At 28.9% G+C, this 144179-nt stretch overlaps 3 protein-coding genes and 1 non-coding gene across 6 annotated transcripts; 2 read left to right on the forward strand and 2 right to left on the reverse strand.

Moving 5' to 3' along the window:
- Window positions 1-1201: 1201 nt before the first annotated feature.
- On the reverse strand, window positions 1202-27253 carry LOC129968724 (eukaryotic elongation factor 2 kinase-like). Its single transcript, XM_056082905.1, has 14 exons — window positions 26679-27253; window positions 25684-25764; window positions 23378-23539; window positions 20285-20460; window positions 18805-18842; window positions 17594-17765; window positions 15745-15894; window positions 14344-14604; window positions 11757-12113; window positions 11200-11331; window positions 9037-9225; window positions 8809-8924; window positions 7375-7553; window positions 1202-2877 (listed from the first exon to the last, which is right to left on the reverse strand). Exons 3-14 carry the CDS (start codon window positions 23496-23498, stop codon window positions 2768-2770), a joined length of 2001 nt encoding a protein of 666 aa, XP_055938880.1. The 5' UTR covers window positions 23499-23539; window positions 25684-25764; window positions 26679-27253; the 3' UTR covers window positions 1202-2767.
- Window positions 27254-28120: 867 nt separating this feature from the next.
- LOC129969699 (cytochrome c oxidase subunit 6B1-like) lies at window positions 28121-35597 on the forward strand. Of its 3 annotated transcripts, none has more exons than XM_056084386.1 (4): window positions 28121-28271; window positions 30558-30643; window positions 33140-33254; window positions 35426-35597. In XM_056084386.1, exons 2-4 carry the CDS (start codon window positions 30561-30563, stop codon window positions 35477-35479), a joined length of 252 nt encoding a protein of 83 aa, XP_055940361.1. In that variant the 5' UTR covers window positions 28121-28271; window positions 30558-30560; the 3' UTR covers window positions 35480-35597. The 3 variants fall into 3 exon arrangements, with proteins under 3 accessions (XP_055940361.1, XP_055940362.1, XP_055940360.1); XM_056084387.1 differs by having other exon boundaries at window positions 28224-28360; XM_056084385.1 differs by lacking the exon at window positions 28121-28271 and having other exon boundaries at window positions 30523-30643.
- Window positions 35598-44222: 8625 nt separating this feature from the next.
- On the forward strand, window positions 44223-73500 carry LOC129968635 (uncharacterized). Its single transcript, XM_056082731.1, has 9 exons — window positions 44223-44442; window positions 50090-50254; window positions 55034-55097; window positions 55245-55328; window positions 55429-55577; window positions 57063-59293; window positions 65657-65726; window positions 67656-67766; window positions 71724-73500. The coding sequence occupies exons 1-9, from the start codon at window positions 44384-44386 to the stop codon at window positions 71881-71883; spliced, it is 3093 nt and encodes a 1030-aa protein (XP_055938706.1). The 5' UTR covers window positions 44223-44383; the 3' UTR covers window positions 71884-73500.
- Window positions 73501-120023: 46523 nt separating this feature from the next.
- Trnar-ucg (transfer RNA arginine (anticodon UCG)) lies at window positions 120024-120096 on the reverse strand. The gene has a single exon. It is a non-coding gene; the product is annotated as a tRNA-Arg (tRNA).
- Between the last annotated feature and the right edge of the window lie 24083 nt (window positions 120097-144179).

The following is a 144179-nucleotide window of genomic DNA, read 5'->3' on the forward strand; positions in this document are numbered from 1 at the left end:
AACTCAAGGCACACTTTATCAATGAAGATTTTATAATGATATAGGAAACATCTTTTTTAAAACTAAGAAGTATTTTTTTTTCTTCTATGCACAGATAGTTGTATAAATGGTGATAATAAAAAATATTGCTTTTAGAAGGAGAAAATTTGTTTACTATTTGCTATGAGTAATGAAGTACACAGTAATATCAAAACATGAATGATTAACTAAACTACAATAACTAGCTAAATGTTAACATAAACTAATGAGTATTGCGAATATGTTAAATTCCCTTTTAAAAGCTGACTAAATATTTACTGAGAAAGACTTTTAACATATGTACTGAACTACTACAACAGACTACCTATACAGAAGTTAGAAATGAGAGATATATATTGATATTTAGCCAAAAATATCCCCTTTTTTGTGGCGGTTTTTCTAGAATACTGAAAAAATACACAGGACACATACTAAGCACATCACAGAATATTAAATGTCCTTATTAAAGTACATTTTAAAACTACGATCTGAGACTGAATAAAAAAATTAATTCCAATAAGTTGTGTCAGAATATTTTTGGCATCGAGATCATGATAAATGTTTAAGAAGAACGACATATAGCACCTTATCAAATCTAAGCCACAAGTCAGTACCTTACAAGGACTAACTTTGTGAAAAATCCAAACACATGTTACATTGAAGAAAAATTACATCAAAATATGTGCAGTACCATTTAAATGCTTAATTTTAACAGAAAAGTTTGACGAATAAAAAAAAATTTCACATCAAATATGTAAAAAAGAGCATAAACTACACATTGTAGTTATTTGTAAATTAAGAGTTTATAGAACTATCTAGATGGACATACACACACACATAAAAAAATCAGTTTATCTTTACACATAAATTCTTGATTAGAGAAGAAACTATACAAAAGAAGAAGGGGGAAAAAATAGAGAAAGGAAACAAGAGCAAAAAAAGAGGGAGAGAGCTTTAAAAAAATGTATTTTAAAAAGTAGGTTTGAAAAAAATTAATGCTTAATTATAATTCAAATCATTCAATTCTAAATCAAGTTAAATAATGCTAAATAAAAGTTGATTTAGACACAGCTCTTAAAAAAAAAAAAAAAAAAAAAAAAAAACTCATTTTTAATTAAACCCAAGAATTAACAAGTTTTAAAAAAATATCAGAAAACTTTTTAAAAGATCAAAGAACTGAATATGAAAGAAAAAAACAGACAATAATTCCCAAATAAAAAGCTCAAAACATTTAGAAAACAGTGCGAAGATTAGCACATAAAAATGTCGAGTGCAAACATTTAAGATCATGACACTTACAATGTACAAATAAGAAGAGAATTGTTACAATAATAAAACACATGTAAAATATAATGGCAGATTTATAAAAGTAAAAAGAAACTTAACAAAAAAGCAAATCATATAACAGAATAGAAAAGAACCTAAGCAAACAGACCTATTTTTCTAGTTACAATAATTAAGTCTAGAAAAATTTCCTCACATCCTTGGAAGAATTTACATGATCCAAACTATTCTTAATGAAGTGACTAAAAAAATTCAAGAAAAAAAATTGCCAATTAATATAAAATCAATATAAGTCTTAGAACACAGAAATTAATGTAAAATGGAAACAAAAATTAATCCTTTTATTTGAACTTTCAAAGAATAATAAGACAATTTGTTATTTCTGAAATCATCAAAATGATAAGAATTTGGATTAACACCTTGACTGCCATGAGAGTCATCAGTGACCAGCAGGTCCATTAAAAAAAATCAGCTTGGCAGTCAATGTGTTAATAATAATAATAAAAAAAACTAAAACCTTCAAGGCATTTTTATCTGATAAAAGACTTAATTTTCACACCTCCTGTTTTATATATTATCACAGAATGAGTGTTATTGTGTTGAATTTGGAACAAAAATTCCGAATCTTGTAAAATAATATTAAATATTTGAAATATTATTTTTAATTATAAAATCCTTATATAATTAAAAATGCCTTAAATCCTTAAGGTATTTTTAAAGCTATATTCCAAATACTTGATAAACTATTACAAAAACTATTCTTCCCAAAAGTGCATAAATCACTAATGATAATAGAAAAACTATCAGAAAATTAATCAAAAACAGAGAAAAAAAATCAAATTTCAAATATGACATAGATAAAACACAATTCAGAAACTATTCAATAAGTAATACAAGCAAAATAATAATAAGATTTCACTAAAATCCTTTTGATAATCAACTACCATAATTTTTCAACTCTTATAAGATAGTTTTCAACAGACAACATAAGTAGAATTTTCACTAAAAATATGCCTAAGAATTATCAGGCTCAATTTCACAGGGTTTCGAAAGAAGACTTGTTACTGCAGGTAATAATTTTGAATACCTGTTTATAAACTACAAAAATTTCAAATACTTTCCTATAAAAAGCAGCCGAGACAAAACTACTATTAAATTACATATTGGAATGAACTATTAATAAAACAAAGATAATTTTCTTTAAGAATCTATTCAATTTTTACTACTTTACCAATATCTCATAATAATAGATTAACATAAAATTCTTATTTGAAAAATTAAAAATACATTTTAAAATCATTCTAAAAGTTTTAGGCAAAAAAATATATAAAAAAAATCCCCAGCTGCTTGTTTAATGACAGAACTAATACAACAAAAACTTAAAAAGAAAATACACATACATCCAAACCAGAAAAACAAAACATGAAAAAAATGACTTTTTTTAAAGACAGGTAAAAATCAAATTTTAATCATCACATTCAGCATATGCTTCTTCAGCATACATATAATACTTGTTGGCAAGTTTCCCCTTCATGCAAGACATAGCAGATTCAGCTGCTAAATTGTAGAGGTCACCTGAAATTAAGACAGCAATTAAAAATCTCTAAATTTCTAAAAACTTACGGTTAATTTCTTTAAAAAATAAATTCAATGTACTTTAACCAAGTTTTGAAAAATCTTATTTATCAAAATATTTTGGGTTATAAAATTAACTTAACCCTTTTCATATTGGTTGGTGTATAAAGTGTATCAATGAGTAGTCAAACACATAAACACAACAAAATTAAAAAGGCCACAAATTCTCCAATTTGCATTTTTCCTAATAGTCTTCAATTGATCTTGAGACAAGTGTAAGCATTTAATCGATGTAAAGGCATGAAATACACAATGGCACATTCTCTAAGTTAACCAGACTATTACGAGACATTGAGAAATTATCCCTTCAGAACAATATCCCGCTATTTTAGAAGAAAGAATCTTTTTAAATGCCATTTTTTAGTAAATATTAAAATATTTTTGGTTTAAGATTTTAGTCAAAAGCTTATTAAGTTATTAATTTCATACAATGACTCACTAAAAGAATGTCACACTATTGAAACTAGGTCAAGATGACAGCAAAATCAATACACAGACACTAAACATTTATATTAATATGGAATAAAACAGAAATAAAGTAGAAAATTATGTACAAGATTTACTATAATGTTCAATATACAGATGATTAATGAAGATTTTGATGCTTATTTGAATATTGTAATCGTAACTGAACAAGATGTGCTAGATTTGAAGGAAACTAATTTCTCTTCAAATCAAAAACGATTTAAAAAAAAAAAAAAAGATATGACCTCAGATTTAGACCCTTGGGGGGGCACCTCGGAATGAGGATGAGATGCTTCCGGCATGGTGGTTGGATCTCGCCACCCTAGAGGGTACACTAATAGGTGGGGGATCTGGCTCCTCCCATCGATGACGGGACGTACTTCCTTCGGGGAGGGTTGTACCGTGGCCGGTGACGGCCCTTAGGACTCAACCACAGTTCCCGCCAATTGCTGTTGCGGTGGTCCGGTCATTCAGTTTTTGGTTTAAATCCGTGTGCCTTAGGGCGGGTCGGAGAGTTAGAAGGTTGACTTGACCTCAGATTTAAAACTTATTTTTGATTATGAAAGATTTCAGCTTTATTTTCTGAATTTTAAATGATTTGTGTTATTTTAAGAATTTTAAAAAATCTTAATTTGCAATGTATGTTATTTATCTATTTATATTTAATCTTTAGCTTTATTTTATTATAAAAATGATGTAGTGTATAGTTAATTAAGCATAAAGATAGTAAAAATAGAATAGCACATAGAATGTGTTATCAGTCTTGAGTGCTCTGCAAAAGTAAGCTACACACAGAAGATTAAAAACTACCACAGTGGAACTTCAATTATCCAAGTTTATTCGAACAGAAATTCTGTTTTTGTACAACAAAATTTTGATACGTTACCATGGGGGGAAAAAAAAAAAAACAGTTGCAGCTTAACTTTTTTTACTGATTAAAATTCTCCAAACATAAAATCGAAATGCACATTCCCACTACATATACCAAATTTGGTAACTAACGCAAACAGTCCATCCTTTAGAACATCAACATACAAACATTTTTATTTATTATTAATAGTAGAGAGAGATTATAATTAGCACAGGTGGTCTCCACCAAATTTTATCGCATACTCTCTAATATAGATGTTATCCCTCTGACCCAGCAAAAACTTGTGAGTTTTGGATAAGATAGAAAATGTCCATAGTGGTATGCAATAGTTACAAATATTTACCTTTGGTGCAAATTTAGAATTTTTACTGAATCTATTGTGGGATATTTGGGTAAATTTACTGGCAATTAATCTTTGGCATATGATTATTAGTAATCCAGAATCAAATTTATGTTTTTAACGAGGTTTTCCCAACTGACTCAAACAAAATTTGACATAGAGCTACAACAGTAGTCACAAAATCATATAAAATTTGATATATTGAGTTTGTTACTGCATTTACATGGTTCTGAAAGAACAGACTGACAGTTAGTCAACTTTTATTGGATTTAACACGAAATTTGATGTATTTACAATACAGGTACTAAATATGTGTACTGAATTTTATCCATTTAGCTTCTTCATTTTGCAGTTACTAGGTTCATTTATTTTCGAACAGCTGTAGAGACAGACTTCCTCTAAATGGACATTGTTCAAAATTTGATAGAATTCAATAAATTTGGTTAAAGAGTATATACACATTTCATCCATCTAGCTCAAATCGTTTTAAAATTATCTTTGTCAGAGATACACAAGCATTTTCTTAAATGTATTTTTTAAAATCAGGGAGGACTGAAATATGGAGATTCGTCAAAATCTCAAGTTTGAATTTTTTGACAATTATAATACTTTCTTTATACTTTGCATGAAAGTAAAAATAAACCTGCAAGTACTATCATATATTGTTGAATGTTTCTGAATATAAGTTGACAGTGTGCTTTTTTTTCCACAATTTACTTCCCGAAATTCAAAATAATATAATATAAAAGTCGAATAAAATTTGGGAGGGAGGTGGAAGAATTCCAGCGATGTTCAAATATATCACCTTGAGAGCGAAAATTTCGCTAAACACACAAAATGGACAAAATATTTTCTTATCAGCTTGCTGTAAAGTACAATGCCAGATTCCAACGACGGCAGTTTTGAGCACTAGCAGCCCTACCTGATGTTAGCACATCTTTCCGATTCATTTCTGTCTTGCATATGATCAGTTGTATCTGTGATAATCTTATTTTCCGTACCATTTTATTTTATTTATTTATTGTTTGAAAGATGAGCAGGAAAGAAGTGTGGCAAATTTCCAACTACAGATGATCGCATTTTCAACTTTCCCATTTGCCAGGAGCAAATTCTGCCAACATAACATGTTTTGCTATTGCAACAACGTAATAAACCAGCAATAATAAACAATTTCAAACTTAAAATGGCTTATTTCCACAAAAACAACTAATTTCATTTAAAATTAATCTCCCCCCCCCCTTAAGAAATATAAGCTATAAAAATTTTAAAAAGTACTTATTTGGCGATATTTAGTCATTTATCATTCATGCATCAATGCATTAACGAAAAGGAAAAGTATCTCTGTTTTTTGAAAGATTAGTAGATGCGTATATAAAAAGCTCTCCACAATTACATTTTAGAAAAAGGTCTAAAATTTCTTTTATGTACAAAATTTAATATAATTTCCAACTTATACACAGATATATATTCTTTTATCACTTATTACATTTCATTCATGCATTCGTTTGAAACAATAATTAATTTTGAAAAGTCATGGTTGGAACAGAAAAAGCTTTTTTTTTAGAATTAAAAAACAATGCACAAAGTGATTTATTCAAAGTGTTCTAGATTGTTCATTGTCTGAGCAATTCTATCTTAAAATTATGAGATGAAAAGAAAATACGAATGCCACATTATAAAATCATTAAAAGGATTCATTCCTTAAAAAAAAAAAAAATAATAATATTAAAAAAAATTGTGTTGTTGTATTGTGACTTATGGCATTTTACAAGCCCGCTGATAATTATCTGTCAGCGATTTAAGCCAAGTGAGCATCTCTTATTTTTTCAGTAGCGCCAACCAGGATCAAGTGTATGACTAAGCTACTCTATGAATCACATTCGCTTGCACAACTCCTTTTTACATGAGGGCACATTAACACACCTGACAGATAGAACACAGAAAAACAACCATGCCCGAACCTGGGACGCCCAAATCATGGGGAAGACGCGCTACTCCTATGTCAGGACGCCAGCGATTTTTTTTTTAAAAGTTAAATAATCCATCATTGATAAAGAGGATTTGTGAATGGTGCTAATTTTTGATATTTAGATTTCAAAATAATCCATCATTGATAAAGAGGATTTGTGAATGGTGCTAATTTTTGATATTTAGATTTCATATTTCCCATTTTTTAAAGTGTTCTAAAATATATATTTTTGCCCTTTCAATAATCACCCACTTACAGTATCATTTCTTCCAGCTCATACCACTATTGAAGCCTTTTGGAATGGAACTGCATTTTTATTTTTTTTCTTTTGCTAATCAACTTATTTGATAATAAAAAGATCCCTTCATGATAAAAATCTTTTACAAGCCTTCCCATTGTAAAAATCATCACAAATGCCAAATTTGATACCTTTTTTCTTAAAAATTTATTGACTTTATTAAAAAATGGAAAAATTAATTCAATTTACTGTCTTGCTTAGCTGAGACTTCAGAAGTCTGACAGAAGTATAGATAACTAAGATCCTACTGTATTAAGTTTAATGAATCAAAATGTCTTCATATAAATTTCAAAAATTTATGTTTTTTAAAAGCATGCAAAGCATGCATGTACATAAAAAATTCTGGCTTGTCAATTCAACTGGCAAACTAAGTCAAATAAATTTTTAGCGACAGATTCTGAAGTAAATCTTTGAGGATAAAAACAAACTCCAAACTGACAAGCATATTGAGTTTGATCTAGACTTCATAAAATCAAAAAGATGAAGCAACATACCTGCTTTAGTTGGATCTTTTTGAAGCCCAAACCCTCCCTTCTGGTACAGGGCTGCTTGTCGAGATAAGAGTTCATAGGTGGGATCATGCATGCATGCATCATATTCACCTCCTTCGTCAATTTCTTCTGTTTTTATTGCTTTCTCATACCAATAGACAGCATCACGCCAGTTCTTTTGACTAAAAAATAAAATTTAAAAAAATTAACAAATCATGATGATGTACACAGGCATCGCCTATTAAAAAAAAACCGATATGAAAACAGAAATATAAAACATTCATTTTAAGCTGGACATATTTCCAAGATTAATATTTTCTGAAAATGTGCACAAACCTAATGTTTTCTCTTTTTTTAATTTTGTCGTTTATGTAACTGTAGAATATAAAAAGTTCAGTGTAAAAAAACATTATTTAAGTGGATCTGACACCATAAAGCATTTCAAATTTTTACCAAAGAACTCAAATAAACAAAAATAATGGTAAAGTTTGATCTTTCTGACTGATGCTTTCCTAAAAAAGAGCATTTTTATAGACAAAAGCAAAACAACTATCATTTATAAAACTCTATAAATGAGTAATTATGTTCTTTCTCACTCTCTCTCTCTCTCTCTTGCGATTTAATATATATTATTTATTTATCTTTTCAACCTTATTATTATTAAAGAATCTTTCTTATACAGCAATCATTATCTTCATTAAAACGTTTGTTGTTATTAGATATAAAACATAGTTGAAGCCATCACAATAAATTAAAATATCATATCTACTATTTTTTTTTTTCTTCTTTTTCTGGTTTATAGGATTTCCTTTTAGCAACTAACACAATACATACAAAAGAAAGTATGAGAAAAATACAAAATTTTATTATCTATTCAATAAGCTAAATTTTGCATCAAAAAGAAATCAGAAGAAAGTGAAGGATTCAATTACATCTCAGTTTTTTTAAATAATGGCCATAATTTTTTTAAAGCTAAAGAAATTTGAATGTTTTATATTTAAGAAGCATTTCTGTAAATATCTAATCTAGGCAAGAGCATTAGTTTATTCAATCAATTTTAAATTACTTCTTTTTTTAAAAAATAAGAGAAGTAATTTTAAATAGCAAAGTTATTGATTCATTATTATGTAGGAACATTTTTCCCATAAAAGCTTAAAAGGTATAATTTCTAGCAATTTCACAAATCGATCATTTAATTATAGAATTATTTAAAACAAAATATTTTCTTTTGTTTTTGATCTCTTCCTTGTTTCAATTAAGTAACCAGAATAGAGGATTAAGTACATCTGGTATCAATAGAAATAAAAATTAATTTATATGATTCAGAAAGCAAGGTAGTAAGATATGTTTAAACGTTAATTCTTTAATGTTCAAATAATTCATTTTGCCAAAGTTGTACTGGAATTCCACCAACAATCATATAAAATATACACTTACTTCACATTATCACCAGAATCATAGCACTTGGCCATAAAGATCATTGCTGCTCTATCCCCAGCACAGGCAGCTTGTTTCATATAATCCATACCCTGATCAATGTTATCTGTGGAATCCTATAATTAAAAATACAAATATTTTCAATGAGTTAAAACAAACTTATATGCATCAGAAAAAAACTAACAAATCAAAATATCTTATGATAAATGAATATAAAAGGAGTATTACTTTAACTGAAACTTCGGCAAGCACATCATGAGGAATCTGAAGATATATTTTAGCAAGGGTATTAATAGCTTCCAGATTACCACATCTAGCTGCTTGTTCCAAATGGTAGAAAGCAGCATCATGGTCATATTCCTCATTCTCCAGTGTGAAACGTCCTATTTCATGATACTTTGCCAAATCGAGATGTATCTGTGAAAAGAAAGATTTATGTTTATTTTCTTACATTTCACCATAAAAAAAAAAAAAACTAAGCTTCTATTTCAAGTAGTATTTAAGTAGTGCTTAAGTCATTAATGCTCAGTATCCTATTCATAGAACAATTACACATAATTACTATGGCTAAATCGGGAACATTTCATTACTCTATGCTTTGCCTTATAAAGTCAGTAAATTTTTCCAAGATCTTAAATAATTTTTAACTGGCATATACCAACGATTAATTAGATTTCAAAGTTTGTCAGTATAGAAGTATAGCATAGAATCAATCTTTGTGTTTTCAACATAATTTTTAAAAATTTTATTATATCACTTATTGGTTTGCTGGAAAACACTGTTTATGTTATTTGCAATTAAATCCTTCATGTGTAACTTAATGTTTATGACTCTACTAAGGAAAAAGTTTTAAAAACATCAAGTTGTGACAAATATCAAAACTATATTATTTTAATAGCCTTATATCTGTTCTGTTTCATAGTGTATACGAAACATCCTAACAGAATCCTATTACATTAGAGTGCTAACACCACTTTCACATTTCTCATGCAAATTACACAGATATTAAACAAAAACCTTTTTCCATATTTCACAACAATGAAATATAATTATGTGATTAATGATTTGAGGAAACAATGAAAATAGTTTTAACTTCAATTCAACAATGAACTAATTATTAAAAATTATGTAAAAATAAGTCAAAATTAAGGTAAAATTTACATGATTTAAATTAATAACATCAAAAACGTTTTTTTTTTTTTTCATTTTAAATGACGCAAAGATCAATTTTGTGCAATAATATTTCTTTTGAAGTATAGGGAAATAATATTTCGAGAATGAAAAAATATCTGCTTTATTTTTAATAAGAGGATTTTGGCACTTTTTTTCCCGAGCTTAGTTAAAAAAAAATTTAAAAATTGCTTTAAAGCACACATTACTATCTTCTAAAGAATATCTGGGGCAAATCTTTTTTAACTATTGTCCAAAAGGCATGTCTTGTAGATTGCCAACACAGACAAACACACACTTTTTCCTTCATTAGTTTTAGAAATATGTTTAAAAAAAGTTATGAGATTAAAGTTAAGTTAGTTAAGTAAAGTTGAAGTTAGAGATTAAAGACTCAATGAATAATTTTCAAATTCAATCATACCAAGCTTTAATCATCTTTTAACCTTTGTATAATAATACAGAGGAAATCTTAACACCAGAAGACATATCTGCATAGACAGCTTTATCCTGTTAAAATCTTAGATATTATTTTTACAAATTAACTAACATAAGTTGCAATAAATAATCCCATGCACGAAGGCAGATTGCTTCCAAAATAATAAAAAAACATTATATGTTGTACACATTAAAAGTAAATATATAGTTAAAACAAAACTTCTGTTTCCTTGAAATGGTGTTTACTAGCATTCAAATCAAAAATAATCACTAATATTGATTGGACATAAGTAGTGATACACTAACAGAATAAAAAATTAATGCAAATATAAAATAAAAATAATGCTGAAAAAATATACATCAGCAGACCTCAGCTCATTAATCTTTGCTACAAATAAAAAAATAACTTCTAGCTGTCCATGAAAGGAGAACATAATGAATAGACATGGAAAAGTATTCATTTACATGCATTTAAAAAAAAATGATAAATGTCAAAAGTTGGAACAAAGAAGCAAAAAAGATCCTTCCCTTTTTTCAATTAATTGAAAAATAAAAGTTGTATTATCTCTAAACTGCTCATAGTTACCAATTCTGTTTTCACTAATTAGTAATAAATCTACACATCGCATAAAAGATAATTAAGTAGGTCAATTAGGAAATTAAATTAGTTCTTTGGGGGAAATAAAATGCAAATCATTTAATAGCATGACAATAATATCACATTAAAAAAAAATGTTTTTTTTTTTAATGTTAAGAACTTAAAAGTAAAGAAAAAATTAGACTTACCATTCCTAATACAGAATTACTGTAATGCTTTTCATTTTCATTCTGCAATTCTCGCAACTGTTCTTCATTCATAACACATGATGGGCGAGATCTTCGCGAGACAAGTTGAGCAAATTCAACTATTTCATTTTCCTGAAAAAGACAAATGATCTCATTTTCTTAGTGATAAACAACATTAAATAAACAATCACAATATGATATAAAGCATAAATTTTTTTACAGACATTATATGACAGTAATTAATTCTCAATTTCAACAACAAATAAACTTTGACTTTTGCTTAATAATTTCAAATTTTATCTTAATTGTTCTAAACATTATTTCAATTTTTCTACCTCAAAAATTTTAAAAATTTTGTAATTTTTTAAAAGGTACTTCTAATTAAATTCTATAGAAAATTACAAAATAAATATAATAATGCATTCTAAATAAAATAAAAAAATTCTTTTAATGCATCAAGGCATTAAAAGAAAATCTGAAATAAGAACAGTGCAAAACATAGAAGGAATAAAATTTAAAATGTATTAATACCTCAAAAAGTATTTTTAACAACTTACTTCAGTAACACTGCATTCAGATTCACATCTCGACCGTTTCCTCTTTGCTGATCCAACACCAGAATCACTGGTAAACATGGGAAAATGATGATCTTCAGCCCCAAAACCAGCATCTTCATCATCACCATGACTGCTGCCTCCACAACTTAAACTTTCACTTCCATAGCTTTCCAAGCCATACTCTTTGCTGGACTGAACACTTTCACTCGATTCCGACATGTATGAGAATGAACCATAAGTAGGGCTGCTGCCAGAAGTCGAGCGAGCTCGGATAAACTCTTTCCAGTGAACACGTTCTTTGTCTGATGGGCTTAGACAAAGATCTTCAGTTCCTCTCACACGTGTTTTACAAGATAACTAGAGAATAAATACATTAATGAAAAATTAATTTTTCGTGAAGGAGGATTCCTATATAAAATCACTATAACTAATTCTCTATTTTCCTAAAAATATTGTGTAGATTTAAATTAAAATAAAGATTTAAAACTGATAAAACTCAAATTGCCTCCCCTTTAAATCGCAGAATCATAGAGAAATAAATTTTAATGGGGTATTTGTATGATACTGGATTAACAGATATGCCAGCTTTCAAATTGATTATATATAAGATTCTTAATATGGCTTGAATGAATTTCTCAGCAGTAAAGATTAAAAGCACCGGCTGTGGCAAGAAAAAAATTAAGATTCAATTATTGTATTTGACTTTACAAAGGTATATTTACAATAGCATAAAGTTTTACACAAAGTATGAACATTGCACACATTCAAAATTAAGACAATTATTGCATACGAAAGTCATTTTATATTTCTTTTCAAATATAATTAAGAAATATTAAAAACAGAAATAAATTCATAGTCCTAATGACAACTTTAAAATGATTAAGAACTCAACTCATAAACAACTAGTGTCTTTATCTGAGGGCAGTTACAATATCTCTTCAGAAGCTAAACTAATCATGTTCTGCTGTTCCTTTTTTACTTTGTCTAACAAGTCTATACATAATGACAAATATCTACCAAAATGAGTTTTCAACTAACATGTTGCATTCTAATCAGATTTTGAAATCAAGCATCATTATTTTGAAATTTTTATTTTTGCAGCAAGAAAATTCTTTAATGCTTGTCTAAAAAGAGTTAAAAAAAAAAAAAGATTTTGTACCAATTTTTTCTATGTTTTTTTTTTTTTTAATAAGAAATCAAATTTTATTTCACATTTATTTTATCTTGGGTGCTTTTAACAGAATTTAAAAGAATTTTAATGAAATTTATGCTTTTAATTAATCTTTAGGCTAATTTAATGATGGTGAAGCATTATACTTCTGACAAAATTGATTTTTCCTAATTATCATTATTACAAAAGTTGAAACAAAGACAAATATTTATTTCTTATAGTTATTAATAACAAATTGTGCATTAATTTTATGAATGTTCATTCAGTTCCTGAGATTTTGCCTATTTGATATAATTAATTATACTAAAAGGGCAAAATTATAATTTATTTACAATAGTGGGTAAGAATACCACAATAATTAAAACAAGTCATAATCCCGAAATCAATCAAAAGTAACAAAGACTCGATTCATTCTAAGTTACTTTTTCTGAAACTATTTTTGAACCTCACAGCTGAAAATTATATGTAATAATATTTTGTAACAGCTCATAATTTCACAAATACTGAATATACCAAAATGATACTTTATTATCATTTTTTGTCAAGTTTAATGAATATTCATCAAATCTTACAGAGTAGGTCTAATACGTTTCATAATTTGATTTTCATCCAAAATGTGTCTTTAGCATAAGAGAAAATGTGGTAGCATTTATGAAGCAGCATGAAATAGAAGTGAAACAATTTGAAAATTAATGACTTATAAATATTTCATTGGTGAACATTTACATGTGAATTCAAAAGAAAATTTAACATACAGAACATCTTCTCTAATCCTGGTTTTAAAGTTAAATTACAAAATGTAAATACAAATTATTTCCAAATATACACTTCAGTTAGTGAAAGTTTTTAATGTGTAAAGAATTATATTTTATACTTTCTGAATTAATATACTTATGAAAAAAATTACAAAAAATAAATTTTTATGCCATATTGTAAAATATTCTTAATACATTAACATTTTAAACAAAAATAAACCATTCTATTACAACCAAGACTGATCAAATTATGAAATTCAGTCTCTTTAATTTTAGATGAATCAGCAATGAAAGAATTCAAACAACTGCCATATACTGATTGGCAGTTCCTTTTCAAGATAGCCACTAAATCACTTAAAATAGTAATATTCAACCTTCACAACCTGAATAGCTTTAATCACTGGAGTTTTGTTTAAAATATCAGTTCTTCCAAGAATATATTATTTAATTAAAACAGACATTTTATAAAAATTTAGACATAATTTCAGCACAACTTTACATCTTTTAGAGAAATCTGCCAACTGTAAATGTATGCCTATCTTTGATGGTGGAGAAATTAGCTTTTGGGTCACAATTATCATGGAAACCTCATGTATCAAAGAGAATAATCCATTCTTAAATCAAAACATGTTCACAAGATCTATACTTTGAAAACATTTACCTGCAGCATTGCCACTTTCTTGTTTTTCATCCTTTCTGTGGAAGCCAGATCAAAAGGAGACAAGCCAAGACTTTTACAAATGTCATTGCAGATATGCGAGTAAAAGAACAGTGCCATTCCACGAGTACCCAAGTTCCCATCGCCATAACCCATGCCAGATGCTGTGTGTATCTGAGGATCCGTATACAAATCACCAACACCTTGGATGTCCACTACAATCAATTCATGGCCAGATCTTTCAAATGTGAAGTGACTAAATGCCTGTGAAAGATAAAAATAAATTCATTTAGATTTTGATCTTTAATCTAAAAGTCCCACTCAACTGATTTGCAGTTAAATTTTTATGAAATGTTCCTAAATATATTCAGCAATAAAAACCTTAAAAGCTTATTTTCCAACAAGTTTTAGATTAAATTTTAAAAAATTTATCCAAAATGCAACTTTATTGAAAATGCATAAAAACTTGGTCTGTTGATTAGTGCAGAATCTTTATGTATCTTTATTAAAATGCACGAAATGCTATTCCACTAATTAGTGCAGAATCCTAATAGAATTTTCAATGCTATTATGTTATATTGGCCGAGATAGAAATATAAAAAATATTATTGAAATATCAAATAAACAGTTAAAAACTTGTAATGATTTAAAGTTTGGACACATTTTCATAACATTTTGGAAAAAATTCAATTAAATAGTAATTACGGTTGCATGACTAAGAGTTGGATTAAAAGTTAACTTTAAAAAAAATGATTTTGTAGATAGTAAAGCATTTATTTGAAGTGGGAATTTGAGCAGAAAAAAAAATATTTCAGAGATGTGTTTATTATTTTTTTATGTGTTAATTATTTTAGAATTTTGAAGGGAAAAAAAAGAAAAGGTATATATAATTTTGTAGCTAAATGAACTGAAATATAGAACTTTAAGTCATACTATCATAATCAGTGTTAACAAAAATGTACTATTATAATATCATTAATATCTAATTTCTAACTAACATATTATAACAATTAATAATTTTGAAACATCTTAAAGTATTTAATGAAGCATGTTATATAAATCACTTTAATATTTTCACTCCTTTATTCTGATTGAGATTGTCCTAGTGAAAATTTTCCCACAAAGATTGTTGGCTATAATATATTCCCTAATAATTTTACCTATATGAATAAAAACATACAGAAAATAATAAAAAGAGCAAGAAACACAACATGAAGAGATCAGAAGAAGTATTGAAATGGCAGCAAGAGAATTTATAATGACACATTTTTACTATAATATAAAATAAAGATATAATAAAAAATATTAACAAATTCAAAATTTCATGAACATTTGCTTAAATTATATAAATCCAAAGTAGTAAAAAGAAGTGGGGGAAGAAAAAGAAAACTGATTGTAACTCACTTGAGGGGTCAGCCTCATTTTTTCACAACTGATGAAACCAGAATTCGAATTGTACTTGATGTAATCACCTTCAATGAAATGTTCAATATGATACAATGGCTTTCCAGGTCTATTGATGAATTCTATCACAGACATTTGGAATATGTCTACCTATGATATAGAAAAGAATAATTTCACATATAAATCCAAAAAAATAACAAATAAACATGAATACACAAATTAAAATTAGAATATTATGTGTTGTAAAAAAATCAAATAAGAAGTAATAAAATATGTCAAATCAAATCAAAGTAATAATATTTTATACTTTGTATCAGATTTTTTTATGCCAAATTTAAATCTAGCTTTAAATTTTAAATGATAAAAAAATGAAATATATCAAAATTACATTAAAATAATGAAACATTAAACAGGTGAACTAAAATATAGATTAGGAAAATAAAAGATTAAACTGAATCTTCAATTTTTTTTCTGTTGCTTATTTTCAACAGGGTATTTTTTTTTTGGGGGGGGGGGGGTCCCCTAAAACAAAAAAAAAAATCTCTACTACTACAATAGGTATATAATATGACATACTTTTATTTTACGCCTTCAAACTATTTTTGAAAGATAATGTTCCCATCATTATTTTCCGAAATATTTCATATTCTTCTTTTTAACCAATGGCTGCTGTTTATAATTTACATGCTTCTGAAATATGTTTTACATCAAACTAGTAATTAAAAATTAAGGTTATATGGTCATTAAGAAGATTATCTATTTTACGAATAAATGTAATTATTTCACTTCATGTTATTCTGCATATATTATCATAATTTTAATTCTTTTAAATGAGATGGGATTTCAAACAAATTCTAAGAGTAAAAAATTAGCTAAAAATAAAAATTCAAATATCAAAGGATTGAATTTTGAACAATTGAGTATTCGTAAATTTAATTCATAAATATAATAAGTTTCATAAATAAATTACATACATCAGGAAGCAAAACTGAAAAGTAAAAGACAACAAAATTTGCCCCTTATCAATAATGCAAAATTGTAAAAAAAAAAAAAAAAATGCACTAGACTAAATAATATTTACTTAACCATAATTTAAAAAATTATAAATATTAAAAGTGTAAACAATATAATTCAATTTTCAAGAAAGCATCAACAACATTTTGTTTGCAAAAGTTTACTATTTGTATGAAAATTACTAAAGCCTTCATAAATTTCCAAATGATACTGATACAACTAAAATAGTGTAATAATATTCCATTTTGTTTTTTTATCTTTACACACCCCAGAGAAACTTTAATTGAGCCTGATAATTCACTCAAAGTATTAATTGTAATTTTTAAAATAATTTATTTAATTGTGATGGGGAGGATATAGTAAATCTAATAACATCAAAATTTTAAACCAAAGGTTCTAAAAAAGGCCAAAAAAGTGATACAAGAAAATGCTAATAAGTTTACTTTCTTTTTTTCTTTTTTTAAGATTAAGTGCTTAATTTTACATATAAATGGTATGAATACATTATATTGAAAAATTTTTTTTATTTCAGATAACCTTTAAGTTAACTTTTCAAAAAAATTATAAATAATTTAATACCTAATTAGATTTTAAGTAGCATATATTTTTTAACTATACATACAGCTATTTTATGTTTACAGTAACAAATATAATACAGTGAATAAATTCTAATTCATTTTGACTTATTAGATTATTTGACTTATGTGATGGGACATACATAACAAAGAGGAAAATTACTAGTTAAGTATAACTGCTTGGAAATCTGCCAGATATAAACAAAAATTTAGATTATTGGAACCAAGATAAATTTAAAGGAAACTAACTACAAACATACTTTTTTCGGTGGGTTATGCCTGTTATATTCTTCACCCCATAACTTAGCATCAATCTGTAATTTCACATCCTCAAAGTAAACATTGCGATCTACTTCTTCCATGTATCTCTTAGCAACATAGTTAGAGGCAGAACGCCAATTTTGACGGTTACAAAACGTTGACAACTTTTTCCTAGGTGAAATAACAACATAATATTATTTGTGATATGCATCATACTATATTACACACACAAGGTTAAAAATATTTAATACATTAACTGCCATACGAGCTACTTCTAGCTCAATCTAATTTTGGAAGTTCCCCCCCACTAAGAAGAATATGTAAATCACACTTCAATTTTATAAAAAAATACATATTAAACACCTTATGTAATTTTTTTCTTGTTCAACAATTAATGCACCAAAAGAAACACATGTAAACATTTTTCAGTGTTTAAAAAATTTTACAATACTATAAATAAAATTTAGCATTTCAAATAAAACGTTAAAAAAATGCAATAAAATTTTTTACAATACTTGTAAAAACACAAAGATTTTTATAAAGAACTATAACTTAATGATGATGATAGTGTATGTACATAAAATAAATATAATATGCATGACATTCAGAAAAAAGTAACAGAATTCAGAACATTCATTTTAAGGAATTATATATTTCATAAGTGTAATATCAAGACCTTTTCCTTTTACTAAAATTCATAAAGCATTTTTTTTAGAAATATATTCTATTCACACTGCTGAAAATATTTGAGAAATATTAGTAAATTTTAAAAATATTATCATAAAAATCACTTGATTATGAAAAATTTAAATGAATAAAGAATAACAATCATCTGCAAAGAAATTATCACTTATTACTGGGTTTATTAAAATTATAACAGCTACCAAATTATACAATTTTAAAAATGTTATCTCAACCTTAAATTTAAAAATAAAATTGAGTAATAATTAATAATTAAAAAATAAATTTAGAAAATTTTAATGACATTTTTAAAGATGCATTTTATGTTTATTTTTAAAATTCTATTATTAAAATTTTATTAACTTTTTAAAAATATTTTCGATAAGATCACAATTGGTGTTATAATCCTTAATTTAAAATGTCCCAAATTATTTCATTTAAAAATATCTGTTTATTTTATGTTTTTAACAAAAGTCACACAGTTCTGAAAAAGAAATATGCGCTGAAAGAGATAAATGAATATACTTACAATCTGAAACAAGATCTCATTGCACCATGGCTGAAGGGCTAAAAAAATATATAAACCAGATGCTTAATTGTTCTAAACATCGGTTTCTTTTATGTGACTTTGCTTATTATAACGATATAAATACACTCAAAAGTATACTCTCTTTTAAATAAAATCAATTAGCCCAAAAATTGATTTTATTATTGAAAATTAAAACATAAAAAAAACATTAGAAAAATTTCACAGAAATTAAAAATATTAGAAATTAAATACCAACTTAAATTTGCCAAATGGCATATACTATTTTTAATGAATAAGATGATCTAAAGTTAATCATATATAAATTTTGAGGAAAAACAGCAAGGAAGAATGGAATAACATTTACATAGTGGTAAACTAACAAAAGAGGATGATTAGCTGCAAATGGCAATAGATGTATGCCAGGTCACTTGAATAAATAGGGTTTCCAAAATGTAAATTTAAAAAAAAAGTAATAATATTTTTAATATTTATGTTTTTATTATTTGTAAAACTGTAATTATAATGAATAGAAGTAATCTAAATAACACAGTTTTAAAACACAATGAAAAATAAAACAAATAAAAAGCCAAAATATACAAGTATTTATGTTAAAGTGTCAGACAGCCCACAAGAAAATTTGAGCCAGGGCTTTCCAACAAGCTTAAGTAATCCTTGCATAAAGATACTAAGAAAGTAAATTAAACAGTACAAAGTTAGAAAGAAAAAATGCAGACAGTTTAGTTCATAATTTACTTTTTTTTTTATTACTAATAAGTATGTCACTGAACAGAACTTTCAAATTCATGAAACTTAAGTAATTATAAATATCAGAAGTGCCTGTAATACTTTTGGAAGTTTATCAGTGCATGCTAATTTAATATTAAGAATATGATTATCAAACTATTTTAAGATATGAAGAATAATAATCACTATAAATAATAAGGCAATTTTCTCCATTATATTTATATAAAAAAAAACATTTTTCATCGCCCTCCATTATTTTTTAAAAATACTTTTGATCTCATATTCTAAAAATAAAGTAAAAACATAAAACATGCAAAAATAATCTATGAACATTTCTTTTCTTTACATAAAAGCAATGAACTCTTAAGCAATCAACAGAAATATTATTGCTGGTTTTAGAATTTTTTTCAGCCAAATATTATTTTTTGCAAGTTTTCTTTAAAACTGTATATAAGTTCAAAAAAATATGTATGCATGATGCTCAATTATTTTTTAACACTAATCTTTTTTCGTTGTTGTTGTTAATTTTTAGTTCTATAAAAACATTTTAATCTATTAAAAAAATACCTTTCACAAAATAGTTTCATTTTACAAATGACTTTGAATTTTAAACAAATTAAGTGAAATTCCTGAAAAATGAGCTTTAGTAATTGAAATCACATTCAATATTTTTCAACATAGAGATTGTTGAATAATACCTAAACTTTAATATGCTATTTTGAAAAAAAAAATTTACCTCTTTAGCAATTTTAATCAACACTTCATCTTTTATCCAAGCCTGCCGTATTGCATTAAATCTGTAACGACTAACAACTTCTGTCTCCAACTGCTCAAGATGGAATTCTTCCCAAGGATCACCCAAATGCAAAGCTTTCTTTGCAGCTTCTTTCCAATGATTCCGTGTTAAAAGTGCTGTAAGGATAATATGCGATTCATATAGAAAATTTATAAAATATTAGAATTTTTCACATAGTGAAAAATAAATACTCACATTTAAAAAAGTTATGACTTTTTTTTTTATCTATATAATACTAGCTAGCAAATTCAAGAGTTACTTGAGTGAAAAATATTTTTGAGTCATAGTATTTAAATTTTAAAAAACAAACAATTTTTCACTGAAAGCATTTTTTTGATTTTTCATTTCCTTTTGACTGGGTTGTCCGACATGCATAGCTGAACCTAATCTCTTCTTTTATTTATGAATTCCAAACAATATGGCATGAGTCTAGCAATTATGATTCCAATTAATCTTACCAATTATCGCTATAGTTATAGCAGAAATTCTTTTATATTATGGCTTTTATAGCTATGATAAAAATATTTTACTTGATGGGCTAGAATACATACACTAGGCTAGAAGAATACATAAAGTTTCTTTCTCCCCCCCCCCCTCTCTGATAGGAAAAAGCTTTACATACTGAAAAGGACCACTTAAAATCTTGAAAAAAAATTAATAAAAACCACATAGTAATCAAACTAGTATCATTTGAAAGACAATTATTTCCCCTTTAAGATAGTGCACAAATCTTTCCATGCAATAGTTATTGCTAAAGTTACTTGCAAAGAAAAAGAACTTAGAATTTTGATTTAGTTTTTGTTAATTAATTACCTTAATTTTGAAAATTGAAAATAGTACCATGGACTTCAAAATAAAAACCAGAAGCAAGTTTCATTTCTCTAGTATTCATAATTTTAGAGCAGTTCTTGTGATACATTTTTGCTTAGTAAATATTGACTTAACCATATTTTAGTCTAATTTCTTAATGTTCAGAATTTCTCCAGAACTATTAAAATTCATTAATAATGGATACTTTTATTTGGAAAAAATACTGGAAAAAAAAGATAGGAAGGGGATCCATAAACTAAAATTGCTTTTTAAAAAATATACAGAACTATTAGCAATGAGCAGCTACCCATTGAGCACCCAGTATTCTATTTTATATGAGATATATTTTATTTCTGTGTCTAAACTGATCACATTTCATTGATTCCTTCTTTTGTGTGTGTGCTTTCTCTAAAATTCAATATATATCCCACACTTATAAATAAGTTTCAGCTAGTACATTCTACTATCATTATTAAGATTTTGATATCAAAATGTTGTAATTATGAGGGAGATTACCCCCATTTAATTTATTTTTGAGGTAACATAAGAATTATTTCCATATTCGCTATTTTTTAAAAATATTTTGCTATTATTTTAAGACATCAATAAAAATTTTATAATGATATGCAATATGAAAAATGTTTCAAATATATTTAACCAAATTTTTCTGAAAATAAGATTTTAATCAACTAACATGAATAATATTTCACACATTAAAAAATATGATTCATAAATTTAATAGCTCAATAATTCATAAAGTTCTAATCAAATTTTTAACTAATAATTCATTTAAAAAAATCTCCATATTTTACTACAAAATTTAATTGAAAAATTGAATTTTAATTAATTTTTTTTTTACTTATACATTTTATATTGGAAAAAATGAATAGTAACTATTCATTGAGGGATAAAATTGCATAATTTTCATTTAAGCTACTTTGCTCTCCTTATCAAATCTCTTGGCAAAAAGTTAAATCATCAAGAATCAAAACAAGATTCTGGAGCAAATAGCTGTAAATAGTAACAATGCCCTCACCCCACCAAACCACTGCTACTACTAGCAGCTAAATGTTTTAGCTGTCTGAACACGAAGATAATGGCTATGTGCCAAATGAACTTGTTTTCAAACAAACAGTTGTAATTGTTACAAAGATCAACAACTTAGATCTAAATTTATTTCAGTCTGGTATTTATTTAAAGGAGAAAGTATCAAACAATTTAAAAATTTCTTAATTTCAAAAAAGTACCTATACAAATAAATCTGCAAGGCTAAGGACTTACAGAATGATTTTCATTTCCTTATGAAATACATATATATGCAACTACTAATAAATTCAATTTAACCATAATTTTTAATATTTGTTATCTTGCATCTTAAATTGAAGGAAATAAATGCTTCAAATTTAGAATCAAGCATGCTTTCTTCCTTTCTACTTAATGTAATTTTAACTATCTAATCAAAGAAATCCATTAAAAATTACAATATTAAAAAAAAATTTTGAGTCTTAGAGAGGAAATGGAAGATATTCTAAAAATGGATACAATGAAGTGGAATAGTAATTTTATAGTAGGATAATATGATCCAATTTTTTAAAGAGAATTTGATATTTCTTTTCGTAAAATAAAGTTCATTTCATACAATATATTAAAAAATGCTGTGGAAAAAAATAAGTTCAAATTTCATCAAAATAGAAAATATTTAATTGAAAATCACAAAAATTGTTATTATTATTATCCTCCAAATTAAGATGTTTATATCTTAATCAATAAATTGCATTAAATTACTCATCATGAAAAATGTTAGGAACCGTACTGTACATAGTAATGTACGATTTTTAGAACTATAAGACTTTTTAATAAAAATGCATACAAGTAGTTTATATCAAGGAAAAATTATTTTCCTCCATCCCTACTTTATTTATAGATTTAAAATTAAAAAAGATAAGAGCATAAAATTTAAATTCTGACACAGAATTTAATAGAACAATTCTTTTTCAATTATTTAATTGAAACTTTTAGCAACCAATAAGCTTGAAGAATCAACAGAATATTAAAGAAAGCTATATAATTAAAACAGAATGTAAAGAGATTTCATAATTCCATATAGATAATCCTTTTAATGATCAACAATTAAATGTAGATTGTTTTATAAAAAGTAGTAAAAAAATATTATTGTTGCTTGCAAAAAATGATGATTAATTAAAATATATTTAAAAAACTTACATTTCACAGAACCATTTTGAGGAGTACCACAGTGATGAGTATCCACAGAATTCACATTATTGTTATTGTTTTCAATCAAATGCAGAGCCTGAAGTTCGATATCAAATTGTTCCTCGTCCATTTTTCCAATAGAGAGTCAAACAATTGAAATATAATGAGGCACTAGAAAATAAAATTTGTTAATCTTCGCCATAATTATCTAAAACAAGACAAGTGTAAAATATTTTAAAACTCTACAACATTCTTATCAATTATTTTAGCACTATAAAAAAAAAAGGAAAGAAAAAAATATATATAATAGGATAGTTTAAAACTATAGAGAGACATACCAAATAAACTTTCTATATCATATGACTTATTAAAAATATAATTTCTCAAAACTTTATTAAAAATTCAGTATCTTTTAAAATGCCTTTGTAAAATTATACATTTATATTCAAAGAGGGAAAAAGGCCACATTTTAAGAAGGAAAATATCAGAATTTTGCTTCAGTATTTCATGAATGAAATATCACAATAAATTAAATTTTTATTTACTGTTAATTATAATGTAAGTAAAATCAGTTAACAACCATTAATTCATTTCACTTCCCTTTAACCAATAAATACTACAGGAACTGTACTGTTAGTGGAACTCTATAAAACAGGAAGCTTGAATATCAGATTTCTGTTGTTTATTAGTAAGTTATTGCTATGGTTTGGTAGTTTTTGTTTGGAAATCAAACTAACAGTAAAATACCATTCTAAAATAATTAAATCTTGAAAATTATTGGCTGATTTTTATCATAAAAATTATACACTAACTTCACAATTTATAATTAAATTTAATATGAAGTGTGATATATAACATCTTATGCCTGTCGCACTTTTTTTTATTTTATCTAGTCTTTCTCACAATGTCTAATCTTATATTAGCGTATTGTAGAATTACATCATTTCCGAGTTTTCTAGTAATTGTTATGGATACTTTTACTCAAATATTAGTTCATTCAGTTCAATTTTTGACAAAAAAAATCTAGCAGAAATAGTTTAATTTAGTTTTAAATTAAAAGCTCAAAATTAATTATCTTTCAAGTCTTTCACTAACAGACAATAGTGCCTTTACAGAAAGAATGCCAGAATTTTTAATAATTATGGGGTCAGATTCATGGAGGACAAAAGTTCTTTAGGATTATCATAATAAACCTAGGGCTTATTCCCACCAAGAAATGCAACTGAATTATTCACTGAAAATAATAATGAACAGGTAAATGAAGGTTTTCATTGTTTCTTCCAGTAGTGTGTGGAATGCAAACATCTCCTCTTTTAACTCTTGTTCCTCTTTTAACTCCATTTCAAATGTTTTTGAATGATATCAACTAAGATATTTAGAGCTTCTCTGATAATTCTTTTATATTTTACCAAAGATGTGCATCACTTCTACTAATAAAACATTTTTAGGCAACATTAGTGATTCTAAATAAAATGAACAAAAAAAATTTCACTTGAATGTTTAACATTTATAGATATCAAACACCTTAATAAAACCACAAATATTTTTATAGCTTTAGTTGCATCAATCTCATTCTGAAATTCAAAAGCAAGCAACGATAAACATGCAGCTCATCAAATTTAACAATTCAAATAAAAAAATAAAAATTAAATTGATGTGCAGAACTAAAGCAATCAATTTCATTTGTAATAATATCTTGAACAGTTTTAGCATGTACAATCAAGTGATATAATTAAACCAATGTTGATAAGTGCAAAAATGACATTACACTATGGGTTTTCTAACATTAATCACGAAGAACATAATTTATATTGAATTCTTATCTAATATCAAAATGTAGAGCTCTTTCAACATCATTATTTTCATATGCTACATTTCAAAATTTTCATATCTTAATTATATATATTTCTTCAGACATATTTTAGATTAAATGTTGAAGAAAGTTTACAAAATCATAAAGATGACAACTGATCGATAATATACAGTTTTAATATTAAATTCTTAAAATACTTAACAAAGATTGATAAGGATAATCAATCAAATATTCCAATAATTTAATGCATTTGTTATTTAGATGCTTGTATCAACTGCATGCCACTTGTAAACTTTTGGCTTAACCACAAGCCATTGACAAATATAGTGAATAAATTAACATGATACCTTCAAAGCATTTTTTTGATGATGAATCACTGCTTGAAATAAACATAACATCACACCTGTACCAATTCAGTCAATTACTAAGATGTTTTTAACGGATAGATAATCTCCAAGACCTCAGAAAATTAAAAATAAAAGTTATCAAAAATACCATATACCTGTTTTCAAAAGTTCCTCTTTCACACACAAGCTTTGGAGGATAGTAGTCTCTGGATCTTATATCCAACCAAGAGGAATCGCTAGCAGTATTAAATTAGCAATCAATAAGTATTATAAATAAAATTCTCTCACAAAGCAAAAAATAATACAATACAGATTTAAACCACAAAAATGTGAAAAAGATTTAAAATATAACTATATATATCTTAACAATATTACATATCAAAGCAATAAAAAACAGGAGAAAATTATTTAATCTCAGGAGTCACTTATACAAGAACTGCTTAGCAAAATTACAATTGAATAATTCATGGACATCTGGATAATTACGTATATTCAAGGTCATACATTGGAATGATTCTGAATTTATACGATCTGATCCAATCGTAAAAATTTCAAAAACCAATAAAAATGTTTATTATCTCATATTTAACAACCATATTTTAAAAGCAGCATATATCATTATTATTTCTTTTAAATACATTTAAATAATCCAAGAAATAAATTTTTAAGAAAATATAAAGAAATTAACAGAAAAAATTCGAATTTATATACGGCATAGCAACAAAATATATTACAAGCTGAAAGAAGAAAACCATAATCATAACAAAAACTTACAAAAAAATATTTGATTTTAATATTATATTTAGAAATCTGAATCAATACAAAAAAAAAAAATCTTAAGTTATTCCAAACGATAAGCAACAAAAATGATGCATAAAAGTGCAACACATTTTATCGAAAATTTTAGATAAAATAAGATTAAATTTCAAGATAGTTGAATCTAATTTTAATCTGAAAACCGAACTAAAAAATAAGATATCCATCAAAAATGCACTTAATAAGTTTTATGAGCACATTTAGAAGCAACAACAACAAAAAAAAAAAGCGGTAGATCAGCGAATATTTGCACAAGAGTGGGAAAAAAAAACCATAAATCTAAAATACAGATAAAACCGGTCAGAGTCCATATGGTGGCTACTTCCTAACATACCTTTAAGAACAGCAAGCTGATGAGTAATTCTCCAATATTTTTGTTGAATTTTTCAACAACTGGAGACATCGGGATAATTTCGACCACGATTTTCACTGAACAGAGACTGCCGGAGGCTTTTTGCGAGGTACTAATTCGCCCGATTATGTTTTGTGAATGAATAATTAACCTGGCAGAAGTGAAAGCTGAAGGCGAACTTCGCAACGACCTTTTTCTGCTTTCTTCCTGTAGAAAGGTGTACAGCAATCAGATTTAAATATCCGATTGCAGATATGGGATTAAATTTAGAACTTATCACTTGAACTAGGCCAAGAGCTTCTGGAAATTTCGCCCACAAATAACAAGATTTCTCCCTTGACCTAAGTCAGTCGTATTCTTTTTAAAGAATCCTTGGTTTTCAATTATTCTTAACTTTTCAACCAACAGACCCTCACAGTATGACACTGTAAGGGAAATGCAAAATAGTTATTAATCCGTCGTGATGAAAATAGTACTCCACACACCCAGAGACAAACGGACCCTGTTAGTAAACAGTACAAATACACACAAAACCGAAACTGCTTTTGGGAATCTGCAACTACGCACTTCTCCCGCGCATGCCACAGTTAGGTCTATTTCAGAATAGGGGTGGAAATGTACAGCATTGGATGTGCAGAAGTGCGCCATCACTATTATCCTAGACCTGATTGGCTGGAATTTCAGACACTTTCATCCTCTACATTTAGACCGCCTAAATGGCAAAGAGCATAAAGCTTTGATGTCGAAAAAATTGTTGAGGCTCTACTATTAAAATGAACTTTGACTGAATTCAGATAATGGTTCATCTATAAATACACGAATATATTTGGAAGAAATTATTATTCAATTTCGATCTCCGGAGGAAATGAAATTTTAAAACATCGAATTTCATTTATTCGTTTTATGACCAGGTAGGTTCGCAAATCCAATTCCTCACACATTTCAAGTTTTTTTTTCATTTCAGTAATTGATAAAAAATAATAAAAAACCTGAATTTATATGAAAATTATATATACTAAATATGGCTGAAATCATCAAAACAGAAACAAAACTCAATCATCAAACTTTACTTTTAGATTTATTTGTGATAAACCTATTAACAATGGGCAATTTTCGGAGGAATAAAAGCGAGATAATCAGTTCCTTAAATTAATTTCATGATTCGAATTCATTAAGAAACAAACTAAGAAAAAAAGCAATCACAATAGGATATTACAAAGCCTAAAATGCATGACATTAACAATAAAGCAATGGTATTTTTGAAATTTTTTTGTATATTCTGCATTTCGTAAATTGTTTCTTTAACCGCTACGTACATTTGGCAGTATATCCATGGAGCTAAGGAAATGTTGCATTATTTAAATAATATATTTCAAAATAGGCGCTTTTAATTTTGTATTCATAAATTTTATTATACTCAATTTTTTTTTTTTTTTTTTTTTTTTACTTATAATATATTCTCATATATTTGGTGCAAATTAAAAATTTGCTATTACAGAATAATCCTATATAGCATTCAAAAGTGGCAACAAAAGTTTGCCCTTCATTTTCCGAAAGAAATAGTGTGTGCCTTTGGTAAGAGAATTCCATGTAATGCAAATTAAATTATTTAGTTTCTCTATTATTTTCATTGCTGTTAATTTGCAACTGATATCCATATCTTGGTATGCAAAATAAACAGAATTCTAGATTTTTAAATTGTTTGCAATTCAACTGTTCTATTGAAGACATTATGTATTTTTCGGATGCTATCGATTGTATTTGATTTGCTATATATTTTTAACTTCTGTTAGGGTCACATCATCAGTTTTGAAATTTTTGTAACATTAACTCTTCTCATATGATTTTACGACTTAGGGATATTTTTATGTAAAAGTTCTAAGCAAAGCGCGTAAATTCGTCTGAACATTACTTGTGTGTCGGTACATTGAATGTTTAAAGATATAATATATTGTTTTTGTTTGTAAGAATTTCGACTTATCTCTGTAGATTATGAAATATTAAAATACCAGATGGAATTACTATTATTGTTTTTCAGCTAATGATTTAGTTTTTAAAATTTTGAAGAAATAAATTTTGGATTTATTTTGCACTTAGTGCTTCACAGTGGCATAACGAATGGTGGGTATTGGAATATGGATGCCTTGGTTGTCAATTTAAGGGTGTGCTAAGGCGTAAAACCGGAAATACATTTTGTATCGTTTTTTTATTAGTCAAATATGATAAATTGAAGAAAAAAAACTATACCGTAGGCATTAATTAAAGTTGCTAGTGGTAAACACTAGACACTAAAGATTCACTTGATCTTCTGTGTGTACAGTATTTCAGATGTATCAAATAGTTTCTGTTTATAACCAACAACTGAAGAAGCACCATCGTTTTTTGTTGTTGAAAGAGATTGGTCTGTCTTCAAGTACTCTGAACTTGCATTCTTTGAAGTCACTTTTGTCTGTGGAATTTATCTTTATAAAACATATCGTCATGCTGAACTTAAAAGTTGGAAGCTTATTAATTAATCAAATGAATGGCTATTGAGACTATATACTACATCTCTCAGGTTGTCTTTAAGATATATATTGATGGTAGCAGGACAATATTTCTGGTAGTGATGTGTACATTTAAACTTCTGCTGGTCCTGTCAATATTATCACCAGAGGTACTGACAACTACACTGTATTCAGGGTTGAATTACTTGCAATTTATAACGGTCTGCACTACTGCTGACCTAGGTTTAAAGATATATGGGTTTTAACACAGTCATACCTTTATACAGCATCTTTTTGATTGAGCACTTATGCTGGGCCAAACAAGCTGGGATATATTAGATTTTATCTCTTGACTATCTTTGAGACCATCCACTTTCAGTAAGACCCATTTTGCATCAAGCTGAAGACTAGCTGAAAACACATGTTGAGACTAAGCACTCCCATGAAAATAATTAAAATAAACTTTGAAAAGCTGCATTCAATCATACATATAATATGTTAATTGTCTGTAGAGGGTCTTTAATTCAAAAATAAATTTGCAGCATAAAAAAAACTCCCACGATTTATTAATGGACACACCAATGCACTTATTTTCCCGCCGAGCAGAAAGGAAAAACAGGTCAACAAACCTTGCCATTTAATATCCAATTGTCTTGTTAACAGCATCCATTTCGCTTCCTTAATTCTCAAATAAGTAATGCATTAAATGGAAGGTATATCTAGTTGCATGTTAGTTGATTTAAAACATATGTATATTGAAAAAGAGGATTAAAGATTATCTAAAGTAATCTTTGTGTTTACTGGATATATTTCCTTATATGTTTATTATTTTAGAAGATTTGTTTACAGATTTGATGAAAGAAAAAAAAGGAAATAAAATCCATTAGAATTTTACTTAGATTTCAACAATAGCAGAGAAATCTTTAAATACATAAATAATAAAAACTGTTTAAATCTCATTGCACTAATAGAAATTATTGGATACTTGTAAATTAACCGAATGTCATTAGGGGGTATAGTTAAATTTTAATTATGGAAGAGACTATTTATTATTAGTAGGTAATCTTTGGCAGTTATCTAATTTCAGTTATTTTTATAATTCTCCTTGAATAATTATTTAAATTGAACTTTTGAATGTAAAAAGTGTATCCACATTACTTTTTATGCCTTGCATTATATTGTAGTGAATTTTTGGACTTAAAAACTGAAATTAAGTCAATTCAATATTTCAGATATTCTATAGTTCAAACTAAAATAATATCTATTTTGATTTTTAAAAGAACGAAACATTTTAAGAGCCTAAGAAGCTCTCATTTATAATATTTTATTTTAAGCCTCATGGTGTTTGATCTATATTTTTTGTACTGTGCTTTAGATTATGCCTGCTCAAGTTATGGCTGGAGAAAAGACATTATGGACTGCTCCTTTTGATCCACGCTTTCCAAATACTAATCAAACTAAGTAAGTAATGTATATATTTTTATCATATATATATATGCAAGTAAGATATATAAATATTATGAAAGTTTTCAAAACTTCTGTTGGAAATTTTAATTTGATTGTGTTGTAGTTATGATAAATATTTGTACAAACTATATAAATTGAAATATTACCATTCTGACATTTTTACTTTGTTTTTTGCATTTTAATAAATGTCAAATATATAAGAACACCTAATATTTAAGAGGAAAATTTAGATTTAAAAAATTAATATTGCATAGCTTATGCTTTACAGTTGACTTGAAATAGAGTGAAATCCGAAATCTTCATTTCATTGTTAGAATAATTTTTTGTTAATACAACCAAATAAATGAAAAATTAACTAATTAATAATGCATGTATTATTTGTAGTCTTTGATTGATAGTAATTTTATCTGAAAATCTAAAAGTTGCAAGAAAGAGGAGAGTTAAATAAAAGTTTAAATTTTTTAGCGGAGACACTGTTTGAAAGAAAGTTTTAAATCTCGCAGGTTTCAAAATGATATGGAAAATATGATGTTGGTAATAAATTTATTTACTTCATTAAAATGTTACACAAAAATAATAAAAAAATATATAAAAATTTGTATCTGCATTTAATAGCAATTTATTTGATTCAGCATAAAATAGTGTTAGCTGTTGTAGAATATTAGGCAACGGAGAAAAAAAAATTTTTAAAGAAATTTTTATGCATGAAACAGCACACAATATTAATCTGCTGTATTTGTAGATAAAAACAATAGTTATATATCTAATGAAGCAAGCTTAATCTTGTTAGAAATAATATCTTAAAAAGAATTATAGACACAAAACATTGTGTCTCTGCATATCTGTGTTTTCTAACTACTGTTTTTAAATCATCCATGAAAGAATTCACTTCTATATTAGAAATGTTTGATCATAAATAAATGTGCCTATTTCTGAAATGGGGTTGCAAATTTCTACTCTTGATATCCAACACAACAAATCATTTTGTTTCTAAATTTATTTTTCTCTTTTTTTAAAGCTACTTATAAGTTTTTATTTTATTTATTTATTTTTTGTAAAAATACATATATCTACTTCTGTTTTTAGATATTTGTTTTTGTTTATTTTTGATGAATTCTTCTTTTCTGGTTCTTGTGGTTCAGTATATTTTAATGCTGTTTTAATATTTAGTTTTCTTCTGTTGCATTATGAGTATTTAGTTGTTGTGTAGATCTCACTAAATCCAATTAACAGATTAGTGCATCTACCAATATATATATATAATATAATGTAAAACACAGATTTTTAAGCAGTTTCATGGATGAAGAGAGAGAGAGAAGACACTTGAATTTTAAACTTTGCTGTTTAAATCCTGGGAGGCATAATTAATGTACATGAAGCCAGGACAAAATTGAAGTCCATTCATAAGTGATACAAGAGCGGGAAAATATTTTTTCTTGTGGTTTTATGCTATGCGATTCTGATAGGGATTTCTTTGCAGGTGTTGTGTTAAGTAACAGGAATATAGGTATATTTTAAAAGAATTCGCTTAGCTTGACAAATTTTTATCCCTTCACTCGGAACATGCGAATTGCTGATTTAAGCATTTTTACAGAGCTTCTGTAGCTCTACTTAAGTAAAAAGGTAGAATTGGATCCAGAAACAAGAGAACACTTTAGAATGAAGTTAATATAGGCTAAATGAAGATAAAAATTAGGAAATTAATTAGAGTTTAATTTAGATTATATATATATATATATATATATATATATATATATATATATATATATATATATATATATATATATATATATATATAATCAAAGTTAGAATATTGCATGTTAGTTGCCTTTGGTCTTGTCTATGAGAAAGATAAAGTGCCAGGAGGTTTGGATATATTGAACAAATCTATCCAATGGTGTGGTGCACTTGCAGGGTTTATGGATGACAAAAGTGTTTTCAAATCATAATTACAATATGTAACTCAAGGAATATGTCGCATAGAATGCAATATATATTCTTGTGTATTTTGAAGAAAAATACTCTGTACTTATTTTGACTTTTTAGTAGAAAGTGAAAATAAGTTTTTTTTTTTTTTAATCAGCAATTTTTTAATCTTGGTTGGAATCTCGGAAGTTTTAATCCTTTTGGAAATTTTTCAATTTTTTTTACTCCATTGAGACACATGTATTTAGATCTTAAATTGTTAAATCTCTATCAGTTTTAGAGAGAGAAAAATACAAGTAGAAAAACTTTTTTTTTTTTTTGTATTCTATGATGTTACAATATAGGCATAAAAGCAGTTAAACGATATTTATTTGGTTATATTTACTTTTGGTTTGGAGATATTAAATATGTGTTTTGACTATAGTTTGAAAAACATTCTACAATAGAAACTTTTTCTTTTGCTCATCATTTATCAACTTTTAATTATAAAAATATTTTTAATAAAACTAAATTGTATTTATTTTTTATTTAATTGTTATGATTAATTAGTTCATTTTCTTTTAGGAATTGCTGGCAAAACTATATAGATTATCATCGCTGTCTAAAAGTAAAAGGAGAGGACTATTCACCTTGTGAATATTATAAAAGAGTCTACAATTCATTATGTCCCAATGCTTGGGTAATTGCAATAGTATTATAAAAAAAATTGTAAAACTTTTGATTTAATTGAAGCAATATTTAAAAAACTACATTTTTAATGAAAATATTTTATTTTGAAGTAAGTAAAAATATTTTATTTTGAAGGGTTTTTTTTCTTTGAAGCATAACAATTTTAATCTAAAAGTTTATTTTTTAAAGTGTAACTGATGAATTTATTTATTTTAAGTTGAAACTGTCCTATGTATTAAATACCTTATTATGACCAGTTTAGAAATTTGTTGAAATTATGTAAATTTCAAATAGTCAGAAAAAAATCTTAAAAGATTTAAATTTATTGATTTTAGAAACAAGCAACGATAGCACTGAAAGAAATAATGCATTTTCTTTCATCTAAAGAACAATTTTTATTTCTCAATGATGATTTATTTGTATTTATTATCTAGAAATAAAAGTGATTTTTTAGTAGTTTCAAACCAATTAAAAAAGATTAATTTTTTAAATATATGTATTCTATAAAAAAATTGCAATGTTTAGATCTGAGTTTTCATTTTTATTTTTTTATGCATGACCTTTTTCACTTCACAGATGATTCTGCAAGTCTACTTTGAAATGAAATTGATTTTTCTTCTATAACAAATATATATTTGCAATTGAAATATGTTCCTGATTTTTTTAATATCTTTTCATGATGAATTCAGTTTTCTTTATTTTAATCAAGTATCTTTGCCAGTATTGCATTCTTTTATTTATTTACTTGTTTTCATTTTTGTGCTAAGATTAAAAATTTTTTTAAAAAACTTAATTTTTATTATCTTAAAATTTTTATCAGGCAATTGCTTTGAGACTCTTTGTTCTTACTTTATAATGAAAAAGTGACAATTTTTTTAAGATATTGCCTTTTTTTCTCATTTTGATATAATGATTTTTATATTTTATTTTATTAATCATTGACTTATCTAAATAAAATTCCTCTGCACATTTGACCTTTTATTGTTTTTTTGGGAATAAAAATGTTAAAAAGTAGGTTTAGTTATATAAAGCCCAGAAGGAAAATATTTAAGTGTTAGAAGTAAAAAGAGAATTTTCATAAAATGTATGCCTCATATTTTTTTATTTGATTTATTATATTTATATGCAATATTAAACAGAGAATTTGGCTGGGTGTATCATATATATGACTAGTATGTACTAAATTGTCTCAATATGAATTATTTGCTGTTCGAAACTGAATCAAACTACAAAATATCTAGAGTTTATTACATCGTTACATTTTTTTTTATTAATGATATTCAAAAGCAGCTCTACTTCAGAATTTGTATTTAGCATTAGCTAAATGGTTATTACCTTGATTTAATGATAACCTATTAAAAAAATTTCTCCATTTAACTAATTTTTCTTTGTTTTTTCATTAAAATAAAGGCAAAAATCCTTATTTAATGAATAATAAACTCCAAATTAGTAAATGTTTTCAACCAAAAAAAATTTTTGCTAGTTGGTTTTTAAAAAAATATTGGATTGCTTTTCAAATGAGTGTAACCTGTTATGCAGATAAAATCAAGAAATTTTCTTATTTGTCTGCATTCCATAGCACAAAAAAATGTGTCAATATTGGCTGCAATTGTTAAACATGGAGCTGAAATTGCAAATTTCTAAAAATACTATTGAAAAATGTTTTTAGAAAGTAGGATTTCCAGATCCACAAGTGAAAAATGGTGAAGTCATCTTTTCTTCTGACCCCTCAGCAGAAGTCATGGAAAGAAGTATCCCCTGAGACAGTTATGTTGTGTCTGAGGATTTCAAATTAATTATAGTTGCTTGAATTAATTTTTAATATATAATATATTCATTTACATATTCAAATGTATAATAATGTTTATGTGGTTCAAATTAATTAGCTGCTAAATAAAAAGTATATTTGTTATAAGATTGTTTCATACGGTAAACACAGAAAAATTTGTTTTGAACCTCAATATTGCAAATAACTCCCTAATTAGCAAATAAGATTTTTGATCCCAGTGATTTTATAAAATTGGAATTTGACTGTATGTTGAATAAATCTGGATTATCAAAATCTAATGAATTAATTTTAATTTTGAAAAAACACTAATTTATTTATATTTCATTTGTATAGATTTATTCTTATTGTATTTTTCATGAAATTTGTCCAATAGCTTTTTTTTCTCTCTCTAGACCGAAAAGTGGGACGAACAACGGGCAGAAGGAAGATTTCCTGGTAAAATATGAAAACTGGTGCAAATATTTAGTTTAAATATTTGTATTTACAGCATAAAAAACATAAGATGTCTAATTATTTTGTAGAATAAAAAAAGTTCTTCATGTGAAGTCTTTAAATTCAAAAGTATCATGTTTTTTTTTATTATTATTATTATGAATTATTTATTTCATGTGTTTATTTAATATTTGAAAATAGTATATTCTCCCTGATTTTTACTTGTCAAAAACTAGGTTATATATCATTAAACAATTTTACTTAACATTTGTTTCAGTTTTATTTCTTATTAATGACGGAAAGAACATAATATAAAAAATATTGTTCAGTAGGGACTAACAACTACTAAACAGCCATTTAAATCCTCTGGATTGAAAGGGAGCTATAGGCAAGTTGATTAAAAAATATTAGCAAAAATAAATAAAAATGCATATTCCATAAATTTTAAAATTGAATATTAAGGTTGATTGAAAATCTAAGATATGTTTTTACTTAGAATTATTATAATTAACATTCCAGTAATTAATTTTTCACTTAGTAAGTTATGTTATATAACATTTAACATATTTTGTAAAATAAAATAATTACTGTGATATTTGTTTCAAATTTATTTTTCCCTTATAATCTGTCATTATAATTTTGCTCTTGTTTGTGGATAAAAAATTTTAACTTATAATTATGGTTAATTTTTCAAAAATTTATTATTTTAGTCATTTAATCATAAAATTTAAACTCCAAATTTTGTTGAATCGCCATTTTAATCCTCTTTGAGTTCAAAAGCATGTTTTTGGAATTATGTCTGCTCTGTAAACCTGATAACTCAAATCTCTTTAACTAGAAGAATAAAATTATATGATCTGTACACTAGATTTGTAGATCAAATTTAGATTGAGGTCCATTAAAAAAAGTATCTTCAAAGCTACTACTTTTTAAAGTGAGGATGTGTGCCTGGCACTTTTCTTGAAATTTCAATTAATTAAAAGCTAAGCAAGGTGTCTGTAAATTAGCATGGAAATTTTTTTATGCCATGTTAAAATTCAAAAAGTTATCTTACTTAGCTATACAAATTTAATTGCCATATATTTATTTAGATTGAATTAACTCTTAAAGATGTTTATATATATATATAATACTAATATTTCACTAACTACTAAGATTTCATCCTAGTTATTTCTTACAATGTTGATAATCAAAATATGAAAATTCAACTTGACACTTTACTTCCTTCTTGTACTATACAGAACTCTTTTTTCATATTATCCTCTGATATACAGGGGTGTTTGTGCTCCGGGGAAACCCCGGAATTCCGGGGATTTTGAACTTCGATACCCGGAAATTCCGGGGATCGTCTTTCAATAGGAAGTAGGAATAATAATGAATTATTTATTTTGATCTGGGTAATTTTGTTTGCTTTGAAAGCAGAAAAACGCAAGGTCAGTGTGTGTGGTGAAAACTTTTCCTTTCTTTCTCCAAAGGCAGTGATAATGCGTGAAAAGGGGGAAAAAACTTCTTTTTTGTTCTTTCCTTATTGCGCGTTATGACTCATTCCCCCGGTTCTCGGACATTCTCTTCTGGATTCTTTTCGGCAAGTAGGCGCGGCAAAAAAAAAGGGAGAGACTTCGCGACCAGATGTGCGATCACGTGACTCTGGGTTCAAAGGTCTTATCTCTCCTGGCGTGGCGCCAATAAGTAGAGAAGGGGGATTTTTCGCCGTATTTGCTATTTGTCATTGATCGCTTCGCAACTTTTTTTTTCTCCGCTGTGTAAAATTTTCGTTTCATTTATTGATGCACGTGTAAATTTTTCGTTTCGCTTATTGAAATATTTTTTTATTTATGTACGCAAGAGAATTTCACTTTGAAATTTCAGCATATGAAACAGAAATTACCCCTTAAAAATTCATATCTAATTAGTTTTACAGCATTAGATCCAGAGCTAAGAGGTAAAACCAGTACAATATTAGCTTTTGAAAAATTATCATCTTTTATGTCCCATATTTTTAGTGATAATGAAAAGTCAAAAGTAGAAGCTGAAATAAGGTTACACCAGAGTGATATTGATATCACCAAAGAAATGCTCTACACATCTGATGAAAGTGGAAATCAAGTCAAGTGTACAATTGATAAATATTGGTCTTAAGTTTTTAATTTAAAAGATGATTTCACAAATGATTATAAGTATCCTACATTGGCTAAATTGGTCAAAGCCTGCCTTAGCTGCTTCCATGGCCCATTAGTGGAAAGTGCATTCAACTTAATGGACACACTTGTCACTGACTATAGAACCTCTCTTAAGATTGATTCCCTAGATGCAGTGCAGACTATTAAATATGATTTAATGGCTTCTAAAGAAACTCATGTGAAAAATATGGCTAAAAAAATCCAATGACTGATCCAATTCGCAAAGATCTCTTACTGAATATGAACAGAAGTTGGAAAACATATCAAGAGGACTTAAAAACATGTATTTCAGATGAGTCACCTATAAAAGTCTCCAAAAAACCTTCTACATTAGCAGAAAAGCAAACTGCTTCTACCTCTGCATGTGCAGTTCTCGAGGAAATTTCTTCAACTGTAAATGAGGAAAATAAAAGTCAACCTTCCTGCAATTATGAAGTTCACCACAAAAGAAAGACAAGCCCACAAACATCAGAAAATAAAAAAAAGCAGCAGAAATTAGATAATTTTTTTTAAAAGAATTAATTCATGTAATTTAAAATATTTGCATAAAATGTAGTAGTTTATATGTTTGAAAGTTTATGGTTATTAATTTTGCAAAAAAAGTAATTCATTGAACTTTTATAATTAGGTCATTCAATACTTCATAATTGTAATTTTTCATTTCTCCCCTCCCCCCTTCTCGAAACTCCAAAATGCCGGTAGTAAGTCCGTAAAAGTTTCAGGGGATTTTTTGGGGTCCCACAAACACCCCTGGATATATTACATGAATCATGAAATGTCTTCTATTGCATATGCAAAGTTTTAAAAAACTTGTGGATTTTTCTTTGTATCTATCTATATATATATATATATATATATATATATGAGTGTGCTTTTATTCAAAAAGTAAGTTTTCAGTGAAGTGGCAGAAAAATAGAGAGATTTATACTGTATAAGACTACTTAAATTTTTAGTTACTTGACTTTTAAAATTCAAAAATACTTTGTTGAGGAAGCCATTAAGGCTAAATTATAAGTAAAAGATACAGTTCGGGAAATTTTTTGTAAGTAATTAATCGCAAAGGAAGCTAAATAGCTGGTAACTAAAGATATCTTAACTTATATAATTCTGCTATGAATAAAAGGAAAGTGTCTTCTACTTGCTAACCATTTGACCTACAACTATTTGGAACATGTATACCTTGAAGTATAGAATGTGCTCCTTAAAGCCATTTTTTTTAAAGTTAAACTTACTATTGCACAGAAATTTTTTCTCCATTTCGAAATCTAAAAAATTGTCTTTGTAATATTATTAATTTGATAATTGTGAAAGTTCCCTAATTTTCAATAATAAATTACATTGTTGACCTGAAATTCAAACTGTTTTCATTGTTTCGTATTTAATAACAGAATTTTCTTCTGTTGTTGAAAGTTAAGGAAGGAGAATTCTGCTTAAAATCTGTATCGTTTTCAAACTGAATAAAAAGTGAATTTGCATTACTATAAAAGCTAGAAGAGAGATGAACGACACTTTTAACTGGAATTAAATATAACTCGTAATGCTGCGAAAATATTATAACATCAAATAATTTTTACATATTAAAAATCAAAATAATTAGCTTTTCAGTGATGCCTTTTTTTTTATAATGAACATATTTTACATTAATGAGAAATTCGAACCTTTTCATTGTTGCTATTGTTACAAAATTTTTCTTCTACAACAAATACCGTTGATCAATTATAATAATGTAACGCATTTAATTGCTATAATTCAGCAGCTTCCTTGCTGTCTAATCCTCCAAGACCTTTATTTGTCGGCGACTCCGACTCATCTCACACACAACTTTTTACGATACACACGACTTCTCACTATCCACACACCACTTCAGAGTGCCTGTCTTTTATAGCTCCGGGAGGCGGGGCTAGAATCTTCAGACCAATCAGGGCGTACCTAGGTGTATCTTAGTTCCTACTGGATGGATCGTGAAGATTCTCGAACTTTCCAGTGTAATCCATTTAGTCGCCAACCTCGCCAAATTCATCGCCAAGCCGCCAAATTTGTCGCCAAGCTCCGAGGTTATTGACGCGGCACCCACTCAACATGCACAGGACAGATCGTACAATTGTCTTTCTTACGATGACACTATTCGGGCCGGGTAGCAAAATTACAGATTTGTAACACTATATAATATTTCATCCTAACGTCCCCTCTCTCCCGTTTTTGATGATCTAAGTATGAAGATGCGTCTTATTTTTCTGTCTTCAATTGGTTTAAGTAAGAAGCCTGCTTTTAATGAAGTGTTTTTATACTTAAAATTAAGGTTCAACTTCAGAATCGAGCAGCAATGAAAAAATTTAAGTACATCCATTTTTAAACATTGCTGCTTTTTTCTTTGATGTAATTAGATTTATAAAGCATTGCGACTAAGTTTCAGAAAATATTTAATTGAATTCTCTTACAACCATTAATCCCAATAAACAAACTGGTTACCATAGAAAAATCATGAAATTAATCATTCCAGTTGAAATATTGAGAACAAATTCAAGCATTTGCATTGTTAGCGATGCTTTATTATGCAATTACGAATCCAAATACCAGAAACTTTTAGTAATATATTTAAAATTAGCTTTAGGTCTCGATCATCGCTAATTGATCAAACATTCGACAAAAGTGCAATCAAATGTTATAGATAAAACTATTATATAATTATTTAAACGATTTAATAATAAAACAGAATGCTACAAGCTACGTTTTTGGAAATTTAGTCATGAAATTTTGATATTCTTACTTTCAAAAATAAACATAAGATTACTAAAAGAAAAATATCTGTTAAAACATAAAATATTGTAATGTTTTACTCTACGAGGAATCGGCAAAACCTTTCCCCGTTAAGATCCATTTTTACTTTTTCGCATGCGATTATTACAATCGTCAAACAATTCGAACGCTAGATTTCAGACTCCGCGAGTTCAAAAAACACATGCTTGAAATTGTGTCTGTCTGTGAATAACTCAAAAGGGCTTTGAGCTAGGCGAATGAAAGTTGGTATGTGGTCCTTAACTAAATTTGTACATTTCTATCACATTGTGAAGAACATCTGCTGGGATAAAGCGAGCGGACTATTTTTCTCGCGTAGGAATATCTGTGTGATTACGCTTCTGGCTCTTCGTTCCGGCACCATTCCTCCAGCGAACTGTTTTAACATTTTGCTGTGTGCATAGTTGTCAATACCTGTGTTCGTTTCTTTTCGTTTTCTATGTCTAATAAATGTGCCGTCTTCAAGAACCATGCTGAGATTTATTGACAAGTAACAACAATATCCATTTCCGGAAATTTGTGGTTGTTTGAGTGTGAGCACATGTCCATATGCATTTTCTGCAAGCGTTTATTTATTTTACATTTCTGATAAGTGCTCTTATTTTTTTCTTTTTATTCTCTTGTATACTTAGTATAGTGAAAATATTATAATCAAGAAATTCGAATTCGCAGTTTTGATGAATAATCACAATTTAGGCCTCCCTGAGTTCGAAAGACACATTTTTGGAAAATTCCGCTAATTTAAAAACGCTTTGAGCTAGAAGAATGAAATTTAGTATTACACCGAATCTGTCTGTTCGAAGATAAGTTAACACCATAACTACGAAATGAAGAGAGCTAGATGGTTAAAATTTGTTAAACAGATTAAACATGAATAATGTAGATATCAGAGGAATCAATATGTTGAATCAAAGAAGTTTTTATTTAATTATAATTAAAATATTGTATGAATTATGAAACATATTCATACACAGACATTTAAATGCTAGAATACTCTCTCTCTCTCTTTTTTTTTTTTTTTTTTTCGTCCCTATATTTTAAATGAATATACTTCGATGCAGCAGGAAATTGAATTGGTTGAAGTTTAATTGATAATACAATGCTTCTAAAATAGTGTGATTTGAAAATCTATCAGTATTGGAGGTTAATATTTGATTAAAAAATTTAGTTACCGTTTATTCTGGCGAATTATTTAGTCATCAAAGGCAGCTTATTCCGTTCAAGCTTGAAATATCTTTTATTGGTAATTAAGATTCTTGATAATTGATTTATGAATATTAGATTTATTCTCTTAGATTCATGCACTCTTGGAAATAAAATTCGTCTTAAAAATTTTTTTAAAAATTACCATTTAAGGGTACCTTTTTCTTGAAATCGATAAAGTAAATCAATTTTGATACTTAATTATTTGAATTTAAAAAGTTAATTTTAAAAAATGAGAAATGTAGATGATAAAAATATGCATCACAAATAAATTATATTTCCAAGGACAACCTCGATTAAATGTCAATTTTTCTGGTCTTTTGGTGGAAAATTCATTAATGCCAATGAATGTGTAGCTTTCGATGCTGCGAAATATAAGAGCACTAAGGTGATTTACTGCCTTAAATTGCTCGTAAGTATGATGATATTAATTTCAGTTTGTTATATGAGTGTTCACTATTAACAATTCACACAAAGATGTCATATTTTTTTATGATTTTGCTAATGTTAAAATTAGTTACGAATAAATCAGATGAAAATCGAGTTACATGGCAAATGTTTTCATTAATTGATTTGTGTAATAATACAGGAAGCTAATGATGTCAATCAAAATAACGATTCTCATAGCAACATATTGTTAATCTCACAATAATATATTGAGAAGGATGAAATTAATTTTGTAGGGTATTTAATTAATAAAAATTTATCATATATGTTGGAAAGGTCAGGCAGCTTCAGTATTTAAATTTTTAATCCTTTCTCTAATCAGCCCAAAATGCCGAACGAATCTTCCCGACATAAGCTGTGATTCAGAAGATAGAACAACATCATGGGAAAGTCGTAGTAATAAGGTCTGATCTTCGCCTTTGACGAACAGCTTGTTTGCCGAGATTATTGACAGTTTAGGCTGTTAAATGATTGAATTGAATCAATATAAATTATTGCGTGTACAAATTATAAAGTGCAGATTTTACGAAATAAAAGTGAAAGTCTTACTTCGGAGTTAATGAGCAAAGAAAGCAATTTTTTTCTTTTTAATTTTAAATTCCGCGAAGACACGCGATTGAATGCTTTGAGCGATGAGGTTGAATTTTATTATATCAATAGAAATATTGTTACAGATGTCTCTTACAAACTGAAGAGTTTTAAAAGCAAAGCATTGCTTTTCAAGCAGCAGAAGCCAGTAAAATTTAATTTCATTTTTACGGATTGTGTACAAACACATATTAATACTCATCAAACCGATTCTGAAAATTTTTTAAAAGGAATAAGACAAATTATACAAAAATAAAACTGGTATCATTGATTTTTTTTTTTAAATTTTAAAATAGTCCAAAAGTAATTCTTTAAAATAATGATTTTCGTATGATAAAGAACATCAATTTCCATTGGCAAGTCGTATAGATTTTCATACAGTGACATTTAAGTCAATTTTTCGCGTTCATTTAAGCTTTCTGTTTGACGCCTTTTTCTCTCAAATTAATTATTTTCACTTTTTTTATTCTCTCTCTCCTGGGATTCAAATATTACTATACAGCTCCATTAATTTGCCATGTGACCGAAAAAATGACATTTTTGGAATTTTACTTATACTTTTTTTCCACGGGAGACATGAATTGTATACAAGGACAAATGTGAAATGCGTCCATTCGCCTCAGAAGACAAGAGTAAAGTGACAGAAATTTTTCGCTATTGTGCTTTTACTAAGAGATTCTGATAAGGATTTATTTCATACATGTCGATTTAGGAAAGGAAATCTTAGGTATCTTCCTAAATAGACAAATGGAAGTAAATAGGAATGTGTGGTTGTTAGGGTAATTTATCCTTTCGCTCGGACGGTAGGAAGTATCCAGAATCATGCATTTTTTTAGAGCACATATGGTTATTTGGTATATTTTAAATTTATTTATGGAATAAATGTCCTGAGAATAGTTTTGTAATTTGCCTGTGATACAAAAACAGTTCGAAACTACAAGATCAAATACTCCCCATTATTTGCAAAGCGAATGCTAATTTTATAAATTAATCAATGCTTCTAATAATGGTACAGTAAACATTATTTTGTAAAAAAAAATTGGGCATCTGAAAAGAATTACAGTGAATAGGGTTTCTTAGTCCTTTGAATGCTGACAGGTCCGGACAAATATTAAATAAGTGGGCTGGTTTTGGACCATTCTGTAGTGCAAACAAGACATGCTGGTTGTTATCATCAAGGGGGGGGGGACATTCTTCTATTCCTTTTATTAGTGATGAATTGTGCTTTTTGTCTTTTGGGTAGTTTGAAATGATAATGGAAAGTAATACAAACTGAATTTCATTAGTTGGATTCTGCAATTATTTTATAATTTTCAGAGAATGAATTGATTTCATAGAACCATTTGCTTATATACCACCGTATTGACAGCCAAGTTGCCTAATGCCATCATGAACCAAAAGGTTAATATTATCCATTATTATTACATCATGTAATATTTTAAACACATTCATGAAAAGATAATTGATAACTCATGAAATAGATAATCAGTAATTTCAAATATATCTGAAAATATAAGAAATTCGAAAATGGCAACACAAATTGCGTAACTTCATTTCATCGATTGTTACCAGGTTGAAATTGTTGTCTGTTTGAATTTTTCGGCATGATTTAAAAACAAAGTTCGAAAAAACTTAAGTTTTACAGGAAATGGTATCGCAATTTTTTTAAATTGAAAGATCTATCATCTTTTGAATATCAGCAATATGCAGGGTGAAGAAGTTGCTGATATCCCTGCATCTTTACCAGCTGCCGAGTTTCTTACGTAAGTTTGATTCTGCTAAATTTAAAATTGGTAATTTAGATAACTATTATAATAAATTTGTAATCTTTAAGATAAGATCTAAGTAAACATGTGTCTATTTTGATATTTTTTCTTGCGTCTGTTTGGAGATTCCATTCATCCTTTGACATATTTGATGAAGTTATAAATTTCTTTTTGTTGCTCTAAAATATCTATATTTTATCGTTACTGTAAGTTTACTTTTACTTAAAGTGAATGTTTATAATCGTTTTTAATTTAGTTGCTCTGTGAATTGATCTTTCCCATTTAATGTTTATCATGAACTGTAAATGGTTTCAACTGCCTAAATGTAAACAACAACACACGAATAGCAGTATTATTAAATGCAGTCGAAATTAATGATAATTTATAATTGAATAAAATAGTGAGATGTTCGTAATTGTTTTTTAAATGCAGGTAATAAAATATTCCCATATGCAATATTTTTAATGTAATTTTGTACTTGTCATACTATTGTACTTTTTTTCATTTCCATTTTCACGACCGTAAATTAATGCAGTATTAAAAATGCAATTTTTTTTTCTTTTTGTTGCCACTATAAATTGCTCTGAAATATTATTTTTGATTTTGCATTAAAATGTCTTCTTACAAATATTTTTTTTACTAATTTAAAATTTTAAATGTATCAGTTTTAAATAATTACAAATTTATTTCTAATGATTAGCATGCAAGTATAAAAGTACTTAATTTTATTTGCTTTTTTGAAAAATTGCTATTTTTTGACCTACATAATATTTACTTGTTAGTTAAATAGTTTCTACTCAAAATCATTGATACCTGTATACATCTTCTAGCATAACACAAAATTTGTTATGAAGTGATACTTTTATAACAACTTGGTGAGATGCCTTCTTAAAACAAAAAAAAAAATGTAATATAATTAGATTGTGTAATATGTAAGACAATTAACGAGCTGAGATATATTTTGATTTGTAATCCAACACTCAGACGTATTCATATTTATAATTATATTTCTTCTAAAAATTGAATTGTAATCCGAGCATTTGAAAAATTAATTTTTATTTTTTCAGGGAAAAAAAAACATTAATTAAAATTGTTTATAAATTATTAAATTAATTTGAAATAATTTAGAAAGAAAATAAATAAAAAGAAAGTAAACACTATCCTAGGATTGAACTCTGGTTTCGTGAACCTTATCCATTACCTTATCCACTATGCTGAAAGTTTGAGGGCCATTTTTTCGAAATTGACTGGTTATTGCGCTTTAATATTTTAATGAATTAACATCCTGAATGCATACTACCATTATACAAAATCTCATCCCAAATTCAATTTTCCAAACTATGTCCTGGCCTTGTAAGTCTTGAATGTGCTTTCTTTACCATTTAATTAATTATGAAGTGATATCAGCATTTAGAAAAAACAGTGATTACGAAATAAAATAATAATTGTAATTAAACAATACATTAAAGTCATGCTGTAGCTAATATTAATGTGTGTTAATAGAAGAAAATATTATGTTTTGTAAAATTAATATTTTTTAACATGGAGGATGATACAAGTGCCCTTAATATGTTTTACCAATGAAACAGCATATGATTATCTATATAATGTTTTTTGAAAGCTGATAATTTAATCAATTTACTTACAGTAAATCATAACCCGTATCTCAATCAAGTAATCTTATTTTAAAAAAATAAATAACTATGGCTATACTTGTTAATCTACTCTGCTTTGCATTTCTCCTTGATAGAAAAAACCAGCTTTAGAAGGGATACATGTTAAGGCTTCATGCTACTCATGATATAATTATCACTGGTAGTAACAGTACCCTCGAAAAAATGAAACAACTGATGATATGGAAAATTTTGTGAATTGATTTTTCAATATTATCCATTCAAGGTTAATTAGTATGCAATTACTCCAATAAAATGATTATGGTCATTTTGATATTTTCACACTAGGATGAAATTGACAATGCTAGTAATTCTGTTGCTTTAGAAAAATGTGATGTTTCATTGATTTTCATCATATTCATTTTTCTGCTCTTTATAATTCCTTATAGTATAGTATAATCCAAATAATATTATAGAATACAGTTTTTATTCTTTTTTTTTGGGTGGGGGGTCCCTATTTTTAGACCAGGTGGTATTTTGATGTTTAAATGTAATTATAAAGATTTAATGCATATATATATTCAAACAGAATTATAATTATAGATCTGGAGTAATTAAAGATCATATTATTTTAATTAAAAACTCTTTGGACATTTTTCTTGAATGATTAAAATATTTTATAGAGGTGTCTTCAACTATTAAATTAAATCTTAAAATAAAATGTAATTTTTACAAGGGGAGGGCACGGGGTTGAAATCTGAGATCGGGATGAGATTTAGTATAATGATGGTGTACATTTAGAATATTCATTCATGAAAATATTAAAACACAATAGCCAGTCAATTTTGAGAAAATGGTCGTCAAACTTTTGGTAAAGCTTATATACTGATAACTTGACTATCATCCCGATGATCCCGATGCCATAGTTGTCTAGGTAACTGTCTCGTATGCGGAAGGTCAGGGTTCAAACCTGGCTAGGAATTTTTTTTTTTAAATAATTTTTATTCAATCGACAATTTACAAATACTCTTATTATTATATATTAATATGTTTTTAATTTTTTTCCTCCAAGATAAATATTTATTATTGAAATACATAATAATAAAATTAAAATTTTGAAAGAAAAAATTATAAATACAGATGTATTTTTTTAAACAAAAGTAAATTATTTAAATTTAATTAACTATTTACAGATAGTTTTAATTAATATGCTACTTATTTTTATGCAAGGATAAATGTTTATTCTTTTAATATTTAAATTATAATTTAATGTTTAAAGGAAAAATAATTAAAAATATAACATTAATGGCTACAGATAATTTAACTTGCTTGCATCATTTTCAAACAATTTCCAAATTCTTGGATTTTAATAATAATAAATTATCAATACTAACTCAAGAAAGCTGTATTTATATCAAAAATTGAAGGGAGCAGCTGATATTTGTTAATTATGTAAGCAAACATCCCCAACTGCAGTTATCAAAAGAAATAGTAGGGAACAGGTGTTAATTTATTGAATGCGTAGGCAGATGGTTCAAAGCATATTAAGCATATACAAAATTCTTATTTAATCAATCCAGTATGATCAAAAAATAAATTCTTGTGAAGATAGTGTAAAAATTCAATCAATTGTCATTACCAATTTTTAATAAGATAAGATATGCATGGTATGCTGCCAAACTTTCTGATGAAAAAGAGGTATTTTTAATTGCAAATGAAGTTTGTTTTACCCATAGATCTCTTGCTCTAGTGGACAATCATCATTTATCAGTTGTGCAAGATGTTGAAATATATCTTGTTTCCAATGTTTTTACTATAGTTACCATTCTGGTTCTTGTATATAATCGAAAGTAAATATATATAGGATAATTTTTTAGAAACATTAAATAATTTTTTTACACTGTATTTATAATTAATAATTTTCATCATTTATGTTCTATTTATTACTGTTTTTTTAAATATTAAATTATAATTTAAGTATTAAAATAATAAACATTTATCCTTGCATAGAAATAAGTAGCATATTAATTCAAAGTATCTGTAAATAGTTAATTACATTTAAATAATTTTATTTTGTTTAAAAAATGCATCTGTATTTATAATTTTTTTCTTTTAAAATTTTAATTTTATTATTATGTATTTTAATTATAAATATTTGTTTCAGATGAAAAATAATAAAAACATATTAATTAAAAGTATTTGTAAATTTTTAATTGAACAAAAGTTATTAAAAAAGAAAAAAAATTCCTAGCCAGGTTCGAATCCTGACTTTCCACATACGAGACGGTTACCTAGACAACCATGCTATCGGGATGGGAGCAGGGCTGTTTGTGTTCCGGGGAAACCCCGGAATTCCGGGGATTTTGAACTTCGATACCCGGAAATTCCGGGGATCGTCGTTCAAAATGAAGTAGGAATAATAATGAATTATTTATTTTGATCTGGGTAATTTTGTTTGCTTTGAAGGCAGAAAACGCAAGGTCAGTGTGTGTGGTGAAAACTTTTCCTTTCTTTCTCCAAAGGCAGTGATAATGCGTGAAAAGGGGGAAAAACTTCTTTTTTGTTCTTTCCTTATTGCGAGTTATGACTCATTCCCCCGGTTCTCGGACATTCTCTTCTGGATTCTTTTCGGCAAGTAGGCGCGGCAGAAAAAAAAGGGAGAGACTTCGTTCGACCAGATGTGCGATCACGTGACCTGGGTTCAAAGGTCTTAATTTTGCAAAAAAAGTAATTCATTGAACTTTTATAATTAGGTCATTCAATACTTCATAATCGTAATTTTTTATTTCTCCCCCCCCCCCTTCTCGAAACTCCAAAATGTCGGTAGTAAGTCCGTAAAAGTTTCCGGGGATTTTTTGGGGTCCCACAAACACCCCTGTGGGAGTCAAGTTATCAGTATATAAGCTTTACTAAAAGTTTGAGAGCCATTTTCTCGAAATTGACTGGCCATTGCATTTTAATATTTTCATGTAATGAACATTTAAATGTATTATACTAAATTTCATCCCGATCTCAGATTTCAACCCCGTGCCCTCCCCATGTAAGTTGAATTCTTGTTTACAGTATGTACAATAGAATACTATTATCTAGATTTCACATTGTATATAATAATTATTCATGCAAAGATTGAGTTTTTGTGTTTTATGTTCAAATTTATTGCATGTTTGGATGCAATTAATGCTGAAAAATACAAATTTGATTTGTGATTTCTCTGTCAAAACAGAATAACAGTTGTAAGTATAGGATTACTCCAATATCCTTTGTATTTATATGTAATTGTTCCTATTTATTGATCAGTTTTGAATAATTACTTAATAAAAAAATTTCATTCAAGATTTCTCACTTTTCTTATACATTTTAAAATCTAAAGTATATAGAGCATTTCGTTTCTTTAAATTATAATTTTAAACCAAGTCTTTAGTTTCATGCAGATATTTCGACTTAATTTTTAGCACTTTTCATATATATCATCTGTGTGGTTTTTTTGTACACATATAATTTATGTTGCATTTTACATGCATTTATATTATATATCGTGAATTTACATTCTTGGGAGAGGAATGGATCTATAAATGTTTAGTAGAATTCCTGTTGTATATATTATTTTTGTGGTTTTTATTTAGACAGATTTCTAAATAATATTCATATCTATAAGTTACTTCTGTTTTAAACTATTTATTACTTCATATATCTTTTATTAAAAAATAGTGTTTTTTATCCCCCATAATCTATTCTTCAAATTGGTGTTATCAAATGTTTTTTTTCTTTCCAAAATTGATTTAATGTTCTTAGGTAATATTTTAATGTTGATTAATTATAAAATTTAGAGGAATTAGTCATGTTGGACTTTACAATCTGAAAAAAATAGAATTTATGCGATTTACTGAAATTTCTTCTAAAACTGTGCTTATTTTTTACATATAAAGAAACTACATTTTCCAGTTATTCTATAAATTTAATTAGATTAATTAATATTATTAATTAATTCAAGCTGTTCCATATTTTTATTAATTTTTAAATTCATTTTCTAGTGCTGAAGAACTGGTTTCTTTACGCAGACCAGCTGAAGAAACTGCTCATCCTGTAATTGGAGAGAAACTTTATACCCGTACTGATTCATTGCTGGAGGAAAAAGCTTTAGAATGTGCTTTAGAAAATTATAAAGATACTCTGGATAAAAAGAGGGCTTCAAAACTGTAAGTATTGGGTTTTTCTTTTCTTTTTTTATTAATTTTATTTTGTCCAAGTCTGTTATTGTTGTAAAGAAATGTATAAATTGCTAAGTTAATTTCTAAAGAATTCTGGGTACTTTCCAATCGACTCGATAGTGGCTGTCATCTAGCTTAACTCCACATAGCTAACTGCTATAATGACATTTATGGGCAACTATAATTTCATTTCAGTGTTTGTTACATTACGTCCATTTTGCTTTGTCTAATTAGCCAATATATGCTCCCAAATTCCTAAAAGGTTTCAATTTGCATATGCTGTTCGTTAGCCAGTTTTTGCAAACAAGTGTCTTGTTTTGAAAATTTAAATTTTCTTTAATTGATTTTTGTCTAATAAAATCATTAATCATCTTTATTGTTTGATATTTTAAAAATCTTTGAATATGTAAGTATAAGAAATGCTTTTTTTTTAAAATTATTTTCTTTGGATTTTTTAAATTTTTTTTTCTTTAGTGATAGGTTTTTATTTCTCAATTCTTCATGTTCTTAACATAATTTTTTTAAACAATTATGCTTAAATTTATTTATAATAGACTCTGTAATTTGACACTTATGTAAACTTTTTAACTTTAAACTTTTAAAACTTTTTAATAATAAAAATAAAGTTTTTTCAAATTCATTATGAATCATACATTTTTCTCATAATTTGTTTTAAAAAACTTATGTAATGCATAAAAGTTTATTAAATAATTTTAAAAGTACAAGATAAAATTTAAATAGTGACATAAAATACAAACCAATATTTTTTCTGTGCCCTCAATAACATTGTTCACAACATGATGAAGACAAAACCGCTTTATTTATTTGATATTTTATTTTTAAAAATAAGAATTAACAATATTATTTTAATTTTTCACAGACAATTCATGTTTATATTATTTTTAATTTGCATTCATTTATTTTTTCATGAAGAAGTTGCATACTTTAAGATAAATTTGAAATTTAAATAATGGCTTGCCACTTTAATACTAAGAGTTTTCTGCATTAAAAAAATTAAATGTGTAAAATTAAATATGTATATTTAATTTATTAATTTTTGCATTTCCTAATTGAAGGGAAATGAAGGGAGTTTTTCAAAAAATTTCTCTTAATTTATGGAAATTTTATTTTAAAAAAACAGACATTATTTCTATAATTTCGCATTTAAAACGAGAAACTTCTTAATTTCAGTTCAAAAACTGCATAAAATATTACTATATGATACATACACCAGGGGTGTTTGTGCTCCGGGGAAACCCCGGAATTCCGGGGATTTTGAACTTCGATCCCCGGAATTTCCGGGGATCGTCGTTCAAAAGGAAGTAGGAATAATAATGAATTATTTATTTTGATCTGGGTAATTTTGTTTGCTTTTAAAGCAGAAAACGCAAGGTCAGTGTGTATGATGAAAACTTTTCCTTTCTTTCTCCAAAGGCAGTGATAATGCGTGAAAAGGGGGAAAAAACTTCTTTTTTGTTCTTTCCTTATTGCGAGTTATGACTCATTCCCCCGGTTCTCGGACATTCTCTTCTGGATTCTTTTCGGCAAGCAGGCGCGGCAGAAAAAAAAGGGGGAGACTTCGTTCGACCAGATGTGCGATAACGTGACTCTGGGTTCAAAGGTCTTATCTCTACTGGCGTGGCGCCAATAAGTAGAGAAGGGGGATTTTTCGCTGTATCACCTATTTGTCATTGATCGCTTCGCAACTTTTTTTTCTCCGCTGTGTAAAATTTTCGTTTCATTTATTGATGCACGTGTAAATTTTTCGTTTCGCTTATTGAAATATTTTTTTATTTATGTACGCAAGAGAATTTCATTTGGAAATTTCAGCATATGAAACAGAAATTACCCCTTAAAAATTCATATCTAATTAGTTTTACAGCATTAGATCCGAGCTAAGAGGTAAAACCAGTACAATATTAGCTTTTGAAAAATTATCATCTTTTATGTCTCATATTTTTAGTGATAATGAAAAGTCAAAAGTAGAAGCTGAAATAAGGTTATACCAGAGTGATATTGATATCACCAAAGAAATGCTCCACACATCTGATGAAAGTGGAAATCAAGTCAAGTGTACAATTGATAAATATTGGTCTAAAGTTTTTAATTTAAAAGATGATTTCACAAATGATTATAAGTATCCTACATTGGCTAAATTGGTCAAAGCCTGCCTTAGCTGCTTCCATGGCCCATTAGTGGAAAGTGCATTCAACTTAATGGATGCACTTGTCACTGACTATAGAACCTCTCTTAAGATTGATTCCCTAGATGCAGTGCAGACTATTAAATATGATTTAATGGCTTCTAAAGAAACCTCATGTGAAAAATATGGCTCAAAAAATCCAATGACTGATCCAATTCACAAAGATCTCTTACTGAATATGAACAGAAGTTGGAAAACATATCAAGAGGACTTAAAAACATGTATTTCAGATGAGTCACCTATAAAAGTCTCTGAAAAACCTTCTACATTAGCAGAAAAGCAAACTGCTTCTACCTCTGCATGTGCAGTTCTCGAGGAAATTTCTTCAACTGTAAATGAGGAAAATAAAAGTCAACCTTCCTGCAATTATGAAGTTCACCACAAAAGAAAGACAAGCCCACAAACATCAGAAAATAAAAAAAAAGCAGCAGAAATTAGATAATTTTTTTTAAAAGAATTAATTTAGGTAATTTAAAAGATTTGCATAAAATGTAGTAGTTTATATGTTTGAAAATTTATGGTTATTAATTTTGCAAAAAAAGTAATTCATTGAACTTTTATAATTAGGTCATTCAATACTTCATAATTGTAATTTTTCATTTCTCCCCCCCCCCCCCCTTCTCGAAACTCCAAAATGCCGGTAGTAAGTCCGTAAAAGTTTCCGGGGATTTTTTGGGGTCCCACAAACACCCCTGCATACACACACATGTATCAAATTCCTAAATTACATTCACAATAGATTATACTTGTATTTGATTATCATTCTCTATAATATGGTAAAAATAAAATACAATAAAATGTGCAAATCATGAAAAATTAAATAAAAAAGATTGATAAAAAATAATTAAAAATTTTAATTTATTTTGCTAAAACCAATTGGTATATAATTTAACTATCGTGTGTGCGTGTGTGTGTGTGTGTGTGTGTGTGTGTGTGTGTGTGTGTGTGTGTGTGTGTGTGTGTGTGTGTGTGTGTGTGTGTGTGTGTGTGTGTGTTTAAAATAAGATGAAAGATTTTGGAACAAAAATTTAAATACTCAATATCAATAAAAATAAAATAAAGAAGAAAAAAGAGTTTTTAATATTCTATGCATAAAAATACTTAAAAAGAAATGGTTTGTCGCAATTGAAATAAAATGCATAAGAAAACTGCAATTATTAGTTGAATTTAAAGTTTTCTTTTACTGATAAATGCTTCACATCCATAGTTACTTTCTTTCATTCCATCTGTTTATGGCTCCTGTAAAATGACATAAAAGTCTGTGCACCAATCATTGTCAAGGATATTGGCACCCCCATAAAGAACAAAATCTTGTTCAGTAGCGAATTCCCTTCTCCCACTATACTTGAGCTATGTGCTCAGGAGGGTTCATGTTGTAATGTTCCCTGTTTCTCTCACCTGATAATTGGCATTCCGGCCAGTTGTAACATCACCTTCACCCCCACACAATGTTAAGTGCCTCCATATTGCGAGATGGGGGATCCTTTTCGTCAGTAGAGTCATTGGGTGTGATCATTAGTTGTTGCCAGATAAAGAACAACATTTATATGCTTCATCGTTTCAAAGAGATCCATCATATCTGTAAGAGAGAAGAACATCAAAACAACCAGATGTTAAACTTTTTTTTCCCATTATGAATGGACTCCGCATCTTGGTATTCATCCCTCAATCACCAGCAACCATTGTAGTTAAGTGTCGAAGTCAGGTGGACTTTAGCTGGTGTTAGCGGTGAATTAAATATAATTAAACTGTGTTCCGGAAGGGTCAGCTACAAAGAGGAATCATTAATAGACATTCCTATGATCGTCTGGTGACCATTGAGGAAGCATTGCTGAACAGCTGTTGGGTGATAAGGAGCTCAAATGTACCAATGAGAAAATGAGAGACAGAGATTTGATGGAAATAAAATGCAGTATTTTTTTAAGAGGAAGAAGGAGAGGGCAGTTAGTGACATGGAAAGAGTAATCGGGGAGACGTGAGTGAGTGTTCGAAGGTATTCCTGATTTTGTGAGAAGCTCCATGTGATTTGGGTTTCTGTATTAAGATTCACCCGATAAAGATTGGTGGGTTTCTGGAGCTACCCCTGGAGTAGCCGTTTGAGCTAACAGCCTCTTAACATTTTTTATTCTCTGAATTGATCAAGGAACTATTTCGTGATTAACTTTCAACTTTTGTGTGAATTTTGTAAATAATATTAACCTAGATGAAAACAAGTTGTTTTTGTTTACATATATAAGGCTGTAAATAAAGGAATTGCTAGTTATGCTACTGTCTTATTTGATCAGTCAGTATCAAGACGTTATAATGCCCAACCAAGGCGTTTTAATGCGAATCCGGGCTCATAGGGTTAACAGGGAAAAATCACCCAAGTAGCATATTCTGACTGGTCTACTATACTTTTAATTTTTATATTCACAGATTCTTCTTCTTCTTCTTCTCTCTCTCTCTCTCTTTTTTTTTTATTGTTGCTGCTGTTTTAAAGAAAAATGTTATGTATTAACTTAGTTTTTTTTTAAATTCAATATTTAGATTTAAAAAGTAATCATTCTTAATTTATTTCTTAGATGTGATCTTATGCAAGCTGAATGGAATCCTGAATCAAATATTGTCACTGTTTCAAAATTAAAGGTAATTATTGATTTGTATGTTGGCTTCAAATCGTATATGTGATAAAATATTTCAACATCTTTTTTAAAAACTGTCTTTCAGTTTTAGCATTTTTTTAATTTTATACTTAAATAAACATGAGTATCTTATGGTTTTGTTTATTCTTAGGGCAAATTTACTCAGCATATGGGGCGCTTGATAAATGGAAAACATGTGTTGGCACCTGAAGAAGCAGTATTCCTTTTAGAAAATGTAAGTGTGCTGGTATGGATTAAAATTAAATAATTTTATAATAATTCTCATTATGTTGTACAAATAAAATGCAATGATGCCTGATTATTTAATATTTTAGAACTGCATCGAGATTTTGCATAACAAAATACCAATGAGTACGGAAGAAGCATTTTCCATGATTCTGAAAGGAAATTTAGCCCTTGAAAAATATGAAGTATATTCTCATTTTTCAAAACTTGGTTTTATTGTTGTGCGTCATCAGGCAGAGTAAGTATAATTGCTTATATCATGCTTATAATTTAAGTTAAAGAGTTAACAACATTAGTTAAGTAAAAAAAAAAAAAAAAAATACTTAACTACAAACATGACAAAATATATTCAGTATATGGTGAACATTTATGGAGAAATAAATTTATATAATTGATTCCTTATTATTTTTGATTTTATATTCAATAATGGCCATTTTTTAAGGCATAAATTATGAGAATATATCCTGTTAAAGAGAATACTGAGATAATGGATATTTATAGTTTATCTATTAAAAATTATATTTTGTAAGAATAGCAATTTTTAAATTTTATTACTTAAATATTTTATATTTATTGACTGGAGAAATTATATATTTCAATTCAGGAAACAATTAATGGACTTCTTTTTCCAAAACTTTTATAAAAGAAGGTTTGATTAACAATCTAGTTTTATGTCCAAATAATTAATCAGTTCATTTGTGAGTGTACACATTTGAGAGGGGAAGGTATATGTTGAGTTTTTCAAAAATTATATTAAAAAAATTTGAGCTTTGATTTCTATTTGCCAAAAAACAATGAATATAGAGAATATACAATATCTCTTGATTTAAAAAATCTTGCACTTGCTCATCAGAATTAAATCCATCTTAATAAATGATGATGTTCATTACATTCTTAAAAGAGGAAACGGTTCTTTTTTAATTAGTAATTTCTGAAAGAGTGATTAATTGATTTCAAGTGTTGTTAATTTTAAAGACTGTGGAAAAAATATAATCACAAGGAAAATACAATGTAAAAAATAATTTGATTTATTTGAAAATATGAAATAAAGCAAAAAGAAATGCTCACAATCTTGCTTCGAAGTTTATATAAAGATGCAGTGAAAAGAATTAAGGTATAGATAACTTTAGGAATTTTCTGAAACTGATCAGTTTTACATAATGTTGCCAATAAATATTTCAATTACATTATTTTTTATTTATTGAACTAGTTTTCTATATGTTATTAAATTATGATCCATATGTATTTAATCAGTTTGAGAGTATCAGAATCATGAGCATAGAAGCTATAAATATTTTTTAATGTTGCAGTATGAAAACAGTAAAAATTAAAGCTGGTGGGAGGAGAATTCATAATAGCCCCTCCAGTAATAAGTTCAAGTAGTTAAAAAATGGGATTTAAAAAAATACTTAGCATAAATCATACTTGCCAGATATGATTTCTTGAAATGAAGTGTATTTGCAGTAATTTATTCTTTGCTAAAATATAAAATAAATAAATTTGTGAAAAGTTAATCATTTCTGATTTATTTGTGAAGATATCTATTTCAAATCATTTCTAACATTTATATTTGCTCCCCATTTTTTTTTCTTTTTGTATATTATTCTCCATTATAGTTTTTTTTTTTTAAATGCAGATCATAAAATACTATTTATTATTTTGAATACCTATATTATATTATAAATTCTAAAGTAATTATTATGTACTTAAATGTCTTTTATAGGGCAGGTATAACTGAATATGAGAAGGAAATGAATTTACATAAATATCCTGTGCAAAAAAGGCATCTTAAAGAACCTGCTGAGGGTGAACCTAAGAAAAAGAGACTTACATTTACTGGAGCTCTTTCTGGAGATGCTTCTGAAGAAAATTCAGCAAATGTTACTGAAAGTGAAAATAATTTTGTTTGTCCAATGGAAGAAGCAAGTAGACCTGAGGAAAATGAAGAGATTATTGCTGAAAAAAATGTTGATAATATAACAAATGTGCAACCTAATGCAGATGAACAAAATGATAATGGGGCATTTATTGATAAAACTATGGAAGATACTCAGCAGGATGTAGATATGATGAATCATACTTCAATGAATGACCCTGTCCTTGAAGCAAGTTTAAAAAATAATGAAAGTGAAATTTCAAAAGAAACGAATGCATCCCATGACTCCATGCCATTTGAAGGGAATGGAAGTGTTGCTGAAACAGAAAAAAATACCAACACAATTGGAGAGGATTCTCAAAATTTTAATGAGTTGACGGAAAATAGCAAATTACAGAATGGCCTTTCTTTGCAAAATAATGAAAATCGTGACCTTTTGGATAGCAATTCTCAATCTTCTAAGTTTGTTGATGTAATGGATGTAGATACAGATGCAGAAACTTCTCGCAGCACATCTGAAGTATCAAGAGATAATTTTGATTCAAATCTTAATGTGACATCTCAAGATTCATGCATTTCTGTGAGTAATGATGACAATATGATTGGTGATGCTAATCATGATAGTAATTTTGATGTTTTGAGTATGAGTGATTCTTCTTTGGTGGATGAGGAAGAGGTAGTACTAACTATAGATGCTGGATCTGCTGATAATCCTTCAAAGGAAGATGATGATGATGATGATGAGGTAACACTTATTGAAGTGACAAAAAAAGAAACTAAACCACTAGCTGTGATTGACTTATCATCTGATGAAGAAGAAGCAGAGGCTGCTGAAGCCGTGGATGTTGTCGATGATGATATTACAGTCCTTGAAGAGTATCCCAGCCCATCAACTAGCAGGCCAATTTCTTCAAGGGAGGTTAATTCAAAGAAATTAAATGGTTGTAAGAAGGAAGAGGAAGGTGCTGTTTTTACAAGCTCAAAATTAATTCCTCCTTTAACAATCCAGTTTCCAGATTTATACAAAAAGCGTGTTGTATGTGTAGCACGACCTCCTTTTCATCTCTTGCCAAACAATGTAAAGCCATCCAAAGAAGCATATGTATTAAATCTGAAACCTAAGAATTCCTCTTTTAACAACAGAGTTTGGAACAGTTATCGAGACATGCAGGACTATCAACGACAGAGACGTCAGAATAGGCATCAGAATAATATCCCTAGAGATCAGTCTTTTTCAGGATCACAGACATGGCATGATCGAAATTCTCGAAACAATGACAGATTACACAGGTCAGGTTTTGGATCTGATCGAGTAGATTCACCCGATGTAAATTCTAATTCTAGAAGTCATTTTGCTCCTCCACCATTAGATTTTAACAAAAATTCATTTCCACCAAATTCTTTCCAGAATAATTTTTCATTGCCAAATCCGGCAACTATGAACTGCGAATTAACTATAAAGGAAAATGCTAATGAGAGCATGGTTAGCAGCAGTAGTCAGTCATCTCATTCTAACAACTTTAGTTTCTCATCTGGCATACCTAATAATGCTTTAATGAATCCCATGATTCCGGTTAATCCTAGTAATTTTATGGCAGGATATCAAAGAAATGCTTTCAGTACGAGTAATGTGTCTCATACCCATTTTATGGCTGAATTACAAAGAACTTGTTTTACTGTGGCAACAAATGTATTGTCCTCGATGCTTAACAGAAACACTCCCTTGTTACCTAATCCACCATTGTCTATGTTTCCACCTTGTCATTTCAATCCAAACTTGTCGAATGGATTCAGTAATCCTCCCAGTATCCCAAGCAATACTGAGTATTACTCCATGCCACATCACACTTTCGGTGAGCAGCGTAGATTCCCCAGAGGCAGGTCTTTTCCTTGTCGTTATCGAAATGTTAGTAATAAACGATCATGGAGTGAGGTCAGATCTGCAGTTCGCTTCTCCAACGATGATAGCGATGATGATGATAGTGATATTGAAGAAATGCCTATTGGTCCCAGAGAAATAATATGGGAAAATAGGGAAATTCGTTCTTTGATTAAACCTGGTGTTCGTTATCCTGTTGGTAAGTAGCTGTATTGAATTTGGAAAATTTTATTTTTCATCATATTACTGCTTTTTTACTGAATTTGGTTCCTAGAAATATAGTATTTTATTATTGTGAAACATATTTTTGTGATTTAATGCTGAGCATCTTAGTTATTTTACGATGGCAGTGCTATCATTTTAAACACAATATAACCCCTCCTTTACACTTTTTAAGATTCAAAAAGAAGAATAAATAGGGTGAAAGTGTAAATAACAGAAATTTGCTTACATAGTATAAATTATTTAGGAAAAACAGATAAATCCTTCATAAATACACATTATTATTATACACCTAATACTTGGATCAAATTATATGCAATGTAAATGAATTTCTAATACTTTACTTTCAGAATTCTGTTTACTGTTGAGAAGGATTCTTAAAACATTGCAAAATCTATTTTTATTGTTGTTACCATTGATAATATAGATATTAAATTATCTAAGATCGAAAAGATCTAACATTTAAAGGATAGTTATTTGTATTATTAGTATATATAATTGTCTACAGCTGCCTGTAATGCGAGATGAGGACTTGTTCACATTGATAAAATAATTATTTGACAGCTGGTAAGAGTTGGATTGTGTGTATGGGGGGGGGACTGTTTGGTCTAGTAGAAGATGGATATTTTTAAAATCTGCTCCTGAAAAAATGTATATGTTTTTGAAACTTTCAGTCATCATTCTTCCATAAAAGAAGTAAATTTGTTTAATTATTATCATTTATTCTTGCCACAGAAAGGCTGTAGTGGCCTGGTGGTAAGGTCTCGGTTTCTGAAATGGAGGTTTCAAGACCCAATTCCACCAAAGAAACGTCATATAAGCAGGTCTGATGCTTGTTGAATCTGTCGGTGCCAAATGTTCTCGTGCTGGTGTGGTGTGGAAATTTAGAGATGGGGTGCCAGCTGAGCTGTCGTCCTCATCATCGATTGTGGCTCAAAATTACGAGGTCCCTTCCAAAATTGCCCTGATGTTGCTTTAAAATGGGACAACGATATGACTAAACTAAAATCTTGCCAGAGAAAGAAGGCAAGCCATTGATTTGTTGAAACTTATTTTTCTGAGTAAGAATTGCATTGGTTCTTTAGTTTGATTCTCAATAAGGAAGATCATTCAGTGGTCTTTAAAATTGGACCTCTCTTTAAGATTTGTGAAGTTTGAATTATTCTCACCAGAGAAAGAGAGAAATCATTGAAGTTTTGAAAATAATTGGTGATGTTGATGATGAACTTTGGAAAATGGAATTTTGCTAAAGTTTGGAATTTGTTATCCGGTTCAATACCAGACCAAATTCAAAAGGTCTCTTTTAGATTTTTTTTTAATTGTACATTTTCTAAATAAGTCAATAGCTGAATTCTAAATTATTTGTACAGTTTTTTTTTTAACTTAAAAATCATTTGATATTGAATTTAAAAAAAAATTCAGAAGGATAAAATTCTGTCTAAGCTCAGTTATTTATTTATTTATTTATTTTTTTTTTTTTAAATCATGGATAAATTTGGTTATGACGTTACAGTGTTCATGTGCTTTGTGGTAGAGAAGATCCCACTATAAGAAAAGAAAACTTGATTTATTCATATTTATGTCTAAAGAATGTAGAACATTATATATACAGGGTGTCTATAAATGATGGACCCGATTTTAAAAAATCATATTTTCAAAAGTTCTCGACTGAATAAAATAATTAATACTTAAAAATAACGAGAAAAGCACAAAGTTTTTTTTTTTTGTTACCAACAGATAGTTTTTTTAACCTTATAAATGTTCGGTATGGGACCCTTTTGTCACACGGCATACGTCCAATCGATAATCTAGTTCATTCCACACATTTTGTAACATGTTTCTGGTAATGTTTTGTAATGTTGCAGAAATGCGTTGTTTCAATTCTGGGAGTGTTGGCTGTACGAAAACACGGTCTTTCACGTAACCCCATAGAAAGAAATCGCATGGGGTTAGGTCAGGAGATCTTGGTGGCCATGTTAATAACGTTAAATCATCGTCACCCGCACGGCCTATCCATCTTTGTGGAAGCACATTGTTTAAGTAACTACGAACCGTCAAAGATCAATGAGGAGGTGCTCCATCTTGTTGGAAGATAAAATCGGGACTGTCCTCAAGCAGTTGCGGAAATAACCAAATTTCCAGCATGTCGAGATAATTGTCACCTGTGACAGTTTTTTCATCGAAGAAAAAAGGCCCATAAATTTTTTCACATGACATTGCACAGAAAACGTTTACTTTGGGTGAATCTCTTATAAACTGTTGAAATTGATGAGGATTTTCACTTCCCCACACTCTCACATTGTGACGATTAACATGTCCTGATAAATGGAATGTCAATTCATCCGAAAATACCAATTTTTTGGCAAAATTTGGATTTTGTAATTCCATTAGCATGCGTTCACAAAAGTCTAACCGACACACTTCATCATTCTCTGTTATTTGTTGCAACAACTGTAAACGATACGGTTTAAACTGTAATTTTGTACGCAAAACTTTCCATACCGATTGATGTGGCATTCCTAATTCTCGGCCGGCAACTCTCGTCGACTTCCGCGGGCTGCGAACAAAACTCTCCCTCACCTTCTCCACTGCGTCGTTCGTAAGGCTTGGCCGGCCGCTGCTTTTCTTTTTGCACAAGCAACCTGTTTCTTTAAACTGCTTGTATCATCGCAAAATGCTTTTGTTAGTTGGTGATTCTTTACCGTATTGAATTCTAAAAGCAGGTTGAACAGTAGTAGTCGAAAAAACCCTTGCGTACTCCAACACACAAAAACTCTTCTCACTCAATGTCGCCATTTTGGGCTTCTTACTCTCAGCGATCGTAAATGTGCTGTCATCTGTTAGTAACAAAAAAAACTTCGTGCTTTTCTCTTTATTTTTACGCATTAATTATTTTATTCCGTCGAGAACTTTTGAAAATATGATTTTTTAAAATCGGGTCCATCATTTATAGACACCCTGTATATGTGTGTGTATTATTTCTTATGCACACTTTCTATAGATTGAAATTTTCTACTAACTTTTTTTTATTAGTTAACCTGTGACAATCATATCCAAAAAAAAGTTTATTGTTATCTAGATCTAATAACAAATTTAGATCTAGATGAGTGTATTTTCTACTATTTGTAATAATAGCTACCTTTGCCAGAATACTTATTATGAAAAGTGCTATACATTTATCTAATTTTTTGTCAGTACTTTTATACATAAATTATATCACAGAAAAAAACTAGCAAAGTTTTAAATTTTTTTTTATTTATTTTTTTTTACCAATACTTGATTCTGAAATTAAATCTTAGTTGAAAAAAAAATCAAAGATTTCTTTAAAACTGAATTTTCATATCTTGATCATTATTAATTGGGGGGGGGGGTCAACATGAAATCAGTAGAAACAATGAAAATGATTTCACGTCAAGGAAAAAATATTGTAGAACTTTTAAAATAGAAAAATTAAAAGATTTATCCTGCAAAAAACAAACAAAAATTGGTATAATTAAAAAAATAATTTTTAAGTTGATAAGAAAATTATTTTTATGCTATATTTCTAGAAGTTATAGCATGAAAATGTTAAAATTTAACTTAATTATTAACTGAATTGTCTATTATAACTAAACTTTTTATTAACTGAAATTCTAAAGAAAATTTCAAAAATAAAAAAATTTTGAAGTATACATTTCTATCCTCCACAATATAAACAATTCACTCCCAAGTATCCAGTCTAATGTGGTGGAAGGGCAGGCCAAATAAATAAATAAAAAAAGCTAGATAGGGTGGAGTTCTATAAACTCATTTCTTTGCCCACCAATACCAGAAGACAAAGTTTTTATACTAAAACTCACTGTTATAATACATATTTTCTCACTTATTGTATACAGTGTCCTGCATTTATCTCAAACCACATAGAATGTTATTTACGAATACTGTGCTGTTTTAATCAGGAACAGCAGCAATAATTGAGGCTTGTTAAACACACAAAACAATGGACAACTAGCAGAACACTGTTCTTTCCCTGACACAACTTTGCACGCTACATGTAAAAGGATTGTAATTCACGACTGCTTTCAATGCTTTGGCAATGTTACCAATGCAATGCCTTGCCTTCGTCATTTAATTACGATACAAGAAAATTTGGACAAACCGGATTTTCGTGATTGTACTGTATATGCCAAATTTGGTAGTTGTAGGACAAATGGTCTAGTCATTAGATTGTCAACACAGATATTCATTTTTCTTTATTATTATTATAAATGAATAGAATGAAGAGTAATATTTTATAAGAATGTTGAAATATAGTCATTAGATTGTCAACACAGATATTCATTTTTCTTTATTATTATTATAAATGAATAGAATGAAGAGTAATATTTTATAAGAATGTTGAAATATAGTCATTAGATTGTCAACACAGATATTCATTTTTCTTTATTATTATTATAAATGAATAGAATGAAGAGTAATATTTTATAAGAATGTTGAAATATAGTCATTAGATTGTCAACACAGATATTCATTTTTCTTTATTATTATTATAAATGAATAGAATGAAGAATTCATTTTTCTTTATTATTATTATAAATGAATAGAATGAAGAGTAATATTTTATAAGAATGTTGAAATATAATGTCTGGTCTCAATTTGGTGGTTCATTCAAGTGTGTTCATTTTTAAACACTGTTGCTCTTTTTTGTGATATGTAAAAATCTAGACAAAAGGGTAACAAAACCCATAACACAATAAATAGGACATTGTGAGGCTTCTAAAACGGTATGATATATTGATCAAAATATGGACGAAATAATTTATAAGGGAAGTCATTAAGTGCAAGTTACATAAAATGTTTAATTGAAAGTTTCTGTAACCTCTGATTCTCACAAATCAACTAACTCTTAAAAAACTGGGCAAAATTTACCAATGAACATCAATTTATATATTCATATGCAATTTGAACATATTAACTAAAAAAAATAGATATGGGTAAAACGTGGTTGTGATTTTCAGCATTAAAGTTATAAATCTGCATTAAATTTTGGATCAGATTTAATGGATTAAATGTATTTTATCTGTATATTCACCTTTGAAAGTCATAAATCTAAAGTGCAATGGTCTAGTTCTAAAATTTTATGCCTACATCAAATTTTTCACCCAATCCATACCCTCAAATAGGTATGAATTTTCTGTAGTTACTACAAAAATTAGTTGAAAATTATTGAGTTACGGATATATTTTGAAATATACGGGAAATTGCAGATACCAAAGATAAAGATACCTTCTTTGTGAATCTTTGCACACAGCATTTTTGGTAGTAAAAGAATTGGGAGCATTTGGTGGTGGTGGTGGTGGGGAGCAGAAACTTGTTCCAGTATGAATATACAAAACACTGGAGATGCCTGTCATTACAAAAATGTATATAAGAATTTGTTATGATGTGAAATTGATTAATGATGAATTAAGAAACATAAAAGTGCTTGTTATTTAATGAAACAAAATTGTATATATCTAACAAATAGTGTTAATATAGTTAAAGAACAAAATTGTGTTATATGTTTTTTAATAATTTTATTTATATATTTAGTTAATAATAAATGTCTATTAAATAATTGTGAATAATATTTGAAAATATTTGTTTGTTGACATTTTCTGAATTATTGATATATCCATCTAAATTAAAATGCTAAATTCTTGCAGCGGTATTTTGCTACCCACTTTGTATGTCTGCTCAATAAAAGTATGTTAGTGATACTTTTATTGGGGTATATTTGGGGAAATCTAGGGGTAACCATTCCCACTGATTACATTTCAAGATTAATTTCATTTAATAGAAAATAAGTGCTTTTCTATTATTAAATTGCCTTATAATCTTTATTTTTTTCAAGAAGTAAAGCATTCCTGGATATTGATAATATCAGATATAAGTTTTAGTCCATTTAATAGAATTGTTTAAATGATACTTTTTAAAAATTTATTCTTAAATTATGTTGCATAATGTTTAAGCGACTAAATGTACAATTAATGTTATTTGTATTAATTTATATTAGGCAAAAAGACTATTGATTACAATTACTTTAAACTATTTGCTATTTAAAGTAACAATAGGATTTTAAAAGTCTTGTTTGATAAGATTTCGTATTCATGATATTTAGTTGAACATTTTATATTTTTGTAATCTTTGTGCTTTTGTGTGATGATTTATTGAATTTTTTTAAAGAAGGAGGGCATTTTTTGGTATAAATAGAAATATATTTTGATGTCATGACAATGTTTTTAACCTCCATAACTTAATAGGTTCTATTTGAAGTCATGCATCTTTCATTTTATTAATATATGCATTTTTTATATTTCAGCTGGTGTGTTTAAATTTGTACAAATAACTAAGGCAGCCAGAGTAACAAATAAATATCATTATCCCGAAAGGTAAGCATTTTTATTTGAATCAATTATTTTGTTCTTTCAAATTTACCAAATTTTGTTAGAATGAGCCTTCCTTATGAAATATGTTCAATTTACAATTTCTAAAATATACTTAAAATATATTTACCAAGCAATTAATTTAATCAGTTTAAATATAAAACAAGTTATTAGTTCAAGTTTGAAATATTTCAAACAAAAAAAAAGATAGTCATAAATAAACAAATTATAAACATTTTTACCCTTGCCTTAATTAAACAATATAAGATTAATTAAATAGAATTTATAAATAATAGTTTGTGCATAATTTGTTTTAAACAAATGACATATTAATCAAGTGAATATTCATGCGAGTCCTTTTCAGAAATAATATTGAAATAATAATTCTTTCTACCTAATTCTCATTCTAAAAGAGCTTGATGGTATTTTAAGTTATTTGTAATGTTTTAGTTGTTTTTCACCCTATTAAGCACTGCATCAACATATTTTCAGAGAAATAAAATAATGGAAAAAAAGTATAAAAATAGCAGTTATATAAAAAAAAATTTTTTTTAATTAATTAGTATTATTTGTTTATAATCAATTTTTAAAAATTTCTTTATACATAGAAGCTCCTTTTTTCTTTTCACAAACGTGCTTTTCTTCCACTTGCAGAAATTTAGTTTCTATCTATTAGATATCTTTGTTTAGTTTATGATTCCGTTAGTAACATTATAAAAATATATTCATGCACTTGGGTCATTTATATGATGTATAATATAAATTTATTTTAGAAAATAATGTACATACATAATTTATATTAGAAATATTTAAAATCTAATTTTGATCAGCAGATAATCAAATCATTCATTTACAAAAGTTTGATTGACCTCATTCTTGCATTCAGTGGAATTAAGTGTAATAATTATTAGAGAAGAACAACCAATTCAGAAATTTTCAAACTATTTAAAGACCCAGATAATTTTTAAGGAACTTAATAAGATTGGATAACCATTGAACCGCTAAAAAGGTTTTTTTATGAAACAATTTTGCTCTTTAAAGAGAGGTTGACCAAAATTTAGGTGTATTGATTGCCTGGGAAAAGACTTTAAAACTATTTAAGTGACAAATTGGAAAACTTTAGTTAAGAATAGGATGGCATCGTATATAAAAATCCTTCCTCCATTTGAGGCTGTTTCTCCAGTGAAGAAGAAGAATATAAATTTTTAATTTTAAAGCCACATATGAAATTTGTTGTATTTCAGAAATGATACAAATTCCTTACAGTTTTGTTTGAAGAAAATTAAGGTTATTTTGAAATGAAAATTCAGCAGATAAAATTTGACAATTTTAACATTTGATAATTAATTTTAAAATTTGATAATTTTATCTCCTCTCTCCCTCAAGACACGCTTCCATTTCCTAACCAGCTCGATAATGCTCGACTGAAAATGAGCATAAAAGAGGTTGTAATAATTGATTTGCAACATTCATCTTTTTTACATGTAATTTGTAAAAATAATTGATCTCATAAAATTTTTTTTATTTAAATTACATTTTTAAAAAACTACCCACTTATATTATTTTTTTCAAAGTACTTTCTGTAATTTTTAAAACAAATTTTATCTCTGACAAAAGAAAAATGAATGTTTAATGAACCATATTCTTTTCTTTCTTTTTTTTCATTTCGTGCCAATAAAGAAGATTATTGTATAATTTTTAAAATTATAAAATTTAGATTAAATATTTGAATAGAAAATCTTTACTGTAATTAGAGAAAATAAATGATACAGAATTGAATGGTGTGTGGCAGTAATTTATATATTATGCAATGTTTATCATAAAAGAATAATGTTTTTAATATAGTTTATGATGACAGTTCTTCCCCATCTTTTGTAGAAATTAAAATATTTTTGTATTTTAATCTTTGGATTGTCTTTAAAATTTTTTTTTCAGATTTCTTCCTAGTACTTCTCGCCTAGAAATTTACTTTGATGTTTATCCTCCTGGTTTCACGTATAAAAAGACTCGTCCACAGATTCCAAAATATAGAGTTGTGATTGTAAGGTAAGTAATTATGACTTATTAAAAACTAATATTTATTTCTGTAGAAAATTATCATAGTAAGAAATGATTAATTATTTTGGCTTTTCTTGAAAATTCTGTTTTTATTTTTGGAATTCTTAGTAGTTTTTTTAATCTGTGCAAACTGTTCTGCATCAAAAATGCATCAAAAATCTGCATCAAAAATGGAATTTTGATGCAGAATACCAAATCATATTTGAATCAGGATTTGTCATATTTAAAAGGAAACTGAAATTTTTCTTGAAATATGCATCTTCAGTTTCTTATAAAGATAGAAAATATAAATCTTCTTATGGTGTAAAAGATTAAGAAATGGAAAATTTGCTAAATAGAATATTTTTTTGCTTCAAAATAATTGAGGAGAAACAATGGAAGGAAGAGGGTGATATCTTATGGGATGAAATAAATACAATCCAATTCTACTCTATTTTTTACATGTTGTTTAGCGATTGATATATTGTCTAATTTTTGTTTTGCAACATTTTTAATGAAAATTTCATTCAAATATTCTTCAGGATTGACTGATACAGCCATCAAATTTGACACACAGTTATTTATATTATAAAAAATGTCAGGAAGAAAAATGTTTTCTTAATTTTAATGAAACTTTAATCGGAATATTAACTTTTTCTATTAATAATTTTGGAGAATATTTTTGAACAAAAACCATTTTCACGTGTCTTTAGAATTCAAACACACGCTTTGAATTAAAAATTTTCACTTTCAATAAACTTGCAAAAAAGTATTTTGTATAATAATACTTCTCATTTGTTTTAGTTATTTCATCTGTACTCATGATACTGCAGTAGTATATTGAAAACATTTTTTGAATGCACATTATCATTATTGTATAATTAAGAATAAAACTTTCTATTATATAAAAAAATTTTATATTAACATTGCATTTTAACTGCTTTGTGATTGGTAGATAATGACTCACCTGATATTACCTACATTTAAGGTTTGTTTTGCCAGTATTGTTTGAAATATTTAATGAACATTCTTATTATGTCATAGCAAGTATTTGTATTAACTTGACGGTGAAATGGTGACAAAGAATTAAATGTAAAGCTTGAACCTTTAACCAAATGAGTTTAAAACAGTATTATTTGTTATTTATACTTTTAGATATATCATTTGTGATAACACTGATAAATAGCTTTCCGATTTTTTTTTCTTCGAGGAATAGAAATTTTTTGTCTCTGAATTAGCAATCATCTGAATACCTAAGCAGTACATGTGTTAAACCTGTATTGTTTTTGAAATAGTATTGAGGCGTTTAGCAATATCAGATGAAGAAAGACAAAGCGAGAATCTGTCAATTTGAATAGAAAGGCTGATTGTGAAGCTACTACATTGGTGGCAAAACTTGAAAAATTGAAACAATATTTAGATATTGTAGATATATATTTTTAAAAAAATGTGTTCATTCTGAAGATTTCAACTTTAAATTGGGATTAGGCTGATTGACAAATATACATTGTCATCATTTCTTTCAACTCCTTCTGTCTTCCCACCTGCAGAGCTATGCTTAAAGCTAGACTGCATTGTAATGTTTTTGAGAAATTTGTGCAGGAGTGATAGGTTTTGCTATAGTTCTCAGTTTATGGTCAGAAAGATTGATCATCTAGGTAAGCATGTTGAAATGTTGACAGTCACAGCAAAAGCACAATTATTCATATACCAGGTATTACTACTGATTCAAAAAAATGATGTAGATATCCCATTTATATTGAAAAGGTTGTAATTTCCAGTGAGATTAACTTTCGCCATGACGATCTGTAAATCACAAAGTCAGAGTTTTGACAAAATTTGTATGATTGTTAACTCTCTTGCTGCGTAATTCTTTTATTAAAATAGGTTTAAAAATTGTGAAACATTTTCTTCCAGACATCTTTGAACTTTGAAAAAAACACTCAAAAGGCTGTAAAACATGCTTGTACATTTTGTAAAACCATGGATAGCTAACACTATTTGTTAACCTAGATCTGATTAAAACAAGGAAAGCTAAAATTAAAACTATGAATGGGAAAAGAGCTGGTTTCACATCTAAATATACGGAAAAATGCAACCCCCCGGAAATCGCAATTTTTGCTACTTCTACGTTGCCCGTGGAAATCACGCGATATGCAATAAGATATGGTTAATGGTCAAAATGAAATACTTTCACATGATCAATTATATATAGCATTATTCAGAATGAATCCAGGCAAAAATAGACAGCATTAAAAATATTGTTTTCAAAGTCGCTCTTATCTAGTAAAATTTATTACATTAATAAACATCTTTTAGCGGTTTTAAGAAAGTTTTATTTAATTTGTTTATTTTTTTTATAATTTCATTTTTTAATTCTTCATTCATACCAAAATAAGTTATGATCATATGATTTCTTCTGCTGAATTTTATTTAATGATAGAATATTTCTTTTTGTAAAAACGAATTCAGCTTATTTGTTCATGTTATTCAAAACTTCTGTTATACATGAATGAAAATACAATTTCAATCTCCTATGAATTGTGGATTTTCTGTGGAATTATGTCTTAAATCCATTAACTTTCTGAACCTTATAACCTTATCAGATTCCGATTTGATAAGGTTATTTCGCCAAGCCACTCCTGTCCATGATATAATTAAAAGTTACAAGTTAAGAGGTTAAAAGAAAATTATTAGGAAAAGGATTTCTATTTTCTAGCATCATATTTAAACATGATAAATATTATGCTTAAAAAGGCAAATCTTCATAGACTTTATAGACCAAATTATTGCTAGCTAAGCTGTGTGGACAGAATGTGTGTTCTGTGAATTCTCAGTTGATGCATATTTTCGAAAGCCAGTGAATGAATAAAGGTTAGAAGCTTGATAGAAGGAACTATTTCCTTCCATCTTTCATATGAGACTGCCATCATTTAACCCCTTCTGGTAAAATGATGAGTATAGCTCGTCATTAGTTTTTCATGCCATGTAGCAAGCACAATGATGAGCTGTACTCGTCATGCGACTAAATTGACTGTTGAATATAATAATAAATCCAGTTAAAAAATTTTAGTGTACTGAATCTGGCAGCACTTTTATTTCTTATGTTGATATAATAGATCACTATTACATATTGTTTGCCATTAGATTGTTTTGGTACAATTTACGGCCAAATTGCTGTTAATCAGTGGACTTCATTCTTATAAACATTTGGTGTGAACATCGGTCTTACTAAAGGAAAAACAAGTTGTGAAATAAACATCGTAATGAATACTATGAATATCAAGGTGATTAGAGGGATTTAGAAAAATAAGAAGAAATAAGTATACATTTACATGATACTGATAGTAAAATATTATGAAGAAGATAAAAGCGTGCTGTGAAACTAACAACAGATTTTAGAGAATGCTCTGAAGTCGTAGACACTCATCAGAAGAAGGGATTTGGAAGGAAATAGATAATGTGCCTGAAATAAAAAATATATTTAAAAAAATTATGGATGTGTCTGGCATAAACGCGACAACCAGGCAGTCATCCAAAATCCTTGGTGGTTTTTAAAGAAGTGTTGAATATGAACATACGAATTACAATTATATCCATACCAATAATATAATTTTAATTAGAAATATATAAAATTATAAAATACACTAAATCTTTTAAATAAAAAATGAAATGGTTATATCTTACACAATTTTTTATTATTAAATCTTACTGGAAGGGGTTAATTAGTTAGATATGTGTATCATTGGGTGTCTAAAATATATGTAGGTTCATTAGCACTTCCTGACTTAAATACTCATTGTTGTGATAATATTTTTTCTTTGTGTAACAACTAAGCTAAAAATGAAATTTAAGTTCTCTAATCTTTTTATATAAATTTATATAAACTTTAATATAAGTTCTCTAACCTTTTTTGGGGGGGGGGGGAATTGATGCTGGATTTTACTTTTTTGTGTATTTTTCTAGAGCCACTGATCCCATGCCGAAATATGTTGACCTTGTTATCCTTCAACGGAAATGGAATGATGGTGCCACTCTTCTCATAGCAATGAATGATAATGGAGATATAAGCTTGCAATCTTTCAACAGCGTTGCTGTACCAGCGCTGACACCTCATGAAATCTAATCAGTCATCTCACTGTTATCAATTTGAACATGTACAGAAAATTATTTTAAGGATTCTGAAGGCATTTCTTTACACATAACATTAAAATGTGATAATTTAGTTGTACAGTTTATGTACACCACACCACAAACATATTTGTATTCTCATTTTATTTCATGGAATGCTAACAGCGATTAGTGATATAGATCAGCAACTGAGAATATTTAATGTGATGTCTAAGATTTGATGTTTTGGAATAGTCCAAAAAGATTTTTATACGATGTCTTTTATAGACTTAATCATTGTTTTTAGTTTCTTTCTAAGATTGAATTCTGAATAAAATCTTAAACGACAATAATAATAATGAATTATAATAGCTGAAGCAAATGAAATTATTATTAGATGTTTTATTATTAATGAAATATTTTTCTCTGCAAAAATGCAATTATCATTCAATTTATTATAATTTAGACTTGCCCTACTGTTTTTTATGTATACTGTGAATCAAAATTGTTGTTGAAGTCTAAATTATAAATCAGTGTCCAACATGGCGCTGAATTACTATTTTTCTTCCCTTCCCCTGTAGCAATTTAGGAAACAAATAGCAATTCTCTCTTTTCTTTTAAATGGTCCAAAAGGGATTATTAAATATTTTGAAAGAACTTTTTCCCTCGAGTTTCCTGGGACTTAGCCAACTTCCATTTCTTTCAAAATAAACATGTTTTTTTTTTTTCTCCCCTCATAATAACTAAAGATACTCTTTATTTTTAAGATCAAGGTTCTTGTATTGCATTTAAAAGAGGGAAAACTCAGCCATATGTGTATATGTTGTCTGTACATCAGTTTATAAAGAATCCAGAAGTTGTTTTAATTTACCATTTTACAGATTGATTTATTTCCATATCAATTTGTTGATCAGAACTGTAATTATTTGTTTTAATTTAACTTAGATGTGGTTTTAAAAGAAATTGAATTGTATAATATAAATAAGTAGGGAGAGAGAGTTTTGACTGTAATTGGTTATCAATTTGTTTTCATCTTTGAAGTGCAACACTACCTCTGAGTGTCTCTGGTATTGTTCTGTAAAGTGTATTAATTTATTATACTTGTTTATTTGCTGTTATTGCATTTTTGTGTAGATATTTTTCAGAGTCTGGATGTAATTTTGTGGTGCAAGCTTGGTTAAATAAGGCTGTTGCATCTGAAAGTATAATCAAACCTGGCAACCATTCTTGAATTTTTTTTAAAGTAATGCATGGTTTGAGATGCCACCATTTTCGGTTATTAATTTGTTTAGAGAGTAGAAATCCTTATTTTATTTTATCGCTTTAAAAGTGAAGGTTTAATTTCTAAAAAAACCCAAAAAAACATAAGAATTTTTTTTCATATAAACTTTCTATTGTGTTTTTGATTATGTAATTAAGATTAATTCAGTATTAGTGCTTAGTATTCACTTCTCTATGAGATTCAAAAGAGAGCACTGTGCACTGAATTTGATTCTGTTGTTGAAGAAGCTGCTGCTGTTGTATATCTATTTTTTTCCATTGTATATATAAAGTGTAATCAAGTCAAGGACCATTTTTATTTTTGTGAATAAAATGTAAATTGGCTTACAAGAATAAAAGTGTTTAAAATGTATATTGATCATTTCTAAAGAATTCATTTCTGAGTTTATTCATTACTAGCCGCTTTGGCGACCAGTCGGTTCGCCAATCTTAATGTTCGTTTAAATTTTAATAATTAAATATTTTACGCAATTCCTACTTTAATAGATTCTTCATCAAAATATTTTAAAACTTTAAATTTTGATAGTCATATAATTCATTCATCTATACTTATAATAAAGCTCAGTGTGTGTGTGTGTGTGTGTGTGTGTGTGTGTGTGTGTGTGTGTGTGTGTGTGTGTGTGTGTGTGTGTGTGTGTGTGTGTGTGTGTGTGTGTGTGTGTGTGTGTGTTGGCGCTCTACAGGCCAGGTCATTTGACATAAAGCTACCAAATTTGGTACATGTATACCTTAGAGGTCGGGAATGTGCACCTGGGGTCCCTTTTTTTGAAATTTTAATTAGAATTTTAATTATTAATTAAAAACTAACTTTCCCGCCAAAAAAATCTTCCATTTTCCCCACCGCCAACTTTTCCGCCAAAATAATCTTCCATTTTCCCCAACGCCAAATGATTTAGGCTTTAGTTGTTTTTTTCTCCCAACAGTAATGAGGCTAGGGTTAAGATTTTTCGACGGATTATTTCAAACGATTCTGTTTATTTTCTTAATGTTTTATGCATTTAAAATTGAACATTGTTAATTAATCCATGTTTCAGATTCATTCTGAAGTACTTTTGAATTAAAATAGCACAGAATAAAGGAAATTAAAAATGTGTAATCTGCATAGCGTTACCCCAACTGGAGTAGAAAAATTCACGCATTTGCGTTACCGTAAAAGGCGAAGAAAATTCACGCATGCGCACTGTGTTCTGATTGTTAGCATGGCAACCATTATCAACGGACGATTTAAATTACTTTTAGGTTAGTTGTATGCTTTTGTAAGTAAATTGTATTTATGTTAGTTATGTATTTTTTGTATATGCTTATAGTTTTAAGTACGTCGATTTTTAAGTAGTTTTTTTTTAACCTGTTTTCAATGATTTAAATTATTTTTAAGTTAGTTGCATGCTTTCGTAATTAAATTGTATTTATGTTAGTTATATATATTTTTTATATATGCTTATAGTTTTAAGTACATTGTTTTTTAAGTAGTTTTTTAAACCTGTTTCCGACCGATTATTTTAAACGATTCATTTTATTTTCTGAGTGTTTGATGCATTTAAAATTAAACATTGTAAATGAATCGATCCATTCATGATGATTCTGAGAAAATTTTGTTGACAAATTCTTGAGATATTACATAAATTAAGAAAGATATTCTTTAGTGCCCATAAAGTTTAAACGCTCAGTGACTCTATTATCAGTAATCATATTATTAAAAAAAATGCTTTGTTTCAGTAAAAAAATATTATTATATTAATTGCAGATTAATCCTTTACACTTTAATTTAAAGCATAAATTCTACGAGGGGTAACAGAAAATTAGAGAGATACATATCACGTTATGACTGAAGGCCTTTATAATATTATGAGTGAATTATATGACTATCAAAATTTGAAGTTTTAAAATATTTTGCTGAAGAATCTATTAAAGTTGGAATTACATAAAATATTTAATTATTAAAATTTTAACGAACATTAAGATTGGCGAACCGGCTGGTCGCCAAAGGCGGCTAGTAATATTATAAAGGCCTTCAGTCATAACATAATATGTATCTCTCTAATTTTCTGTTACCTCTCGTAGAATTTATGCTTTAAATTAAAGTGGAAAGAATTAATCTGCAATTAATATAATAATATTTTTTACTGAAACAAAACATTTTTTTATAATATGATTACTGATAATAGAGTCACTGAGCGTTTAAACTTTATGGGCACTAAAGAATATCTTTCTTAATTTATGTAATATCTCAAGAATTTGTCTACAAAATTTTCTCAGATTCATTATGAACAGATCGATTAATTAACAATGTTTAATTTTAAATGCATCAAATACTAAGAAAATAAAATGAATCGTTTAAAATAATCGGTCGAAAACAGGTTTTAAAAAACGATGTACTTAAAACTATAAGCATATACAAAAAATAAATAAATAACATAAATACAATTTAATTACAAAAGCATGCAACTAACCTAAAAATAATTTAAATCAAGAATCACCCGTTGATAATATTGTCAACAATCAGAACACAATGAGCATGCGTGAGTTTTCTACGCCAGTTGGGGTAACGCTATGCAGATTATACATTTTTAATTTCCTTTATTCTGTGTTATTTTAATTCAAAAGTACTTCAGAATGAATCTGAAAAATCGATTAATTAACAATGTTTAATTTTAAATGCATAAAACATTCAAAAAATAAACAGAATCATTTGAAATAATCGTCCGAAAAATGTTAACCCTAGCCTCATTTTTGTTGGGGGAAAAAAACTGAAGCCTTAGTCATGTGGCGTTGGGGAAAATGAAAAGAATTTTTGGCGGGAAAGTTAGTTTTTAATTAATAATTAAAAATGCAAAAAAAGGGACCCCAAGTGCACATTCCCGACCTCTAATGTATACATGTATTAAATTTGGTAGCTGTAGGTCAAATGGTCTTTTCTGTAGAACGCCAACACACACACACACATTGAGCTTTGTATATAAGTATAGATTTTTATGGAAATCTGTCGTTATAGTATGGCACAGTAACAAACTTGTTTATGAAATGAAGTGATATAGATATCACAGATTTACAAAAATATGTCTTAAGATTTAAACAATTGAATGGCCTCTGCAACAGGCCTTCAGATTACAAATTGGTCAAATTAATAGAATTTCAGTATTATCTAAACATTTTTTAGCAGTTGCATGGTCGAATAGAAGAACCTTTTGAAATTTTATACTTCGATTTATTTCATCCTCCAAGACGTAATTTGTACAACAAACAATCATAAAAGATGTGTCCGTCTACATTGCGACACTAAAGCAAAAGAGAGCACAATTTTTCCCTACAGTGGTTTTGCTATGGGATTTTGATAGGGATTTCTTTTACATGTGTCGTCTTAGGAAAAGGAATCTTAGGTATCTTTAAAAGAATGTTGTTGGCATTAGGGATTTTTATCCCTTTTCTTGGAATATGAGAAAATGCTGAAATCAACAGTTTTATAGATCGCTTGTAGTATTAATTAAATAAAAAAATGGAATTGGATCAGGAAATAAGGGAACATTTTAAAATGAAGTTATTATGTGCTAAATTAAGATAAAAATTTGGAAGGTAATTAAAATTTAAATTAGATTTTAAATATCATTACATGTACGTATTAAAAATTTATTTGTTTGAACCTTATATACCTCTTGACAAATTTGTAAACTGTTAGACAAAAGTTTTTTTTTTTGTATTTTCACAAACTGAACACATAAAGACAGGTGGAGCCATGAATATTTTGGTTAGTGTTTGTAACTAATGTAGCCAAATTATTAAGTAGGCATATTTTTAGATTTACTTTTGTTCAATTTTTGCTCTTCAAGATTAATTGTGCAGTATTTTCAGAGTAATTTCTTTTTGTGCTTTCATTTAAGTTATAAGGGCTGTCAAATTATTCAAAATTGAAACCAAATATTTGTTAGGTTTCAAAACAGTATTTTGGGTTTTTTTTTTTTAATATTTTGCATCAAGCTCATTGTGGCAATCTTTTGCAGTCGGTCATAAATCCTGGTAAACTTTATATTAGATTGGGGCAATCCTGTTATTTTTTTTACAGAATTATTTTATATGGTGCCACAAGTTAAGGGACTGCAATAAAAAGCTTTAAAAAAAAAGCGAATTCAGTTTCATGTGGCATTTGTTATTTAAAAATAGCTTATATGGAAATTTCAATGAAAAATGTACTTGGTTTCTGAAGTTAAGAAGAGAAAGTGACCCTGATGCACACCAATTATGGATCCCATCAGGACTTGGATGCAGTGGCGTAATGGGCTTAACAGTCAATGTATACAGCCTGCTTAGTATTTGCATACATACGTATATCATACCATCCAACAGCTACAGAATTTCTGTAGTTATAATGAATACAAAAAAACATTGAAGTTGCTTCTCATTATAAAAATATAAATGGAAGTTTGTTATGGTGTTAAACGGAGCAAAGAGATTGCTATTTAAAAAAAGAAAAAATGGTAAATGTCTAACAAATAATTGGTTTGATACACATTTATCAATATTATTTACTAATAAATAGTATAGGTGTCTTTCCTGAATAAATGCGATTTCACACACTAAAAATGTGGGAGAAAAAAATATTTTTTTACAATTATTAGTTTTAGAGATGGCGCCACCAGTCCAAGCAAACCGAGGTAAACATCCGAGCGTCAGTAAAAATCTTATCTTGAAACGACCCATTCTTGTGTGTGTATGTACATATACATATATATATTATTTCGTAAATGGCTCTAACGATCTGGATCAAATTCTATATTTAGACAAGGTTTTGTTTTTTAGGTTTATCTATATAGATGTCTTTCCTGAAAAAATGTGATTTTACATTGAAAAAGCATTTTTTATATTAGAATAAGTATATGCAACTTCCGTTTCGAAATGTAAACAGTGCAGTACAGTGGTCAGAACAACATGACTGACGAGTGTGTTGCTGGTCCTCGGTTCTATACTCTGTTTCACCCTAACTTGGCAGTAGTGTATATTCTAGGTATGCCGAATCACAGTCGCTGTGAGGGGAACTGGGTTGCTTTAACCCTCTCGATTCCAGTGGGGCGGTTTGAGAATTTACCCTATAATATCCACGTGGGGCGGCTGTTAGCCGTTTTAGGGGAGATGGGTATTAAAAGAGGCTCCTCTACTGAACACTCCAGGAGGTCCTCGTTATCTTCGACAATCGCGGCTTTTTCACAGTAGTTTCCCCTGTGCCTTAGGGCGGTAGGGGTTGAGGAGGGATTCAGTAAATAGGTTGTTGGCGTACATTTTGTATTTTGAAAGGGTTTTAGTTTCTATTTTCACGTGTTGTTAGCTCAAAATTGGAAAGATTTTATGGCCATTTATAAAAGAAATTTTCCACTGAAGTTCTCTGGTAACGATGAATGATATATAAGGATACCGACACGTTGTTTATTTTTCGGACAAGCATCAGAAGCCCTTTTCAGTAGTAAGACTATTGTAATGATATAAAGACAAACCATTGCATTGACACTGCGGCCTATTCACATCGCAGTTTTCTCACAAAATGGGTAGCGACAGTTGTTACTATGGAAGGAAGTCGTTTTACACTCCAAGCATCTTATTCTTTCATCAAAGGACTGTCGGAAATTCTGAGGCCGTGTGCAAACTACCACTTTTAAAATAGAATTAAAAGACCAAAAAAAAAAGAAAGATTGGGAGTATTCTTTATTGCCCTCTTTAAAGAGTGAGATAAGCCATTCTGAAAATTTCTCTTCAGTTGTGAATTGCTACTCTTTATTTTATGTACTGTGAATCGGGTGTTTGGATTATCAGAGTAATTTTTCTATTGAAACGCTTATTATTTCTTCATTATGAGTAAAAGAAATCGTGAACACACTGAAGAAGAAATTAAAGCAATTTTACTTGATTCTGATGAAAGTGACAGTGATCTATCAGATGATAGTTGGCCAAAAAATGATACTTTAGCTGATCTCTCGTTTATTCTAAGCAAATAAGCAGGAGATGAAACTAACGTCGGTCAGAGGAACGAGAGAGAGATGAGGAGTCAAAAAATGTTATATAATGTACATATTATCAAAAATTTGCAAATGATTCCCTCATGTAGAAATTTAACATGAAGCTTTCGTTCAAAAATTTATCTTGTCTTAACAATATTATAGAAAACTTCACATAACATTTTAAAATTAGAAATTCAGCTTGAAAAATTCAACATGACAGTTCATACTAAAAAAGTAATATTTATGATTAATGTAATTTTAAATGTGTTAAATCTTCATATTTAGTTTATGAAGAATGTAATGTTTTAGTAAAATGTTCAGGCTGAAAACTGAAGGAATGTATTTTCGAAATATATTTCGCTGAGTAATTTTTCCCCCGAATTTTATTTCATAAATGTTTGTATTTCATTATTAAATGAAGTTTTAAAAACATCTTAACTCATCTATCGAAACAATTTGATAGATGAGGTATATAAGATTTGACGTAATACATTCCCTTGGTTAGAAAAAAATTCCCTTGGTTAGAAAAAATTTTTAATAGTTATATTTTAAAAGATTAGTAAAAATGAGTGGCAAAATAAAGATATTTTTGGAATTTATATTTACCCTACATTCTTTTTCGATTATTTAATGTAAAAGCAAGAATGCGTAAGGTTTTGGGGGAAAAAATGTGAAAACTTCTTTAAAAAATTTTCTAAAACTTTTCTCTTAGTATCACTATCGTAAATGCAAAATAATATTTTATATTTTAAAATTCAATAAAGATAATCGTTTATATTGAAAAAAAAAATGCTAAAGACAATAAAAAAAATCTTAGCTGATTGTTGAAAGAACATATTATTTTCGAAACATCTTTCAAATAGAGCAATAACATTTTTTTATCCAACGATTGTTTTTATTTTGGTATTAAATGAAGATTTAATACATTATCTTGTTTATCACTGAAAAGCATTCACATCTATACTATGTTAAAAAATGAACTAATTGCATTGATATATATATATAATGTATGTTTTACATCACTATGCAAAAAAATTTTACATGGTAATATATGACATATTATTTAATTTTGGCAACAAAAAAATGTAAAAGCCTATTGAGAATCAAATGAAACATAAAAATGTTTTTGAAATTGCTAGTAAAGCAAGTTTTTATTTAAATGGTTTGTAAGCCTAACATAAAACTTACAAAAAAAAAAAAAAAAAACTATTTTCTAAATTATAGAATACATTTCAAATTTTTTGTAAAAAAAAATACCCCACAAACATGAGGAGCGAAACACTTCACACTAAAAAATATAAATACATTAGAATAAAACTCTTAAGCTGATGGAAAATGAATCTCGTTGTCGAAAACCGCAAGGCAATTATTCAAGGTAGAGCGTCGACAGTTTTATTACTTCAGAGTGAGGGGTTAAACTGCCCCTCAGCTAGGAAGAGTCCATGTCTTTCAGAGCCACGCTGAAAAAGTCTGGATGTTAAAGGGAGTGCCACTTGAAAAGTGCTTGGATGTTAAAGAGTTAAACTATAAAGTTACTAGAAATGCAGATCGCTGGCGGAACTTTATCTCTCAAATTTTTCGCCAAATAGTAAATATTTATTAACTTTATTATATTATCATTTTAAATCAGAGAATTAATTTTTTACTTATTTTCATTATTTTGTTCAATATTATTGATACATTATTTTAATAAATCATTAAAGTTATTTCATTTCGTTTCATCGTTTCTCAAAAGAAAACCCTAAATCTTTCAATATTCTGTAAAGCGTAGTTCGGTTAATGTTTTTAGAAAAGATATCTGTATCATCGTTCACATCTTTTAAAACTTTATCTAATGTTGGGATCTCATTTCTACGAATAAATGCATGGATTTTTCGTCAGATACAGGATAATGTAAAATCATCATTTTTACATCATCATATTTACTTTTTCATAAGATGACCTGAATGTCTACCTACTGAGCCTGGTCGCTTCTTTCCAGGGGTACTTAAAGGAATGGATGCCTTTATTTCTGTTTTCATGTTGCACTTTTTGTTGATTTCACTCGTCTGGAAGGTGTGCACAGCGTATTCGGTGATAACACTTTTTCTTTTTCAGACATTTTAGAAGTGAATAGAAATGACGAATCGAATAAATATTCAACAATCAAAACTAAGAACTACTAATGTGATTAATAGTATCAAAAATATCAGCTGGTAAAAAAGAGAGAATAAAAAAGTACGAAAGATGATAATGGTTGGGAACTAAATGAAGCTGAGTTGGCGGAGACGTAAAAGAAAAGCGCGCCAAATATTTGACCTTGAAGACCGGTTCTAGCCAAAGTGGAATTCATCATATCAATCGTTTCGTTTTATTCGTTCGCTTTATTTACAAAATACTTAACAGATAAACACTTCTAACTTGAGAATAATTATAAATATATACTGTTAAAAAAAGGATTTCTGTAATTTATGATATTATTTGATAAATTTCTGAGCATTTTAACTATTTTAAAGTCGGAATTGATGGGGAACTCTTTCCCAACGCGGAGCGTCACATTTTCTGCCTTTTACAATACTGCCAAGTTAGGGTGAAACAGAGTATAACACGACCTTCTTAAAAACGATTCTAACCTTTATTATTCGATTTTTTTACGAAGGTCGTGGTTCTAATCGCGGTTTTTGTTTGTTTTATTTTTTAAGTCTATCTATAAAAATGTTCTTCTAAAAAAAACGATTTTGCACATTAAAAAAATTTTTTATAACTAACTATTAGAACCTTCTATCTGCTGTCATGTAGCGCCATCTCGGGCCCGATTTCACCACGGTAAAACTGAGCGTCAGTTTAAAAATATAAATAAAAATAGATAAACTGTGAAATGAATACTGTAATATAGCAGATAGTTTCGAATAACATATTAAACTAAGTGTATTCATGATTTTTTTTATTATTTAAATGACCAGTTGATATCTAGCAAGATTGAAATATTCATATATAATCAGTATGTAATTCTTATCTAAATATTTTCACCAAATAAACACGATTTTACAAAAAAAAAAAAAAAAAAAATGTCGAGCTAAGCTTAGTTTCTCTGGTATTTTAGAAATAATATATGCCTGTTAAATAATTTTGAATAGTAAAATTTTTGTTTTAATTAAATAATTTTTGTTGGAAATATCTATTTTTTTTCAATAATTTGTTGATATTATATCAAATCTAATATATCTGAAAGAAGTGTTACTGTTGATTGAGTAACCAGTATTGGAGGGTATGCATATATTCTTCTAAGATAACTGATAGTTTTGAATCCAAGGAGGTTGTTGAATTTTTCATCTTCCAAGATCTTTTAAGAAGTTTTAAATCCCTGACCTCTGAGTGCATGAAATTTGGTTATCTTATATGATTTTCGTGCTTTCTGGCTTTTCTACCTCATACTTTGATTATACTTCTTGCTCAGAATCAAGTAATTAAATTTTCTATTTTGAATCCTGTAAGAATAGAACAAAAATCCTATATATATTTATGAAAGGTAGTGTTTTATTATCTGTGGTGTCCAGACAAATTCACTGCGCTTAAGTCATGAAATTTGGCTTGAGGTAATTGTAATGATTCAAAGTCCAGATTTTAAAATTTAATGGGGAATTAATGTTGTTGATTTTATGATGTAAGAACTTGATGTTGTTTTGGTTAGGAGGTTTTGAAGCTCGAAATCGCGTAGGCAATGAATAAAGCATAAATGGTAATTTTCATCATCATCTTTGAATCGCATGTATTTTTTTACCTGCTTTTACCAGTATTGCTTTATTATTATGTATGTTTCTTTTATGTATGTTTTTAAAAGGTTGACGTAGAACTGTGACATCATAGCTGTTATTTCATCTCAAAATCGGTCGAGCTTCAAAACTTTGTTTGCCAGCTAGAAAAATTGAAAGTTTAAAAAATTATCATTATACATATATATATAGAGAGAAAGAGGGATAGAGATCGATAGGGAAGTCTCGTGATTGTTTCAAACTGGTTAATGACTTAAATTAATTAAGACAAATTATGACTTAAAAATAATAATGTTTTCACATGATAACTTGAAATTTGCGATCGTAGATTTCATTAAATTTTTTTTCACTTGTTTTTGAATGTAATATCGTTTCTAATGGTTGTAGAAAAATAATCAGTACAATATAAAAAAAAAAAAGGATAAATTTTTGCCGCTAAAGAAATTTGTTTTGCAACTGTGATGCTGTTTATGAAATTTTGAGAAATTTTTCTTTTTCCAAAACATTTTAAGAATTGAAGTTAAAAATCCCTTCATACAGCATTCTAATTGTTTTCTTTTCCAACTTTTTTTTTTTTTTTTTTTTTTTTTTTTTTTTTTTTTTTGATATTCGGACATTTCTTTTACGGAAAACAAGAACAATCAAAATAACTTTTCCCATTAACTTTGGTTTTTCTGATTTTTTCCTCGTGGATCCATAAGAGAAATTTTACTTCTCTGTTTTGGCAAGTTACCAAAAGTGGTAGTGGCGATGGGTCCTAAAAGTTATTATTTTTATTTTAAATTAATTCAAATATTATTCAAATATTAATTCAAATTCTATGGAAAACTTCATTTTCGTTGCTTTTTAACTTTCTCGTATACCTAATATAAAGAAATTATTGTAATCATTAAAAAATTCGAAATCGAGATTTTGACGAATGTCCACCTTTTTCCCTTCTCTGAGTTCGAAAAACATATTTTTAGAAAAAGTTCGTTTGTCTGTCTCTGACGAAAATAACTCGAAAACGCTTTGATCTAGATGATTGAAATTTGGTATATGGTCTTCCCGCCAAATTAGCAGATTGTCTACAGGACTATATATTTAATTTGGAACTACTAAGTTCAGCATGGTTTTTTGAAGGTTCACGTTAAAGATTATATTGCACGATTTTTTTTTTTTTTTTAGTGCGAGAATGTGTACCTTAGAATGATTTCTTTAATCAATTATTAACTAAATGGAATTTCTACTTTATGTTCGAAGATATCAAAACACTAACATGACTTTTGTATCATCCTAAAATTTAAAAAAAAAAAAAAAAAAAAAAAAACTTTTATTTTAGTGATAGCTTTTTTTTTCTTTCCCCTCATAATTTTTTGATTTTTAATTATTTTTAAATATATTTTACAACGATATATTTCATTGTTGAAGTGAAGCTCAAATCGTTTTCATTATTGTTAATATCCTGATATTTTCATTCCCATTGTTGTTGATCAAGTTGATGATGATTTGGCTTATTTTTTCTTCTTGAGAAAGTGTCAATATAAACTGTGTTTTTAAAAAAGTTTTTGAAATTCTTTTGTATTTAAAGGTTTAACTTAATCTAGAAATGGTAAAAAATTCAGTTTGCCCATTTTTAAATTGCTTCTTTTTTCTGTGATATTATTGGATTTGTAAAGCTATATATAAAACATTAAATAAATTATAGCACAATGAACAGAGTGATGTAAATTTTTAAATTAGTATGAAATGTATGTCTACCAAAATATGTTTTTTTTTTTCTTTTTCTTTGGGCAGACGACATAAAGATCAAGTTTCACAAAATATTTAATTGGAATTTTTAGCTACCATTCATCTCGGCGAATCAATTGGTCACCAAAGATAGGTATTTAAAGTAAATTTACTTTTATATGCTTTAGAGAACTACAATTTTTAATAGTAGTTAAGAATTAATACATTTAAACTTCATTTTGGCGCATCAATAATTAGGTTTTCTTAACTAAATTTTTTATGGTGAAATGTTTTTCGCAATTTTTTTCTTTAAATTTTTATTTTAGAAAGGCATTAATTGTTTTATTTTTACTTTCTAGTATGCAAAGAGGTTTAAACATTCTTCGTAAATTTTTCTTAGGAATGAATTTTTTTTTTTCTGTCTGTCTGTCTCTTCACGCTTTTGTATGCAAGGCGGAAGGTGTATGTACACACTTGAAACTTCGAAAATCGTTCAAAATATCGAATATTTTTTTATTGCTTAATATTGTTCTCTGATTTTTTAGCTTTCAAACGATAGCAAGATGTTGTCAATATTCGAAATATTTCTCGAGTTATAATTATTTTTCTTGAGGTGCTTTCATTAAAAATTCTAGTTACAGATCTTTTAAAACTCATTTTATGAAGAATGATATTTTCCCACTATGTTGCTCGATTCAAACAATCATAACTCAACAAGAAATGAACCAAATACAGTTATTTATATATCAAAATAATCTGTATGAAATAGCGGATGTTTTGTGCCTCAATCAAAGTAATACTTACAGAAATAAATTTTTAATAGCTATTTAAAAGTTAAAATGACAGAAAAAAACCCGCTTTTTCTATTCATCGTTGATGAAAAAATTGTTAAAAAAAAACTATATATTTTTATAACTTGATTGAGGCAGACAACGTGAAGACTAATATTAGGCATCATTTCCAACTAGAATGGTGTGTCTGTACAAATTAGAATTTAAGATATCATGTTTCAAAAAATAGGCTAATTAGCTCATTAAATATTGTTTAATTAATTAATAATGAGTGTGATATGGATTTTTCGCACTGAAATGAGTTTAAACATATATTAATGACCTACTGTGAAAAAAAACTGGAATTTTAAAGTTAAAATTTTTTAAAAAATCTTCCATTATGTACGTACACCTTAAACATTCTCTGAATCAAATGTTTGTAAATTTTCTCAGTTATGATTTTCTTTTTTTTCTGGAGTGCAAGGAAGGTAAAATTTTTTATAGGTTTGAATGGTATCGGTAATTTTTAAAAACTTTCTGGTATACAAGTAGGGATGTTTTTGCTTTTTCGTATGCAAAAAAGGTTAAATGTACGCGTTTTTTTTTATTAATATTTAGGAAGAATTAAATATTCTTCACAATTTTTATTAGATATGTGCCTTTAAAAAAAAGGAAAAAGTAATTGTCAAAAAATACACTTTAATCCTACATCCTTGAATTTGAAGAAGCCATATTTGTAAACAAAATAAATGTAAAACAGGAAGAATTACACGGATAAAATTTAATATCGGGTCTAGTCGAATTATATAAAATTTTAGGCAAATTCCGCCAACTGGATGTCAGTCTGTCTGACCGTCGGTGTACAAGTAAATGCGATTATTCGAAATCACAAGAAGGTAAATTTTGGAATTATAGTATGTGATAATTAAACGAAAATTATAGATATGTGTATAATTTTGCATTAAATTAGTCACCTTTTTCACCGTTCATCTGTCTGTCCGTGTCTTTATAAACATGATGACGCGAAAATGCAACAAATAGATGAATAAAATTTGATATGCGTTTTCGACATCAAAATTGTTAGACTAATCGACCATTTAGAAGCGATCCAAATTGCATGTTCAATTCTTTTCACTATACGACGAAGCTAAACACAAAACATGCCATATCATGTAAGAATATGAGAAAAAGAGCCGGTAACTTTTAATTAAAATTGAAAACAAAAGTTACATGCTAGGCCCTTCAGACTCACACTGGTATAGAAATAATTATCGTAATAAAATGTTCTAATATTTAACATAATAATATTTATGGCTTGCACACTATATATATTGCATTATGTCACATGCATGGTGCAAAAGTCATGCAAGATTTTAGGAAAATTGGCACGTAGTTATTTCTTGAATGAATAAAATATCTCTAAGAAACGTTTTTTTTTTATTTTAATTAAAAATTAATTGAACAATTAGAGTGAGTAACTTTGGAGCATATTATCGAATGAAAATTATTTTTGATTTATTATAAAATTAAAAAAATTCGCTGTTTAATAATATTAACTTTATTTCTGTACAATTTTTTCTTTAATTTTAATCAATTTTAGAAAATATTTTAAGGTATATTTTACAGTAATACTTTCCATTGTTTAATTTCTGGGTTTATTCACGTTACGGTGATATTAAATATATCTTTTTAGGTAAAATCTGCTATCGCAAAATTCAAACACATTATTATTTTTTAATTCATTATTTGTCTTAATTAATTTAAGTCAGTAACCTGTTTGAAACAATCACGTGACTTTCAGATTACGCATTGGTCGTTATTTATAAAAACGATGGTATTTTTCATCTCAAAATCGGTCGAGCTACAAAACTTTTCCTCCAGGCTAGAAGAAAAAAATTTTGTGCATGCGAAATCCAGGTTTAAAAGTCTGGAATGATCACGTGACTGTTGTATTGCGAAATCATCAACTTTTAGAAAAGCGACGTTTTGTTATTTTCTTTTTCCATCTCAAAATCGTTTGAGATCCAAATTTTTTTTTTGCCAGGTAGAAAAATTAAAAATAAAAAATAATAAAAAAAAAACATTATATACATAAACTTTTGATACCTTCCCTCGCTGTTTCGTGTTTATTCCCATTTTCTTTTGTGTGCTTCTTCGGCGATAACTTCTTACGACCCTGCCCTTTATTAGCCAGACAGGAGAATGAGGTAGATGCCCGGACCCCGCCAAGTTGCAACATTTTGTTGGCGATAAGTCGCCAAATGTGACAACCTTCTTTATCATTTTCTGATGACCTTAAAAGCGAAAAATTGATGCCTCAGAAACGATAAATAGCCAATTTTCTGCTCGTGCATTTTGAGACTTCAAAAACCAAACCAAAACAACATCATGTTCTCGCACGATAATAAATGGCGACATCTGCAGAGGATATGCTATGATATTTGAGATTAAAAATACAGATAACCTTTAAGTTTTTTAAACAAATCACTTATTGTATGGAATAAAAGAACCCCAAAACACTGATAAATATTTAATTTAATACCTTGGAGATAAGTATAATTAATGATTGCAATTAAGCATTTAAATACATTTTTTTAAAAATTCGATAATTAATAGCGACAACATATTTTTTTTTAAATTTTATTTTCGTATTCACATGAAATAATATTTCTCCCGCTCATTAAACTCATTTTCTATCGCAATTACACGTTATTACTGCTCGTCAATTCAGGTCAAAGTTCCTTTTAATTACGAGAATAATTAGGCATTGTTTAACGAAAATACTAAGAAAATCCTCAGAGTCCTCCAACAAAAGTATACTAATTAGTAAATTATTAAAAACTGTTCTGTCCCAGTAAAGATCGGATTTCCACTCATTATTAATTCTTGTTCTAAGAAATTCTTCGGCTTCTGCCCGTGTTTTGATTAATTAAACTTAAAAATAATCAGCAAAGAGTTCGGAGAGCTTATTATTTGCCGTTAAAATGAATTTCTCTGAGAGTTTGGCATGAAGAAATGAAATGAATAGGCAATTTTTTAATAACACACAATCAGATCATTGCTATGTTATTAAAAAGACAGAAGGCAGCGATGGATAGACGAGGTAAACGCAATAGCTAAACATTTCAATTAATTATTTTAAGTAATTTTGTCTTAATGGATTCTTGAAAAAGTATTTCTTAAAATTCAAATTTTGATAGAAAAGTAGCTCGTTTTACTTGAGACACCTGAATTTTCACTGTTCTGTCCATCGTGCTACACATTTTCCTGATTGTTTTCTGTTGTTTCAATTAAAATCTGAGCTTTGAATTCTTGAAATTGCCTTTCTTACTTTCTCGCAAAAAATTCGAACTCAGAATTTTGACGAATCTCTATGTTTTAGAACTCTCCGATTTCGAAAAACACATTTTTGGATTATACACATTTTGGCATTATACCCGTCTTTCGGTCTCTCCGATTTCGAAAAATACATTTTTGGATTATACACATTTTGGCATTATACCCGTCTTTCGGTCTCTCCGATTTCGAAAAATACATTTTTGGATTATACACATTTTGGCATTATACTCGTCTTTCGGTCTCTCCGATTTCGAAAAATACATTTTTGGATTATACACATTTTGGCATTATATCCGTCTTTGTGTCTCCGATTTTGGAAAACAAATTTTTGGATTATACACATTTTTGCATTATACCCGTCTTTCGGTCTCTCCGATTTCGAAAAATACATTTTTGGATTATACACATTTTGACATTATATCCATCTTTCTGTCTCCGATTTTGGAAAACAAATTTTTGGATTATACACATTTTGGCATTATATCCGTCTTTCGGTCTCTCCGATTTCGAAAAATACATTTTTGGATTATACACATTTTGGCATTATACCCGTCTTTCGGTCTCTCCGATTTCGAAAAATACATTTTTGGATTATACACATTTTGTCATTATATCCGTCTTTCTGTCTCCGATTTTGGAAGACAAATTTTTGGATTATACACATTTTGGCATTATATCCGTCTTTCTGTCTCCGATTTTGAAAAACAAATTTTTGGATTATACACATTTTGGCATTATACCCGTCTTTCGGTCTCTCCGATTTCGAAAAATACATTTTTGGATTATACACATTTTGACATTATATCCGTCTTTCTGTCACCGATTTCGGAAAACACATTTTTGGATTATACACATTTTGGCATTATACCCGTCTTTCGGTCTCTCCGATTTCGAAAAATACATTTTTGGATTATACACATTTTGACATTATATCCGTCTTTCGGTCTCCGATTTCGGAAAACACATTTTTGGATTATATCTGTCTTTCCGTCTATAAAAAAGATTAAACACTTAACAGTTTCATTTTCTTCATTATCTAATAAGATGACACTTTCTGTTTTTGGAATATTTTCTCATTTTGATTCAAATGGAAATCCATTGAATACTTGACTTATCTATGTATTCGAAGTCATTTTAATATTGAATTATAATCGTTATGAGTGGTTTATTTTTTGCTTACAACTATCAAAATTCGATAAATCGGTGCACGTATGGCACTCGGACAAACCAGTTAAGCGGTTAATCAAAAAACTCCAAAGTTACAGATTGCAACCAAATTTAAAGCGAAATCCATTCAGAGGTCCGAATATAACTGAATACGATAATTACAAAACGGAGAGAGCTAGATGCATTATATTACATGCACGGATTTCATTCTAAAGTGTAAATAAGGAGACGTTCTGTTGGTCTGTTCTTTCACAAGTACGTAAATGCGATAACTGAAGAACGCAATGACTTGAAAATGAAATTATGAAATTTAGAATATGATTCTGTAATTACAATTGTAGTTCTTTATCAAATTTTGTTTTCAATTGAATGGAAATAATCCGCATTTCTAAAGCATAAATTCGATTTTCGAGTACCTGTTTCTAAATGACAGCAATTAATAGCCAAACTTACAGGACAGGTTCCGTAAAAATGCAAGATTTACGCCAGAAAACAATGTTCTTTAATTATTGTCCGCCAATACAATGCAAGGTAGTCGCGACCTTATTCAAGACCGGGGGGGGATAACACCTTTATTAGAGAGTATGCAATAAAGTTTGGGAAAGCGACTCCCGCTGGTTATTATAGTCTGTATAATTTCTGTAGGCGTTTCAAGGTCACTCGTTTTCCCTACTCTTCACTCCTTCTCCGTTGCCATGGTTTCGACAAAGCTTGTTTTTTTTCCACGCCAGTACGTTTCGGGAATACCTTACCTTCGAAATACCTTAACAGCTGTGTAAAAAAAAAAAAAAAAAAAAAAAAAAGACTGACATTGTTATTTGCCTCAGCATTGCCAGGCAGACAACCAGTAACGAGGTAGAAAATGTGACCTTGAACCGGCTACAGAAAATACACAGACTATAGTAGGGGCTGAAATCATGAAATGTCATATTACTAACATGGACGCAGCAACATTGCATATTTTGAAAACAATGCATTTTTGCTTTCTCATTGCATCTTTACTTTTAGGTATAGAGAAAGTATTAAAATCATCAAAAATTTCGAACTCGAGATTTTTTTCAAATCTCCAAGTTTTAGATCTTCGAAAAACATATTTTTTGAAAAATTTCTGTCTGTGACTAAGATAATTAAAAAAATGAGCTAGATGGATGAAATTTAGTATACGGTCTTTACACCAAATTTGTACATGCCTATCAGATTTGAACAAAACCCATTCAGAGGAAGTCTGTCTGTCCAGCTGTTCGAATATAAGCCAACAAGATAACTACAAAACGATAAGAGTTACAAAGGATAAAATTCGGCACAAAGATTTAACATCTATCAAATTTTGAGAGAAATCCAGCAAGGGGGTGATGTTTTTAAACTCAATTTAATACTCTATGAAAAATATGTGCTGGTATTTGATTAGGTATATTTTTTTCACTGCTTAATTCAAATCTAGCTATATGATTGAACTGAGTTCAGTACTAAAAGCATTCTGATATGGGGCCCTAGAGTAATTGCTCTAATCGGCTACCTGCTTTTTATAATTTTAAATACCAATTTATTTATTATGAGGATAAGAATTATGATTTTAAGAATGAGGATAAGAATTATGATTTTAAGAATGAGGATAAGAATTATGATTTTAAGAATGAGGATAAGAATTTGTGAGGATAAGAATTACATTATGAGGATTTATTACAGGATATATGAGGATAAGAGGATAAGAATTACATTTATGAGGATAAGAATTACATTAAGTTTCACTATTTGAAGGAGAATCTTACATTTTTTCCTCCTGTCATTTATTCTTCTTTCGGATGGTATAGTGCAGAGCCGAAACAAAGCTAACGGTATTTAATAACATATACCTATATATATATATAAAGCCTTCACAGTGACAGAGTTGTTAAGCTCATTTATTGCCAATAGATGGCGGCAGGTTTTCTGAATTCATTGAGAAGTGGTAAAGCAGAAAGCAATGGGTTGACTGACAATTACGCTTCCCCAGTTGAAGCAATTTCTTTTTACGTTGATATGCCTTTTACTAATCAGCTTATTAGGTCTAGAGCCACCAATTTTGACGTGTAGTTACTTCTTGTGTAGTAGGTGCCACTAAGAAAGTCTCAAAATTTTGATTGAATTTTTAATTTAAGGTATTCGAAATATTAATATTTTTCCTCGATAATATCAGGCTATGTTATTGTGCAAAAGACTGTTTTACACCACTTTAAAATTCAAGGAATGAGCTTTTCACTGAACTTCAATTTTATAATTGTAAATTTTTTTTACTTTCTCGTAATGTAGTATAAAGTATAGTAATCGTCAAAAAATTGGAACTTAAGATTTTGACGAATCTTTACTCTACAGACCTCTCTGAGTTCTAAAAACACATTTCAGGTAAGTACCTACTGTCTGCGACAAAGATAATTCAAAACTGATTTGAGTTAGACCGATAAAATGCTGGATACGGTCATTACACCAAATTTGCAGATTTTTATCAAATTTTGAGAAAAAACTATTGTGAGGAAGGGCGGCTGTTCGAATACACGAGGATTTCAAAACGAAGAAAGCTATATAGATAGAATTCGGTAAAGTTCGATACACAGAAAGTACATCTAAAGTATAGATACTATAGATGTTAAATCTGTGTCAAATTTTGAGCCAAATTCAACTACTGGTTGACTGTTTTTCGGTCTGTACTTTCAGAAATAAGTAAACGCAATAGTTTAAAAACGCAATAACATAAATGTATCAAATTTGGTATGGGAATTCGTGACAATAAGTGCAGTTTTGGGTAAAATTTTTGTTTGAATCATTTGAGAAAAACGTGTCTAAACCGAAATTCGATTTTCGGATGTTATTAACAGAATACCAGGGATTAATCGCCAAATAAATCGCCATGGATGACACGGTAGATTCTATGAAAATGCTAAATTCACGCCAAAAGTTAATATTTCGTAACTATTGGACGCCAGTGTCATGTAAGACGTTCTCTGGCATAACAAATTCATTAGAGAACATGCGAGAAAATTTTGGAGAGACCACACCTGCTGATTGAAATTATGTATTATGTCTGTGAACACAATAACTGAAAAACGCATTGAACCAGCGCATGGAACTGGATATTTAAATTTTAAACCTATAATACGTAGATTTCTATCAAATTTTGTATAAAATCCTTACAGAGGAAGTATGCCTTTCTACTTGTCCGCACTCATAAGGAAACAATAATCAAACCGGCAGGTATGGTTTCCCCCAAATTTTCTAGCATATTCTTTAATATGCATATGTCGCATAATTTTGAAAGATGCGTGGCCGAAAAGAATACAAATTTTAAATGATCCCCCCCCCTAGAGTTTATTATTTGCAGACGTGGAGAAGCAATGATAAAAAGACGTATCTGTTTACATCGAGACAAAAAGGCAAAATGGAAGAAGCCCCCCCCCATATAACTTTTTACTAAGAAATTCTTTTAGGGATTTCTTTGACAAGTGTCGATTTAGGGAAGGGAATCTTAGGTATCTTTGGAAAAGATGCACGGGCGTTGGGGGATTTTTATTTCTTCGCTCGGAGCGTGAGAAACTGCAATGGTCAGCAATTTCTTTGAGCCCTTATTAGAAATAATTGAATAAAAAATTGGGAAGGGGATCAGGAAATAAGAGACAGTTTTAGAATAAAGTAATATGGGATAAAAAAAAATAGGATTATCCCATATTTAATTAAGATTTGATTCAAATCAAGAGATATTATTACACAGACACACACACACACATGCAGGTACCCCTCATTTGCATTCGCTTTGGACAAAAACCCCGAATGCCATGATTGCTCAGTTTTTTATTTTTCTCAAATTAAAGTTGTGTACTTCGTAATATAGTTTTTAAAAAAATTAGTACAAAAATATTTCTGTGTTAGTAACATGGCACTGGCGAACAATAGTTAAAAATATCGATCTGTGGCATGAATGTAGCATTTTTACTGAATCAATCGCCTGATTTTTTTGGCGATAAATCACTCTCATGCCTTTATAACCAAGTACCAGAAAATCGATTGTATATTTTGGATGTCTTTTCAAAGATCAATTGAAACCAATGTTTGATATAAAATTACAATTGTCGATATAAGATCACATAAATTTTTTTAATGGAATCTTGCGTTATTGCGTTTTCATGCATACGAAAAAAAAAAAAAATAGATTCTTTGACAGATTTGGTTCAAAATTTGATACCGGTCAATAGTTTAGATGACTGATGTGTATCAAATTTTATCTCTTTATCTCTACATTTTGTATCTAGCGCTCACTTGTATTCGGATAATCGGACAAACAGACTTTCGGTGAATGGATATCTTCAGAATATCATAGAAATCTGCAAGTTTGATTTAGGGACAACATACCAAATTTCATCCATTGAAGCATCTTTGAATTTAAATATTCACAGATAAGTAGACATTATTTCAAAAATATATTTTTTGAACTCAAGAAGATCTGAAACGTGGAAATTTGGCAAAATCTCGAATTCGAATTTTTTGATGGTCACAATACAGTACACTCCCGGGTATTCGGTCTAATATGGCGTAAGGGCAGGCCGGATAACAAAAAAGTAGGATAGACCGGAGTTCTGTGAATTCATTTCTTTGCCCGCCAATATCAGATGACAAAGTTCTTATACCAAAACTTATTGTTATAATACGTATTTTCTCACTTCTTATTGAGTAGTAAGCCCTTCATTTATCTCAATGTGAACGCAGCCGCGGCCCCGTGAAACATAGAAGCAGTTGTTGGTAAGGTGTCAAATTAAAATCGAAGGCTCTGTACTTGTAGTTTATACATGTTTATATATTGCTCTACATGTTTCAAGAATTTATTAAAGAAAAAGTAAATTAAAAGATATAAATGGTTCACATTTTAACATAAATTCTGTAATGTCTAACTTAAGTGCAGGAAACATAAACGAAACATTAACGTAAATCATAGGTCTAATTCTTCAGAAAAATGATTCAAACTGATTTTATTTTTCGCTGATAAATGATTGCTCAGATATGTAAAAATAACCCTAAGATAAGAGTCAAAACTTACAGTTTTTATGTTTTGAAAAAGTCCTTAATAGATGACTTGCCTTCCTCATTTAATTACGATAAAAGAAAACTAGGCCGGATAGTCTCGAACCGGACACTCGGGAGAGTACTGTACTTTCTCTTTATATATTTCACATATGAGAAAGTAATATCTGTTTATAGAATTAAACTAAAATTAATAAAAGAAATTAAAGAAGTTGTAAAAAGGTAACTTTGATGATGGAAAAAAGAACCCTCATATCTTGCATTACTTTTAGGGAATTCTGTAAGTCTTAAGCCTGTCCTCGTAAGCAAGTATTTCATATGCATCGAGTAAGTCGAATGATGTCATAATTCGTTACCTGCGTTTCGAATTAAAATGTTTACAGATAAACAGACATAATTCCAAAAATATGTTTTTCGAACTCAGGGGAGTCTGAAACGTGGAGATTCGTCAAAATCTCGAGTTCGAATTTTTTTGTTGGTTACAATCATAGAGCTGATATAAGTATCTTACTGACTTAGTATCTCAGCTCTATGGTTACAATGCTTTCTCTTTGCCTATTACACATATGAGAAAGTACAATCTGCTAATAGAATTAAACTAAAATCAATAAAAAAAGGGGGATATAAAAAATAACTCTGATGAATGGAAAAAGAACTCTTGGATCTTGTATTGTTTTATGGAATTCTGTAAGTTTTAAGCCTGTCCTCGTAAGCAGCTGTTTCTTATGCATTGAGTAAGTCGAATGATGTCATAATTCGTTACCTAACTTTTCACACAAGCAAAGCTGCATGGTACTGTAACCTTGTGCCAAATCAGTAAAACGATAAAAAAGAAAAAAAATCGACAGATTAAAGCGCGCGAAAACGCGAGATGATGGAATTATTGGAGCGTGCTAATAATAGTGTTGACGTTTTCTAAATACATTTTCGTTCAGAATATTTGCGGTTCGGTGACATTATCTTTCGATCCGGTTACCCTGGCAGGTGATTCGAGGCACGCATGCCTCCAATTTCGGAGAAAGACCACAACTAAACTGAAGTGAAGTAATTGAAGAGGGTGGAAGGGAGGGGGGGAGTGCACTCAGAATGGAACAGCTTTCGGAAAACTTAAAAAGCAAAAACTATAAATAAAAACACTTTTATTTATTATTGTTATTTCTGTGGCCTGGTGATGATGGAGATTTTAACCTCTGTTCTTGGATGATATCGCGCGTAAAGGTTTTAGTTGTTCTTTTAACTGCTGAGGGGGTGAAGGGAGTAGTATAAAAACAGCTAAACTCGAGGCTGTGGTTTTCGTGTCAATTTGCTTCTTCGGGAAGCCAGCAGCTGGGTAAAGAACTCTAAAATAAGTATTAAAAGAAACGCAAAAAGTCCCCCCCCCCCTCGATTCTTTGAATTCTGCTGGATCGTTTCGTAATGATAGACTGGTAGACCTCAAATATTTTATTTAAGAATATTAAATTGTTGCGAAGTTCGCTAGGACAATATTCAAGAAAATGGTTACAAAATGTTTATAGTTTAAGTCATTGTTCACTTTCAGGAAAGCATCAACTACATATTGTTCGAAGAATCAAACACAGCAGTGGTTTTCGATGATAATTGAATACACAATCTTGAATTTCTTTAGAACATAAAGAAAGTATTGCCAAATACAAAAGAAGTCGGTACCAAAATGTTCTACCTCTGGATTTGAATGAATATGCTATAGAAATCACTTAATAGAGTTGGTTCGATGGCTGAACTTTTAGATACCATTACATCGTTTAAGATATATATATATATCTTGATTTTATTATTTTTTTATTTGAATAATAAATTATAAAACACTTCTCTAAACATACAGACAAATAGGAATTCACGCATATAAAAGAAATTTCCAATTTATCTTGCTCATTTCTCATTTTAAATAATATAAATACTTGTGCTTTTCCATCCATTGAAAAAATTAAAAAATAATGTTAGTAAAAACAGTTGCATTACCAATAAATAGTCCATGCTCTTTGATCTAATCAGATTTAAGATTAAGAATTAAACAGTTTTTTTTTTTCTGAATAATTTCTGAAATACGCGTGAGCATTATGTTTTTGATTACAACTTTCGTTTTTGCGTACGTGTGTCTGATATTGTTTTTCTTTCTCTCTTAATCTAAATATCTTTTTTTTTCTCATTTATGTTTATTTTACATCTTTTTCAAGATTATTTTTTTCTGTATTTATTGTTTGGGTGTTTAAAATAATATCAATCAGCTTTTCTTTTAAATCCGTCGTCTTGTTTCAATGCAAAAGTCGTAAAAATTCTCATGTTTTTATTTTTATATTTTAGAGTTTGAATCTGCATTAAGTTAGTTTTCCTTGTATTTCCTAAAGAAAATAAGATTTTTTTTAAAAATTTTTATATTTAATGAATTGACATTTCCATGTCTATTTTAACAGTTCAGTAACTTTAATAAAATGGTGTTCTGAATTTAATTCTAAAATTTAAAAAAATTTGAGACATCTGTTTTAATTGAAAATAGCATACAGTTAAAAAAGCTTTTAAAATTATCCAAAGAATTTTGGAATCTAGCAACGATTAAATAACAATACAATATAAATTATGAATTAAAATCATTATATTTTATATTTGATTATTTTTCCAAGATGCATTTTATATTTAATACATTTTGGTAAGTATTCATTTTTGAATATAAATTATATTTTCAAAACTTTTCATAAGAAGTTATTCACTCGATTTCGAAGAACTATTTAAAAAAAGATAATAAGCATTTTTTTTATTTATATATTTTTAAGAGCTGAATGGAAATGGAAAACTTAGCAATAATAAGAATTATTTTACTGTTGAGAAAGCAGAAAATATAAAAGTAAAAATATCGTTTGCACTAATGTTTCCAGCTGCATTTCAAGGACAGATTTTATTATATTAATCTATCGATGTTTATCTTGTTAAAAATCGTTTAAAATTAGGGTCGAGTATTGTTAATGTTCTTGGAATTTTCCGGATGTTTGTGTAATATTCTTTTTTCAAACTATCGAATATCCCCTGAGGAATATATAATTAAATTAATCAATGGCGACTTAAATGTGTTCCTCGAAATAAGCCATACACTGCTTCGTTATAAGTCATTAAAAAGAACATTTTTATTTATCCTTCAAGAAAATTTTCTAAGAAGCCCACATATTCTGTTCTATATTCGATTGTGTGCGAATTCCTTTTGAGAAACCTACAATACAATTAATTGGAAAATAAGCTCCATTTAACATTATTATTATTCTTTGTCCAGGGGCACTTTTCAAATGATTCTTCTTGGAAAAGTACTTGATCAAGTTCGAAAACACTCATCTTTTTTACTCTGTTTGATCGCTGTTTTCAAATCTTAATCCTTGAACGTAGCATTAAAGCCATCATTTGAGAATCTAAAGTACCTTTTCCTTGAAGATGCAGCGAACATTCGGTATCGGCTTTTATAACTTAGAGAACCAGATTGCAACATAAGAACTCTTTATTATATTCTTCTCAGAAAAAAAAAAGAATAAAGATTATAGGAATTAACCTCTTTATGATCACTGCTTGAAAAGAAGTTAGCGCTTGGGATGCCTGTTTGTGAACAGTACAAAAAAAAAAAAAGAAATTTCATCATCATCATTATCTTTACGAACTCTTCTTAGGAAGCTTTTGGAATATGGCGATCAGAACACTTGCCATTTCGGCATTAAGAATCTTTCCGAAAAATTCTTCGAACATCCAAGGGCGTTCTTTTTTTCAGATGGATTTTTTTTTTTTTTTTTTTTGTATCTTTTTTTCTCTCTCATCCCAATCGGCCTAAGGTTTTAACTAGATGATATCATCGAACAAAATACGAAGAGGTTTTCGGAAATGCGTCATCTAAGCCAGAGAAGCGCGAATCAAATCACAACATTGTGAAGAAGAAAATAGAATAATTATCAATTTGAGAATCGAAAGGATTTGCTTGAAAGAGAGAGGGGATTTTCGCAGAAAGGACTTGACCTCGACTCCTAACAAGAAATCGACCGAACACACTGTGGGAGATTTTTTTTTCGCCCTTCTTCTACAGATGTTCTTAAAAGCTTTTACGGCGTTTACCAGAAGCACGAATCCCTTGCCTGGGGCCTCCTATTCAGATAAATTGGTTCTCGCTGGGGTATGGAGAAATAATAATGGGGAACCGGTGAGGATTAAGAAAATGTTGATTATTTTGAAGCACATTCACCTCTCACCTTAGACATTTTTCTTGGACTTGAGGAAAGATTTGGACCATAAAAAAAAAAAATTAACACATAGATAAAGAATTCTTTAGCTCAAAACATCTTTGATAATATAAGGATAAATGAATTTTGCAGTTAGCGATAAACATTTAACTATAAATAAGGCGGCGCGGTACTATTTAAACATTTTTTTATATATATTAATGTTTGCAATTACATTTTGATTGAATTTTATTTAGAATAGTATTCTATAACTATTCCTTGTAAAAAACTTCAAATTATTTCAAAAAAAATTTGTATAATTTCAATTTTTTAAAAAGACTTTTTTTTTTTTTTAAATCTAAGGGTTTTTTAAAAATGCAGATTTTTCTATTAATTTTTTTTCAGGTAGCTACTAATATTCTTCATAAAACTTGCTATGAATTTCCTCCTGCTAATAATATTCAAGTTTTTATAAGTTTTTTTTTTTTTACTTTAACCCTTTAAAGGGCCATTTTTTTCTAGTCATATTATGTTAAAATATTTTTAGGCTTGAAATTAGAATAAGAAAAGGGATTCATTTAGCTTATTAGATAAATTTAATTTGATTCATTAATTAAATTGGTTAATTAATAATTAAGTAACAAATCAAGACACATCATTTTGTCTGAGATAAAGAATTGAAGCATCTAAGTTTCTGACTTACTAAAAAAATTTGTCAAAACTGATGCCAACCTACATAAATTCATACAAAGATTGATAAATTTGGTGGGAAGCATACTTCCCACGGCCCTAGAAAGGGTTAAAACATGCAAAAAATTCTGAAAAATGCATTAATTTTGACTTTGAACTTTTAAAAAAATTATTACATATCTTAGAGCTAATTTCATAGCAAATTTTATGAAGCGTATATTTTAGAATTTTCACATAAAATTTCACACTATTACTTTAATTTTTTTTAAAAACCATAGGCTTTCGAAAAATAGTATATAAACATGAACACGACATGGAGGAAAATGAGTTTTAGGTTTTCTTTCATCCATTTCATGATATGCAATCCATGCAATTTGTCCGTAACGTTTACAAAATGTTAATTAATGTATTCTAAATTGTTTCAAATAAAAAAAAATCAAGACATTTATAGAAATAAAATATTATGTTTGTTTAATGAATATATAAAGAAAAACCTACGAAGGATCAATATTTCAAAAATCGTAATCATATCAACTTAAAAAAAAAAATACATGCCACTGAGTTGATTAAATGCATGTTTCTGCTATAAACATAAATTAACAAATTATATAAAAACAGAGAACATTTATTTTTATTGTTTTAAAAGCCTTAGCTTGTCGAAAATTGTAAACAACCAAAAATGAAAAAAATTCTCTATGTTAAAACTTTCATTCTTATTACGAAAATCGCGTGTAGACAAAACTAAGTGACTTATCTTATTTCAATTTAAACAATACTAGTTTAAAGGTAATAGAAAAATATAATTCATTTTTTATCGGACTCGGTTTTAGCAGACGATCAGAAAAGTGGGAGTGGCAACATTGTTTTCACTCTTGTCATACATCAAAAATATTTCAATGACTTAATAAAAAATGCAGATGCAGCTCTAAAATGTTGTAGACGCATTTAGAAAAATTCAGTTTATCACACGAGCCCATATTTTTTTTTTCGAAGATTTTTTTAGGTACTATGTCGCTTTAAAATAGTTGCCTTCATTTAATCAATATTTATTAAAGTAGATTCAAATCTCTTGTTCGAATGCTAATCTAGTAGTGTTTTAGGCTGGATTCGAATACTTTTATTACATTTTTTTTTTAAATTTATTCTCAACAGCTGCCTTTGGTGACCAGCTGTTTCGCCGTGAAAATGGATAGTTTTTACTTTCAATTTAATCTCTTATGCATACCTTCATGTTCACGATTAATCAAAGATAATATTTTTAAACCACAAATGAATGCAAACATCAGAGCCGTGTCATTATGATAGCTAGATATATGTTCTTTTCGCTGTGCATCCTAATAGAATCAAATCCCACCACATCACAGTGCTATAAAAAATGTAGCTTTCAAAGTAATCTAACTTTTCTGGTGTTATAATTAGCATTTTATTAATCAGCACCTAGTTTGTCGGGAATATTGTTTATACTTGATTTCAAATAAATCATTTAAATATAATTTCATATCCACGATTCCACTAAATTATCTGACATTGAAGCCAAGTTATTTTACTTGATTTACATAAGTTTTATTTATTGTGCGTATGAACACTTCTAATGGAAACAGTTCCATAAAGTCATAGCTCTGTGCAAGTTTGACATTAGGGTTCATAGCCGAGTAACAAGACCACTAGACAAAAGTGTACACTCTTGTCCGGAAGTTGTTGTCTGGCTTATTACCACCACAGCTCTATTAAAAACGTAAATATTTGGTTAATATTTCGTGATATTGTAACTTAATTTTTTTACTTTCTCGCATGCGTTGTACAGAGAAAGTATAGCAATCGCCAAAAAATTCGAACCCGAGATTTTGACGAATCTTGTAAAGAATTTTACTCGAGAATTTCCAGGGGTGGATGGCGGCATTGTATTGCTGTAAATCAGGGGTGATGACATCACGCCGGAGTTCGTTGACCAGACGGAGATTTTTTTCGGTGGGAGTCAGCATGGTGTTGTGCTATGTGATGCTGTGTTGTGTTAGGTGGTGTTGAAAGTAAAAGGCCTTGATGCCTGGTGATGGTGTTCTATCTTATGGATTAAGATAATGGTCGTGGGAATGGATTTACAAATATTGTAATGTATGAATTTCCTGTTGTTTATATGTTGTGAATGTTTTTTATGTTATGTGTTTTATGTCGCGTGTATTGTCCGACCGTGATGTTATAAATAAACAAATTTAAAAGACAAATTTAGCCTATTCACTCGGCTGTATTTTCATGACATCACAATCTCCAAGTTTTAGGTCTCTCTGAGTTCGAAAAACACATTTCTGGAAAATGTCATTTTGTCTGTCTGTAACAAAGATAACTCAAAAACGCTTTGAGCTAGAAAAATGAAATTTGGCATACAGATTTAACATCAGATTTTTAGATTTCTTTCAAATTCTGAGCAAAATCCATTCAGAGGAAGTCTGTTTGTCCGGCTGTTCGAATATAAATCAACATGATAACTACAAAACGAAGAGAGCTAGATAGATAAAATTCGGTACACAGATTTAACATCTATTAGGTAGACACCTGCTAAATTTTGAGCCAAATCCAATGAGGGATTGACCATCTGTCGATCTATTCTTTCAGAAACATATAAATGCGATTATTTAAAATCCCAAAGAGTGAAGTATATTAAATTTGGTATGGGATTTTATGACTACAAGGGTAGCTTTTTAACGAATTTTTGTTTCAATCCGTTAAGAAAAACGCATCTAAAATACAGATTTAATTGTCTGATGTTATCAATCACAATGCCTGGGCTTAATCGCCAAGGATCAGTAAAAATGTTAAATTCACGCCAAAGGTTAATATTTTCTAACTATTGTGTACCAATGTCATGGAAGGCGTTATCCGGTATATAATACCTTTATTAAAGAGTATGCTAGGAAGGTTTGGGGGGGGGGACCGTTCCTTTTGGTTTTATCCGTTTTGTAAATTTCACAGATATTGCAAAAGTACCCTACTTTTTTAGCTTTCAACAATGGAGGAAAATTAGGTTGTCAAATATGTGATAAAATAATGAAAACAATTGGAATTTATTTCCAACAAAGTAATCCATTGTCGGAAATCAGGGAAAAAGATATTATTATTTTTTCTTAGATTTTATTATTATTATTTATTTTTTTAATTTTGAAAATGTGTAAACTTTATTTTTGTGCAATAATATTTTTGGAAGTTATTACAGAAAAACGTATAAATTTCGCTTAATTTTTAATTAATTAAAATTTCAAAAAATAATCGCCACTTGATGCGTATTTCCACCCTCCAAAGTATATATGCTAAGTTTGTTAGCTCTAAGTCACATGTTCTGGCTTGTTGAGAATCAAAACACTCACGCACACACGCACGCACAGATGCATCTTATCTTTATTATTAATAGACCTAGCTTTGCTAAAAATGAAATCAAAGCCATGTTGTTTACTAATGAGAAAATAATTACTTTTTTAATTATAACAAAGCGTTCAATTTTTATATTCAGCATTTTTGATTAAAATGTAAGGTTCTTAAAACAGATATATTTCGGAAAGATTTCAGCTATCAAATATCGAATCAGCAAATGAAAGCTACGTGGAACATTCAGTATGAGTCCTCTGCATAATTTCAGCCCTTTTAAAACTTAAATATATAACGTATCATCTTTCGTATGAAATATAATCATACACAAAATCTTTCTATCGCCTGCAACTTTATTCTAATTATTATTTGCTGCACTTAAGGATATTAAGACCCAGCAATTTCTCGGAAAATGGCAAATTGTCTCATACGATTTTTAAAAACTGTAAAAAGCTAACTTTCCTTAAGTAATTAATACTGGCAATTGAAATATGAAGACGCCCTTTTCAACAGTGAATATTAACTCGACAGCAGTTTTGAATCGATTTTCCACACTTTCGCTTCTTTAAATTCAATTTACTTAGCAAATCCTGTCCAGCGCATGTGAGCAGAAGCATAATTTGGTCATAAATAAAAAAGTAACACTTTAATAAATTGACGCGTAGCTTTCATTAAGACCTTTCTTTAAAATGTTTGTGATTAAATGTGAAAAATGTGATTAAATGTGATATTTAAAATGTTTGTGATTAAATGGGAAGAAAATTTATTCGGTAGTTTGGATTTCTAAAGGGAACAAAATAATTTCAGTATTTCAATTTTATACATATATTGACAATCTAGCAGTGATAAGGCTTGAACAAGAAATTCAATGGATGGATTTAAAGCAAGTTACTTAAACAATGAAAAGCATTATTGAAATGTTAATTTAAATTTTTTAAGCTACAGAACAACTAGTACCGATAAAAATTAAAAATTCACTTGATAATCACCAAAAAGCAAATTTTTAAATGTGTAAGAAAAGCCTTTTTATAATTGAGGACATGATGTTGTTTTGGTTAGAGGGTTTTGAAGTTCGAAATCGCGTAGTCAATGAATAAAGCATAAATGGCAATTTTCATCTTCATCTTTTAATCGCACAATTTTTTTTACCTGCTTTTACCAGTATTGCATTATTATTATGTATGCTTCTTTGAAAGCAGATGCCTTTTTAAAAGGTTGCCCTGCTTTTACCAGTATTGCTTCATTATTACGTATGCTTCTTTGACAGCAGATGCGTTTTTAAAAGGTTGACGTAGAACTATGACATCATAGCTGTTATTTCATCTCAAAATCCCTCGAGCTCCAAAACTTTGTTTGCAAGCTAGAAAAATTGAAAATGAAAGTTTAAAAAAATTATATATATATAAAGAGAGAGGGTAGAGACCGATAGAGACGTCTCGTGATTGTTTCAAACCGGTTGAAACTGGTTAATGATTTAAATTAATTAACACAAATAATGACTTAAAAATAATAATGTTCTCACATGATAACTTGAAATTTGCGATCATAGATTTCATTTTAATTTTTATATTTTTCTTCTTTTTATTTTATTTATTTATTTATTTTCCATCGTATATTTTGCACATTGTGCCCCTCTCTTTATAAACATTACTCTGAGGAAAATGTATTAACAAGCGTTCCTTAACGTTTAGATAAAAAAATTTCTTAGCTCAAAATATCTCCAAATAATATAAAGATACAATAATTAGTTATAAAATAAAATTGTTGATTTCAAAACCAATTAATAAGAAATTATAGATTTTAATGTTTTACTGTTAGCAAATTATGCTTTACATATAGAAGCTGATTATTAATTGCAGTTAATAATTACCTGCGGCTGATAATAATCTTTGAATGTGAAATTGGTTTTAATTTTCTGGTATTTAATGAGAGAAAAATACTATAATTGTCAAACAAAATTTGACGGTTTTTTATGAATCCTCGCGTTTCTATATCTTCTAAAATCAAGAGAGAGAGCGCGAAAATTAGAATTACATCTATTTACTTGTCTATTGCAAACATCGTAACTAGATGGGATGTTCTTATTTTATTTTTCTCATACACTTATAGAATATAGCACCTCCTTTTCAGTTCTCCTTATGAGAATCTGTGAGTATAATCCAAATGAGAATGCCCCCTCCCGTGAGCATTTTGAACACCCCCACTTGGCGTATACCAACTTTAGTTTATACCAACGCAATATGACATATTTTATGCTCCGTAATATAATAAAAAAGAACCAAAAATGTATTTTGGATGGATTTTTTTTTTTTTTGATAAACTAAAACCAAAATTTGAAACAATTTTGATTGCAGGTTACATTACAAATTCCACTGAATCGTTATATTTTTTAATTGTCGCGACCACATACAAGCTCACATTCACCCTTTCCTACAGGCATAGTAGTGTTGTGGGATCAAGTACCTCCACTCCAATGATAAGACGACCATAAGAACTTAACCTAGCTCCGGCTAACCTGCTACCATAAAGCCAAAAAACAGTAATCCTGCTCACGGATTGGGTTCAAATTTTGATACAAATGTACAATTTTGATGAAATAAATACGAATAAATGTTATCTGTCAAATTCTCCGTTTTATTACTTTACCATGCATGAATATTACAAATAGGAAATATGGTAATCGACGAGTCATTCGATCTTCAGATTTTGACGAAATCTTCAAGCTTCAGACTTCTTTGAGCAATTTTTAGAGTTATATCTGTGTCTAGCTAGAATACTTAAAAATACTTTGAGCTAAGAGGATAAAATTTCTTATGCGGCCTTTGCATCCAATTTATATATCAACTTGGTATTAAAATTGTTGTTCTGTACCTGATTTTAGTTTCAATGAGTGTTAGAATGTTTGAAAATGATCAACCGCTTCTTCATACAATTAAAATTAACATCATGAGCATCGATTAATCTGGTCATATCAGATTAAATGACTTGAAACAACGCAAATACTGCATAAAGAAGAGTTAAATCGGGTATATATCAATAAAGTTTCTAATCTGTTTTTACACAAAATTGGATTATTTGATCAATGAATATCTAAAAAGTCCTTTCTGCAACATTCTACGCATACTATAGATATTTGTTGATATTTCTGTGCTAATAAGGATAGAACAAAATTACATTATAATAATTTTGATAATATTGCATTGACACTACTCATAAAAACAATTATACAACCAGACCCCGCTAGTTTGAAGTGATATTCCGCTACAAAACATTGAATATTACATTCATCGTATTCTTCTAGTGAATTCTGACATGGAATTTGTGATTGAGCTTTAATTAGCATGATAATGAGCTTCAATTAGCAAGATAATATTAATAGGATGTTGCTCTTTCTTTTAATCGTATGATGTTAAGCCTATGCAACGCCCAATGCAATAACAGAAAATGCATACACGATAAATAAGCAGAATATTACCATGGTACAAGGTTTCTGATTAGACATTCGAACCTTATAATTTTTTTGTTTAGTTATGAAAAATATTTTTTCACAATAAATTTTTTAAAAAAAATGAAGGAAATATTTCCAAAAAACAATTTGTATTTCACAGTTTGCATCGCTATCTTTGAAAAATAATTAAAAATGTAACTCTAATTCACATATCGCACAAAAAAAAATTGCACAAATCTGCTGCCGCCATTAAAAAAAAACTGAAGACAAAAATAAATAAATAAAAGGTGTAGCAGTTGCATTACTCTTATCTTCTCTTTTGGATACTAGATGGCGGTGCCTGATTAGGTACGCATCCCATAGTGCATTGCGGTTGTAATGAAAATGAGATGAGATGCCGTTCTGTTGAGCTGCGTTCGTGAACGTCTTGTCTTTGTGCTTGTGTTTGTTTAGTGTGAAATGTGATTATTAAAGATGTGTTCCTGAAAACATACGTCCTGTTGCTTCCACTTCACGGATCATGATAATCTACATACCACCGCATTGGTGCCCATAGAAAAAGAATTTCTGATGAAAATAAAGTGAAGTCCTCCGATCGATCGCAAGAAAATTTTCCCGCCCACAGCAAATTATGAAACGTGTCTTCTGACTTCCATTGTTCGGATCATAATAATCTACATACCACCGCATTGGTGCCCATAGAAAAAGAATTTCTGATGAAAATAAAGTGAAGTCGTCCCATCGATCGCAAGAAAATTTTCCCGCCCACAGCAAATTATGAAACGTGTCTTCTGACTTCCATTGTTCGGATCATAATAATCTATATTCCACCACATTGGTGCCCATAGAAAAAGAATTTCTGATGAAAATAAAGTGAAGTCGTCCCATCGATCGCAAGAAAATTTTCCCGCCCACAGCAAATTATGAAACGTGTCTTCTGACTTCCATTGTTCGGATCATAATAATCTACATACCACCACATTGGTGCCCATAGAAAAAGAATTTCTGATGAAAATAAAGTGAAGTCGTCCCATCGATCGCAAGAAAATTTTCCCGCCCACAGCAAATTATGAAACGTGTCTTCTGACTTCCATTGTTCGGATCATAATAATCTATATTCCAAGACATTGGTGCCCATAGAAAAAGAATTTCTGATGAAAATAAAGTGAAGTCGTCCCATCGATCGCAAGAAAATTTTCCCGCCCACAGCAAATTATGAAACGTGTCTTCTGACTTCCATTGTTCGGATCATAATAATCTATATTCCACCACATTGGTGCCCATAGAAAAAGAATTTCTGATGAAAATAAAGTGAAGTCGTCCCATCGATCGCAAGAAAATTTTCCCGCCCACAGCAAATTATGAAACGTGTCTTCTGACTTCCATTGTTCGGATCATAATAATCTACATTCGGCCACAAAGGTTGTTTACAAAATACCAAGAATTTATTTTCGCAAGAAAAAAAAAAGACTGAAGTAAATAAATAAAAAGAAAATAAATAAATAAATAAACCTATAATCAATTCTTTAAAGAAGTGTCGAACATGTTAGTCATTGGACTGTTTTGCAATGTATTGATGTAAGTTTTTTTTCCCCTCTCGTTATTTGAGTGTTATTGCAGTGAGATTCTACGACCATGAAAAAAAGAAACGATAACGCTTGAACTAATTTTCTGGAAGTATGCATAACTAGTAAAAAAAACTTGTATTTGACGCTGAGATGTTAGATTTTTATTTTCTTTTATATAAAGCGTACAAGGTATTGTAATTATTAAAAAAATTTCGATAAATTTCCACATTTTAGTCTTTCCTGATTTCGAAACATATATTTTAGGAATTTTGACTATTATGCAGTAGGTAAAAAAAGTTTCCGTACGGAAGACTAAAATAAAAATAAATAAACATAATTTCTATTCTTTGCTTTTTATCTTTATAAAGTACTTGTATATAGTTAATATGAGTTTTTAAAAGAGAGTTTCATAATAAATTTCTCTTTTTTACAAAACGTAGCAAGTCCTTTTGCAGCTTTTAAGATAAATGACAAAGTATCATGCAAAAAAAGTTTCCGTACGCAATATGCAAATTCTTTCTGACGTGTTTTACAACTGACCCACAGCAAATATTCGAAGTCTGATACTTTGTCAGAGTGAAGAACACGATATAGAACAATTCTTTAATTTTAATTTGTAGCTGATCGTCTTAAAATAAAAGTTCAGAAAACCATTGGAGAGTTAGTGATTCGGTTGTGAAAAAATGGATTCTCTGTGAAAAAAATCAGTGAAATCACTAACAAACCGAAATCTACAGTGATATTATTGAAAGATACCGTGAGCTGCAAATATTTGAGTATAGAGATTTATCCGGATGACCTCCGAAGTGAATCACTCGCATAATAGAAATATCATGTGTAAGGTGCAAGATATTATTGCACCTCAACTTGCAACTGATTTAATGGCTGATTATAACATTAAAGTCACATCTCTAATGGTGAGAAATGCCATTAAAAAGAAGGTTATAATGGACTTGCGGCCCATAAGAAATCTGTTATAAATCTATGCAAAAGAAAAAAGCGTCTCGAGTTTGCAAAGAAATATATAAGCAAGCCTCTGTCTTTTTGGTAATCTGTCCTATTTAGTGATGAATCAAAATTTAATATCCGTGGGTCAGATGGTTGAGTTGGGATCTGAGGAAAACCAAAGCAGCATACGTTAATTAAGAATTTATGTGGAACTGTGAAGCACGGTGATGGCGGGAACATGGTATGGGGGTTATGAGTGCTGCTGATAGGAAAATTTATGTTTCATAGAAGGAAATATAGACAGGTACATGTATCTTGACATTCTAAAACAAAATGCTTTAACCAATGTAAAAAGACTGTCCCTTGGAACTGACTTTACTTTTCAACAGGACAGCAATCCTATGCAAACCTCCAAGATTTGTCAAAAGTAATGTCTCCATCATGTTAAATAACAACTTCACAGCCCTCCCCAGTTTCCCAATTTAATCCCTATAGAACATTTATGGGAAGAAATCAGTTGTGAACACTAATATATATATATATATATATATATATATATATATGACACAAAGAACAAGGTTGAACTCAAAAGGGCCATTTAAGACATTTGGTGCAATATTTCTCCAGAAACAACAAAAATACTTTTGGGGGTTATGCCACAACGTTTGAGAGAAATGATAAAGACCAAAGGAAGGCCTACCGATCATTAAATGCAAGTTGGTCAGCATGAAAAAGATCTTTCATGTGCTATGTAAATACCGTACGGAAACTTTTTTGTTTCTTATTTGTGGCATTTTTTTATTCTTTCAATTTACGTATTTAATTTTCTCCTTAGTTTTCCTTTATAATATTCATAAATAATAAATTAAATTGTGTTAAACCACTTTTCATTCTCATAACAAAATATTTTGCGTCAAAAATTAAAGTTTCATTAATAGTCATAACTGCGTACGGGAATTTTTTTTACCCACTGTACGTAGTTCACGAACTCAATAAGGTTTAGGCTAGACAGATAAAATTTGGTATGTGGTCTTTATAATGAATCTACAGATTTCTGTTAAATTTTGAGTGAAATACATTCATAGAAAGCATTTATGTTCAATTCTTCTATTCAAAACATCATAGATTGACATATTCTGTATTGTCATCGAAAACATGTAATTGTATTAAATTCTCTCATTTTAACACAACAAAAAGGGGAGCAAAGAAACGACCACAGAATTGCACGAATATTAGCATAAAATTAGCCAAATTAAAATCCTCTATTCCCCCTAAAATAATCAAATTTCTAACTTAAGAACTAATATGCCAAAAAAAAAAGTAAGAAAAGAAATTATTACTTCAATCTGTAAAGGAAAGGAAACATGCAGTCGAAATCTGAAGCTAGTCAGTCAACTTAAATCCGCTGAATAAAAAATGATTTTTGTTTTAGTAAGTGGCAGTTTTTGTTTCATTTTTGCAAGCGAGATATCGCCGAATGATTGAATCCACTTACACACGCACGCACACAAAAACATTGATATACAAGGTATAGAAATCGCTCTAAGACTGTTTCATTGAATTTTTTTACAGGGACATTTAATTAAATTCTTCGATTAGTTTGTGGTGATGTTCATGTGGTGTGTTGTATAAAGCACTTCATCGCTATTAGAAAAATAAACTCTTTATTTCACTAACAACTATCGGAACATCACTGCTTAGTGCACGTATACATAGAACGGGAATTCCCCGGGCGAAGTATTAACATAGATTGTATTAGGGAAAGTAGATAGGTAGCGCTTTAGAATAACATGAACTAACCCAGGTAGCTCAGCCTGTTAATATATGATATACTCAATATTCAACGATATTGCGAATACTGATCAATGTTAGACAATATGGCACAATATTTGAGTACTAAAAGGGGGAAAACCCCAACAAAATATTATTAAAAAATGGTCGGAAACGAGCTCAATATTTCATCAAAATTCCATTCAGTCAAAGAAAAGGAGATGTAAAAGAAATAAACAGAAGTAAGAGTCTCTATAAAGAAAGCATGTACGCTTGTAATCTCTATTCCAAACCAAAATGATAGAAATAGGCGTCAAACGAATCGAATTTAATCGAGCGCAAATATAAGCTTATCTGTCGTCACTATGACTTGTTTATGGAAATTATTGATCATATCATACAACACTATTAACTCGCTATGATGATTTTTGTAAATAATAAAAAAAATGCCTTTTTAATTATATTAATTTCATATCCGTACACTTTTCACTTATCCGTACACATATTTTCATTCAAATTTTTTAATTTTAATTTAATACATAATCTGTAACTACGGTTTTTAATGTGATTTTAATTTAATGAAATGTGATTGTGTAATTTAATGAAATTCAAATTCTTGTATTAAACATTCCATCACGTGCTTTTGCCAATCATTCACTCCGAACTAGGAATTTAACTTCCGCTTTTATTTCTAAGTATATACGGTTTTTAATTTGCATATGCAGTCATTTATAATTGGTCGCTTCTATTAAATTCATATTTTTCCAGTTTATAAAATAACAAGAAGAATTTTTTTTAAAAAAAATCTTTTTTACATTAATTTTTTTAACACTGTAAAAAAAATCAATTAACTTTGCAAACAAACTGGTCGCTAAAGGCTGTTAGTTTGCCGAATAGTTTGATTTATTTAACTTCTACAAACATCTGATACTGCTAGACACACAGTACCTAATCACCAGACGAGGAACACGACACACCGGCCTCACGTGCCCGAAACGAAGTGCACCATTACAAGAAGAGGAATGATACAGCAGCAAAGATTCTATCTGGAGAACAAATCTGGAAATTAAATCTCCAATAAATCCCCTAATTTTCCGCAACAGCAGTCGCAAAATCTGCTTTCCACTATCATGTCTCGATTCCATTTAATTCACTTAGGAAAGATAGCGCTTATTAGTTTCACAAATCAATCACGAAGTAATCCCTCGTGATGCGATATCGAAGAGGAAGAAAAATGTGATAGCGCCATTTTCTCTTTTTTTTATTCGTTCTATCGTTTGCAGTTCTTGGTAAAGAAGTTTCCTGAAAGAATACTCAGAAAAAGAACTGTCTTTTGATATTACATACCCCGTGTCACGCATCGGTCTTTTTCTTGTTCTTTTTCAACGTTCATCAAAAGAGTGGAAACTTTTCTTTATACTCTTTTTCTCCTTTCTTGCGATTTTTTTTCTTTCTCTTTGCGAGTCTTTTTTTCCTCCTTGTAATTATGTCTTTTAGGTCTATGCATTTTCGCATAGTTTGTTTCTATTTCCTTTTGTTGAGGCTTCGGGTTGTGTATCGTTTTGGTTTGTAATTTCCAGTGATTTCAATTTGATTATTACTTTCGAATTCGAATTTGATTATTACTTTTTGGAATTCGAATTTGATTGTAGCTTTGAACTTAACCGTTGAGAATGCGTATTGTTGACGATGCATGTGTTAGAACATGTTATTTTGTCACACCTAGCGCTGTTGCCATTAAGTTGGTTGGAAGTTAATATTTAAAAGGCGATTATGTGGGTTACAATGTAGCAACGAAAGCAATCGAGTGGTTGTACCTGATAAATTCGTGGAAAAATAGGTTGGAAATAGTTACAAAGAAACTTTGGAAAATATTCTTCTAAATTTTTTTTTTTTTTTTTTTTTTTTTTTGTACAGATGAATATCCTTAATCTTTTCAAAATTCAAAAAAAAGTAAAAATGTGCTTGTAATATTGTAGCTTTAACTCACAGTAATAATAGCTTAGCATACGAATGCAAAAGTCACTGCAAATGTATTTTTTAAAAAAAATTTACCCCATTTAAGACATGTTTTGAAAACAACATTACCATGCTAAAAGTATGATCTTCTTTTTACTTTCATTTTTCTGAGAACATTCTTTTTCCTTTGTAAGGGAAAATATATTCAATTCAAAGTAACAATAATAATGATGATGGGTAATACAATTTTTTTTATTCACCCATTATAGTAAGAGAAAATATCTTTTTATAGTATATTATCGAAACAATGTTGCCATGTTAAAAGTTTAGTGCATTAAATTTGTCTGCATTTACATATATATAATGGCTCAAACAATTGAGAGTACACCTTACTTTTACTTTATAAATCCGACTTTTAATATAAATAACACAGTACCGAGATGTGCAAACATGTTTTTCTTTTTACACATAACAAATGGTTTAATCTATACTTATATGAAGCTCAGTGTGTGTGTGTTGGCGCACTACAGGTCAGGTCGTTCGAACTAATGCAATCAAATTTGGTGCGTGCATACCTTGGAGGTCGGGAATGCGCACCTGGGGTCCCTTTTTTTGAATTTTTAATTATAAGTTTAATTATTAATTAAAAACTAACTTTCACGCCAAAATATCTTTTCATTTCCCCACCGCCAAATGAGTAAGGCTTTTTTTCCTTTTTTTTTTCTTCCCTAAGCTAACAAGGATAGGCTTAACATATTTTAGGCCGATTATTTCAAACGATTCTTTTCTTTTTTCTTAGTGTTTGATGCATTTAAAATAAAAAATTGTTAATTAATCCATCTGCTCATGATGATCTAAGAAAATTTTGTTGGCAAATTCTTGAGATATTACATAAATTAAGAAAGATATTCTTTAGTTCCCATAAGGTTTAAATGCTCAGCGACTCTGTTTACAGTAATCATATTATTAAAAAAATACTTCGTTTCAGTAAAAAAATATTATTATATTAATTGCAGATTAATAATTTCCACTTTAATTTCAAGCATAAACTTTACGAGAGCTAACAGAAAATTAGAGAAATACATATTACGTTATGGCTGAAGGCCTTTATAATATTATGAATAAATTATATGGCTATCAAAATTTGAAGCTTTAAAATATTTTGATGAAGTTATTAAAATAGGAGTTACATAAAATATTTAATTATTAAAATTTTAACAAGCTTTAAAATTGGCGAACCGGCTGGTCGCCAAAGGCGGTTAGTTTAAAATAAAAATAACGAACAATCAACGAAAAACTCCTAAACTGAAAAAAATCAAGAGCATTTTAAATAAACACACGCAGATTTTTGCCTCAAAAAAATTGAGAATACGGAGGATGTTCGCACATTTTTAACTACCACTAAATATTTTCTACTTGACTACTACTTTAATCTAATTGTGTGATTAAGTTTGTTAGATAAACTTAAAGCCAAACATTTAATTGGAAAATGGCTCCTCGAAGAGAAACCAGTATTGATGTAAGGAAATCCGTATTAAGATTATTTATAAAAAGGAAATCTTATCGTGAAACAGCTGAAATTGTTAGTAGAAGTTACACTTGTGTCCAGAAAAATCATTGTAAGATTTAAAAATGGTGGATTGATCAAAAATAAAAGTGGAAGAGGAAGAAAATGTATTCTGAGTGATGTCGGAAAAAGGAAAATCAGGAAAGAAATTAAGATTGATTCTAAAGTAAATGCAGTCAACTTGATGAAGAAACTTCTCAAATCATAGGCAGAAGTGTTAAGTGTTGAAACTGTGCGAAATGTAATTAGGCAAGCTGGATATAAAAGTCGAGTTGTTAGAAAGAAACCGTTCATCAGCTTGCAAAATCAGAAAAAGCGTTTGTTAGAAAAAACTCATCAATTGAAGACCAGTCGCAAAAACTCATCAATTGAAAACCAATAACTTTTGGTAGAAAGTTATATTTAGTGATGAAAGTAAATCCAACATTTTTGGTAGTGGTAGTCGTCGCACTGCATGGAGAAAGCCCAGTACCACTTTGGATCAAAAAAATTATGATCTACAACTAAACATAGTGGTGAATCCATCATGGTCGGAGTTGTATGCCTTCATCCGGGGTCGAAAATTTAGTTGTTATAAATGGCATTATGAACCATATGGTTTACTTAGATAAACTTCGTAACAATATAAAGAAAAATGCTAAAAATTTCATTTTCCAGCAAGACAATAACCGCAAACACATGGTACATGTCAAAATGCTGTGTCTTTTTCATTCTAAACAGCAGTTACATATTCCAACACAATCCCCCGACATCAATGTCGTTGAAAATCTGCGGACCACACTTGAAACAGCGGTCCAAAAACACAAAATTAGAAACTCATCTAAAACAAGTGTTGCAAAAAGTCTGGGGTGAAATGTCTTCAAATACCACCTAAAATGGATCGAATTGGTACCATGACGTTTAGAGGCCATTATAATAGCCAAGAAAACATGCAAATAAATATTGACACTTTCTTCGAATACGAGATATTACAAAAATTTCATTGGTGTATTCTCACTTTTTTGAGGCAAGAATCTGCATATTTTAATTTAAATTGCTTCTGAAACTTTTCAGTTTAGAATTTTTTCGTTGATTGTTCTGTATTTTTACTTTAAATTAAAGCATTTGTTATGTGTAAAACGAAAAACATGTTTGCACTTCTTGGTAATGTTAATTAATTTAAAGTCTTTGAATTTAAATGAAATAATCGTCCGCGTAAAAATATATTTTGCTGATAGTTATGACAAAAGTCGGATTTATCAAATAAAAGTAAGGTGTACTCTCAATTGTTTGAGCCACTGTATATATAGTATAAAAAATGCAATAAAACAATTTTATTTACAATATAGCTTCAAAATTACATTAAATATGTGATAAATCCACCTTTCGCAGTTTTTTAATTAAGTCTTTTCCTTTATAAGAAATATTCTATATAAGAATATAATGAGTGAAAAAAAAAAATCATACTATAAAGCAAAAGAAACGAAACAGTATTATCTGTGAGGGGAAAAAACTTATCCAAAAAATGACAGAAATATTTGAAAATAGCTGAGCTTTTGATTCATAATACCTGCATGATAATGTAATTGTTTTGATTTGTCTTCAAATCAATTATTTTCTTCTTTTTTATTATTCTTATTTTCGACAACATTGGCAAAAGCCTGAATAATTATTTTTGTGCCATCTACGATATAATTTACAAACTGTGAGCCAACCTAAAGTCCTAAAGATAAAAAAAAAAAAGTCGATATTTATTTAGACATTTTAGAATTATTTAGTTCCATAAAATTTATCTGTTACAAGAAAAATTAAAGTTTTCGATTCTTATTTAAAATTAATTTGAGTTATCCATTCATTTATCTTTGAATTTAAATGAAAATAATCGTTCGCGTAAAAATATAGTTTGCTGATAGTGTGAAAAAAGAAGTCAAGATATTTTTTTACAGCAACATGGGAATTTATTTTTTGCAATAACTAAATGAATAAATATGTTGTAAATGAAATTGATGTTGTATCAAAAGCAGTTAGAAAAAAGTGATAGAAATGGAAAATATTCTATCAGAAAATATATACAATTTCATAATTTATTAATATATCATTGACAAGATTATAAATGAGTAATTAAACTGACACTATTCAACCAGCTCTAATTTGATATAACAACTAAATTAGCATTAAATGTGACAGAAGAAGGGGTCCAATGGTAATATGAAGAGATGGAATCCATGGAAAACATGTAATTTCAAATTTCGCCTATATTAAGAAAGATGGTCTTCGTTTACATAAAGCTATATAAAAATAATAATAAAAAAGACAAATAAATTTAAAAATAATTAAAAAAACTGTGAAATTTTAAAAAAATTCTAAACCGTTAACTAGAATTTCTTGATTAAACCATAAACACCAAAAATTCTTGCATTAAACTCATATTTTAAAAACCAGAAAATAATTTTTTTCTTAAAAAATTCTGGAAATAAAAGCAAAAATGTTGGGGGAGGAGAGCCAATATACTCGAAGAAAATTGAAAATTTAGATTTCGTTCATAATGCTATTGAATGTTATTTTTTATTTCTGTTGATATTTAGTGTGATTTAATTTAATTATGGTATTATTATTAGTGTCTCACGGTTTTGCGATTCTTGCTGTGGTTCATCAAAATTTAGTATTTTTAGTGACGTAATAAAAGTACATTTTTAAAAAATTCATGGTTTTAATTTTTAATTTTTTTATTTCCTACTTTTTATCTTTAGTTCACTTCGTAATTCATTGTTCCTACTAATAACAGGGAAAAATGTGCTTGTACATGTATGAGATAGTGTGTGTTGATGCTTTACAGAGTAGTTTGTTTCACTCTAAAGTTATCCTATTTATCACAGATTCTTAGAGAGTAAAAATGTGACACAAGGTGTGATTTTTAGAAAAAAAGTTATTAGAATTGCAACCATCTAAAATTATTATCTTACAAATTTATTTTCTAAATTTTAACAAATCAAAGAATTACTATTTTTTTTAAAAAAATCTTTTGCATAATTTTAAGTAATACTTCTAATTTTTACAATGAAATTCAAACCATTTTCATTATTTCCCCAAATATTTAGTCATGTTCCTTCCTTTGTTAAAAGATAAGGAAAAAAGATTAGGTTTATTATCTGATCGGTTTTTATGAGGAATCAGAAAGTGAAACTGAAACAAGGCGGGAAAAAAAACGTATAATTTGAAGGTTGATTAGAGGTTACATTTTTTCTATACATTATTGGACAGTTACATTTTTACATCTAACAGTTACAGTTTTAATAGCCTTTTGATAGTATGGAGCTTAGCTCCAATAAAAATGTGACACAAGGTGTGATTTTTATTAGAAAGTTATGCTCACAATAAAGAGATCAAGTATAAGATTATTAAAATAACAAGGTATTAATGTCACCTTCTTTTAATGTTTAAAAATTATTGAGGAAATTACAGAGAAATCAACTAGTTACTAAGGAGGTTTAATGTTTAAATAAAATCAACTATTTTTCTAAGAAAGGGATATTTAAATTAACCCAGGAGCCGAATTTCAATGCTTTTTAAATTACGAAGACTTGTAAAAGGCTTTTTTTTAAAACTCAAGAAGTGGTTTGAAGAAATAAATGAATTAAAAATAGAAAAAAAAAGCAATTTTTAAAAAAGCCACTTTTATAATTAAACAAATAACAGAATGTATATGTATGTTGTTTTTTGGGGGAAAAGGACATTGAAAATGTGTTGAAAAGGTTTGTGTTGCTGAATTGGTTAAAAGTACACCTTTGAGAACCTCCTTACAGATTAATTGAGAAATGCAAGAGAACAGAGAAAATGATTCTCTCATCAAAATTAATTAATGTTTAAAAAAATGTACGCAAAAAGCTTATAGCTGCAAAAAAAGTTTGTTAAAAAGTTAATATGTGGTAATACTTGCGGGCTTGTTAGTTTCTGGGATACGAAATACAGAGTATTGTAATCCTCCAAAAATTCAAACTCGACAATTTCACAAATCTCCAAACTTCAGACCTCCTTGAATTCAAAAAACACATTTTTGGAACATGGATTAATTAACAATGTTTAATTTTAAATGCATAAAACATTAAGAAAATAAACAGAATCATTTGAAATAATCCGCCGAAAAATGTTAACCCTAGCCTCAATTCTGTTGGGAGAAAAAAATAACTGAAAGTTGGCGGTGGGGAAAATGGAAGATTTTTTTGGCGGAAAAGTTGGCGGTGGGGAAAATGGAAGATTTTTTTGGCGGGAAAGTTAGTTTTTAACTAATAATTAAAATTCTAATTAAAATTTCAAAAAAAGGGACCCCAGGTGCACAATCTCGACCTCTAAGGTATACATGTACCAAATTTGATAGCTGTATGTCAAATGACCTGACCTGTAGAGCGCCAACACACACACACACACACACACACACACACACACACACACACACACACACACACACACATTGAGCTTTATTATAAGTATAGATAACTATATAAGGTTAGAAAATAAGATTGCAAATTAACAACAAGACAAACTAAGATATTTGTTTCAATTTTTTTATTTCTTTATAATCTTTAATAATAATTAACACTTTACACTCCTGTGTTCAATCTAACTGCCAATATGCATGATGCGGTGCTTTCCTATTCTTGTTGGTTAAAGATTGTTATAAAAGCTGCACATTAGCAAAAGTTTTCACATTAATTCTTAAGAATTATAACAAATCTGCATGTTCTTCTGAGGTTTCTAAGAATAAAAAATAATCCTAATATTCACATATGCATAATAATACATCTCTTTTCTTTTCGGAGGGCAAAGGGTTAAATAGTCACATATATTAGTAAAGAAATCTTCAACTAATAATTGTAATTAATCTTTAAAGAATTAATAATTTTATTATTAACTACATACTTTAAAATAAATAATTAAAAGCATATATATTTTTTCAAAAAAGACTAAAATAAATCATTAACATGGTTATTAAGTTAAAAATGTGTTGAAGTGGGAAACTAAATAGGCCAGTTTATAAAAAGGACCTCATAACATGCATTACTTAGGGCTGTAAAATGTTTTAAATTTGTCCTTGAAGTTCATTATTTTAAAGTGAATTTATTAAAGAAATCACTCGTTTCCTTTTTGTCTAGTAAATATTATCGTTAATTTCATAATTTGACGTAAATTTTCGAAGACTGTGAAAAATACATTAACAAATTCTGAACGAACTTAGAAAAAAAAAATTTTTAGAACACTTTAACTAATTCAGAGTGACGCAATTTAAAAACAAGTTATTTACAAAAAAAAAAAAAAAAGTTTCCGTCAAACACACCCGTCGAAATGATGTCGGAAACGAACTTTTAACTATGAAATTCCAGTATTTTTTTATATATATATATATAAATGCAACATATCGTTATACGTCTCCATATCTAATATTGAATTTCCCTCATGTTTGTATTTCGCATAATTAAATTATAGTCATGCAATTAAAATTTTAAAAAAAAGAAAAAAAAAACCTTAACATTTATTAGAGAAGCAATGATGCATAAACGAATAAATATATTCTTCCATTTTGATGCAGTAAAACCCTTCAAAAAAATAATAAAAGTTGGACAACGTCCGCGACAGGATTCGAACCTGCAATCTTCTGATTCGAAGTCAGACGCCTTATCCGTTAGGCCACGCGGACGACACATTGAGGGACCCACATAAAAATAAATGCGCCTTTCCCACGGATTCAGATAGGGAGGAGGGAGGAAAGGGTTCCAGGGGGGGGAGGCATACCTGCGGTTTTGACCCACCCATATGTTTTCTCTAATTCGAGATTGTGAACTCGCGCAGTTAGGTTCAGGACAGACCAGCTCTACAATGTCTGCCAGAAGAAGGGAGAAACAACATCATTTGAAATTTGCATTTGAACGCAGTAGCTTCGTTTAGTCGTGTTAGAAAACAATTTGGACTTACATGCGAAGACAATCCTAAAAAAATAAATGCCCTACTTTTTTTTTTTTTCCCTTCTCTCGACACAAAAATTATCATTTAATGTTTATACGAAAGTCTGATGTGAAGACATGAAATCAGAAAATTAATTTCTGGTAGAAGTAAGGTTTGGCTTTACTAAACAGTAATCAGGAATTAGTGAAAATTTTTCCAAAGACATGAACTGTTTCACTAACAAACTCAAGAAATTTTAAGAAATAACAAATTTTTCCAAAGTAAACAACACTTGAGGGTGGTAGATATACCATGGCGAATAACACAAATATATAAGAAGTAAAATCTTGCATAATGACCTCAAAATGGAACAAATCTATTTTGGAACCAATATATATATATATATCTCTTTAACATCCAAGCACTTTTCAAGTGGCACTCCCTTTAACATCCAGACTTTCTCAGCGTGTCTCTGAAAGACATGGACTCTTCCTAGCTGAGGGGCAGTTACCCCCCGCACTCTGAAGTAATAAAACTGTCGACGCTCTACCTTAAATAATTGCCTTGCGGTTTTCGACAACGAGATTCATTTTCCATCAGCTTAAGAGTTTTATTCTAATGTATTTATATTTTTTAGTGTGAAGTGTTTCACTCATCATCTATGTGGGGTATATTTTTTTACAAAAAATTTGAAATTTATTCTATAATTAAATTTTTTTTATAAGTTTCATGTTAGGCTTCCAAACCATTTAAATAAAAACTGGCTTTACTAGCAATTTCAAAAACATCTTTAAGTTCCATTTAATTCTCAATAGGCTTTTACACTTTTTTATTGCCAAAATTAAATAATATGTCATATATTACCATGTAAAAAATTTTTACATAGTAATGTAAAACATACATTATACATATATCAATGCAATTAGTACATTTTTTAACATAGTATAGATGTCAATGCTTTCCAGTGATAAACAAGATAATGTTTTAAATCTTCATTTAATACCGAAATAAAAACAATCGTTGGATAAAAAAAATGTTATTGCTCTTTTTGAAAGATGTTTCGAAAATAATATGTTCTTTCAACACTCAGCTAAGATTTTTTTTTATTGTCTTTAGCATTTTTTTTAGTATAAACGATTATCTTTATTGAATTTTTAAGTATAAAATATTACTTTGCATTTTCGATAGTGATACTAAGAGAAAAGTTTTATAACTTTAATTAAATTTTTAAAGAAGTTTTCACATTTTTTTTTCCAAAACCTTACGGATTCTTGCTTTTACATTAAATAATCGAAAAAGAATGTAGGGTAAATATAAATTCCAAAAATATCTTTATTTTGCCACTCATTTTTACTAATCTTTTAAAATATAACTATTAAATTTTTTTTTCTAACCAAGGGAATATATTACGTCAAACGTTATATATCTCATCTATCGAATTGTTTCGATAGATGAGATAACATATTTTTAAAACTTCATTTAATAATGAAATAAAATTCGGGGGAAAAATTACTCAGCGAAATATATTTCAAAAATACATTCCTTCAGTTTTCAGCCTGAACATTTTACTAAAACATTACATTCTTCATAAACTAAATATGAAGATTTAACACATTTAAAATTACATTAATCATAAATATTACATTTTTAGTATGAACTATCATGTTGAATTTTTCAAGCTGAATTTTTGATTTTAAAATGTTATGTGAAGTTTCCTATAGTATTGTTGACAAGATAAATTTTTGAACGAAAGCTTCATAATAAATTTCCACAAATTTCCACACGAGGGAATCATTTGCAAATTTTTGATAATATGTACATTATATAGCATTTTTGACTCCTCATCTCTATCTCTCTCGTTCATCTGACCCTCATTAGTTTCATCTCCTGCTTCTTTGCTTAGAATAAACGAGAGATCAACTAAAGTATCATTTTTTGGCCAACCATCATCTTCGTTGATAGATCACTGTCACTTTCATCAGAATCAAGTAAAATTGCTTTAATTTCTTCTTCAGTGTGTTCACGATTTCTTTTACTCATAATGAAGAAATAATAAGCGTTTCAATAGAAAAATTACTCTGATAATCCAAACACCCGATTTACAGTACATAAAATAAAGATTCAGAAATTCACAACTGAAGAAAAATTTTCAGAATGGCATTCTAAAAAGGAACTCAGTATTTATATAACTTATCTCATTCTTTGAAGAGGGCGATACATCCAATCTTTTGTTTTTTAATTCTATTTTAAAAGCGGTAGTTTGTACACGGCCTCAGAATTTCCGACAGTCCTTTGATGAAAGAATAAGATGCTTGGAGTGTAAAACGACTTCCTTCCATAGTAACAACTGTCGCTACCCATTTTGTGAGAAAACTGCGATGTGAATAGGCCGCATTGACAATGCAATGGTTTGTCTTTATATCATTACAATAGTCTTACTACTGAAAAGGGCTTCTGATGCTTGTCCGAAAAATAAACAACGTGTCGGTATCCTTATATATCATTCATCGTTACCAGAGAACTTCAGTGGAAAATTTCTTTTATAAATGGCCATAAAATCTTTCCAATTTTGAGCTAACAACACGTGAAAACAGAAACTAAAACCCTTTCAAAATACAAAATGTACGCCAACAACCCATTTAGTGAATTCCTCTTCAACCCCTATCGCCCTAAGGCACAGGGGAAACTACAGTGAAAAAGCCGCGATTGTCAAAGATAACGAGGACCTCCTGGAGTGTTCTGTAGAGTAGCCTCTTTTAATACCCATCACCCCTAAAACGGCTTACAGCCGCCCCAAACCGCCCCACGTGGATGTTATAGGGTAAATTCTCAAACCGCCCCGCTGGAATCGAGAGGGATATATATATATATATATATATATATATATATATATATATATATATGGGAGAAATTTTCAAAATTTCTTGATTGCTTAATATGGCTTGCTCAAAGAAAACACATTGATGGATTGATGTTCGATCAAATATTTAAGCATCCTATTGCTCAACAAGCAACACCACGTATCTCAATGCTCTACATTTTGCAAGTTAAAGATAAAATAGACATTTGTTTTACCAATATCAAATATATTTTTTCATGAGAGGCAGAATATGCAAGCATGTTCCTGTTACATGAACAGATGATATATATTTTACTAGATAAATTCAGCATACATCTTGTGTTATCCGAGCTTACTGTTCGGTAAATATCATAATCTAAATCTGTTAATAGACATTTAGCAGACGATTCCTTTTTAGACATTTTATAACTTCTACTAGTTTTATTTCAATTAAAATATTGTTAAAAAGCAAAAGCAAGCGATTTTTTTCTTTGATAAACATATTTTGTTAATATTATTTCGTTTATTTTTTGTATAATAGCTGATGATCAATGGTAGACCTTCTGGAATCTGGCAATGTTTGTAAGATACGCTGTTAAGTTGAAAGAATAAACAAGCCGATGGAATTCTAAAATGCTTGGAGTATTATTTTAGTTTTAACTCTGCCAGCTATCGTTTGAAGCTTAAGAAAACGGGTAGTTTTCTAGAAAGCATGCAAAACTTACATTACTTATGAGATTATTCTACCTTCATCAATCTAATAGTCTGTTTTTTTAATATCCCAAGCTGCACTTGGAAGGCATATTACAGATCTTGATGAACCTTCCTTGAAAGATATTGTAATAAAATATCAATTATTCGAAACTATAATCATCTAGGATGATTAAAATTTTGAATGACAGAGACAAAATTTAAAATCATGAATTCTTTTATTTCAATAAGCTTTTCCAAAAAAGTTTATTTGAAATGATCAAAACTAGCAGGATTCATCACCCCAAAACTTTCTAGCATACTCTGTAGTAAAGGTGTTATCTCAGAGTATACTTCGCATGGTATTGGCGTTCAATGATTACGAAATAGTAATCTTTGGCCTGTATTTAACATTTTTACTCAATCTATCGTATTATCCTTGGCGAGTTTCTTGGCGATTAATCCATGACATGCGGTAGTATACAAAAATCAAAATTTTGAAACCTTTTTCCCAACTGATTAAAACCAAAATTTGACACAAACTTACATTTGTAGTTACGCACTAAAGTCCCAAATTTGATACACTAAGACAAAATTTACATTTGTAGTTACACACTAAAGTCAAAAATTTGATGCACTGAGACATTTACATTTGTAGTTACACACTAAAGTCAAAAATTTGATACACTGAGACATTTACATTTGTAGTTACACACTAAAGTCCCAAATTTGATACACTGAGACAAAATTTACATTTGTAGTTACACACTAAAGTCCCAAATTTGATGCATTGAGACAAAATTTACATTTGTAGTTACACACTAAAGTCCCAAATTTCATACACTGAGACAAAATTTACATTTGTAGTTACACACTAAAGTCCCAAATTTGATGCATTGAGACAAAATTTACATTTGTAGTTACACACTAAAGTCCCAAATTTGATACACTGAGACAAAATTTACATTTGTAGTTACACACTAAAGTCCCAAAGTTGATACATTGACACAAAATTTACATTTGTAGTTACACACTAAAGTCCCAAATTTGATGCATTGAGACAAAATTTACATTTGTAGTTACACACTAAAGTCAAAAATTTGATACATTTGAGCTGTTGCGTTTTTGAATTATCATGTTTAGATGTTTCTGAAAGTATAGACTGTCAGACGGCCAACCCCTTTTTGGATTTGGCATAAAATTTGGTATGTACCAAGACTTAAGATGTTAAATCTGTGTGCTGAATTTTATCGTTCTGTCTCTCTTCATTTTATAGTTATCGTATTGAATTATAATTGAACGGCTGGACAGACAAATTTCACTTAGAATGAAATTTGTTCAAAATTTCATAGAAATCTACAGATTTGGCGTAAAGATCGTATACCAAATTTCATTCTCCCAGCTCAAGGCATTTTGGAATTATCCTTGTCACAAAAAGACATCTTCCAAAAATGTGTTTTTTGAATTCAAGGAGGTCTGAAGTTTGGAGATTTGTGAAATTGTCGAGTTTGAATTTTTGGAGGATTACAATACTCTGTATTTCGTATCCCAGAAACTAACAAGCCCGCAAGTATTACCACATATTAACTTTTTAACAAACTTTTTTTGCAGCTATAAGCTTTTTGCGTACATTTTTTTAAACATTAATTAATTTTGATGAGAGAATCATTTTCTCTGTTCTCTTGCATTTCTCAATTAATCTGTAAGGAGGTTCTCAAAGGTGTACTTTTAACCAATTCAGCAACACAAACCTTTTCAACACATTTTCAATGTCCTTTTCCCCCAAAAAACAACATACATATACATTCTGTTATTTGTTTAATTATAAAAGTGGCTTTTTTAAAAATTGCTTTTTTTTTCTATTTTTAATTCATTTATTTCTTCAAACCACTTCTTGAGTTTTAAAAAAAAGCCTTTTACAAGTCTTCGTAATTTAAAAAGCATTGAAATTCGGCTCCTGGGTTAATTTAAATATCCCTTTCTTAGAAAAATAGTTGATTTTATTTAAACATTAAACCTCCTTAGTAACTAGTTGATTTCTCTGTAATTTCCTCAATAATTTTTAAACATTAAAAGAAGGTGACATTAATACCTTGTTATTTTAATAATCTTATACTTGATCTCTTTATTGTGAGCATAACTTTCTAATAAAAATCACACCTTGTGTCACATTTTTATTGGAGCTAAGCTCCATACTATCAAAAGGCTATTAAAACTGTAACTGTTAGATGTAAAAATGTAACTGTCCAATAATGTATAGAAAAAATGTAACCTCTAATCAACCTTCAAATTATACGTTTTTTTCCCGCCTTGTTTCAGTTTCACTTTCTGATTCCTCATAAAAACCGATCAGATAATAAACCTAATCTTTTTTCCTTATCTTTTAACAAAGGAAGGAACATGACTAAATATTTGGGGAAATAATGAAAATGGTTTGAATTTCATTGTAAAAATTAGAAGTATTACTTAAAATTATGCAAAAGATTTTTTTAAAAAAAATAGTGATTCTTTGATTTGTTAAAATTTAGAAAAAAAATTTGTAAGATAATAATTTTAGATGGTTGCAATTCTAATAACTTTTTTTTCTAAAAATCACACCTTGTGTCACATTTTTACTCTCTAAGAATCTGTGATAAATAGGATAACTTTAGAGTGAAACAAACTACTCTGTAAAGCATCAACACACACTATCTCATAAATGTACAAGCACATTTTTCCCTGTTATTAGTAGGAACAATGAATTACGAAGTGAACTAAAGATAAAAAGTAGGAAATAAAAAAATTAAAAATTAAAACCATGAATTTTTTAAAAATTTACTTTTATTACGTCACTAAAAATACTAAATTTCGATGAACCACAGCAAGAATCGCAAAACCGTGAGACACTAATAATAATACCATAATTAAATTAAATCACACTAAATATCAACAGAAATAAAAAATAACATTCAATAGCATTATGAACGTAATCTAAATTTTCAATTTTCTTCGAGTATATTGGCTCCCCTCCCCCAACATTTTTGCTTTTATTTCCAGAATTTTTTAAGAAAAAAATTATTTTCTGGTTTTTAAAATATAAGTTTAATGCATGAATTTTTGATGTTTATGGTTTAATCAAGAAATTCTAGTTAACGGTTTAGAAATTTTTTAAAATTTCACAGTTTTTTTAATTATTTTTAAATTTATTTGTCTTTTTTATTATTATTTTTATATAGCTTTATGTAAACGAAGACCATCTTTCTTAATATAGGCGAAATTTGAAATTACATGTTTTCCATGGATTCCATCTTTTCATATTACCATTGCACCCCTTCTTCTGTCACATTTAATGCTAATTTAGTTGTTATATTAAATTAGAGCTGGTTGAATAGTGTCAGTTTAATTACTCATTTATAATCTTGTCAATGATATATTAATAAATTATGAAATTGTATATATTTTCTGATAGAATATTTTCCATTTCTATCACTTTTTTCTGTTTGTGTTTTTATAACTGCTTTTGATACAACATCAAAAACCAAGGTTTTATTTATTCATTTAGTTATTGCAAAAAATAAATTCCCATGTTGCTGTAAAAAAATATCTTAACTTCTTTTTTCACACTATCAGCAAACTATATTTTTACGCGAACGATTATTTTCATTTAAATTCAAAGATAAATGAATGGATAACTCAAATTAATTTTAAATAAGAATTGAAAACTTTAATTTTTCTTGTAACAGATAAATTTTATGGAACTAAATAATTCTAAAATGTCTAAATTAATATCGACTTTTTTTTTTATCTTTAGGACTTTAGGTTGGCTCACAGTTTGTAAATTATATCGTGGATGGCACAAAAATAATTATTCGGGCTTTTGCCAATGTTGTCGAAAATAAGAATAATAAAGAAGAAGAAAATAATTGATTTGAAGACAAATCAAAACAATCATGCACATATTATGAATAAAAAAATCGGCTATTTTCAAATATTTCTGTCACCTCTTGGATGTGTCCCCCCCACAAATAATACTGTTTCGTTTCTTTTGCTTTATATTACGATTTTTTTTCACCCATTATATTTTTATATTGAATATTTCTTATAAAGGAAAAGATTTAATTAAAAAATTGCGAAAGATGGATTTATCATTTATCACATATTTAATGTAATTTTGAAGCTATATTGTACATAAAATGTTTTATTATATTGTTTTATCTATATACTTATAATAAAGCTCAATGTGTGTGTGTGTGTGTGTGTGTGTGTGTGTTGGCGCTCTACAGGCCAGACCGTTTGACCTACAGCTACCAAATTTGGTACATGTATACCTTGGAGGTTCGGAATGTGCACCTGGGGTTCCTTTTTTCGAATTTTTTATTCGAATTTTAATTATTAATTAAAAACTAACTTTCCCGCCAAAAAAATCTTTCATTTTCCCCACCGCCAACTTTTCCGCCAAATGAGTAAGGCTTCAGTTTTTTTTCTCCCAACAGTAATGAGGCTAGGTTTAATATTTTTCGGCGGATTATTTCAAACGATTCTGTTTATTTTCTTAATGTTTTATGCATTTAAAATTAAACATTGTTAATTAATCCATGTTTCAGATTCATTCTGAAGAACTTTTGAATTAAAACAACACAGAATAAAGGAAATTAAAAATGTATAATCTGCATAGCGTTACCCCAACTGGCGTAGAAAAATTCACGCGTTTGCGTTACCGGAGCTGGCGAAGAAAATTCACGCATGCGCATTCTGATTGTTGCCATGACAACCGTTATCAAAGGACGATTTAAATTATTTTTAGGTTAGTTGCATGCTTTTGTAAGTAAATTGTATTTGTGTTAGTTATATATTTTTTGTATATGCTTATAGTTTTAAGTACATCGTTTTTTAAGTAGATTTTTTTAACCTGTTTTCAATTATTTAAATTATTTTTAGATTAGTTGCATGCTTTTGTAATTAAATTGTATTTATGTTAGTTATATATTTTTTTGTATATGCTTATAGTTTTAAGTACATCGTTTTTTAAGTAGATTTTTTTAACCTGTTTTCAATTATTTAAATTATTTTTAGGTTAATTGGATGCTTTTGTAATTAAATTGTATTTATGTTAGTTATATATTTTTTTGTATATGCTTATAGTTTTAAGTACATCGTTTTTTAAGTATTTTTTTAAACCTGTTTTCGACCAATTATTTTAAACGATTCATTTTATTTTCTTAAAGTTTGATGCATTTAAAATTAAACATTGTTAAGGAATCGATCTGTTCATGATGAATCTGAGAAATTTTTGTTGACAAATTCTTGAGATATTACATAAATTAAGAAAGATATTCTTTAGTGCCCATAAAGTCTAAACGCCCAGTGACTCTATTATCAGTAATCATAGTATTAAAAAAATGCTTTGTTTCAGTAAAAAATATTATTATATTAATTGCAGATTAATCATTTACACTTTAATTTAAAGCATAATTTCTACGAGGGGTAACAGAAAATTAGATAGATACATATCAGGCTATGACTGAAGGCCCTTATAATATTATGAGTGAATTATATGACTATCAAAATTTGAAGTTTTAAAATATTTTGCCGAAGAATCTATTAAAGTTGGAATTGCGTAAAATATTTAATGGTACGACCGGAGTTTAACCTCCTGCTTGGAGCAATTTTTAAAAATCGCCAACAACGACCTTGCGAAATGTTCAAAAGCAAAGGAGCAGATGTTCAATTATAGTGCATAATAAAGATTGCAAGCTTTGGAGCGTTATCGCAACTTGGCGAAGAAGGGGGTTAAACTCCGGTTCAACCTATTTAATTATTAAAATTTAAACGAACATTAAGATTGGCGAACCGGCTGGTCGCCAAAGGCGGCTAGTAAAAAATAAAGCATAATGCTAGAACCGCTATATAAAAAAAATGTACACTTTTTAAAGCTTTCGGCGCAAAATGCAGTTATTGCTGTATAATTATTTCAAATAAATGAAACTTTTTTTTACTTTCTTTGTACAAGAAATGAAAAAATTTAAATTGGCAGAAAATTTGATATCAGAATTTTGACAAATTTCCACGATTTAGACTTATTTCAACTAGTATCTCAGTTTTCGTGTATATGTGCAAATGATAATTTAAAAAAACAAAAGAAAAAAACAAGCAAAGATAATCTCTTTTTAAATTTCAAATCTTTAATATGTATCATTGTAGCGGGTTAGCAAGCTTAGCACTCTCTAAGCGTGGTCCTATTCTTTTGCCTCCGTTTGGCATGATTACACCAGCCATTACATTCTGTACATAACGAGACAGATTTCACAACAAGCAGTTAAAAAATTGATGCCAATATAAATATGTTGTGACTTACGGCACTTTATAAGTCTGCTGACAGTTATCTGTCAGCGATTTAAGCCAAGGGAGCGTCTCTTGTTTTTACAGAAGTCCAACTATGCCCAAGTGTCACAAGCTTTTTTACGGGGCGAACTCCATTCATGCATTTCGTTCACTCCATCCACAGATAGTAATTTAGATCTGAATCAGAGAACGATCACCTCTGAACCAGTATTTTCAGTTGTATTGCTCTCGACATGGAAGACTTAGTTCGCGACAGATTTATGCGTGCGCCAGCCACCACACACACTGAGAGTCTCCGTCTGGCGGGGTTCGAACTCACGGCCTGAGGGATGCGAATCCAACGCCCTACCAACCAGGCTACGCCGACCCCCAGTTTAAATATTCTAATAACAACAAAAGAAAATTCTGTTTTGGAATTAATGTCCAAATAAAGCATGTTTTTGTATTATTATAAAACGTTTACAAAAAGCATGAGAAAGATATAAAGAAAAGACAAAATTAGTTTCAATCACATTACAATAATAATAAAAAGAAAAACATAATTACAAATGGAAGCTGAAATTAATTGGCTTAAAGTAATGAAATTCATAACTTTATAACTGAGCCGGTTTTATTCTTAGAAGAGTAGCACTTTATTTTTTAAAATGTTAATGAACCAAGAATAATTTTTTTAAACTAGCCGCCTTTTGGAGCCAGTTTGTTTAGATTATTGACTTCTTAGGCAGTTAAATGATTAATATGGAAAGCATTTTTTAAAGAAAATTTAACCTTGTAATTTGGCACGACTGAAAAATATAAATTCAATTGAGTTAGTTTGCTGTAAATTAAAAAAAAAGAAAAAAAAAAAAAAAAAAGACGCATTTTACAAAATGAAAGCTGATGGGAAACTCCTATTACTGAGTGGCAGAAGCGCGCGATTGAATGTTTTGATAGATGAATTTAAATTCCACCATAACGAGTTAAAAACTTTATCACAGATTCTGAATCAAATATAAGTATGGTCGCCATATACCAGATTCTTTTGAACGTCCTAAACCTATTCAGTCAAAAGAATGAAGTTATAAAAGAAATTAAGAAACAGGCAGAAAACGGAAAGTTTAATCGAGCCAAAAATAGGCTTAACTGTCGTTAGACGCGTAAAAAATAGTTATCTCATTGGTTAACTCACTGGTTGAGGGTTAACTCACAAAAATGGTTATCATTAATAAAATCTTTATAAATGATTATTAATTTTAATAATTATTATAATTATATAATAACTTTGTATTATTTCGATTAATTTATAATATTATTTAATAATAATTATATATAATAATATATGAAATAGTAATATAAATTATTATTAGTGAATAATAAAATAAAAAAGGTTGGGATAGCCTGGTTGGTAGGGCGTTGGACTCGCTTTCCTTAACTTGTGAGTTCGAGCCCCGCCGATCGAAGACTCTCCGTGTATGTGGTGGCTGGCGCACGTGTAAATCTGTCGTGGTGACACAATCCTTCATGTCGAGAGTAATACCACTGGGAGTACTGGTTCGGAGCTGATCGTTCTCTGATTCAGGTTAAATTACGATCTGTGAATGAGTGAATGAAATGCATGAATGAAGTCCGTCCGTAAAATGGGTACTCTTGGCCCTAGTTGGAGCTACTGAGAAAAACAATAGACGCTCACTCGGCTTAAATCGCTGGCAGATAACTTTGCTTTTAAAGTGCCATAAGTCACAAGTGCCAGTGGAAGTATTCCTCACAAAAATTTCTCGCACACTCTCTAATAAAGGTATTATATCAAAGAACATCTTGCATGCATTAACATATACAATTGCTACGAAATATTAATGAATATATTGTGTCATATATATACCGATTAATCCCTGGCATGCGGTTAATAGTATCCGAAGATTGAATTTGTGTTTCAGATGCTATTCCCAACCCATTGGAATAAAAATTTGACACAGAGCTGTACTTTCAGTCACAAAATAACATGCCAAATGTGATATACCTCTCCGCCTTCTGCTCGATTATGCTCGCCAAGGAACTCCGCCCCAGGAACTGCTAATGCTGTTCCTCTCGGATCGCTTCGCTCGCTCGCCATCTACTAAACCACTTTAGTCTAGCAACAGATATACTCAGATTCAATTTATTCCAAAATATGATAAAACAATGAAAGAAATACAAAATGTAAAGTGAAAAGTACACTCTCGCAAAAATCACCTGCATCAAAGTTCTTTGAAAGCAAAAATATCCTTTCATTTAAATAACAATATACATCCACCAAAGAAACAAATTTTTAAAAAATTTGTGCATTTCTCACAATGGTTCGAATTTGGATTATACGATGCATCTGCAGATAACAGTCAATGAACGGATTGATTGTTCTCAACATAGAATCCAATCTTTCCACCACAGAGAGCAAACATCCTACATTTCTCTCCATGTCTTTTCCAGTGGCTTCACTGGTATCAAACACATATAACGGACCATAACCTGGTTTGTTATGACCACTATATAAAGGAGAAACCATGAGGTATGTTTGACCATGAATCTTATAGCAATATGGCCCTGTTCCAGGAGGAGGTTTCATTTGAGCTCCCATCGAAACAAAAGATAAAGCAGAATGATATTCTCTTATATGCTTCCGATAGTTTCTTCATTCAATTGAATGACTGACCAGCGAGTCTTTCAATATTTCCGGTGAATTCAACAGATGTTCCAAAAAAAAATTTTTTATGTGTATTTGCCACTTGAATTTATGTCTTTTTGCCAGTAACGTGCCTGGCAAAAAGAACAGAGTCCTGACATAGTCCAAACAACTATGCTCTTGTAGTTCAGAAACTTCGCTCCGTGCACATAAACGGACCGTATTTTGTTCATTACGACTGGATCTTCTTATGAACGATTCTTGAACATTTTCATTCGACCTGTCTTCTCTTTTTCTACGATTTCATTTTAAAATCGATACGGCACGACTTAAACTCATCGTAAAAAATTTTGTCCGTTTTTTGACCGTTAATTTTTTATTTAAAAAATTTTCAAAACGATGCAAGAATAGCGTTTGCTTGAAATCTTATCAAACCGCGTGTGGATGTTCCCGGGAGAGGTCGAAGTGTTGCCAAACGGCGATTGACAAATTCGGCCTGATTTTGCGTCCACGTAAGTGTTTTATATATATAGATTTGTCTTCGAGTTATCGCTTTTACATGTTTCTGAAACTGCAGACCGACAGATGGCCAACCTCTTGTTGGATTTAGCTCAAAATTTGATTGGTGTCTAGACTGTAGATGATAATTGTGTGTATTGAATTTTATCTCTCTAGCTTTCTTCAGTTTGTAATTATGGTGCTAAATTATATTCGAACAGCCAGACAGAGAGACTTCCTCTGAATGGGTTTTATTAAAATTTGATAGAAAAAAACCTATAAATTTGGCATAAAGTTTTCCAACTTTCATCAGCCTAGGTTAAAGCGTTTTTATCTTTGTCACAGACAGACTGAAGAACATTTTCCAAAAATGTGTTTTTATTAAAATTTCGGGTTCTAATTTTTTTGACAATTACTACACTTTCTCTATACTAAGTTTATGTTTCCAGTTTCTCTGTACTAAGTCTACGAGAAAGTAATATTCTTCATTAATAAAAAAAAAAAAATGTCCGCTTTGATGAGAAAGCTAGTACCCATCCTCCTTTTTACCTAAATATTTGGCGAAATGGAGAAACATCACCAGAACATATAAACTTGTCTGACAATATTGTGCAGTTCACTTCGAAGTACTGGATTCAATGCAATTGTAAAAACGTTGAATAATATAATCTGAAATTCTAACGATGGTTTGTTTACATTTGACTATTGCCATATGATAATAAATAAAAAAATATTTTCTTTTTACCACGTAAATTAAAGTTTTATATATAGAAAGAGATATTACTAACAAGATTGTAAGTCTATCTAAAAATGTAGATTTCGTAATTCTTCCTGAAAAGCATTCTTGATTCAAACAACATACAAATGTATTTTGTTACATCACTTAGAGCAGGGCTGGGCATAAAGTCTATCGCGATCCACCGTCGGACCACTAATGCATTTTGGGGGAACTAAGACGCGCATACGAAAAGAAACATATTTATGGGACATCGTTTTCCTCAAAAGAAAGAAAGAATATAAAGTTTATCTCCTTCAAAATGTCATAATTTTAAAAGCACATTTTCAGAACCTAAGAATAACTTTTGGAGTCTAAGGGACGTATCCTAATTTTAATATAATTTAATATCGTTCTTTTATTCTATTTACTTGTGGGAATCACTATTTTCAACGATAAATATATAATTAAGACAACATATCGCTCCCATCTCATAGACGACCACTTAGAATACAGTGCAAGATTAGCAGTTAGTAATTATATACCGAGATATTGGCGGACAGTATGTAGCCGAAGTCTTCTACTAACTATAACTACGAGAACTAACTTAAGATGAAAATGACTTGAAAATGATTAAATGCGTCATTTGATATTATTATATTTGTGGCAATTATTATTATGTTTGTAATTATGAAGGTAAATACATATTCTGTATTTATTATTAAGTTATAATCAATATTGTAGACCTACTCCGCTGGGTGGTCCACAGCACCTTGAAAAATCAGAAGTAGACCGTACTCAGAAAAAGTCTGCCCACCCCGATTTAGAGAATTTTATTCATTGGAAGAATATACCTATCTCTGCAGGTTTAGAAATCAGTTTTTTGGCAAGAATAAAATTGGTATCGCATATACATTTTTTTTTTTTTTTTTTTTTTTTTTTTTTTTTTAGGAATAGCGAAAAAAAATTTATTTTTTGATCGGGCTGTGAAGATTTTTGTTGTTGTTGTTGTTGCTGCTGAAAAGTAGTTGGAACTTATAGAAGATTAACAATTCCCACTATGCTGGAATAAGCGACATCCGAGCATGTCACTATCTATCATTTCGATTCCAATGAAAATAAAGCTTTGATAGATTTCAGAAAAAGATATTAAACCGAAAAATACGTCTTTTATTCGACTGACAGTTCGAAACCCGACTGGAGGATTATTTCAGACTTGGATTATAATTCAACTTGAGCCGGAAGTGCTCGATACCACTTGCTACTTGTAGGTTTGTTCCGAGATATTTTCCGAGATAATTCATTTCAAAAAATTCCCGCGAAAAGTTTTCTGCGACTCTCTCTATCTGATGCCAATTCCAAAGCTCCCATATCTTTTGCAACTCTTGTGTGAAGACGGGAACAAAGTATTATTCTCGGAAAATCTTTGTCCCTGACTCGACTTAAGCCTATCCTCTCTTTAAAATTAGTGGGTTTTGGCAGCTTTCACCACTAATGACCGTGGCATTGAAAGATAAGTGTTTCGAACGTAAAACATATCTACTTCTGGTTTTAAGCCTCTTTTACACGAAGTCTATAATTGAAAACCCATCCTGCTTTTGTTTGTTTTGCGGAAAGGAATGATAGATTAGTGGGTGCAGTATCTTTTATTTGTCTTTAAAATAATCCAACTGTAATAATTGCTGACACAAAGTTATTTATTAGAGTATCATCGATAAAAAAAACCATTTTGGTGAAAACTTCTCGTGACAGCTTTGTTTCTTTTATTAAAACTTTTGTGAAATGGATTTTTCCTTTTCGTACTGAAAGACTACGTATTTGGGAAAAACATTATTTCTTAACGCGAGTTCGCAAATTGTACAGACTAAGTCTATGACAAAGGATACCGACGTGCTCTGATTGGTTTAAGCCTTGGCATCTTTTTGGTAAAACATTGCCAAAAAGATGCCATACCGAAATATATTTTTATAAAAATAAATAAAATATGTGAATTCCCACCCCCCTAATTTTTACGCTTTACATGTAATATTAATCTGGAACACATATACAGCAGAAAAGATCAAATCATGAAACCTAAATTCAGGAAATATGAAAATTACCATTTATTAAAAATATTTTTATGTGTGTTTCTTCTTAATTTCTTTTTGATATAACTAAAAAAATTAGCTACGGAATCACATATTCCGTTAAAGCTTACTTATTTATACGTTTTGGGCATTAAGTCATCATCTCCCCATATGTAGTTGATGGGAAAGTAACAAACGTTCAGCAACAAGTTTCAATGACTGCATAAATTATCTAATAAAGGCACGAAAATCATAGAAAAATAAGAATTATTTAATTGCTGCATCATATGTTGAGTAATTACTTTCATTTAGTTTTTATACTTCTGTGCATAAACAACATTAGTTACTTGTATTACTAGTATTTTTAGTAATATATTATTATTATGATTATTAATTAGTATTAGTAGTATTACTAGTAATATTTAGAGAAAACAATTATATTAATAAAAATTAGATCGTGTCGATATTCACTCGTATCTTCCATAAAACTAATGAAAGGTACAAGGTTTGAGCCAAATAAGCGAAAATTACACTATTATGAGTGCAAAACATTGCCAAAAAGATGCCAAGGCTTAAACCAATCAGAGCAAGTCGGTATCCTTTGCCATAGACTTAGTCTGTACAATTTGTGAACTCGCTTTCTTAACTATAAGTTATATTTAAATTTATAAATACATATTTATGAAAACAATTGGCTGAAAATGAAAGATGACTCATTGAAGTATTTTAAATGATAAATTAATCAGGTCAATGTAATATTAATAATTTATTTTGTGCTCGGAAATTTATCGTCTGCAACATTTAAAATATGAGTTGTTATTTTTTTATTAAAAATTAATTTGAATTTTCAGCCTAATGCACGCAGATCAGATATTACTTCTTCTTGCGTACAGCCGACCACCCCGCCACCACTGAACGTAGCAGTATCGACAGGATTTGATCAGATATTACTATGCGCTCATTCGCTAAGATAAACCAGTGGGAGGGGGTCTTTACTTTGCTTATAATTGTGGCGGATGGTTACGAGTGAGGATATAACCTGGGACCTTGTGGTTCGCAGCCGAGTAACAAGACCACAAGACAAAATCAATTGCCCGTGTAGCGCAGCTGTTAACAGTCTTATAAGCTTTCACAAGTATGGACCTTGGATAATGTTGCAAATGCCTTGCATTGCAAAGGTAAACGATAGCAATGAAATATATAGATCTTTGGCGCTACGTAAAAATGCTACATTTAACATTTTTACTGAATCAGTCCAGAGAAAATAAATTTTTATGCCTTTTTGACAGCTGATTGACATCAAAATTCGACACAAAAACTGCAATTTAGTAGCAAGATAATAAAACATATATTTCGACGATAATCGATTTTTCCTCGATTCTTCGCGTATGAGAAAGTGTAAAAAAAAAAAAAAAAAAAAAAAAAAAGTTTAGAATGTGTAGCCTGTGTGTGTCATTTTAATCATGTTAATACCACGTTAGCTTATAGAGAATTCTTGCAAGAAAGATTTAATTTACTTAGTCGGTAATTACTTGAATGGTGTATTTAATATCGTTTTTTCTTATATTATACTAATTTGCCTTCGTTACCACCATCTAGCCGGATTAGCCAAGCATGGTGATGTACATATGTATTATTTTTTTCATTTAATTTACCCAGTGTTGTAATTTTATACATATACATTACATTGCATAGGGTTAGCAGAAGTTGTCAACAATTTTAAAGTATTTCCAAGAACTAGAAAGGAAATCTAAAAAATTTCATAAAATGCACAAGAAGTTGACGGAGAAGATTTTTCACATACAGAAGAAGAAGAAATTGAAGAATTAATCGAGAAATTACCACTGAAGAATTGCATATTTAACAGCACAAGGCGGCAATAAAATAAATGGCAGAGAAAAGTGATAAAGAATATTGACCTGAATGTGAAGTAAATATGCGAATAACAACTTCAGTTTAAAAGTAAGAAACTTATTGGATGGCCGTAAAGTCTTCTGTCATCCCAGAAATCCTTAATGTTTTTAAAGGTTGATATTTATTTTATTTATCAATATTCTTTCTTGCACCTGTGTGACTCTTTTTAGCTGAATTTTCTAAATAAAAATTTTTTGCAAGCATTCCATTATCTTGTTTATTTTTATGTGACAGAATGAATCGCCTTTTTTGACAAAAAGTAATTGAGTTGTTATAAAAGGGATAGGAAATTTTATAACATGTATTAAACCTTCGTAGTTTACTCTCATTACCTCGAAACTTTTAAAAAGAAATGGAAATAAAAAAGTATGCATGTAAAATAAAAAATACCTATTTACATTCTTCGTTTGTTTATTAAGTTTGCAAACGATTTTTAAATCCATCTGATGTTTGCTTCTAAAAAGACCATCCAAACTTCTAGCAAACGAATTCAATTTTATGTGTCTAATATTCTATCAATGGAGATTTTCAAATTTTCTATATTTTCTTAGAGAAAAAAAAAAAAAAATTCATTTTTGATTGCAGATTGAATTTAGTTTCAGGATGCTCTCTCTGAAAATATCACATTTCATGTTACCATTTCAGCAGCTTTGGTTGGTGAGCAGTTTGGTTTTTGAACCTATTTGTTCGATAAATATCATAATCTAAATCTGTTAATAGACATTTAGCAGACGATTCCTTTTCAGACAGTTTATAACTGCTACTATTTTTATTTTGTTAAAATATTATTAAAAAGTAAAATCAAGCGATTTTTTCTTTGATAAACATATTTTGTTAATATTATTTCGTTTATTTTTTGTATAATAGCTGACGATCAATTGTAAACCTTCTGGAATCTGGAAGATACGCTGTTATGTTGAAAGAATAAACAAGCCGATGGAATTCTAAATTGCTTGGAGTATTATTTTAGTTTTAAGAATTTAAGATGCTCTGCAAGCTATATTTTGAAGCTTAAGAAAACGGGTAGTTTTCTAGAAGGCATGCAAAACTATTTTTGTAAAATGGTGTCATAATTTTCATATTTTGTATTAAAATACAATTTGTAAATCTAATCTAAAATTTGTTTAACTTTTTGCTACCTGAAATTGGATAGAATATCATTTATTTTATCAAGTTTATTATAATGTCTATTATTAGTTTTGAGTATCGTGTTCAGAGACAAACATATTTTCGAAAATATATTTTTTCGACACAAGATTTCGCCGAAGATTCGGTAAAAATCTCGGAGTCGAAGTCGAAAATACAAGAAAGGCTTGAAATGTATTTTAATGTAAAGAGATGTATTTCATTGTTATTGTTGTTAAAATAAGTTTATTTTTGCTTTGTTTAGTGATTCTATAACAAAATACAGAACAAATATTATTATTAAAGTAGCCGATTTTAAACAACTTTAAATGCAAGTTATTTTTCTTTCGTCAAATAATATACGGAGGTATGAAATATTTTGTAAAATAATGAAATTATACGAATAATAAATTGTATACTTCATAAAAAAATTAGAGCTGCATACAATTTTGAATGACTTCCTGTTGTTGAAGCTCGATATGTGTGTTTTTAATTTACGATTTTCGATTTCAAATGGTCTTTATCATTCAAAGAAAGGATTTAGAACTGTGCAAGAATAGTCAGATGTACAAAATGTTTGCAAAGAAAATTATTTCGCATTTTTGTAATCGCCTCTAAAATAAAAATTCTTTCTTTAATAAACTTGATAAATATTTCGTTCTTTATAGAAATACTAGCCGCCTTTGGCGACCAGCCGGTTCGCCAATCTTAATGTTCGTTAAAATTTTAATAATTAAATATTTTACGCAATTCCAACTTTAATAGATTCTTCAGCAAAATATTTTAAAACTTCAAATTTTGATAGTCATATAATTCACTCATAATATTATAAAGGCCTTCAGTCATAACATAATATGTATCTCTCTAATTTTCTGTTGGCCCGTAGAATGTATGCTTTAAATTAAAGTGGAAAGGATTATTCTGCAATTAATATAATAATATTTTTTTGCAGAAAAAAGCATTTTTTTTAATAATATGATTACTGAAAATAGAATCACTGAGCGTTTAAACTTTATGGGCACTAAAGAATATCTTTCTTAATTTATGTAATATCTCGAGAATTTTTCAACAAAATTTTCTAAAATTCATCATGAGCATATGGATTAATTAACAATGTTTAATTTTAAATGCATCAAACACTAAGAAAATAAACAGAATCGTTTAAAATAATCGGTCGGAAACAGGTTCAAAAAACCACTTAAAAAACGATGTACTTAAAACTATAAGCATATACAAAAAAATATATAACTAACATTAATACAATTTAATTACAAAAGCATACAACTAACCTAAAAATAATTTAAATGAACTCCGCATCCGTTGATAATAGTTGTCAACAATCAGAACTCAATGCGCATGAGTGAATTTTCAACGCCAGTTACAGTAACGCAAATGCATGAATTTTTTGACGCCAGTTGAGGTAACGCTATGCAGATTATTAATTTTTAATTTCCTTTGTTCTGTTCTGAAAGATCGATTAATTAACAATGTCTACTTTTAAATGCATCAAACATTAAGAAAATAAACAGAAACGTTTGAAATAATCGGCCAAAAAATCTTAAGCCTAGCCTCATTAGCGTGGGGGAAAAAAAGCCGAAGCCTTACTCATTTGGCGGTGGGGAAAATGAAGATTTTTTTTCGGGAAAGTTAGTTTCTAATTAATAATTAAAATTCTAATTAAAAATTAAAAAAAAGGGACCCCAGGTGCACATTCCCGACCTCCAAGGTATACATGAACCAAATTTCGTAGCTGTAAGTCAAACGGTTTGGCCTGTAGAGCGCCAACACACACACACACACACACATTGAGCTTTATATAAGTATAGATATTATTACTATTTCATAGTTAACACATGAAAAAAAAATTCTGAAAAAATATTCCTTCTTCAATAAATCTGATAAATATTTTGTTCTTATAAAAATATATTATCACTGTTTCATCGTTACTCGATGAAAACAAATTTTGTTTTCAATAATTTTTTTTTTAAATCTTCCAGATTTTTCAGATAAAAAAGTTTATATTCCAAAAAGGAACAGAAAAAAAAAGAGAGAGATTTTATATAATTCTTCATCTAGAAAATCTTTGTATATTTTCCAAGACACAAAAGCAAAATTTGAAATATATGAAAACTATAAAGTCAAAACATAATCAAAGAGTAAATCGTTCTTAAATATAATATTTTCCAGGAACTGATAAAAATTTAGATCGTATCGACTAAATTATTTGATGGAATTCTTATTCTTTCACTATTTCTAGGAAGCGTAGAAGTTTATTTCACCGTGGAGTAAACGTCTCAGAAATTTTAAGAGCTTCGCGGAATTTTTAATATTGAATTCTGTTATTTGGTTTGCTTCGATTTCCGTGGAATTCCTGACTTTATCCAGAAAAAATAAAGAAGAAAGAAAAATGCTTTGCGATCTAAAGAAATTCCACATGAGAAGCTTATATATAAAAATTTTTGTTCTGTTCTGTATCGTTATTTGCGTTTAGAATAAGAATATTTCTTGTAAATACAAAATATAGTTTGAATACATTTACATTAATCAAAATATATTTCTAAATATAAAAAATAATAGAAATTTAATATATAGTATAATAAAGATAAAATAAAAAAGATTGAAAAAGATAAATATAAAAAAGATTCAAATTTCATTTTCCTGCAGGACAACGACTTCAAACATACTGCACATAAAGTTAAAATGTGGTGTGATTTTTTCATTGTAAACAGTAGTTACACACATCACCACAGTACCCCGACATCAATCCCATTGAATATCTATGGATTACACTCGAAAGAATGGTCCAAAAACACAAAATTAGAAATAAAACCCATTTAAAACAAGTGTTTCAAGAAAAATGAGGTAAAATATCTTCAAATACCGCCAAAAATGGGTCTAATCGGTACCACGACGTTTAAAGGCCATTATAAAAGCCAAAATATATGCAACTAAATACTTACACTTTCTTTCTATACGAGATATTACAAAAATTTCATTGGTGTATTCTCAATTTTTTGAGATAAAAATCGGTATATGTTTATTTAAAATGCTTCTGAAACTTTTCAATTTCGAAATTTTTCGTTGATTGTTCTTCGTTTTTACTTTAAGTTAAACCATTTGTTATGTGTAAAAATAAAAACATGTTTGCACTTTTCGTTAATGTGTTATTTATAATGAAAGTTTGATCTATGAAGTAAAAGTAAGGTGTACTCGCAATTGTTTGAGCCACAGTACATAATCTAATATTTGAAGGAGAGAGAAAAAAAAAAAAAAAAAACCGAGAAAATGAGAATAGTTTGCACTTTTGTACTATCAAGTTGGTATCATTAAAAAAGAATTTTTTTACAATTCTAAATAGTGTAAAATTCATCTATCTGCAACAATATTTTCAGAAGTTATACCGGAAAAACACCAACATTTAGTTTAATTTTTAATGGAAATTCTAATGAAAATTTAAAATAAATTGCTTCGAAGTGCAACATTTCCAGCCTATAAAGAAAATATGTGCCAAACTTGATTATTGTAGGTCAAACTGTCTGGCTTGTAGACAATTTGACACACACTCCTACACACACACTCATCTTTATTATTAGTAGAAATTTCGCTGAATATTTAAAATGCGAAAAGAAAATTAAAGGCATTATCTTTGACATCAATATAATGGAAGCATTCCATCAGAATGGCAGTACTGATTGCTACCGATTCATACATACGTTCATCAATTCCCTGAAATTCGTCTATCAATGATGCCATTTTAATTGAACTCATTTTGTTTTCTGTGGCTGCCTTCTGATCCTTAATTGGATAAATTCTCAGTGAGAGGACTGTTTACACCCACTTCACTAATTAACTAATTTTCTTCGCTTTCACGGAATTAGCATTCCGAGTATTTTGTACACTTGGATGGAAACAAGCTTCGCTAATTAATTGATTCTCCAACAAACATGAATAATGTTTAAAAAACAGTTATATATGTTCATTTTAAGCAATGCTGCTTTCTATTATTAGGTACTGATGGATTGCAGAATGTAAAAATAGAAATAAAAGCAATTTACTTCTTGAGTTGCCAAAATTGTAAAATGTATTAAAAATATTATACTGCCATGACCTTTTTCTAATTCTTTAAATTGGTAGTGAATTTAAAATCCTAGCTGATTATTTAATAATCATAACAAACAAATAAATTTCAAAATATTTTTACTAATATTCTAAAACGTAGAATTTTCTTTGCTTTCATTATTTTTTATTTTCTAGATTAAGGGTTTTTTTTTTTTTTTTTTAACTTAAAGGCTGGGGTGGCCTGGTGGTAAGGTCTTGGCTGATGAGCCGTAGGGTTTCAGGTTCGAGACCCGATTCCACTAAAGAACCGTCGTGTAAGGGGGTCTGTTGCACGTTAAATCCGTCATGCCAATCGTCCTCCCGCCGGCGTGGTGTGGTATGGAGAGGGGAGTGACAGCTAAGGTGTCGTCCTAGTCATCTGACCGCGGTTCAAATTACGAGGTCCGTCCCAAAATAGCCCTAGTGTTGCTTTACAACGGGACGTTAATATAAGTAAACTAAGTTTTATTTTTAAGTTTTAGACATGCCATTAATGATAATATGAGATTTTGAAATTAGTTTTCCACTCATTCACTTCCAGGTGGCGCCATATATATTAAATGAAATTTAACTAAACTGGTCAATTAACTGACAATGTATCTCAGAAAATAATCAAATAGAATAAGCCATCAAAACACCCGAATATACAAAATTTCAAGACTATACCAGAAAGATAAAAAGATATTTTACAGCATTCCATCAATGCAAGCATGAAACAAGTCGAGTGAAACAAAAAGGTTTAATAAAGACACACTTTTATCAGTGTAGTAGTGGCCTTCGGTAGCCAGCTGCTTCGCCGGGGATGTTGACTATATTTAACTTTAGTTAAATCCTTTTTATGTAACTTCAAGTCCATTATTCCATAAATTTATCACATATTAAAATCGTATTATTTTAGTTGTCTTGCACATGTTATATTCATTGTGTTCATGAACCT

Source organism: Argiope bruennichi, chromosome 5, assembly GCF_947563725.1.
Source record: "Argiope bruennichi chromosome 5, qqArgBrue1.1, whole genome shotgun sequence".
In the NCBI taxonomy this organism is placed as follows: domain Eukaryota; kingdom Metazoa; phylum Arthropoda; class Arachnida; order Araneae; family Araneidae; genus Argiope; species Argiope bruennichi.

Coding starts and splice junctions, on each gene's coding strand:
- LOC129968635 (XM_056082731.1), top strand. CDS start 44,384: ATGCAGGGTGAAGAAGTTGCTGATATCCCTGCATCTTTACCAGCTGCC. Junction 55,578..57,062: donor GTTGTGCGTCATCAGGCAGA/GTAAGTATAATT, acceptor TGTCTTTTATAG/GGCAGGTATAACTGAATATG. Junction 59,294..65,656: donor TGGTGTTCGTTATCCTGTTG/GTAAGTAGCTGT, acceptor TTTATATTTCAG/CTGGTGTGTTTAAATTTGTA.
- LOC129968724 (XM_056082905.1), bottom strand. CDS start 23,498: ATGGACGAGGAACAATTTGATATCGAACTTCAGGCTCTGCATTTGATT. Junction 18,843..20,284: donor TGATTAAAATTGCTAAAGAG/GTAAATTTTTTT, acceptor ATATTTTTTTAG/CCCTTCAGCCATGGTGCAAT. Junction 7,554..8,808: donor GATTCTGGTGATAATGTGAA/GTAAGTGTATAT, acceptor TTTATTTTTTAG/TCAAAAGAACTGGCGTGATG.
- LOC129969699 (XM_056084386.1), top strand. CDS start 30,561: ATGCCTGCTCAAGTTATGGCTGGAGAAAAGACATTATGGACTGCTCCT. Junction 30,644..33,139: donor CCAAATACTAATCAAACTAA/GTAAGTAATGTA, acceptor ATTTTCTTTTAG/GAATTGCTGGCAAAACTATA. Junction 33,255..35,425: donor CATTATGTCCCAATGCTTGG/GTAATTGCAATA, acceptor TTCTCTCTCTAG/ACCGAAAAGTGGGACGAACA.